The sequence below is a fragment of the Spermophilus citellus genome, assembly GCF_964194105.1.
Source record: "Spermophilus citellus genome assembly, chromosome: 16".
Taxonomy (NCBI): domain Eukaryota; kingdom Metazoa; phylum Chordata; class Mammalia; order Rodentia; family Sciuridae; genus Spermophilus; species Spermophilus citellus.
The window spans coordinates 17,415,787-17,559,965 of record NC_138196.1 but is presented as its reverse complement, the minus strand read 5'-3'; positions in this window follow the sequence as shown (position 1 = coordinate 17,559,965).

Genomic DNA, 144,179 nt, shown 5'->3' with positions numbered 1-144,179 from the left:
CAAAACATAGAGATAGAACGTGACACTACTTTATTGTGTCAAGTTTCAAGAAGCTAGCAGAAACCGTGTTGGATTTAGAGTTCCAAATACATCTATCAATATAGGAGAAAATAGAGTGAAAGCTAAAAATACAAACTGTTACTGGAAACGAACGCTTCAACATAAAAGAACGAAATTTGGGGAACCAAGTAGCCTTAGTGTTCTGATCATTACCTGAAAGTATCATCCAGTTTGGGTGAGAAAATATTTGCTGAGATTTCTGGAGATTGGTAATTTTGGGAAGCCTGGCAACCCGTTTCCATGAAAGTCTTTCTGGCCAGTCACTGCTTAGGGCTACATCAAGAGGAAACAAAACATAGAGATAGAACGTGAAACTACTATATTTTGTCATGTTTCAAGAAGCTAGCACAAACCGTGTTGGATTTAGAGTTCCAAATACATCTATCAATATAGGAGAAAACAGAGTGAAAGCTAAAAATTCAAACTGTTACTGGAAACGAACGCTTCAACATAGAAGCACGAAATTTGGGGAACCAAGTAGCCTTAGAGTACTGATCATTACCTGAAAGTATCATCCAGTTTGGGTGAAAAAATATTTGCTGAGATTTCTGGAGAATCGTAATTTTGGGAAGACAGGCAACCCCTTTCCATGAAAGTGTTTCTGGCCAGTCACTGCTTAGGGCTACATCAAGAGGAAACAAAACATAGAGATAGAACGTGAAACTACTTTATTGTGTCAAGTTTCAAGAAGCTAGCACAAACCGTGTTGGATTTAGAGTTCCAAATACATCTATCAATATAGGAGAAAACAGAGTGAAACCTAAAAATTCAAACTGTTACTGGAAACGAACGCTTCAACATAGAAGAACGAAATTTGGGGAACCAAGTCACCTTAGTGTACTGATCATTACCTGAAAGTATCATCTATTTTGGTTGAAAAAATATTTGCTGAGATTCCTGGAGATTCGTAATTTTGGGAAGGCTGGCAACCCCTTTCCATGAAAGTGTTTCTCGCCAGTCACTGCTTAGGGCTACATCAAGAGGAAACAAAACATAGAGATAGAACGTGAAACTACTTTATTGTGTCAAGTTTCAAGAAGCTAGCACAAACCGTGTTGGATTTAGAGTTCCAAATACATCTATCAATATAGGAGAAAACAGAGTGAAACCTAAAAATTCAAACTGTTACTGGAAACGAACGCTTCAACATAGAAGAACGAAATTTGGGGAAGCAAGTCGCCTTAGTGTACTGATCATTACCTGATAGTATCATCTAGTTTGGGTGAAAAAATATTTGCTGAGATTTCTGGAGATTCGTAATTTTGGGAATCCTGGCAACCCCTTTCCATGAAAGTGTTTCTGGCCAGTCACTGCTTAGGGCTACATCAAGAGGAAACAAAACATAGAGATAGAACGTGAAACTACTTTATTGTGTCAAGTTTCAAGAAGCTAGCACAAACCGTGTTGGATTTAGAGTTCCGAATACATCTATCAATATAGGAGAAAACAGAGTGAAAGCTAAAAATTCAAACTGTTATTGGAAACGAACGCTTCAACATAAAAGAACGAAATTTGGGGAACCAAGTAGCCTTAGTGTTCTGATCATTACCTAAAGTATCATCCAGTTTGGGTGAGAAAATATTTGCTTAGATTTCTGGAGATTCGTAATTTTGGGAAGCCTGGCAACCCCTTTCCATGAAAGTCTTTCTGGCCAGTCACTGCTTAGGGCTACATCAAGAAGAAACAAAACATAGAGACAGAACGTGAAACTACTATATTTTGTCATGTTTCAAGAAGCTAGCACAAACCGTGTTGGATTTAGTGTTCCAAATACATCTATCAATATAGGAGAAAACAGAGTGAAACCTAAAAATTCAAACTGTTACTGGAAACGAACGCTTCAACATAGAAGAACGAAATTTGGGGAAGCAAGTCGCCTTAGTGTACTGATCATTACCTGATAGTATCATCCAGTTTGGGTGAAAAAATATTTGCTGAGATTTCTGGAGTTTCGTAATTTTGGGAAGCCTGGCAACCCCTTTCCATGAAAGTGTTTCTCGACAGTCACTGCTTAGGGCTACATCAAGGGGAAACAAAACATAGAGATAGAACGTGAAACTACTTTATTGTGTCAAGTTTCAAGAAGCTAGCACAAACTGTGTTGGATTTAGAGTTCCAAATACATCTATCAATATAGGAGAAAACAGAGTGAAACCTAAAAATTCAAACTGTTACTGGAAACGAACGCTTCAACATAGAAGAACGAAATTTGGGGAACCAAGTCACCTTAGTGTACTGATCATTACCTGAAAGTATCATCTATTTTGGTTGAAAAAATATTTGCTGAGATTCCTGGAGATTCGTAATTTTGGGAAGGCTGGCAACCCCTTTCCATGAAAGTGTTTCTCGCCAGTCACTGCTTAGGGCTACATCAAGAGGAAACAAATCATAGAGATAGAACGGGAAACTACTTTATTGTGTCAAGTTTCAAGAAGCTAGCACAAACCGTGTTGGATTTAGAGTTCCAAATACATCTATCAATATAGGAGAAAACAGAGTGAAAGCTAAAAATTCAAACTGTTACTGGAAACAAACGCTTCAACATAGAAGAACGAAATTTGGGGAAGCAAGTCGCCTTAGTGTACTGATCATTACCTGAAAGTATCATCCAGTTTGGGTGAAAAAAAATTTGCTGAGATTTCTGGAGATTCGTAATTTTTGGAAGCTTGGCCACCCCTTTCCATGAAAGTGTTTCTCGCCAGTCACTGCTTAGGGCTACATCAAGAGGAAACAAAACATAGAGATAGAACGTGACACTACTTTATTGTGTCAAGTTTCAAGAAGCTAGCAGAAACCGTGTTGGATTTAGAGTTCCAAATACATCTATCAATATAGGAGAAAATAGAGTGAAAGCTAAAAATACAAACTGTTACTGGAAACGAACGCTTCAACATAAAAGAACGAAATTTGGGGAACCAAGTAGCCTTAGTGTTCTGATCATTACCTGAAAGTATCATCCAGTTTGGGTGAGAAAATATTTGCTGAGATTTCTGGAGATTCGTAATTTTGGGAAGCCTGGCAACCCGTTTCCATGAAAGTCTTTCTGGCCAGTCACTGCTTAGGGCTACATCAAGAGGAAACAAAACATAGAGATAGAACGTGAAACTACTATATTTTGTCATGTTTCAAGAAGCTAGCACAAACCGTGTTGGATTTAGAGTTCCAAATACATCTATCAATATAGGAGAAAACAGAGTGAAAGCTAAAAATTCAAACTGTTACTGGAAACGAACGCTTCAACATAGAAGCACGAAATTTGGGGAACCAAGTAGCCTTAGAGTACTGATCATTACCTGAAAGTATCATCCAGTTTGGGTGAAAAAATATTTGCTGAGATTTCTGGAGAATCGTAATTTTGGGAAGACAGGCAACCCCTTTCCATGAAAGTGTTTCTGGCCAGTCACTGCTTAGGGCTACATCAAGAGGAAACAAAACATAGAGATAGAACGTGAAACTACTTTATTGTGTCAAGTTTCAAGAAGCTAGCACAAACCGTGTTGGATTTAGAGTTCCAAATACATCTATCAATATAGGAGAAAACAGAGTGAAAGCTAAAAATTCAAACTGTTATTGGAAACGAACGCTTCAACATAAAAGAACGAAATTTGGGGAACCAAGTAGCCTTAGTGTTCTGATCATTACCTAAAGTATCATCCAGTTTGGGTGAGAAAATATTTGCTTAGATTTCTGGAGATTCGTAATTTTGGGAAGCCTGGCAACCCCTTTCCATGAAAGTCTTTCTGGCCAGTCACTGCTTAGGGCTACATCAAGAAGAAACAAAACATAGAGACAGAACGTGAAACTACTATATTTTGTCATGTTTCAAGAAGCTAGCACAAACCGTGTTGGATTTAGTGTTCCAAATACATCTATCAATATAGGAGAAAACAGAGTGAAACCTAAAAATTCAAACTGTTACTGGAAACGAACGCTTCAACATAGAAGAACGAAATTTGGGGAAGCAAGTCGCCTTAGTGTACTGATCATTACCTGATAGTATCATCCAGTTTGGGTGAAAAAATATTTGCTGAGATTTCTGGAGTTTCGTAATTTTGGGAAGCCTGGCAACCCCTTTCCATGAAAGTGTTTCTCGACAGTCACTGCTTAGGGCTACATCAAGGGGAAACAAAACATAGAGATAGAACGTGAAACTACTTTATTGTGTCAAGTTTCAAGAAGCTAGCACAAACTGTGTTGGATTTAGAGTTCCAAATACATCTATCAATATAGGAGAAAACAGAGTGAAACCTAAAAATTCAAACTGTTACTGGAAACGAACGCTTCAACATAGAAGAACGAAATTTGGGGAACCAAGTCACCTTAGTGTACTGATCATTACCTGAAAGTATCATCTATTTTGGTTGAAAAAATATTTGCTGAGATTCCTGGAGATTCGTAATTTTGGGAAGGCTGGCAACCCCTTTCCATGAAAGTGTTTCTCGCCAGTCACTGCTTAGGGCTACATCAAGAGGAAACAAATCATAGAGATAGAACGGGAAACTACTTTATTGTGTCAAGTTTCAAGAAGCTAGCACAAACCGTGTTGGATTTAGAGTTCCAAATACATCTATCAATATAGGAGAAAACAGAGTGAAAGCTAAAAATTCAAACTGTTACTGGAAACAAACGCTTCAACATAGAAGAACGAAATTTGGGGAAGCAAGTCGCCTTAGTGTACTGATCATTACCTGAAAGTATCATCCAGTTTGGGTGAAAAAAAATTTGCTGAGATTTCTGGAGATTCGTAATTTTTGGAAGCTTGGCCACCCCTTTCCATGAAAGTGTTTCTCGCCAGTCACTGCTTAGGGCTACATCAAGAGGAAACAAAACATAGAGATAGAACGTGACACTACTTTATTGTGTCAAGTTTCAAGAAGCTAGCAGAAACCGTGTTGGATTTAGAGTTCCAAATACATCTATCAATATAGGAGAAAATAGAGTGAAAGCTAAAAATACAAACTGTTACTGGAAACGAACGCTTCAACATAAAAGAACGAAATTTGGGGAACCAAGTAGCCTTAGTGTTCTGATCATTACCTGAAAGTATCATCCAGTTTGGGTGAGAAAATATTTGCTGAGATTTCTGGAGATTCGTAATTTTGGGAAGCCTGGCAACCCGTTTCCATGAAAGTCTTTCTGGCCAGTCACTGCTTAGGGCTACATCAAGAGGAAACAAAACATAGAGATAGAACGTGAAACTACTATATTTTGTCATGTTTCAAGAAGCTAGCACAAACCGTGTTGGATTTAGAGTTCCAAATACATCTATCAATATAGGAGAAAACAGAGTGAAAGCTAAAAATTCAAACTGTTACTGGAAACGAACGCTTCAACATAGAAGCACGAAATTTGGGGAACCAAGTAGCCTTAGAGTACTGATCATTACCTGAAAGTATCATCCAGTTTGGGTGAAAAAATATTTGCTGAGATTTCTGGAGAATCGTAATTTTGGGAAGACAGGCAACCCCTTTCCATGAAAGTGTTTCTGGCCAGTCACTGCTTAGGGCTACATCAAGAGGAAACAAAACATAGAGATAGAACGTGAAACTACTTTATTGTGTCAAGTTTCAAGAAGCTAGCACAAACCGTGTTGGATTTAGAGTTCCAAATACATCTATCAATATAGGAGAAAACAGAGTGAAACCTAAAAATTCAAACTGTTACTGGAAACGAACGCTTCAACATAGAAGAACGAAATTTGGGGAACCAAGTCACCTTAGTGTACTGATCATTACCTGAAAGTATCATCTATTTTGGTTGAAAAAATATTTGCTGAGATTCCTGGAGATTCGTAATTTTGGGAAGGCTGGCAACCCCTTTCCATGAAAGTGTTTCTCGCCAGTCACTGCTTAGGGCTACATCAAGAGGAAACAAAACATAGAGATAGAACGTGAAACTACTTTATTGTGTCAAGTTTCAAGAAGCTAGCACAAACCGTGTTGGATTTAGAGTTCCAAATACATCTATCAATATAGGAGAAAACAGAGTGAAACCTAAAAATTCAAACTGTTACTGGAAACGAACGCTTCAACATAGAAGAACGAAATTTGGGGAAGCAAGTCGCCTTAGTGTACTGATCATTACCTGATAGTATCATCTAGTTTGGGTGAAAAAATATTTGCTGAGATTTCTGGAGATTCGTAATTTTGGGAAGCCTGGCAACCCCTTTCCATGAAAGTGTTTCTGGCCAGTCACTGCTTAGGGCTACATCAAGAGGAAACAAAACATAGAGATAGAACGTGAAACTACTTTATTGTGTCAAGTTTCAAGAAGCTAGCACAAACCGTGTTGGATTTAGAGTTCCGAATACATCTATCAATATAGGAGAAAACAGAGTGAAAGCTAAAAATTCAAACTGTTATTGGAAACGAACGCTTCAACATAAAAGAACGAAATTTGGGGAACCAAGTAGCCTTAGTGTTCTGATCATTACCTAAAGTATCATCCAGTTTGGGTGAGAAAATATTTGCTTAGATTTCTGGAGATTCGTAATTTTGGGAAGCCTGGCAACCCCTTTCCATGAAAGTCTTTCTGGCCAGTCACTGCTTAGGGCTACATCAAGAAGAAACAAAACATAGAGACAGAACGTGAAACTACTATATTTTGTCATGTTTCAAGAAGCTAGCACAAACCGTGTTGGATTTAGTGTTCCAAATACATCTATCAATATAGGAGAAAACAGAGTGAAACCTAAAAATTCAAACTGTTACTGGAAACCAACGCTTCAACATAAAAGAACAAAATTTGGGGAACCAAGTCACGTTAGTGTAGTGATCATTACCTGAAAGTATCATCCAGTTTCGGTGAAAAAATATTTGCTGAGATTTCTGGAGAATCGTAATTTTGGGAAGACTGGCAACCCCTTTCCATGAAAGTGTTTCTCGACAGTCACTGCTTAGGGCTACATCAAGAGGAAACAAAACATAGTGATAGAACGTGAAACTACTTTATTGTGTCAAGTTTCAAGAAGCTAGCAGAAACCGTGTTGGATTTAGAGTTCCAAATACATCTATCAATATAGGAGAAAACAGAGTGAAACCTAAAAATTCAAACTGTTACTGGAAACGAACGCTTCAACATAGAAGAACAAAATTTGGGGAACCAAGTCACCTTAGTGTACTGATCATTACCTGAAAGTATCATCTATTTTGGTTGAAAAAATATTTGCTGAGATTCCTGGAGATTCGTAATTTTGGGAAGGCTGGCAACCCCTTTCCATGAAAGTGTTTCTCGCCAGTCACTGCTTAGGGCTACATCAAGAGGAAACAAATCATAGAGATAGAACGGGAAACTACTTTATTGTGTCAAGTTTCAAGAAGCTAGCACAAACCGTGTTGGATTTAGAGTTCCAAATACATCTATCAATATAGGAGAAAACAGAGTGAAAGCTAAAAATTAAAACTGTTACTGGAAACGAACGCTTCAACATAGAAGAACGAAATTTGGGGAACCAAGTCACCTTAGTGTACTGATCATTACCTGAAAGTATCATCCAGTTTGGGTGAAAAAATATTTGCTGAGATTTCTGGAGATTCGTAATTTCTGGAAGCCTGGCAACCCCTTTCAATGAAAGTGTTTCTGGCCAGTCACTGCTTAGGGCTACATCAAGAGGAAACAAAACATAGAGATAGAACGTGAAACTACTTTATTGTGTCAAGTTTCAAGAAGCTAGCACAAACCGTGTTGGATTTAGAGTTCCAAATACATCTATCAATATAGGAGAAAACAGAGTGAAAGCTAAAAATTCAAACTGTTACTGGAAACGAACGCTTCAACATAAAAGAACGAAATTTGGGGAACCAAGTAGCCTTAGTGTTCTGATCATTACCTGAAAGTATCATCCAGTTTGGGTGAGAAAATATTTGCTGAGATTTCTGGAGATTCGTAATTTTGGGAAGCCTGGCAACCCGTTTCCATGAAAGTCTTTCTGGCCAGTCACTGCTTAGGGCTACATCAAGAGGAAACAAAACATAGAGATAGAACGTGAAACTACTATATTTTGTCATGTTTCAAGAAGCTAGCACAAACCGTGTTGGATTTAGAGTTCCAAATACATCTATCAATATAGGAGAAAACAGAGTGAAAGCTAAAAATTCAAACTGTTACTGGAAACGAACGCTTCAACATAGAAGCACGAAATTTGGGGAACCAAGTAGCCTTAGAGTACTGATCATTACCTGAAAGTATCATCCAGTTTGGGTGAAAAAATATTTGCTGAGATTTCTGGAGAATCGTAATTTTGGGAAGACAGGCAACCCCTTTCCATGAAAGTGTTTCTGGCCAGTCACTGCTTAGGGCTACATCAAGAGGAAACAAAACATAGAGATAGAACGTGAAACTACTTTATTGTGTCAAGTTTCAAGAAGCTAGCACAAACCGTGTTGGATTTAGAGTTCCAAATACATCTATCAATATAGGAGAAAACAGAGTGAAAGCTAAAAATTCAAACTGTTATTGGAAACGAACGCTTCAACATAAAAGAACGAAATTTGGGGAACCAAGTAGCCTTAGTGTTCTGATCATTACCTAAAGTATCATCCAGTTTGGGTGAGAAAATATTTGCTTAGATTTCTGGAGATTCGTAATTTTGGGAAGCCTGGCAACCCCTTTCCATGAAAGTCTTTCTGGCCAGTCACTGCTTAGGGCTACATCAAGAAGAAACAAAACATAGAGACAGAACGTGAAACTACTATATTTTGTCATGTTTCAAGAAGCTAGCACAAACCGTGTTGGATTTAGTGTTCCAAATACATCTATCAATATAGGAGAAAACAGAGTGAAACCTAAAAATTCAAACTGTTACTGGAAACGAACGCTTCAACATAGAAGAACGAAATTTGGGGAAGCAAGTCGCCTTAGTGTACTGATCATTACCTGATAGTATCATCCAGTTTGGGTGAAAAAATATTTGCTGAGATTTCTGGAGTTTCGTAATTTTGGGAAGCCTGGCAACCCCTTTCCATGAAAGTGTTTCTCGACAGTCACTGCTTAGGGCTACATCAAGGGGAAACAAAACATAGAGATAGAACGTGAAACTACTTTATTGTGTCAAGTTTCAAGAAGCTAGCACAAACTGTGTTGGATTTAGAGTTCCAAATACATCTATCAATATAGGAGAAAACAGAGTGAAACCTAAAAATTCAAACTGTTACTGGAAACGAACGCTTCAACATAGAAGAACGAAATTTGGGGAACCAAGTCACCTTAGTGTACTGATCATTACCTGAAAGTATCATCTATTTTGGTTGAAAAAATATTTGCTGAGATTCCTGGAGATTCGTAATTTTGGGAAGGCTGGCAACCCCTTTCCATGAAAGTGTTTCTCGCCAGTCACTGCTTAGGGCTACATCAAGAGGAAACAAATCATAGAGATAGAACGGGAAACTACTTTATTGTGTCAAGTTTCAAGAAGCTAGCACAAACCGTGTTGGATTTAGAGTTCCAAATACATCTATCAATATAGGAGAAAACAGAGTGAAAGCTAAAAATTCAAACTGTTACTGGAAACAAACGCTTCAACATAGAAGAACGAAATTTGGGGAAGCAAGTCGCCTTAGTGTACTGATCATTACCTGAAAGTATCATCCAGTTTGGGTGAAAAAAAATTTGCTGAGATTTCTGGAGATTCGTAATTTTTGGAAGCTTGGCCACCCCTTTCCATGAAAGTGTTTCTCGCCAGTCACTGCTTAGGGCTACATCAAGAGGAAACAAAACATAGAGATAGAACGTGACACTACTTTATTGTGTCAAGTTTCAAGAAGCTAGCAGAAACCGTGTTGGATTTAGAGTTCCAAATACATCTATCAATATAGGAGAAAATAGAGTGAAAGCTAAAAATACAAACTGTTACTGGAAACGAACGCTTCAACATAAAAGAACGAAATTTGGGGAACCAAGTAGCCTTAGTGTTCTGATCATTACCTGAAAGTATCATCCAGTTTGGGTGAGAAAATATTTGCTGAGATTTCTGGAGATTCGTAATTTTGGGAAGCCTGGCAACCCGTTTCCATGAAAGTCTTTCTGGCCAGTCACTGCTTAGGGCTACATCAAGAGGAAACAAAACATAGAGATAGAACGTGAAACTACTATATTTTGTCATGTTTCAAGAAGCTAGCACAAACCGTGTTGGATTTAGAGTTCCAAATACATCTATCAATATAGGAGAAAACAGAGTGAAAGCTAAAAATTCAAACTGTTACTGGAAACGAACGCTTCAACATAGAAGCACGAAATTTGGGGAACCAAGTAGCCTTAGAGTACTGATCATTACCTGAAAGTATCATCCAGTTTGGGTGAAAAAATATTTGCTGAGATTTCTGGAGAATCGTAATTTTGGGAAGACAGGCAACCCCTTTCCATGAAAGTGTTTCTGGCCAGTCACTGCTTAGGGCTACATCAAGAGGAAACAAAACATAGAGATAGAACGTGAAACTACTTTATTGTGTCAAGTTTCAAGAAGCTAGCACAAACCGTGTTGGATTTAGAGTTCCAAATACATCTATCAATATAGGAGAAAACAGAGTGAAACCTAAAAATTCAAACTGTTACTGGAAACGAACGCTTCAACATAGAAGAACGAAATTTGGGGAACCAAGTCACCTTAGTGTACTGATCATTACCTGAAAGTATCATCTATTTTGGTTGAAAAAATATTTGCTGAGATTCCTGGAGATTCGTAATTTTGGGAAGGCTGGCAACCCCTTTCCATGAAAGTGTTTCTCGCCAGTCACTGCTTAGGGCTACATCAAGAGGAAACAAAACATAGAGATAGAACGTGAAACTACTTTATTGTGTCAAGTTTCAAGAAGCTAGCACAAACCGTGTTGGATTTAGAGTTCCAAATACATCTATCAATATAGGAGAAAACAGAGTGAAACCTAAAAATTCAAACTGTTACTGGAAACGAACGCTTCAACATAGAAGAACGAAATTTGGGGAAGCAAGTCGCCTTAGTGTACTGATCATTACCTGATAGTATCATCTAGTTTGGGTGAAAAAATATTTGCTGAGATTTCTGGAGATTCGTAATTTTGGGAAGCCTGGCAACCCCTTTCCATGAAAGTGTTTCTGGCCAGTCACTGCTTAGGGCTACATCAAGAGGAAACAAAACATAGAGATAGAACGTGAAACTACTTTATTGTGTCAAGTTTCAAGAAGCTAGCACAAACCGTGTTGGATTTAGAGTTCCGAATACATCTATCAATATAGGAGAAAACAGAGTGAAAGCTAAAAATTCAAACTGTTATTGGAAACGAACGCTTCAACATAAAAGAACGAAATTTGGGGAACCAAGTAGCCTTAGTGTTCTGATCATTACCTAAAGTATCATCCAGTTTGGGTGAGAAAATATTTGCTTAGATTTCTGGAGATTCGTAATTTTGGGAAGCCTGGCAACCCCTTTCCATGAAAGTCTTTCTGGCCAGTCACTGCTTAGGGCTACATCAAGAAGAAACAAAACATAGAGACAGAACGTGAAACTACTATATTTTGTCATGTTTCAAGAAGCTAGCACAAACCGTGTTGGATTTAGTGTTCCAAATACATCTATCAATATAGGAGAAAACAGAGTGAAACCTAAAAATTCAAACTGTTACTGGAAACCAACGCTTCAACATAAAAGAACAAAATTTGGGGAACCAAGTCACGTTAGTGTAGTGATCATTACCTGAAAGTATCATCCAGTTTCGGTGAAAAAATATTTGCTGAGATTTCTGGAGAATCGTAATTTTGGGAAGACTGGCAACCCCTTTCCATGAAAGTGTTTCTCGACAGTCACTGCTTAGGGCTACATCAAGAGGAAACAAAACATAGTGATAGAACGTGAAACTACTTTATTGTGTCAAGTTTCAAGAAGCTAGCAGAAACCGTGTTGGATTTAGAGTTCCAAATACATCTATCAATATAGGAGAAAACAGAGTGAAACCTAAAAATTCAAACTGTTACTGGAAACGAACGCTTCAACATAGAAGAACAAAATTTGGGGAACCAAGTCACCTTAGTGTACTGATCATTACCTGAAAGTATCATCTATTTTGGTTGAAAAAATATTTGCTGAGATTCCTGGAGATTCGTAATTTTGGGAAGGCTGGCAACCCCTTTCCATGAAAGTGTTTCTCGCCAGTCACTGCTTAGGGCTACATCAAGAGGAAACAAATCATAGAGATAGAACGGGAAACTACTTTATTGTGTCAAGTTTCAAGAAGCTAGCACAAACCGTGTTGGATTTAGAGTTCCAAATACATCTATCAATATAGGAGAAAACAGAGTGAAAGCTAAAAATTAAAACTGTTACTGGAAACGAACGCTTCAACATAGAAGAACGAAATTTGGGGAACCAAGTCACCTTAGTGTACTGATCATTACCTGAAAGTATCATCCAGTTTGGGTGAAAAAATATTTGCTGAGATTTCTGGAGATTCGTAATTTCTGGAAGCCTGGCAACCCCTTTCAATGAAAGTGTTTCTGGCCAGTCACTGCTTAGGGCTACATCAAGAGGAAACAAAACATAGAGATAGAACGTGAAACTACTTTATTGTGTCAAGTTTCAAGAAGCTAGCACAAACCGTGTTGGATTTAGAGTTCCAAATACATCTATCAATATAGGAGAAAACAGAGTGAAAGCTAAAAATTCAAACTGTTACTGGAAACGAACGCTTCAACATAAAAGAACGAAATTTGGGGAACCAAGTAGCCTTAGTGTTCTGATCATTACCTGAAAGTATCATCCAGTTTGGGTGAGAAAATATTTGCTTAGATTTCTAGAGATTCGTAATTTTGGGAAGCCTGGCAACCCCTTTCCATGAAAGTCTTTCTGGCCAGTCACTGCTTAGGGCTACATCAAGAGGAAACAAAACATAGAGATAGAACGTGAAACTACTATATTTTGTCATGTTTCAAGAAGCTAGCACAAACCGTGTTGGATTTAGAGTTCCAAATACATCTATCAATATAGGAGAAAACAGAGTGAAACCTAAAAATTCAAACTGTTACTGGAAACGAACGCTTCAACATAGAAGAACGAAATTTGGGGAACCAAGTCGCCTTAGTGTACTGATCATTACCTGAAAGTATCATCCAGTTTGGGTGAAAAAATACTTGCTAAGATTTCTGGAGAATCGTAATTTTGGGAAGACTGGCAACCCCTTTCCATGAAAGTGTTTATCGACAGTCACTGCTTAGGGCTACATCAAGAGGAAACAAAACATAGAGATAGAACGTGAAAGTACTTTATTGTGTCAAGTTTCAAGAAGCTAGCACAAACCCTGTTGGATTTAGAGTTCCAAATACATCTATCAATATAGGAGAAACCAGAGTGAAACCTAAAAATTCAAACTGTTACTGGAAACGAACGCTTCAACATAGAAGAACGAAATTTGGGGAACCAAGTCACCTTAGTGTACTGATCATTACCTGAAAGTATCATCCAGTTTGGGTGAAAAAATATTTGCTGAGATTTCTGGAGATTCGTAATTTTTGGAAGCCTGGCAACCCCTTTCAATGAAAGTGTTTCTGGCCAGTCACTGCTTAGGGCTACATCAAGAGGAAACAAAACATAGAGATAGAACGTGAAACTACTTTATTGTGTCAAGTTTCAAGAAGCTAGCACAAACCGTGTTGGATTTAGAGTTCCAAATACATCTATCAATATAGGAGAAAACAGAGTGAAAGCTAAAAATTCAAACTGTTACTGGAAACGAACGCTTCAACATGAAAGAAAAAAATTTGGGGAACCAAGTAGCCTTAGTGTTCTGATCATTACCTGAAAGTATCATCCAGTTTGGGTGAGAAAATATTTGCTGAGATTTCTGGAGATTCGTAATTTTGGGAAGCCTGGCAACCCCTTTCCATGAAAGTCTTTCTGGCAAGACACTGCTTAGGGCTACATCAAGAGGAAACAAAACATAGAGATAGAACGTGAAACTACTTTATTTTGTCATGTTTCAAGAAGCTAGCACAAACCGTGTTGGATTTAGAGTTCCAAATACATCTATCAATATAGGAGAAAACAGAGTGAAAGGTAAAAATTCAAATTGTTACTGGAAACGAACGCTTCAACATAGAAGAACGAAATTTGGGGAACCAAGTAGCCTTAGTATACTGATCATTACCTGAAAGTATCATCCAGTTTGGGTGAAAAAATATTTGCTGAGATTTCTGGAGATTCGTAATTTTTGGAAGCCTGGCAATCCCTTTCCATGAAAGTGTTTCTCGCCAGTCACTGCTTAGGGCTACATCAAGAGGAAACAAAACATAGAGATAGAACGTGAAACTACTTTATTGTGTCAAGTTTCAAGAAGCTAGCACAAACCGTGTTGGATTTAGAGTTGCAAATATATCTATCAATACAGGAGAAAACAGAGTGAAACCTAAAAATTCAAACTGTTACTGGAAACGAACGCTTCAACATAGAAGAACGAAATTTGGGGAACCAAGTCGCCTTAGTGTACTGATCATTACCTGAAAGTATCATCCAGTTTGGGTGAAAAAATATTTGCTGAGATTTCTGGAGATTCCTAATTTTGGGAAGCTTGGCAACCCCTTTCCATGAAAGTGTTTGTTGCCAGTCACTGCTTAGGGCTTCATCAAGAGGAAACAAAACATAGAGATAGAACGTGAAACTACTTTATTGTGTCAAGTTTCAAGAAGCTAGCACAAACCGTGTTGGATTTAGAGTTCCAAATACATCTATCAATACAGGAGAAAACAGAGTGAAACCTAAAAATTCAAACTGTTACTGGAAACGAACGCTTCAACATAGAAGAACGAAATTTGGGGAACCAAGTCGCCTTAGTGTACTGATCATTACCTGAAAGTATCATCCAGTTTGGGTGAAAAAATATTTGCTGAGATTTCTGGAGATTCGTAATTTTGGGAAGCTTGGCAAACCCTTTCCATGAAAGTGTTTGTTGCCAGTCACTGCTTAGGGCTACATCAAGAGGAAACAAAACATAGAGATAGAACGTGAAACTACTTTATTGTGTCAAGTTTCAAGAAGCTAGCACAAACCGTGTTGGATTTAGAGTTCCAAATACATCTATCAATATAGGAGAAAACAGAGTGAAACCTAAAAATTCAAACTGTTACTGGAAACGAACGCTTCAACATAGAAGAACGAAATTTGGGGAACCAAGTCGCCTTAGTGTACTGATCATTACCTGAAAGTATCATCCAGTTTGGGTGAAAAAATATTTGCTGAGATTTCTGGAGATTCGTAATTTTGGGAAGCTTGGCAACCCCTTTCCATGAAAGTGTTTCTCGCCAGTCACTGCTTAGGGCTTCATCAAGAGGAAACAAAACATAGATATAGAACATGAAACTACTTTATTGTGTCAAGTTTCAAGAAGCTAGCACAAACCGTGTTGGATTTAGAGTTCCAAATACATGTATCAATATAGGAGAAAACAGAGTGAAACCTAAAAATTCAAACTGTTACTGGAAACGAAGGCTTCAACATAGAAGAACGAAATTTGGGGAACCAAGTCGCCTTAGTGTACTGATCATTACCTGAAAGTATCATCCAGTTTGGGTGAAAAAATATTTGCTGAGATTTCTGGAGATTCGTAATTTTGGGAAGCTTGGCAACCCCTTTCCATGAAAGTGTTTCTCGCCAGTCACTGCTTAGGGCTTCATCAAGAGGAAACAAAACATAGATATAGAACGTGAAACAACTTTACTGTGTCAAGTTTAAAGAAGCTAGCACAAACCGTGTTGGATTTAGAGTTCCAAATACATCTATCAATATAGGAGAAAACAGAGTGAAACCTAAAAATTCAAACTGTTACTGGAAACGAACGCTTCAACATAGAAGAACGAAATTTGGGGAACCAAGTCACCTTAGTGTACTGATCATTACCTGAAAGTATCATCCAGTTTGGGTGAAAAAATATTTGCTGAGATTTCTGGAGATTCGTAATTTTGGGAAGCTTGGCAACCCCTTTCCATGAAAGTGTTTGTTGCCAGTCACTGCTTAGGGCTACATCAAGAGGAAACAAAACATAGAGATAGAACGTGAAACTACTTTATTGTGTCAAGTTTCAAGAAGCTAGCACAAACCGTGTTGGATTTAGAGTTCCCAATACATCTATCAATATAGGAGAAAACAGAGTGAAACCTAAAAATTCAAACTGTTACTGGAAACGAACGCTTCAACATAGAAGAACGAAATTTGGGGAACCAAGTCGCCTTAGTGTACTGATCATTACCTGAAAGTATCATCCAGTTTGGGTGAAAAAATATTTGCTGAGATTTCTGGAGATTCGTAATTTTGGGAAGGTTGGCAACCCCTTTCCATGAAAGTGTTTCTCGCCAGTCACTGCTTAGGGCTACATCAAGAGGAAACAAAACATAGAGATAGAACGTGAAACTACTTTATTGTGTCAAGTTTCAAGAAGCTAGCACAAACCGTGTTGGATTTAGAGTTCCAAATACATCTATCAATACAGGAGAAAACAGAGTGAAACCTAAAAATTCAAACTGTTACTGGAAACGAACGCTTCAACATAGAAGAACGAAATTTGGGGAACCAAGTCGCCTTAGTGTACTGATCATTACCTGAATGTATCATCCAGTTTGGGTGAAAAAATATTTGCTGAGATTTCTGGAGATTCGTAATTTTGGGAAGCTTGGCAACCCCTTTCCATGAAAGTGTTTGTTGCCAGTCACTGCTTAGGGCTACATCAAGAGGAAACAAAACATAGAGATAGAACGTGAAACTACTTTATTGTGTCAAGTTTCAAGAAGCTAGCACAAACCGTGTTGGATTTAGAGTTCCAAATACATCTATCAATATAGGAGAAAACAGAGTGAAACCTAAAAATTCAAACTGTTACTGGAAACGAACGCTTCAACATAGAAGAACGAAATTTGGGGAACCAAGTCACCTTAGTGTACTGATCATTACCTGAAAGTATCATCCAGTTTGGGTGAAAAAATATTTGATGAGATTTCTGAAGATTCGTAATTTTGGGAAGCTTGGCAACCCCTTTCCATGAAAGTGTTTCTCGGCAGTCACTGCTTAGGGCTTCATCAAGAGGAAACAATACATAGATATAGAACGTGAAACGACTTTATTGTGTCAAGTTTCAAGAAGCTAGCACAAACCGTGTTGGATTTAGAGTTAAAATACATCTATCAATATAGGAGAAAACAGAGTGAAGCCTAAAAATTGAAACTGTTACTGGAAACGAACGCTTCAACATAGAAGAACGAAATTTGGGGAACCAAGTCGCCTTAGAGTACTGATCATTACCTGAAAGTATCATCCAGTTTGGGTGAAAAAATATTTGCTGAGATTTCTGGAGATTCGTAATTTAAGGAAGCTTGGCAACCCCTTTCCATGAAAGTGTTTCTCGCCAGTCACTGCTTAGGGCTTCATCAAGAGGAAACAAAACATAGAGATAGAACGTGAAACTACTTTATTGTGTCAAGTTTCAAGAAGCTAGCACAAACCGTGTTGGATTTAGAGTTCCAAATACATCTATCAATACAGGAGAAAACAGAGTGAAACCTAAAAATTCAAACTGTTACTGGAAACGAACGCTTCAACATAGAAGAACGAAATTTGGGGAACCAAGTCGCCTTAGTGTACTGATCATTACCAGAAAGTAGTGTACTGATCATTACCTGAAGTTTGGGTGAAAAAATATTTGCTGAGATTTCTGGAGATTCGTAATTTTGGGAAGCTTGGCAACCCCTTTCCATGAAAGTGTTTGTTGCCAGTCACTGCTTAGGGCTACATCAAGAGGAAACAAAACATAGAGATAGAACGTGAAACTACTTTATTGTGTCAAGTTTCAAGAAGCTAGCACAAACCGTGTTGGATTTAGAGTTCCAAATACATCTATCAATATAGGAGAAAACAGAGTGAAGCCTAAAAATTCAAACTGTTACTGGAAACGAACACTTCAACATAGAAGAACGAAATTTGGGGAACCAAGTCACCTTAGTGTACTGATCATTACCTGAAAGTATCATTAAGTTTGGGTGAAAAAATATTTGATGAGATTTCTGAAGTTTCGTAATTTTGGGAAGCTTGGCAACCCCTTTCCATGAAAGTGTTTCTCGGCTGTCACTGCTTAGGGCTTCATCAAGAGGAAACAATACATAGATATAGAACGTGAAACGACTTTATTGTGTCAAGTTTCAAGAAGCTAGCGCAAACCGTGTTGGATTTAGAGTTCCAAATACATCTATCAATATAGGAGAAAACAGAGTGAAGCCTAAAAATTCAAACTGTTACTGGAAACGAACACTTCAACATAGAAGAACGAAATTTGGGGAACCAAGTCGCCTTAGAGTACTGATCATTACCTGAAAGTATCATCCAGTTTGGGTGAAAAAATATTTGCTGAGATTTCTGGAGATTCGTAATTTTGGGAAGCTTGGCAACCCCTTTCCATGAAAGTGTCTCTCGCCAGTCACTGCTTAGGGCTTCATCAAGAGGAAACAAAACATAGAGATAGAATGTGAAACTACTTTATTGTGTCAAGTTTCAAGAAGCTAGCACAAACCGTGTTGGATTTAGAGTTCCAAATACATCTATCAATACAGGAGAAAACAGAGTGAAACCTAAAAATTCAAACTGTTACTGGAAACGAACGCTTCAACATAGAAGAACGAAATTTGGGGAACCAAGTCGCCTTAGTGTACTGATCATTACCTGAAAGTATCATCCAGTTTGGGTGAAAAAATATTTGCTGAGATTTCTGGAGATTCGTAATTTTGGGAAGCTTGGCAACCCCTTTCCATGAAAGTGTTTGTTGCCAGTCACTGCTTAGGGCTACATCAAGAGGAAACAAAACATAGAGATAGAACGTGAAACTACTTTATTGTGTCAAGTTTCAGGAATCTAGCACAAACCGTGTTGGATTTAGAGTTCCAAATACATCTATCAATACAGGAGAAAACAGAGTGAAACCTAAAAATTCAAACTGTTGCTGGAAACGAACGCTTCAACATAGAAGAACGAAATTTGGGGAACCAAGTCGCCTTAGTGTACTGATCATTACCTGAAATTATCATCCAGTTTGGGTGAAAAAATATTTGCTGATATTTCTGGACATTCGTAATTTTTGGAAGCTTGGCAACCCCTTTCCATGTAAGTGTTTCTCGCCAGTCACTGCTTAGGGCTACATCAAGAGGAAAAAAAACATAGAGATAGAACGTGAAAGTACTTTATTGTGTAAAGTTTCAAGAAGCTAGCACAAACCGTGTTGGATTTAGAGTTCCAAATACATCTATCAATATAGGAGAAAACAGAGTGAAGCCTAAAAATTCAAACTGTTACTGGAAACGAACGCTTCAACATAGAAGAACCAATTTTGGGGAACCAAGTCGCCTTAGTGTACTGATCATTACCTGAAAGTATCATCCAGTTTGGGTGAAAAAATATTTGCTGAGATTTCTGGAGATTCGTAATTTTGGGAAGCTTGGCAACCCTTTCCATGAAAGTGTTTGTTGCCAGTCACTGCTTAGGGCTACATCCAGAGGAAACAAAACATAGATATAGAAGGTGAAACTACTTTATTGTGTCAAGTTTCAAGAAGCTAGCACAAACCGTGTTGGATTTAGAGTTCCCAATACATCTATCAATATAGGAGAAAACAGAGTGAAACCCAAAAATTCAAACTGTTACTGGAAACGAACGCTTCAACATAGAAGAACGAAATTTGGGGAACCAAGTCGCCTTAGTGTACTGATCATTACCTGAAAGTATCATCCAGTTTGGGTGAAAAAATATTTGCTGAGATTTCTGGAGATTCGTAATTTTGGGAAGCTTGGCAACCCCTTTCCATGAAAGTGTTTGTTGCCAGTCACTGCTTAGGGCTACATCCAGAGGAAACAAAACATAGAGATAGAACGTGAAACTACTTTATTGTGTCAAGTTTCAAGAAGCTAGCACAAACCGTGTTGGATTTAGAGTTCCCAATACATCTATCAATATAGGAGAAAACAGAGTGAAACCTAAAAATTCAAACTGTTACTGGAAACGAACGCTTCAACATAGAAGAACAAAATTTGGGGAACCAAGTCGCCTTAGTGTACTGATCATTACCTGAAAGTATCATCCAGTTTGGGTGAAAAAATATTTGCTGAGATTTCTGGAGATTCGTAATTTTGGGAAGGTTGGCAACCCCTTTCCATGAAAGTGTTTCTCGCCAGTCACTGCTTAGGGCTACATCAAGAGGAAAGAAAACATAGAGATAGAAGGTGAAACTACTTTATTGTGTCAAGTTTCAAGAAGCTAGCACAAACCGTGTTGGATTTAGAGTTCCAAATACATCTATCAATACAGGAGAAAACAGAGTGAAACCTAAAAATTCAAACTGTTACTGGAAACGAACGCTTCAACATAGAAGAACGAAATTTGGGGAACCAAGTCGCCTTAGTGTACTGATCATTACCTGAAAGTATCATCCAGTTTGGGTGAAAAAATATTTGCTGAGATTTCTGGAGATTCGTAATTTTGGGAAGCTTGGCAACCCCTTTCCATGAAAGTGTTTCTCGACAGTCACTGCTTAGGGCTTCATCAAGAGGAAACAAAACATAGATATAGAACGTGAAACTACTTTATTGTGTCAAGTTTCAAGAAGCTAGCACAAACCGTGTTGGATTTAGAGTTCCAAATACATCTATCAATATAGGTGAAAACAGAGTGAAACCTAAAAATTCAAACTGTTACTGGAAACGAACGCTTCAACATAGAAGAACGAAATTTGGGGAACCAAGTCGCCTTAGTGTACTGATCATTGCCTGAAAGTATCATCCAGTTTGGGTGAAAAAATATTTGCTGAGATTTCTGGAGATTCGTAATTTTGGGAAGCTTGGCAACCCCTTTCCATGAAAGTGTTTGTTGCCAGTCACTGCTTAGGGCTACATCAAGAGGAAACAAAACATAGAGATAGAACGTGAAACTACTTTATTGTGTCAAGTTTCAAGAAGCTAGCACAAACCGTGTTGGATTTAGAGTTCCCAATACATCTATCAATATAGGAGAAAACAGAGTGAAACCTAAAAATTCAAACTGTTACTGGAAACGAACGCTTCAACATAGAAGAACGAAATTTGGGGAACCAAGTCGCCTTAGTGTACTGATCATTACCTGAAAGTATCATCCAGTTTGGGTGAAAAAATATTTGCTGAGATTTCTGGAGATTCGTAATTTTGGGAAGGTTGGCAACCCCTTTCCATGAAAGTGTTTCTCGCCAGTCACTGCTTAGGGCTACATCAAGAGGAAACAAAACATAGAGATAGAACGTGAAACTACTTTATTGTGTCAAGTTTCAAGAAGCTAGCACAAACCGTGTTGGATTTAGAGTTCCAAATACATCTATCAATACAGGAGAAAACAGAGTGAAACCTAAAAATTCAAACTGTTACTGGAAACGAACGCTTCAACATAGAAGAACGAAATTTGGGGAACCAAGTCGCCTTAGTGTACTGATCATTACCTGAAAGTATCATCCAGTTTGGGTGAAAAAATATTTGCTGAGATTTCTGGAGATTCGTAATTTTGGGAAGCTTGGCAACCCCTTTCCATGAAAGTGTTTCTCGACAGTCACTGCTTAGGGCTTCATCAAGAGGAAACAAAACATAGATATAGAACGTGAAACTACTTTATTGTGTCAAGTTTCAAGAAGCTAGCACAAACCGTGTTGGATTTAGAGTTCCAAATACATCTATCAATATAGGAGAAAACAGAGTGAAACCTAAAAATTCAAACTGTTACTGGAAACGAACGCTTCAACATAGAAGAACGAAATTTGGGGAACCAAGTCACCTTAGTGTACTGATCATTACCTGAAAGTATCATCCAGTTTGGGTGAAAAAATATTTGATGAGATTTCTGAAGATTCGTAATTTTGGGAAGCTTGGCAACCCCTTTCCATGAAAGTGTTTCTCGGCAGTCACTGCTTAGGGCTTCATCAAGAGGAAACAATACATAGATATAGAACGTGAAACGACTTTATTGTGTCAAGTTTCAAGAAGCTAGCACAAACCGTGTTGGATTTAGAGTTAAAATACATCTATCAATATAGGAGAAAACAGAGTGAAGCCTAAAAATTGAAACTGTTACTGGAAACGAAAGCTTCAACATAGAAGAACGAAATTTGGGGAACCAAGTCGCCTTAGAGTACTGATCATTACCTGAAAGTATCATCCAGTTTGGGTGAAAAAATATTTGCTGAGATTTCTGGAGATTCGTAATTTAAGGAAGCTTGGCAACCCCTTTCCATGAAAGTGTTTCTCGACTGTCACTGCTTAGGGCTTCATCAAGAAGAAACAAAACATAGAGATAGAACGTGAAACTACTTTATTGTGTCAAGTTTCAAGAAGCTAGCACAAACCGTGTTGGATTTAGAGTTCCAAATACATCTATCAATACAGGAGAAAACAGAGTGAAACCTAAAAATTCAAACTGTTACTGGAAACGAACGCTTCAACATAGAAGAACGAAATTTGGGGAACCAAGTCGCCTTAGTGTACTGATCATTACCAGAAAGTAGTGTACTGATCATTACCTGAAGTTTGGGTGAAAAAATATTTGCTGAGATTTCTGGAGATTCGTAATTTTGGGAAGCTTGGCAACCCCTTTCCATGAAAGTGTTTGTTGCCAGTCACTGCTTAGGGCTACATCAAGAGGAAACAAAACATAGAGATAGAACGTGAAACTACTTTATTGTGTCAAGTTTCAAGAAGCTAGCACAAACCGTGTTGGATTTAGAGTTCCAAATACATCTATCAATATAGGAGAAAACAGAGTGAAGCCTAAAAATTCAAACTGTTACTGGAAACGAACACTTCAACATAGAAGAACGAAATTTGGGGAACCAAGTCACCTTAGTGTACTGATCATTACCTGAAAGTATCATTAAGTTTGGGTGAAAAAATATTTGATGAGATTTCTGAAGTTTCGTAATTTTGGGAAGCTTGGCAACCCCTTTCCATGAAAGTGTTTCTCGGCTGTCACTGCTTAGGGCTTCATCAAGAGGAAACAATACATAGATATAGAACGTGAAACGACTTTATTGTGTCAAGTTTCAAGAAGCTAGCGCAAACCGTGTTGGATTTAGAGTTCCAAATACATCTATCAATATAGGAGAAAACAGAGTGAAGCCTAAAACTTCAAACTGTTACTGGAAACGAACACTTCAACATAGAAGAACGAAATTTGGGGAACCAAGTCGCCTTAGAGTACTGATCATTACCTGAAAGTATCATCCAGTTTGGGTGAAAAAATATTTGCTGAGACTTCTGAAGATTCGTAATTTTGGGAAGCTTGGCAACCCCTTTCCATGAAAGTGTTTGTTGACAGTCACTACTTAGGGCTACATCAAGAGGAAACAAAACATAGAGATAGAACGTGAAACTACTTTATTGTGTCAAGTTTCAAGAAGCTAGCACAAACCGTGTTGGATTTAGAGTTCCAAATACATCTATCAATACAGGAGAAAACAGAGTGAAACCTAAAAACTCAAACTGTTACTGGAAACGAACGCTTCAACATAGAAGAACGAAATTTGGGGAACCAAGTCGCCTTAGTGTACTGATCATTAACTGAAAGTATCATCCAGTTTGGGTGAAAAAATATTTGCTGACATTTCTGGAGATTCGTAATTTTGGGAAGCTTGGCAACCCCTTTCCATGAAAGTGTTTCTCGCCAGTCACTGCTTAGGGCTTCATCAAGAGGAAACAAAACATAGATATAGAACATGAAACTACTTTATTGTGTCAAGTTTCAAGAAGCTAGCACAAACCGTGTTGGATTTAGAGTTCCAAATACATGTATCAATATAGGAGAAAACAGAGTGAAACCTAAAAATTCAAACTGTTACTGGAAACGAACGCTTCAACATAGAAGAACGAAATTTGGGGAACCAAGTCGCCTTAGTGTACTGATCATTACCTGAAAGTATCATCCAGTTTGGGTGAAAAAATATTTGCTGAGATTTCTGGAGATTCGTAATTTTGGGAAGCTTGGCAACCCCTTTCCATGAAAGTGTTTCTCGCCAGTCACTGCTTAGGGCTACAACAAGAGGAAAAAAAACATAGAGATAGAACGTGAAAGTACTTTATTGTGTAAAGTTTCAAGAAGCTAGCACAAACCGTGTTGGATTTAGAGTTCCAAATACATCTATCAATATAGGAGAAAACAGAGTGAAACCTAAAAATTCAAACTGTTGCTGGAAACGAACGCTTCAACATAGAAGAACGAAATTTGGGGAACCAAGTCGCCTTAGTGTACTGATCATTACCTGAAAGTATCATCCAGTTTGGGTGAAAAAATATTTGCTGAGATTTCTGGAGATTCGTAATTTTGGGAAGCTTGGCAACCCCTTTCCATGAAAGTGTTTGTTGCCAGTCACTGCTTAGGGCTACATCAAGAGGAAACAAAACATAGAGATAGAACGTGAAACTACTTTATTGTGTCAAGTTTCAAGAAGCTAGCACAAACCGTGTTGGATTTAGAGTTCCAAACACATCTATCAATACAGGAGAAAACAGAGTGAAACCTAAAAATTCAAACTGTTACTGGAAACGAACGCTTCAACATAGAAGAACGAAATTTGGGGAACCAAGTCGCCTTAGTGTACTGATCATTACCTGAAAGTATCATCCAGTTTGGGTGAAAAAATATTTGCTGAGATTTCTGGAGATTCGTAATTTTGAAAAGCTTGGCAACCCCTTTCCATGAAAGTGTTTGTTGCCAGTCACTGCTTAGGGCTACATCAAGAGGAAACAAAACATAGAGATAGAAGTGAAACTACTTTATTGTGTCAAGTTTCAAGAAGCTAGCACAAACCGTGTTGGATTTAGAGTTCCCAATACATCTATCAATATAGGAGAAAACAGAGTGAAACCTAAAAATTCAAACTGTTACTGGAAACGAACACTTCAACATAGAAGAACGAAATTTGGGGAACCAAGTCGCCTTAGTGTACTGATCATTACCTGAAAGAATCATCCAGTTTGGGTGAAAAAATATTTGATGAGATTTCTGGAGATTCGTAATTTTGGGAAGCGTGGCAACCCCTTTCCATGAAAGTGTTTCTCGGCAGTCACTGCTTAGGGCTTCATCAAGAGGAAACAATACATAGATATAGAACGTGAAACTACTTTATTGTGTCAAGTTTCAAGAAGCTAGCACAAACCGTGTTGGATTTAGAGTTCCAAATACATCTATCAATATAGGAGAAAACAGAGTGAAACCTAAAAATTCAAACTGTTACTGGAAACGAACGCTTCAACATAGAAGAACGAAATTTGGGGAACCAAGTTGCCTAAGAGTACTGATCATTACCTGAAAGTATCATCCAGTTTGGGTGAAAAAATATTTGCTGAGATTTCTGGAGATTCGTAATTTTGGGAAGCTTGGCAACCCCCTTCCATGAAAGTGTTTCTCCCCAGTCACTGCTTAGGGCTACATCAAGAGGAAACAAAACATAGAGATAGAACGTGAAACTACTTTATTGTGTCAAGTTTCAAGAAGCTAGCACAAACCGTGTTGGATTTAGAGTTCCAAATACATCTATCAATATAGGAGAAAACAGAGTGAAACCTAAAAATTCAAACTGTTACTGGAAACGAACGCTTCAACATAGAAGAACGAAATTTGGGGAACCATGTCGCCTTAGTGTACTGATCATTACCTGAAAGCATCATCCAGTTTGGGTGAAAAAATATTTGCTGAGATTTCTGGAGATTCGTAATTTTGGGAAGCTTGGCAACCCCTTTCCATGAAAGTGTTTGTTGGTAGTCACTGCTTAGGGCTACATCAAGAGGAAACAAAACATAGAGATAGAACGTGAAACTACTGTATTGTGTCAAGTTTCAAGAAGCTAGCACAAACCGTGTTGGATTTAGAGTTCCAAATACATGTATCAATATAGGAGAAAACATAGTGAAACCTAAAAATTCAAACTGTTACTGGAAACGAACGCTTCAACATAGAAGAACAAAATTTGGGGAACCAAGTCGCCTTTGTGTACTGATCATTACCTGAAAGTATCATCCAGTTTGGGTGAAAAAATATTTGCTGAGATTTCTGGAGATTCGTAATTTTGGGAAGCTTGGCAACCCCTTTCCATGAAAGTGTTTCTCGCCAGTCACTGCTTAGGGCTACATCAAGAGGAAACAAAACATAGAGATAGAACGTGAAACTACTTTATTGTGTCAAGTTTCAAGAAGCTAGCACAAACCGTGTTGGATTTAGAGTTCCAAATACATCTATCAATATAGGAGAAAACAGAGTGAAACCTAAAAATTCAAACTGTTACTGGAAACGAACGCTTCAACATAGAAGAACGAAATTTGGGGAACCAAGTCGCCTTAGTGTACTGATCATTACCTGAAAGTATCATCCAGTTTGGGTGAAAAAATATTTGCTGAGATTTCTGGAGATTCGTAATTTTGGGAAGCTTGGCAACCCCTTTCCATGAAAGTGTTTCTCGCCAGTCACTGCTTAGGGCTACATCAAGAGGAAACAAAACATAGAGATAGAACGTGAAACTACTTTATTGTGTCAAGTTTCAAGAAGCTAGCACAAACCGTGTTGGATTTAGAGTTCCAAATACATCTATCAATATAGGAGAAAACAGAGTGAAACCTAAAAATTCAAACTGTTACTGGAAACGAACGCTTCAACATAGAAGAATGAAATTTGGGGAACCAAGTCGCCTTAGTGTACTGATCATTACCTGAAAGTATCATCCAGTTTGGGTGAAAAAATATTTGCTGACATTTCTGGAGATTCGTAATTTTGGGAAGCTTGGCAACCCCTTTCCATGAAAGTGTTTCTCGCCAGTCACTGCTTAGGGCTTCATCAAGAGGAAACAAAACATAGATATAGAACATGAAACTACTTTATTGTGTCAAGTTTCAAGAAGCTAGCACAAACCGTGTTGGATTTAGAGTTCCAAATACATGTATCAATATAGGAGAAAACAGAGTGAAACCTAAAAATTCAAACTGTTACTGGAAACGAACGCTTCAACATAGAAGAACGAAATTTGGGGAACCAAGTCGCCTTAGTGTACTGATCATTACCTGAAAGTATCATCCAGTTTGGGTGAAAAAATATTTGCTGAGATTTCTGGAGATTCGTAATTTTGGGAAGCTTGGCAACCCCTTTCCATGAAAGTGTTTGTTGCCAGTCACTGATTAGGGCTACATCAAGAGGAAACAAAACATAGACATAGAAGGTGAAACTACTTTATTGTGTCAAGTTTCAAGAAGCTAGCACAAACCGTGTTGGATTTAGAGTTCCCAATACATCTATCAATATAGGAGAAAACAGAGTGAAACCTAAAAATTCAAACTGTTACTGGAAACGAACGCTTCAACATAGAAGAACGAAATTTGGGGAACCAAGTCGCCTTAGTGTACTGATCATTACCTGAAAGTATCATCCAGTTTGGGTGAAAAAATATTTGCTGAGATTTCTGGAGATTCGTAATTTTGGGAAGCTTGGCAACCCCTTTCCATGAAAGTGTTTGTTGCCAGTCACTGATTAGGGCTGCAGCAAGAGGAAACAAAACATAGAGATAGAAGGTGAAATTACTTTATTGTGTCAAGTTTCAAGAAGCTAGCACAAACCGTGTTGGATTTAGAGTTCCCAATACATCTATCAATATAGGAGAAAACAGAGTGAAACCTAAAAATGCAAACTGTTACTGGAAACGAACGCTTCAACATAGAAGAACGAAATTTGGGGAACCAAGTCGCCTTAGTGTACTGATCATTACCTGAAAGTATCATCCAGGTTGGGTGAAAAAATATTTGATGAGATTTCTGGAGATTCGTAATTTTGGGAAGCGTGGCAACCCCTTTCCATGAAAGTGTTTCTCGGCAGTCACTGCTTAGGGCTTCATCAAGAGGAAACAATACATAGATATAGAACGTGAAACTACTTTATTGTGTCAAGTTTCAAGAAGCTAGCACAAACCGTGTTAGATTTAGAGTTCCAAATACATCTATCAATATAGGAGAAAACAGAGTGAAACCTAAAAATTCAAACTGTTACTGGAAACGAACGCTTCAACATAGAAGAACGAAATTTGGGGAACCAAGTCGCCTTAGAGTACTGATCATTACCTGAAAGTATCATCCAGTTTGGGTGAAAAAATATTTGCTGAGATTTCTGGAGATTCGTAATTTTGGGAAGCTTGGTAACCCCTTTCCATGAAAGTGTTTCTCGGCAGTCACTGCTTAGGGCTTCATCAAGAGGAAACAAAACATAGATATAGAACGTGAAACTACTTTTTGTGTCAAGTTTCAAGAAGCTAAGCACAAACTGTGTTGGATTTAGAGTTCCAAATACATCTATCAATATAGGAGAAAACAGAGTGAAACCTAAAAATTCAAACTGTTACTGGAAACGAACTCTTCAACATAGAAGAACGAAATTTGGGGAACCAAGTCGCCTTAGTGTACTGATCATTACCTGAAAGTATCATCCAGTTTGGGTAAAAAAATATTTGCTGAGATTTCTGGAGATTCGTAATTTTGGGAAGCTTGGCAACCCCTTTCCATGAAAGTGTTTGTTGCTAGTCACTGCTTAGGGCTACATAAAGAGGAAACAAAACATAGAGATAGAACGTGAAACTACTTTATTGTGTCAAGTTTCAAGAAGCTAGCACAAACCGTGTTGGATTTAGAGTTCCAAATACATCTATCAATATAGGAGAAAACAGAGTGAAACCTAAAAATTCAAACTGTTACTGGAAACGAACGCTTCAACATAGAAGAACGAAATTTGGGGAACCAAGTTGCCTAAGAGTACTGATCATTACCTGAAAGTATCATCCAGTTTGGGTGAAAAAATATTTGCTGAGATTTCTGGAGATTCGTAATTTTGGGAAGCTTGGCAACCCCCTTCCATGAAAGTGTTTCTCCCCAGTCACTGCTTAGGGCTACATCAAGAGGAAACAAAACATAGAGATAGAACGTGAAACTACTTTATTGTGTCAAGTTTCAAGAAGCTAGCACAAACCGTGTTGGATTTAGAGTTCCAAATACATCTATCAATATAGGAGAAAACAGAGTGAAACCTAAAAATTCAAACTGTTACTGGAAACGAACGCTTCAACATAGAAGAACGAAATTTGGGGAACCATGTCGCCTTAGTGTACTGATCATTACCTGAAAGCATCATCCAGTTTGGGTGAAAAAATATTTGCTGAGATTTCTGGAGATTCGTAATTTTGGGAAGCTTGGCAACCCCTTTCCATGAAAGTGTTTGTTGGTAGTCACTGCTTAGGGCTACATCAAGAGGAAACAAAACATAGAGATAGAACGTGAAACTACTGTATTGTGTCAAGTTTCAAGAAGCTAGCACAAACCGTGTTGGATTTAGAGTTCCAAATACATGTATCAATATAGGAGAAAACATAGTGAAACCTAAAAATTCAAACTGTTACTGGAAACGAACGCTTCAACATAGAAGAACAAAATTTGGGGAACCAAGTCGCCTTTGTGTACTGATCATTACCTGAAAGTATCATCCAGTTTGGGTGAAAAAATATTTGCTGAGATTTCTGGAGATTCGTAATTTTGGGAAGCTTGGCAACCCCTTTCCATGAAAGTGTTTCTCGCCAGTCACTGCTTAGGGCTACATCAAGAGGAAACAAAACATAGAGATAGAACGTGAAACTACTTTATTGTGTCAAGTTTCAAGAAGCTAGCACAAACCGTGTTGGATTTAGAGTTCCAAATACATCTATCAATATAGGAGAAAACAGAGTGAAACCTAAAAATTCAAACTGTTACTGGAAACGAACGCTTCAACATAGAAGAACGAAATTTGGGGAACCAAGTCGCCTTAGTGTACTGATCATTACCTGAAAGTATCATCCAGTTTGGGTGAAAAAATATTTGCTGAGATTTCTGGAGATTCGTAATTTTGGGAAGCTTGGCAACCCCTTTCCATGAAAGTGTTTCTCGCCAGTCACTGCTTAGGGCTACATCAAGAGGAAACAAAACATAGAGATAGAACGTGAAACTACTTTATTGTGTCAAGTTTCAAGAAGCTAGCACAAACCGTGTTGGATTTAGAGTTCCAAATACATCTATCAATATAGGAGAAAACAGAGTGAAACCTAAAAATTCAAACTGTTACTGGAAACGAACGCTTCAACATAGAAGAATGAAATTTGGGGAACCAAGTCGCCTTAGTGTACTGATCATTACCTGAAAGTATCATCCAGTTTGGGTGAAAAAATATTTGCTGACATTTCTGGAGATTCGTAATTTTGGGAAGCTTGGCAACCCCTTTCCATGAAAGTGTTTCTCGCCAGTCACTGCTTAGGGCTTCATCAAGAGGAAACAAAACATAGATATAGAACATGAAACTACTTTATTGTGTCAAGTTTCAAGAAGCTAGCACAAACCGTGTTGGATTTAGAGTTCCAAATACATGTATCAATATAGGAGAAAACAGAGTGAAACCTAAAAATTCAAACTGTTACTGGAAACGAACGCTTCAACATAGAAGAACGAAATTTGGGGAACCAAGTCGCCTTAGTGTACTGATCATTACCTGAAAGTATCATCCAGTTTGGGTGAAAAAATATTTGCTGAGATTTCTGGAGATTCGTAATTTTGGGAAGCTTGGCAACCCCTTTCCATGAAAGTGTTTGTTGCCAGTCACTGATTAGGGCTACATCAAGAGGAAACAAAACATAGACATAGAAGGTGAAACTACTTTATTGTGTCAAGTTTCAAGAAGCTAGCACAAACCGTGTTGGATTTAGAGTTCCCAATACATCTATCAATATAGGAGAAAACAGAGTGAAACCTAAAAATTCAAACTGTTACTGGAAACGAACGCTTCAACATAGAAGAACGAAATTTGGGGAACCAAGTCGCCTTAGTGTACTGATCATTACCTGAAAGTATCATCCAGTTTGGGTGAAAAAATATTTGCTGAGATTTCTGGAGATTCGTAATTTTGGGAAGCTTGGCAACCCCTTTCCATGAAAGTGTTTGTTGCCAGTCACTGATTAGGGCTGCAGCAAGAGGAAACAAAACATAGAGATAGAAGGTGAAATTACTTTATTGTGTCAAGTTTCAAGAAGCTAGCACAAACCGTGTTGGATTTAGAGTTCCCAATACATCTATCAATATAGGAGAAAACAGAGTGAAACCTAAAAATGCAAACTGTTACTGGAAACGAACGCTTCAACATAGAAGAACGAAATTTGGGGAACCAAGTCGCCTTAGTGTACTGATCATTACCTGAAAGTATCATCCAGGTTGGGTGAAAAAATATTTGATGAGATTTCTGGAGATTCGTAATTTTGGGAAGCGTGGCAACCCCTTTCCATGAAAGTGTTTCTCGGCAGTCACTGCTTAGGGCTTCATCAAGAGGAAACAATACATAGATATAGAACGTGAAACTACTTTATTGTGTCAAGTTTCAAGAAGCTAGCACAAACCGTGTTAGATTTAGAGTTCCAAATACATCTATCAATATAGGAGAAAACAGAGTGAAACCTAAAAATTCAAACTGTTACTGGAAACGAACGCTTCAACATAGAAGAACGAAATTTGGGGAACCAAGTCGCCTTAGAGTACTGATCATTACCTGAAAGTATCATCCAGTTTGGGTGAAAAAATATTTGCTGAGATTTCTGGAGATTCGTAATTTTGGGAAGCTTGGTAACCCCTTTCCATGAAAGTGTTTCTCGGCAGTCACTGCTTAGGGCTTCATCAAGAGGAAACAAAACATAGATATAGAACGTGAAACTACTTTTTGTGTCAAGTTTCAAGAAGCTAAGCACAAACTGTGTTGGATTTAGAGTTCCAAATACATCTATCAATATAGGAGAAAACAGAGTGAAACCTAAAAATTCAAACTGTTACTGGAAACGAACTCTTCAACATAGAAGAACGAAATTTGGGGAACCAAGTCGCCTTAGTGTACTGATCATTACCTGAAAGTATCATCCAGTTTGGGTAAAAAAATATTTGCTGAGATTTCTGGAGATTCGTAATTTTGGGAAGCTTGGCAACCCCTTTCCATGAAAGTGTTTGTTGCTAGTCACTGCTTAGGGCTACATAAAGAGGAAACAAAACATAGAGATAGAACGTGAAACTACTTTATTGTGTCAAGTTTCAGGAATCTAGCACAAACCGTGTTGGATTTAGAGTTCCAAATACATCTATCAATACAGGAGAAAACAGAGTGAAACCTAAAAATTCAAACTGTTGCTGGAAACGAACGCTTCAACATAGAAGAACGAAATTTGGGGAACCAAGTCGCCTTAGTGTACTGATCATTACCTGAAAGTATCATCCAGTTTGGGTGAAAAAATATTTGCTGATATTTCTGGACATTCGTAATTTTTGGAAGCTTGGCAACCCCTTTCCATGTAAGTGTTTCTCGCCAGTCACTGCTTAGGGCTACATCAAGAGGAAAAAAAACATAGAGATAGAACGTGAAAGTACTTTATTGTGTAAAGTTTCAAGAAGCTAGCACAAACCGTGTTGGATTTAGAGTTCCAAATACATCTATCAATATAGGAGAAAACAGAGTGAAACCTAAAAATTCAAACTGTTGCTGGAAACGAACGCTTCAACATAGAAGAAGGAAATTTGGGGAACCAAGTCGCCTTAGTGTACTGATCATTACCTGAAAGTATCATCCAGTTTGGGTGAAAAAATATTTGCTGAGATTTCTGGAGATTCGTAATTTTGGGAAGCTTGGCAACCCCTTTCCATGAAAGTGTTTGTTGCCAGTCACTGCTTAGGGCTACATCAAGAGGAAACAAAACATAGAGATAGAACGTGAAACTACTTTATTGTGTCAAGTTTCAAGAAGCTAGCACAAACCGTGTTGGATTTAGAGTTCCAAACACATCTATCAATACAGGAGAAAACAGAGTGAAACCTAAAAATTCAAACTGTTACTGGAAACGAACGCTTCAACATAGAAGAACGAAATTTGGGGAACCAAGTCGCCTTAGTGTACTGATCATTACCTGAAAGTATCATCCAGTTTGGGTGAAAAAATATTTGCTGAGATTTCTGGAGATTCGTAATTTTGGGAAGCTTGGCAACCCCTTTCCATGAAAGTGTTTGTTGCCAATCACTGCTTAGGGCTACATCAAGAGGAAACAAAACATAGAGATAGAAGTGAAACTACTTTATTGTGTCAAGTATCAAGAAGCTAGCACAAACCGTGTTGGATTTAGAGTTCCAAATACATCTATCAATACAGGAGAAAACAGAGTGAAACCTAAAAATTCAAACTGTTACTGGAAACGAACACTTCAACATAGAAGAACGAAATTTGGGGAACCAAGTCGCCTTAGTGTACTGATCATTACCTGAAAGAATCATCCAGTTTGGGTGAAAAAATATTTGATGAGATTTCTGGAGATTCGTAATTTTGGGAAGCGTGGCAACCCCTTTCCATGAAAGTGTTTCTCGGCAGTCACTGCTTAGGGCTTCATCAAGAGGAAACAATACATAGATATAGAACGTGAAACTACTTTATTGTGTCAAGTTTCAAGAAGCTAGCACAAACCGTGTTGGATTTAGAGTTCCAAATACATCTATCAATATAGGAGAAAACAGAGTGAAACCTAAAAATTCAAACTGTTACTGGAAACGAACGCTTCAACATAGAAGAACGAAATTTGGGGAACCAAGTCGCCTTAGAGTACTGATCATTACCTGAAAGTATCATCCAGTTTGGGTGAAAAAATATTTGCTGAGATTTCTGGAGATTCGTAATTTTGGGAAGCTTGGCAACCCCCTTCCATGAAAGTGTTTCTCCCCAGTCACTGCTTAGGGCTACATCAAGAGGAAACAAAACATAGAGATAGAACGTGAAACTACTTTATTGTGTCAAGTTTCAAGAAGCTAGCACAAACCGTGTTGGATTTAGAGTTCCAAATACATCTATCAATATAGGAGAAAACAGAGTGAAACCTAAAAATTCAAACTGTTACTGGAAACGAACGCTTCAACATAGAAGAACGAAATTTGGGGAACCAAGTCGCCTTAGTGTACTGATCATTACCTGAAAGCATCATCCAGTTTGGGTGAAAAAATATTTGCTGAGATTTCTGGAGATTCGTAATTTTGGGAAGCTTGGCAACCCCTTTCCATGAAAGTGTTTGTTGGTAGTCACTGCTTAGGGCTACATCAAGAGGAAACAAAACATAGAGATAGAACGTGAAACTACTGTATTGTGTCAAGTTTCAAGAAGCTAGCACAAACTGTGTTGGATTTAGAGTTCCAAATACATGTATCAATATAGGAGAAAACAGAGTGAAACCTAAAAATTCAAACTGTTACTGGAAACGAACGCTTCAACATAGAAGAACAAAATTTGGGGAACCAAGTCGCCTTTGTGTACTGATCATTACCTGAAAGTATCATCCAGTTTGGGTGAAAAAATATTTGCTGAGATTTCTGGAGATTCGTAATTTTGGGAAGCTTGGCAACCCCTTTCCATGAAAGTGTTTCTCGCCAGTCACTGCTTAGGGCTACATCAAGAGGAAACAAAACATAGAGATAGAACGTGAAACTACTTTATTGTGTCAAGTTTCAAGAAGCTAGCACAAACCGTGTTGGATTTAGAGTTCCAAATACATCTATCAATATAGGAGAAAACAGAGTGAAACCTAAAAATTCAAACTGTTACTGGAAACGAACGCTTCAACATAGAAGAACGAAATTTGGGGAACCAAGTCGCCTTAGTGTACTGATCATTACCTGAAAGTATCATCCAGTTTGGGTGAAAAAATATTTGCTGAGATTTCTGGAGATTCGTAATTTTGGGAAGCTTGGCAACCCCTTTCCATGAAAGTGTTTCTCGCCAGTCACTGCTTAGGGCTACATCAAGAGGAAACAAAACATAGAGATAGAACGTGAAACTACTTTATTGTGTCAAGTTTCAAGAAGCTAGCACAAACCGTGTTGGATTTAGAGTTCCAAATACATCTATCAATATAGGAGAAAACAGAGTGAAACCTAAAAATTCAAACTGTTACTGGAAACGAACGCTTCAACATAGAAGAATGAAATTTGGGGAACCAAGTCGCCTTAGTGTACTGATCATTACCTGAAAGTATCATCCAGTTTGGGTGAAAAAATATTTGCTGAGATTTCTGGAGATTCGTAATTTTGGGAAGCTTGGCAACCCCTTTCCATGAAAGTGTTTGTTGCCAGTCACTGCTTAGGCCTACATCAAGAGGAAACAAAACATAGTGATAGAACGTGAAACTACTTTATTGTGTCAAGTTTCAAGAAGCTAGCACAAACCATGTTGGATTTAGAGTTCCAAATACATGTATCAATATAGGAGAAAACAGAGTGAAACCTAAAAATTCAAACTGTTACTGGAAACGAACGCTTCAACATAGAAGAACGAAATTTGGGGAACCAAGTCGCCTTAGTGTACTGATCATTACCTGAAAGTATCATCCAGGTTGGGTGAAAAAATATTTGCTGAGATTTCTGGAGATTCGTAATTTTGGGAAGCTTGGCAACCCCTTTCCATGAAAGTGTTTCTCGCCAGTCACTGCTTAGGGCTACATCAAGAGGAAACACAACATAGAGATTGAACGTGAAACTACTTTACTGTGTCAAGTTTCAAGAAGCTAGCACAAACCGTGTTGGATTTAGAGTTCCAAATACATCTATCAATATAGGAGAAAACAGAGTGAAACCTAAAAATTCAAACTGTTACTGGAAACGAACGCTTCAACATAGAAGAACGAAATTTGGGGAACCAATTCGCCTTAGTGTACTGATCATTACCTGAAAGTATCATCCAGTTTGGGTGAAAAAATATTTGCTGAGATTTCTGGAGATTCGTAATTTTGGGAAGCTTGGCAACCCCTTTCCATGAAAGTGTTTGTTGCTAGTCACTGCTTAGGCCTACATCAAGAGGAAACAAAACATAGAGATAGAACGTGAAACTACTTTATTGTGTCAAGTTTCAGGAAGCTAGCACAAACCGTGTTGGATTTAGAGTTCCAAATACATCTATCAATACAGGAGAAAACAGAGTGAAACCTAAAAATTCAAACTGTTGCTGGAAACGAACGCTTCAACATAGAAGAACGAAATTTGGGGAACCCAGTCGCCTTAGTGTACTGATCATTACCTGAAAGTATCATCCAGTTTGGGTGAAAAAATATTTGCTGAGATTTCTGGAGATTCGTAATTTTTGGAAGCTTGGCAACCCCTTTCCATGAAAGTGTTTCTCGCCAGTCACTGCTTAGGGCTTCATCAAGAGGAAACAAAACATAGATATAGAACGTGAAACTACTTTATTGTGTCAAGTTTCAAGAAGCTAGCACAAACCGTGTTGGATTTAGAGTTCCAAATACATCTATCAATACAGGAGATTACAGAGTGAAACCTAAAAATTCAAACTGTTGCTGGAAACGAACGCTTCAACATAGAAGAACGAAATTTGGGGAACCAAGTCGCCTTAGTGTACTGATCATTACCTGAAAATATCATCCAGTTTGGGTGAAAAAATATTTGCTGATATTTCTGGAGATTCGTGATTTTGGGAAGCTTGGCAACCCCTTTCCATGAAAGTGTTTCTCGCCAGTCACTGCTTAGGGCTACATCAAGAGGAAAAAAAACATAGAGATATAACGTGAAAGTACTTTATTGTGTAAAGTTTCAAGAAGCTAGCACACACCGTGTTGGATTTAGAGTTCCAAATACATCTATCAATATAGGAGAAAACAGAGTGAAACCTAAAAATTCAAACTGTTGCTGGAGATGAACGCATCAACATAGAAGAATGAAATTTGGGGAACCAAGTCGCCTCAGTGTACTGATCATTACCTGAAAGTATCATCCAGTTTGGGTGAAAAAATATTTGCTGAGATTTCTGGAGATTCGTAATTTTGGGAAGCTTGGCAACCCCTTTCCATGAAAGTGTTTCTCGCCAGTCACTGCTTAGGGCTACATCAAGAGGAAACAAAACATAGAGATAGAACGTGAAACTACTTTATTGTGTCAAGTTTCAAGAAGCTAGCACAAACCGTGTTGGATTTAGAGTTCCAAATACATCTATCAATACAGGAGAAAACAGAGTGAAACCTAAAAACTCAAACTGTTACTGGAAACGAACGCTTCAACATAGAAGAACGAAATTTGGGGAACCAAGTCGCCTTAGTGTACTGATCATTAACTGAAAGTATCATCCAGTTTGGGTGAAAAAATATTTGCTGACATTTCTGGAGATTCGTAATTTTGGGAAGCTTGGCAACCCCTTTCCATGAAAGTGTTTCTCGCCAGTCACTGCTTAGGGCTTCATCAAGAGGAAACAAAACATAGATATAGAACATGAAACTACTTTATTGTGTCAAGTTTCAAGAAGCTAGCACAAACCGTGTTGGATTTAGAGTTCCAAATACATGTATCAATATAGGAGAAAACAGAGTGAAACCTAAAAATTCAAACTGTTACTGGAAACGAACGCTTCAACATAGAAGAACGAAATTTGGGGAACCAAGTCGCCTTAGTGTACTGATCATTACCTGAAAGTATCATCCAGTTTGGGTGAAAAAATATTTGCTGAGATTTCTGGAGATTCGTAATTTTGGGAAGCTTGGCAACCCCTTTCCATGTAAGTGTTTGTTGCCAGTCACTGCTTAGGGCTACATCAAGAGGAAACAAAACATAGAGATAGAACGTGAAACTACTTTATTGTGTCAAGTTTCAAGAAGCTAGCACAAACCGTGTTGGATTTAGAGTTCCAAATACATCTATCAATACAGGAGAAAACAGAGTGAAACCTAAAAATTCAAACTGTTACTGGAAACGAACGCTTCAACATAGAAGAACGAAATTTGGGGAACCAAGTCGCCTTAGTGTACTGATCATTACCTGAAAGTATCATCCAGTTTGGGTGAAAAAATATTTGCTGAGATTTCTGGAGATTCGTAATTTTGGGAAGCTTGGCAACCCCTTTCCATGAAAGTGTTTGTTGCCAGTCACTGATTAGGGCTACATCAAGAGGAAACAAAACATAGACATAGAAGGTGAAACTACTTTATTGTGTCAAGTTTCAAGAAGCTAGCACAAACCGTGTTGGATTTAGAGTTCCCAATACATCTATCAATATAGGAGAAAACAGAGTGAAACCTAAAAATTCAAACTGTTACTGGAAACGAACGCTTCAACATAGAAGAACGAAATTTGGGGAACCAAGTCGCCTTAGTGTACTGATCATTACCTGAAAGTATCATCCAGTTTGGGTGAAAAAATATTTGCTGAGATTTCTGGAGATTCGTAATTTTGGGAAGCTTGGCAACCCCTTTCCATGAAAGTGTTTGTTGCCAGTCACTGATTAGGGCTACAGCAAGAGGAAACAAAACATAGAGATAGAAGGTGAAATTACTTTATTGTGTCAAGTTTCAAGAAGCTAGCACAAACCGTGTTGGATTTAGAGTTCCCAATACATCTATCAATATAGGAGAAAACAGAGTGAAACCTAAAAATGCAAACTGTTACTGGAAACGAACGCTTCAACATAGAAGAACGAAATTTGGGGAACCAAGTCGCCTTAGTGTACTGATCATTATCTGAAAGTATCATCCAGTTTGGGTGAAAAAATATTTGCTGAGATTTCTGGAAATTCGTAATTTTGGGAAGCTTGGCAACCCCTTTCAATGAAAGTGTTTCTCGCCAGTCACTGCTTAGGGCTACATCAAGAGGAAACAAAACATAGAGATAGAACGTGAAACTACTTTATTGTGTCAAGTTTCAAGAAGCTAGCACAAACCGTGTTGGATTTAGAGTTCCAAATACATCTATCAATACAGGAGAAAACAGATTGAAACCTAAAAATTCAAACTGTTACTGGAAACGAACGCTTCAACATAGAAGAACGAAATTTGGGGAACCAAGTCGCCTTAGTGTACTGATCATTACCTGAAAGTATCATCCAGTTTGGGTGAAAAAATATTTGCTGAGATTTCTGGAGATTCGTCATTTTGGGAAGCTTGGTAACCACTTTCCATGTAAGTGTTTCTCGCCAGTCACTGCTTAGGGCTTCATCAAGAGGAAACAAAACATAGAGATAGAACGTGAAACTACTTTATTGTGTCAAGTTTCAAGAAGCTACCACAAACCGTGTTGGATTTAGAGTTCCAAATACATCTATCAATATAGGAGAAAACAGAGTGAAACCTAAAAATTCAAACTGTTACTGGAAACGAACGCTTCAACATAGAAGAACGAAATTTGGGGAACCAAGTCGCCTTAGTGTACTGATCATTACCTGAAATTATCATCCAGTTTGGGTGAAAAAATATTTGCTGAGATTTCTGGAGATTCGTAATTTTGTTAAGCTTGGCAACCCCTTTCCATGAAAGTGTTTCTCGCCAGTCACTGCTTAGGGCTTCATCAAGAGGAAACAAAACATAGAGATAGAACGTGAAACTACTTTATTGTGTCAAGTTTCAAGAAGCTAGCACAAACCGTGTTGGATTTAGAGTTCCAAGTACATCTATCAATACAGGAGAAAACAGAGTGAAACCTAAAAATTCAAACTGTTACTGGAAACGAACGCTTCAACATAGAAGAACGAAATTTGGGGAACCAAGTCGCCTTAGTGTACTGATCATTACCTGAAAATATCATCCAGTTTGGGTGAAAAAATATTTGCTGATATTTCTGGAGATTCGTGATTTTGGGAAGCTTGGCAACCCCTTTCCATGAAAGTGTTTCTCGCCAGTCACTGCTTAGGGCTACATCAAGAGGAAAAAAAACATAGAGATATAACGTGAAAGTACTTTATTGTGTAAAGTTTCAAGAAGCTAGCACACACCGTGTTGGATTTAGAGTTCCAAATACATCTATCAATATAGGAGAAAACAGAGTGAAACCTAAAAATTCAAACTGTTGCTGGAGATGAACGCTTCAACATAGAAGAATGAAATTTGGGGAACCAAGTCGCCTCAGTGTACTGATCATTACCTGAAAGTATCATCCAGTTTGGGTGAAAAAATATTTGCTGAGATTTCTGGAGATTCGTAATTTTGGGAAGCTTGGCAACCCCTTTCCATGAAAGTGTTTCTCGCCAGTCACTGCTTAGGGCTACATCAAGAGGAAACAAAACATAGAGATAGAACGTGAAACTACTTTATTGTGTCAAGTTTCAAGAAGCTAGCACAAACCGTGTTGGATTTAGAGTTCCAAATACATCTATCAATACAGGAGAAAACAGAGTGAAACCTAAAAACTCAAACTGTTACTGGAAACGAACGCTTCAACATAGAAGAACGAAATTTGGGGAACCAAGTCGCCTTAGTGTACTGATCATTAACTGAAAGTATCATCCAGTTTGGGTGAAAAAATATTTGCTGACATTTCTGGAGATTCGTAATTTTGGGAAGCTTGGCAACCCCTTTCCATGAAAGTGTTTCTCGCCAGTCACTGCTTAGGGCTTCATCAAGAGGAAACAAAACATAGATATAGAACATGAAACTACTTTATTGTGTCAAGTTTCAAGAAGCTAGCACAAACCGTGTTGGATTTAGAGTTCCAAATACATGTATCAATATAGGAGAAAACAGAGTGAAACCTAAAAATTCAAACTGTTACTGGAAACGAACGCTTCAACATAGAAGAACGAAATTTGGGGAACCAAGTCGCCTTAGTGTACTGATCATTACCTGAAAGTATCATCCAGTTTGGGTGAAAAAATATTTGCTGAGATTTCTGGAGATTCGTAATTTTGGGAAGCTTGGCAACCCCTTTCCATGTAAGTGTTTGTTGCCAGTCACTGCTTAGGGCTACATCAAGAGGAAACAAAACATAGAGATAGAACGTGAAACTACTTTATTGTGTCAAGTTTCAAGAAGCTAGCACAAACCGTGTTGGATTTAGAGTTCCAAATACATCTATCAATACAGGAGAAAACAGAGTGAAACCTAAAAATTCAAACTGTTACTGGAAACGAACGCTTCAACATAGAAGAACGAAATTTGGGGAACCAAGTCGCCTTAGTGTACTGATCATTACCTGAAAGTATCATCCAGTTTGGGTGAAAAAATATTTGCTGAGATTTCTGGAGATTCGTAATTTTGGGAAGCTTGGCAACCCCTTTCCATGAAAGTGTTTGTTGCCAGTCACTGATTAGGGCTACATCAAGACGAAACAAAACATAGACATAGAAGGAGAAACTACTTTATTGTGTCAAGTTTCAAGAAGCTAGCACAAACCGTGTTGGATTTAGAGTTCCCAATACATCTATCAATATAGGAGAAAACAGAGTGAAACCTAAAAATTCAAACTGTTACTGGAAACGAACGCTTCAACATAGAAGAACGAAATTTGGGGAACCAAGTCGCCTTAGTGTACTGATCATTACCTGAAAGTATCATCCAGTTTGGGTGAAAAAATATTTGCTGAGATTTCTGGAGATTCGTAATTTTGGGAAGCTTGGCAACCCCTTTCCATGAAAGTGTTTGTTGCCAGTCACTGATTAGGGCTACAGCAAGAGGAAACAAAACATAGAGATAGAAGGTGAAATTACTTTATTGTGTCAAGTTTCAAGAAGCTAGCACAAACCGTGTTGGATTTAGAGTTCCCAATACATCTATCAATATAGGAGAAAACAGAGTGAAACCTAAAAATGCAAACTGTTACTGGAAACGAACGCTTCAACATAGAAGAACGAAATTTGGGGAACCAAGTCGCCTTAGTGTACTGATCATTACCTGAAAGTATCATCCAGTTTGGGTGAAAAAATATTTGCTGAGATTTCTGGAGATTCGTCATTTTGGGAAGCTTGGTAACCACTTTCCATGTAAGTGTTTCTCGCCAGTCACTGCTTAGGGCTTCATCAAGAGGAAACAAAACATAGAGATAGAACGTGAAACTACTTTATTGTGTCAAGTTTCAAGAAGCTACCACAAACCGTGTTGGATTTAGAGTTCCAAATACATCTATCAATATAGGAGAAAACAGAGTGAAACCTAAAAATTCAAACTGTTACTGGAAACGAACGCTTCAACATAGAAGAACGAAATTTGGGGAACCAAGTCGCCTTAGTGTACTGATCATTACCTGAAATTATCATCCAGTTTGGGTGAAAAAATATTTGCTGAGATTTCTGGAGATTCGTAATTTTGTTAAGCTTGGCAACCCCTTTCCATGAAAGTGTTTCTCGCCAGTCACTGCTTAGGGCTTCATCAAGAGGAAACAAAACATAGAGATAGAACGTGAAACTACTTTATTGTGTCAAGTTTCAAGAAGCTAGCACAAACCGTGTTGGATTTAGAGTTCCAAGTACATCTATCAATACAGGAGAAAACAGAGTGAAACCTAAAAATTCAAACTGTTACTGGAAACGAACGCTTCAACATAGAAGAAAGAAATTTGGGGAACCAAGTTGCCTTAGTGTACTGATCATTACGTGAAAGTATCATCCAGTTTGGGTGAAAAAATATTTGATGAGATTTCTGGAGATTCGTAATTTTGGGAAGCTTGGCAACCCCTTTCCATGAAAGTGTTTGTTGCCAGTCACTGCTTAGGGCTACATCAAGAGGAAACACAACATAGAGATAGAACGTGAAACTACTTTATTGTGTCAAGTTTCAAGAAGCTAGCACAAACCGTGTTGGATTTAGAGTTCCAAATACATCTATCAATACAGGAGAAAACAGAGTGAAACCTAAAATTCAAACTGTTACTGGAAACGAACGCTTCAACATAGAAAAACGAAATTTGGGGAACCAAGTCGCCTTAGTGTACTGATCATTATCTGAAAGTATCATCCAGTTTGGGTGAAAAAATATTTGCTGAGATTTCTGGAGATTCGTAATTTTGGGAAGCTTGGCAACCCCTTACAATGAAAGTGTTTCTCGCCAGTCACTGCTTAGGGCTACATCAAGAGGAAACAAAACATAGAGATAGAACGTGAAACTACTTTATTGTGACAAGTTTCAAGAAGCTAGCACAAACCGTGTTGGATTTAGAGTTCCAAATACATCTATCAATACAGGAGAAAACAGAGTGAAACCTAAAAATTCAAACTGTTACTGGAAACGAACGCTTCAACATAGAAGAACGAAATTTGGGGAACCAAGTCGCCTTAGTGTACTGATCATTACCTGAAAGTATCATCCAGTTTGGGTGAAAAAATATTTGCTGAGATTTCTGGAGATTCGTAATTTTGGGAAGCTTGATAACCACTTTCCATTTAAGTGTTTCTCGCCAGTCACTGCTTAGGGCTTCATCAAGAGGAAACAAAACACAGAGATAGAACGTGAAACTACTTTATTGTGTCAAGTTTCAAGAAGCTAGCAAAAACCGTGTTGGATTTAGAGTTCCAAATACATCTATCAATATAGGAGAAAACAGAGTGAAACCTAAAAATTCAAACTGTTACTGGAAAAGAACGCTTCAACATAGAAGAACGAAATTTGGGGAACCAAGTCGCCTTAGTGTACTGATCATTACCTGAAATTATCATCCAGTTTGGGTGAAAAAATATTTGCTGAGATTTCTGGAGATTCGTAATTTTGGGAAGCTTGGCAACCCCTTTCCATTAAAGTGTTTCTCGCCAGTCACTGCTTAGGGCTTCATCAAGAGGAAACAAATCGTAGAGATAGAATGTGAAACTACTTTACTGTGTCAAGTTTAAAGAAGCTAGCACAAACCGTGTTGGATTTAGAGTTCCAAATACATCTATCAATATAGGAGAAAACAGAGTGAAACCTAAAAATTCAAACTGTTACTGGAAACGAACGCTTCAACATAGAAGAACGAAATTTGGGGAACCAAGTCGCCTTAGTGTACTGATCATTACCTGAAAGTATCATCCAGTTTGGGTGAAAAAATATTTGCTGAGATTTCTGGAGATTCGTAAGTTTGGGAAGCTTGGCAACCCCTTTCCATGAAAGTGTTTCTCGCCAGTCACTGCTTAGGGCTATGTCAAGAGGAAACAAAACATAGAGATAGAACGTGAAACTACTTTATTGTGTCAAGTTTCAAGAAGCTAGCACAAACCGTGTTGGATTTAGAGTTCCAAATACATCTATCAATACAGGAGAAAATAGAGTGAAACCTTAAAATTCAAACTGTTACTGGAAACGAACGCTTCAACATAGAAGAACGAAATTTGGGGAACCAAGTCGCCTTGTGTACTGATCATTACCTGAAAGTATCATCCAGTTTGGGTGAAAAAATATTTGCTGAGATTTCTGGAGATTCGTAATATTGGGAAGCTTGGCAACCCCTTTCCATGAAAGTGTTTGTTGCCAGTCACTGCTTAGGGCTACATCAAGAGGAAACAAAACATAGAGATAGAAGGTGAAACTACTTTATTGTGTCAAGTTTCAAGAAGCTAGCACAAACCGTGTTGGATTTAGAGTTCCCAATACATCTATCAATATAGGAGAAAACAGAGTGAAACCTAAAAATTCAAACTGTTACTGGAAACGAACGCTTCAACATAGAAGAACGAAATTTGGGGAACCAAGTCGCCTTAGTGTACTGATCATTACCTGAAATTATCATCCAGTTTGGGTGAAAAAATATTTGCTGAGATTTCTGAAGATTCGTAATTTTGGGAAGCTTGGCAACCCCTTTCCATGAAAGTGTTTCTCGCCAGTCACTGCTTAGGGCTACATCAAGAGGAAACAAAATGTAGAGATAGAACGTGAAACTACTTTATTGTGTCAAGTTTCAAGAAGCTAGCACAAACCGTGTTGGATTTAGAGTTCCAAATACATCTATCAATACAGGAGAAAACAGAGTGAAACCTAAAAATTCAAACTGTTACTGGAAACGAACGCTTCAACATAGAAGAACGAAATTTGGGGAACCAAGTCGCCTTAGTGTACTGATCGTTACCTGAAAGTATCATCCAGTTTGGGTGAAAAAATATTTGCTGAGATTTCTGGAGATTCGTAATTTTGGGAAGCTTGGCAACCCCTTTCCATGAAAGTGTTTGTTGCTAGTCACTGCTTAGGGCTACATTAAGAGGAAACAAAACATAGAGATAGAACGTGAAACTACTTTATTGTGTCAAGTTTCAAGAAGCTAGCACAAACCGTGTTGGATTTAGAGTTCCAAATACATCTATCAATATAGGAGAAAACAGAGTGAAACCTAAAAATTCAAACTGTTACTGGAAACGAACGCTTCAACATAGAAGAACGAAATTTGGGGAACCAAGTCGCCTTAGTGTACTGATCATTACCTGAAAGTATCATCCAGTTTGGGTGAAAAAATATTTGATGAGATTTCTGAAGATTCGTAATTTTGGGAAGCTTGGCAACCCCTTTCCATGAAAGTGTTTCTCGGCAGTCACTGCTTAGGGCTTCATCAAGAGGAAACAATACATAGATATAGAACGTGAAACGACTTTATTGTGTCAAGTTTCAAGAAGCTAGCACAAACCGTGTTGGATTTAGAGTTCCAAATACATCTATCAATATAGGAGAAAACAGAGTGAAGCCTAAAAATTCAAACTGTTACTGGAAACGAACGCTTCAACATAGAAGAACGAAATTTGGGGAACCAAGTCGCCTTAGAGTACTGATCATTACCTGAAAGTATCATCCAGTTTGGGTGAAAAAATATTTGCTGAGATTTCTGGAGATTCGTAATTTTGGGAAGCTTGGCAACCCCTTTCCATGAAAGTGTTTCTCGCCAGTCACTGCTTAGGGCTTCATCAAGAGGAAACAAAACATAGAGATAGAACGTGAAACTACTTTATTGTGTCAAGTTTCAAGAAGCTAGCACAAACCGTGTTGGATTTAGAGTTCCAAATACATCTATCAATACAGGAGAAAACAGAGTGAAACCTAAAAATTCAAACTGTTACTGGAAACGAACGCTTCAACATAGAAGAACGAAATTTGGGGAACCAAGTCGCCTTAGTGTACTGATCATTACCTGAAAGTATCATCCAGTTTGGGTGAAAAAATATTTGCTGAGATTTCTGGAGATTCGTAATTTTGGGAAGCTTGGCAACCCCTTTCCATGAAAGTGTTTGTTGCCAGTCACTGCTTAGGGCTACATCAAGAGGAAACAAAACATAGAGATAGAACGTGAAACTACTTTATTGTGTCAAGTTTCAAGAAGCTAGCACAAACCGTGTTGGATTTAGAGTTCCCAATACATCTATCAATATAGGAGAAAACAGAGTGAAACCTAAAAATTCAAACTGTTACTGGAAACGAACGCTTCAACATAGAAGAACGAAATTTGGGGAACCAAGTCGCCTTAGTGTACTGATCATTACCTGAAAGTATCATCCAGTTTGGGTGAAAAAATATTTGCTGAGATTTCTGGAGATTCGTAATTTAGGGAAGCTTGGCAACCCCTTTCCATGAAAGTGTTTCTCGCCAGTCACTGCTTAGGGCTACATCAAGAGGAAACAAAACATAGAGATAGAACGTGAAACTACTTTATTGTGTCAAGTTTCAAGAAGCTAGCACAAACCGTGTTGGATTTAGAGTTCCAAATATATCTATCAATACAGGAGAAAACAGAGTGAAACCTAAAAATTCAAACTGTTACTGGAAACGAACGCTTCAACATAGAAGAACGAAATTTGGGGAACCAAGTCGCCTTAGTGTACTGATCATTACCTGAAAGTATCATCCAGTTTGGGTGAAAAAATATTTGCTGAGATTTCTGGAGATTCCTAATTTTGGGAAGCTTGGCAACCCCTTTCCATGAAAGTGTTTGTTGCCAGTCACTGCTTAGGGCTACATCAAGAGGAAACAAAACATAGAGATAGAACGTGAAACTACTTTATTGTGTCAAGTTTCAAGAAGCTAGCACAAACCGTGTTGGATTTAGAGTTCCAAATACATCTATCAATATAGGAGAAAAGAGAGTGAAACCTAAAAATTCAAACTGTTACTGGAAACGAACGCTTCAACATAGAAGAACGAAATTTGGGGAACCAAGTCGCCTTAGAGTACTGATCATTACCTGAAAGTATCATCCAGTTTGGGTGAAAAAATATTTGCTGAGATTTCTGGAGATTCGTAATTTTGGGAAGCTTGGCAACCCCTTTCCATGAAAGTGTTTCTCGCCAGTCACTGCTTAGGGCTTCATCAAGAGGAAACAAAACATAGAGATAGAACGTGAAACTACTTTATTGTGTCAAGTTTCAAGAAGCTAGCACAAACCGTGTTGGATTTAGAGTTCCAAATACATCTATCAATACAGGAGAAAACAGAGTGAAACCTAAAAATTCAAACTGTTACTGGAAACGAACGCTTCAACATAGAAGAACGAAATTTGGGGAACCAAGTCGCCTTAGTGTACTGATCATTACCTGAAAGTATCATCCAGTTTGGGTGAAAAAATATTTGCTGAGATTTCTGGAGATTCGTAATTTTGGGAAGCTTGGCAACCCCTTTCCATGAAAGTGTTTGTTGCCAGTCACTGCTTAGGGCTACATCAAGAGGAAACAAAACATAGAGATAGAACGTGAAACTACTTTATTGTGTCAAGTTTCAAGAAGCTAGCACAAACCGTGTTGGATTTAGAGTTCCCAATACATCTATCAATATAGGAGAAAACAGAGTGAAACCTAAAAATTCAAACTGTTACTGGAAACGAACGCTTCAACATAGAAGAACGAAATTTGGGGAACCAAGTCGCCTTAGTGTACTGATCATTACCTGAAAGTATCATCCAGTTTGGGTGAAAAAATATTTGCTGAGATTTCTGGAGATTCGTAATTTAGGGAAGCTTGGCAACCCCTTTCCATGAAAGTGTTTCTCGCCAGTCACTGCTTAGGGCTACATCAAGAGGAAACAAAACATAGAGATAGAACGTGAAACTACTTTATTGTGTCAAGTTTCAAGAAGCTAGCACAAACCGTGTTGGATTTAGAGTTCCAAATATATCTATCAATACAGGAGAAAACAGAGTGAAACCTAAAAATTCAAACTGTTACTGGAAACGAACGCTTCAACATAGAAGAACGAAATTTGGGGAACCAAGTCGCCTTAGTGTACTGATCATTACCTGAAAGTATCATCCAGTTTGGGTGAAAAAATATTTGCTGAGATTTCTGGAGATTCCTAATTTTGGGAAGCTTGGCAACCCCTTTCCATGAAAGTGTTTGTTGCCAGTCACTGCTTAGGGCTACATCAAGAGGAAACAAAACATAGAGATAGAACGTGAAACTACTTTATTGTGTCAAGTTTCAAGAAGCTAGCACAAACCGTGTTGGATTTAGAGTTCCAAATACATCTATCAATATAGGAGAAAACAGAGTGAAACCTAAAAATTCAAACTGTTACTGGAAACGAACGCTTCAACATAGAAGAACGAAATTTGGGGAACCAAGTCACCTTAGTGTACTGATCATTACCTGAAAGTATCATCCAGTTTGGGTGAAAAAATATTTGATGAGATTTCTGAAGATTCGTAATTTTGGGAAGCTTGGCAACCCCTTTCCATGAAAGTGTTTCTCGGCAGTCACTGCTTAGGGCTTCATCAAGAGGAAACAATACATAGATATAGAACGTGAAACGACTTTATTGTGTCAAGTTTCAAGAAGCTAGCACAAACCGTGTTGGATTTAGAGTTCCAAATACATCTATCAATATAGGAGAAACAGAGTGAAACCTAAAAATTCAAACTGTTACTGGAAACGAACGCTTCAACATAGAAGAACGAAATTTGGGGAACCAAGTCGCCTTAGTGTACTGATCGTTACCTGAAAGTATCATCCAGTTTGGGTGAAAAAATATTTGCTGAGATTTCTGGAGATTCGTAATTTTGGGAAGCTTGGCAACCCCTTTCCATGAAAGTGTTTGTTGCTAGTCACTGCTTAGGGCTACATTAAGAGGAAACAAAACATAGAGATAGAACGTGAAACTACTTTATTGTGTCAAGTTTCAAGAAGCTAGCACAAACCGTGTTGGATTTAGAGTTCCAAATACATCTATCAATATAGGAGAAAACAGAGTGAAACCTAAAAATTCAAACTGTTACTGGAAACGAACGCTTCAACATAGAAGAACGAAATTTGGGGAACCAAGTCGCCTTAGTGTACTGATCATTACCTGAAAGAATCATCCAGTTTGGGTGAAAAAATATTTGCTGAGATTTCTGGAGATTCGTAATTTTGGGAAGCTTGGCAACCCCTTTCCATGAAAGTGTTTGTTGCCAGTCACTGCTTAGGGCTACATCAAGAGGAAACAAAACATAGAGATAGAACGTGAAACTACTTTATTGTGTCAAGTTTCAAGAAGCTAGCACAAACCGTGTTGGATTTAGAGTTCCCAATACATCTATCAATATAGGAGAAAACAGAGTGAAACCTAAAAATTCAAACTGTTACTGGAAACGAACGCTTCAACATAGAAGAACGAAATTTGGGGAACCAAGTCGCCTTAGTGTACTGATCATTACCTGAAAGTATCATCCAGTTTGGGTGAAAAAATATTTGCTGAGATTTCTGGAGATTCGTAATTTAGGGAAGCTTGGCAACCCCTTTCCATGAAAGTGTTTCTCGCCAGTCACTGCTTAGGGCTACATCAAGAGGAAACAAAACATAGAGATAGAACGTGAAACTACTTTATTGTGTCAAGTTTCAAGAAGCTAGCACAAACCGTGTTGGATTTAGAGTTCCAAATATATCTATCAATACAGGAGAAAACAGAGTGAAACCTAAAAATTCAAACTGTTACTGGAAACGAACGCTTCAACATAGAAGAACGAAATTTGGGGAACCAAGTCGCCTTAGTGTACTGATCATTACCTGAAAGTATCATCCAGTTTGGGTGAAAAAATATTTGCTGAGATTTCTGGAGATTCCTAATTTTGGGAAGCTTGGCAACCCCTTTCCATGAAAGTGTTTGTTGCCAGTCACTGCTTAGGGCTACATCAAGAGGAAACAAAACATATAGATAGAACGTGAAACTACTTTATTGTGTCAAGTTTCAAGAAGCTAGCACAAACCGTGTTGGATTTAGAGTTCCCAATACATCTATCAATATAGGAGAAAACAGAGTGAAACCTAAAAATTCAAACTGTTACTGGAAACGAACGCTTCAACATAGAAGAACGAAATTTGGGGAACCAAGTCGCCTTAGAGTACTGATCATTACCTGAAAGTATCATCCAGTTTGGGTGAAAAAATATTTGCTGAGATTTCTGGAGATTCGTAATTTTGGGAAGCTTGGCAACCCCTTTCCATGAAAGTGTTTCTCGCCTGTCACTGCTTAGGGCTTCATCAAGAGGAAACAAAACATAGAGATAGAACGTGAAACTACTTTATTGTGTCAAGTTTCAAGAAGCTAGCACAAACCGTGTTGGATTTAGAGTTCCAAATACATCTATCAATACAGGAGAAAACAGAGTGAAACCTAAAAATTCAAACTGTTACTGGAAACGAACGCTTCAACATAGAAGAACGAAATTTGGGGAACCAAGTCGCCTTAGTGTACTGATCATTACCTGAAAGTATCATCCAGTTTGGGTGAAAAAATATTTGCTGAGATTTCTGGAGATTCGTAATTTTGGGAAGCTTGGCAACCCCTTTCCATGAAAGTGTTTGTTGCCAGTCACTGCTTAGGGCTACATCAAGAGGAAACAAAACATAGAGATAGAACGTGAAACTACTTTATTGTGTCAAGTTTCAAGAAGCTAGCACAAACCGTGTTGGATTTAGAGTTCCCAATACATCTATCAATATAGGAGAAAACAGAGTGAAACCTAAAAATTCAAACTGTTACTGGAAACGAACGCTTCAACATAGAAGAACGAAATTTGGGGAACCAAGTCGCCTTAGTGTACTGATCATTACCTGAAAGTATCATCCAGTTTGGGTGAAAAAATATTTGCTGAGATTTCTGGAGATTCATAATTTAGGGAAGCTTGGCAACCCCTTTCCATGAAAGTGTTTCTCGCCAGTCACTGCTTAGGGCTACATCAAGAGGAAACAAAACATAGAGATAGAACGTGAAACTACTTTATTGTGTCAAGTTTCAAGAAGCTAGCACAAACCGTGTTGGATTTAGAGTTCCAAATATATCTATCAATACAGGAGAAAACAGAGTGAAACCTAAAAATTCAAACTGTTACTGGAAACGAACGCTTCAACATAGAAGAACGAAATTTGGGGAACCAAGTCGCCTTAGTGTACTGATCATTACCTGAAAGTATCATCCAGTTTGGGTGAAAAAATATTTGCTGAGATTTCTGGAGATTCCTAATTTTGGGAAGCTTGGCAACCCCTTTCCATGAAAGTGTTTGTTGCCAGTCACTGCTTAGGGCTACATCAAGAGGAAACAAAACATAGAGATAGAACGTGAAACTACTTTATTGTGTCAAGTTTCAAGAAGCTAGCACAAACCGTGTTGGATTTAGAGTTCCAAATACATCTATCAATATAGGAGAAAACAGAGTGAAACCTAAAAATTCAAACTGTTACTGGAAACGAACGCTTCAACATAGAAGAACGAAATTTGGGGAACCAAGTCACCTTAGTGTACTGATCATTACCTGAAAGTATCATCCAGTTTGGGTGAAAAAATATTTGATGAGATTTCTGAAGATTCGTAATTTTGGGAAGCTTGGCAACCCCTTTCCATGAAAGTGTTTCTCGGCAGTCACTGCTTAGGGCTTCATCAAGAGGAAACAATACATAGATATAGAACGTGAAACGACTTTATTGTGTCAAGTTTCAAGAAGCTAGCACAAACCGTGTTGGATTTAGAGTTCCAAATACATCTATCAATATAGGAGAAAACAGAGTGAAGCCTAAAAATTCAAACTGTTACTGGAAACGAACGCTTCAACATAGAAGAACGAAATTTGGGGAACCAAGTCGCCTTAGAGTACTGATCATTACCTGAAAGTATCATCCAGTTTGGGTGAAAAAATATTTGCTGAGATTTCTGGAGATTCGTAATTTTGGGAAGCTTGCCAACCCCTTTCCATGAAAGTGTTTCTCGCCAGTCACTGCTTAGGGCTTCATCAAGAGGAAACAATACATAGATATAGAACGTGAAACGACTTTATTGTGTCAAGTTTCAAGAAGCTAGCACAAACCGTGTTTGATTTAGAGTTCCAAATACATCTATCAATATAGGAGAAAACAGAGTGAAGCCTAAAAATTCAAACTGTTACTGGAAACGAACGCTTCAACATAGAAGAACGAAATTTGGGGAACCAAGTCGCCTTAGAGTACTGATCATTACCTGAAAGTATCATCCAGTTTGGGTGAAAAAATATTTGCTGAGATTTCTGGAGATTCGTAATTTTGGGAAGCTTGGCAACCCCTTTCCATGAAAGTGTTTCTCGCCAGTCACTGCTTAGGGCTTCATCAAGAGGAAACAAAACATAGAGATAGAACGTGAAACTACTTTATTGTGTCAAGTTTCAAGAAGCTAGCACAAACCGTGTTGGATTTAGAGTTCCAAATACATCTATCAATACAGGAGAAAACAGAGTGAAACCTAAAAATTCAAACTGTTACTGGAAACGAACGCTTCAACATAGAAGAACGAAATTTGGGGAACCAAGTCGCCTTAGTGTACTGATCATTACCTGAAAGTATCATCCAGTTTGGGTGAAAAAATATTTGCTGAGATTTCTGGAGATTCGTAATTTTGGGAAGCTTGGCAACCCCTTTCCATGAAAGTGTTTGTTGCCAGTCACTGCTTAGGGCTACATCAAGAGGAAACAAAACATAGAGATAGAACGTGAAACTACTTTATTGTGTCAAGTTTCAAGAAGCTAGCACAAACCGTGTTGGATTTAGAGTTCCCAATACATCTATCAATATAGGAGAAAACAGAGTGAAACCTAAAAATTCAAACTGTTACTGGAAACGAACGCTTCAACATAGAAGAACGAAATTTGGGGAACCAAGTCGCCTTAGTGTACTGATCATTACCTGAAAGTATCATCCAGTTTGGGTGAAAAAATATTTGCTGAGATTTCTGGAGATTCGTAATTTAGGGAAGCTTGGCAACCCCTTTCCATGAAAGTGTTTCTCGCCAGTCACTGCTTAGGGCTACATCAAGAGGAAACAAAACATAGAGATAGAACGTGAAACTACTTTATTGTGTCAAGTTTCAAGAAGCTAGCACAAACCGTGTTGGATTTAGAGTTCCAAATATATCTATCAATACAGGAGAAAACAGAGTGAAACCTAAAAATTCAAACTGTTACTGGAAACGAACGCTTCAACATAGAAGAACGAAATTTGGGGAACCAAGTCGCCTTAGTGTACTGATCATTACCTGAAAGTATCATCCAGTTTGGGTGAAAAAATATTTGCTGAGATTTCTGGAGATTCCTAATTTTGGGAAGCTTGGCAACCCCTTTCCATGAAAGTGTTTGTTGCCAGTCACTGCTTAGGGCTACATCAAGAGGAAACAAAACATAGAGATAGAACGTGAAACTACTTTATTGTGTCAAGTTTCAAGAAGCTAGCACAAACCGTGTTGGATTTAGAGTTCCAAATACATCTATCAATATAGGAGAAAACAGAGTGAAACCTAAAAATTCAAACTGTTACTGGAAACGAACGCTTCAACATAGAAGAACGAAATTTGGGGAACCAAGTCACCTTAGTGTACTGATCATTACCTGAAAGTATCATCCAGTTTGGGTGAAAAAATATTTGATGAGATTTCTGAAGATTCGTAATTTTGGGAAGCTTGGCAACCCCTTTCCATGAAAGTGTTTCTCGGCAGTCACTGCTTAGGGCTTCATCAAGAGGAAACAATACATAGATATAGAACGTGAAACGACTTTATTGTGTCAAGTTTCAAGAAGCTAGCACAAACCGTGTTGGATTTAGAGTTCCAAATACATCTATCAATATAGGAGAAAACAGAGTGAAGCCTAAAAATTCAAACTGTTACTGGAAACGAACGCTTCAACATAGAAGAACGAAATTTGGGGAACCAAGTCGCCTTAGAGTACTGATCATTACCTGAAAGTATCATCCAGTTTGGGTGAAAAAATATTTGCTGAGATTTCTGGAGATTCGTAATTTTGGGAAGCTTGGCAACCCCTTTCCATGAAAGTGTTTCTCGCCAGTCACTGCTTAGGGCTTCATCAAGAGGAAACAAAACATAGAGATAGAACGTGAAACTACTTTATTGTGTCAAGTTTCAAGAAGCTAGCACAAACCGTGTTGGATTTAGAGTTCCAAATACATCTATCAATACAGGAGAAAACAGAGTGAAACCTAAAAATTCAAACTGTTACTGGAAACGAACGCTTCAACATAGAAGAACGAAATTTGGGGAACCAAGTCGCCTTAGTGTACTGATCATTACCTGAAAGTATCATCCAGTTTGGGTGAAAAAATATTTGCTGAGATTTCTGGAGATTCGTAATTTTGGGAAGCTTGGCAAACCCTTTCCATGAAAGTGTTTGTTGCCAGTCACTGCTTAGGGCTACATCAAGAGGAAACAAAACATAGAGATAGAACGTGAAACTACTTTATTGTGTCAAGTTTCAAGAAGCTAGCACAAACCGTGTTGGATTTAGAGTTCCAAATACATCTATCAGTATAGGAGAAAACAGAGTGAAACCTAAAAATTCAAACTGTTACTGGAAACGAACGCTTCAACATAGAAGAACGAAATTTGGGGAAGCAAGTCGCCTTAGTGTACTGATCATTACCTGATAGTATCATCTAGTTTGGGTGAAAAAATATTTGCTGAGATATCTGGAGATTCGTAATTTTGGGAAGCCTGGCAACCCCTTTCCATGAAAATGTTTCTCGACAGTCACTGCTTAGGGCTACATCAAGAAGAAACAAAACATAGAGATAGAACGTGAAACTACTTTATTGTGTCAAGTTTCAAGAAGCTAGCACAAACCGTGTTGGATTTAGAGTTCCAAATACATCTATCAATATAGGAGAAAACAGAGTGAAACCTAAAAATTCAAACTGTTACTGGAAACGAACGCTTCAACATAGAAGAACGAAATTTGGGGAACCAAGTCACCTTAGTGTACTGATCATTACCTGAAAGTATCATCTATTTTGGTTGAAAAAATATTTGCTGAGATTCCTGGAGATTCGTAATTTTGGGAAGGCTGGCAACCCCTTTCCATGAAAGTGTTTCTCGCCAGTCACTGCTTAGGGCTACATCAAGAGGAAACAAAACATAGAGATAGAACGTGAAACTACTTTATTGTGTCAAGTTTCAAGAAGCTAGCACAAACCGTGTTGGATTTAGAGTTCCAAATACATCTATCAATATAGGAGAAAACAGAGTGAAACCTAAAAATTCAAACTGTTACTGGAAACGAACGCTTCAACATAGAAGAACGAAATTTGGGGAACCAAGTCGCCTTAGTGTACTGATCATTACCTGAAAGTATCATCCAGTTTGGGTGAAAAAATATTTGATGAGATTTCTGAAGATTCGTAATTTTGGGAAGCTTGGCAACCCCTTTCCATGAAAGTGTTTCTCGGCAGTCACTGCTTAGGGCTTCATCAAGAGGAAACAATACATAGATATAGAACGTGAAACGACTTTATTGTGTCAAGTTTCAAGAAGCTAGCACAAACCGTGTTGGATTTAGAGTTCCAAATAAATCTATCAATATATGAGAAAACAGAGTGAAGCCTAAAAATTCAAACTGTTACTGGAAACGAACGCTTCAACATAGAAGAACGAAATTTGGGGAACCAAGTCGCCTTAGAGTACTGATCATTACCTGAAAGTATCATCCAGTTTGGGTGAAAAAATATTTGCTGAGATTTCTGGAGATTCGTAATTTTGGGAAGCTTGGCAACCCCTTTCCATGAAAGTGTTTCTCGCCAGTCACTGCTTAGGGCTTCATCAAGAGGAAACAAAACATAGAGATAGAACGTGAAACTACTTTATTGTGTCAAGTTTCAAGAAGCTAGCACAAACCGTGTTGGATTTAGAGTTCCAAATACATCTATCAATACAGGAGAAAACAGAGTGAAACCTAAAAATTCAAACTGTTACTGGAAACGAACGCTTCAACATAGAAGAACGAAATTTGGGGAACCAAGTCGCCTTAGTGTACTGATCATTACCTGAAAGTATCATCCAGTTTGGGTGAAAAAATATTTGCTGAGATTTCTGGAGATTCCTAATTTTGGGAAGCTTGGCAACCCCTTTCCATGAAAGTGTTTGTTGCCAGTCACTGCTTAGGGCTACATCAAGAGGAAACAAAACATAGAGATAGAACGTGAAACTACTTTATTGTGTCAAGTTTCAAGAAGCTAGCACAAACCGTGTTGGATTTAGAGTTCCAAATACATCTATCAATATAGGAGAAAACAGAGTGAAACCTAAAAATTCAAACTGTTACTGGAAACGAACGCTTCAACATAGAAGAACGAAATTTGGGGAACCAAGTCACCTTAGTGTACTGATCATTACCTGAAAGTATCATCCAGTTTGGGTGAAAAAATATTTGATGAGATTTCTGAAGATTCGTAATTTTGGGAAGCTTGGCAACCCCTTTCCATGAAAGTGTTTCTCGGCAGTCACTGCTTAGGGCTTCATCAAGAGGAAACAATACATAGATATAGAACGTGAAACGACTTTATTGTGTCAAGTTTCAAGAAGCTAGCACAAACCGTGTTGGATTTAGAGTTCCAAATACATCTATCAATATAGGAGAAAACAGAGTGAAGCCTAAAAATTCAAACTGTTACTGGAAACGAACGCTTCAACATAGAAGAACGAAATTTGGGGAACCAAGTCGCCTTAGAGTACTGATCATTACCTGAAAGTATCATCCAGTTTGGGTGAAAAAATATTTGCTGAGATTTCTGGAGATTCGTAATTTTGGGAAGCTTGGCAACCCCTTTCCATGAAAGTGTTTCTCGCCAGTCACTGCTTAGGGCTTCATCAAGAGGAAACAAAACATAGAGATAGAACGTGAAACTACTTTATTGTGTCAAGTTTCAAGAAGCTAGCACAAACCGTGTTGGATTTAGAGTTCCAAATACATCTATCAATATAGGAGAAAACAGAGTGAAACCTAAAAATTCAAACTGTTACTGGAAACGAACGCTTCAACATAGAAGAACGAAATTTGGGGAACCAAGTCGCCTTAGTGTACTGATCATTACCTGAAAGTATCATCCAGTTTGGGTGAAAAAATATTTGCTGAGATTTCTGGAGATTCGTAATTTTGGGAAGCTTGGCAAACCCTTTCCATGAAAGTGTTTGTTGCCACTCACTGCTTAGGGCTACATCAAGAGGAAACAAAACATAGAGATAGAACGTGAAACTACTTTATTGTGTCAAGTTTCAAGAAGCTAGCACAAACCGTGTTGGATTTAGAGTTCCAAATACATCTATCAGTATAGGAGAAAACAGAGTGAAACCTAAAAATTCAAACTGTTACTGGAAACGAACGCTTCAACATAGAAGAACGAAATTTGGGGAAGCAAGTCGCCTTAGTGTACTGATCATTACCTGATAGTATCATCTAGTTTGGGTGAAAAAATATTTGCTGAGATATCTGGAGATTCGTAATTTTGGGAAGCCTGGCAACCCCTTTCCATGAAAATGTTTCTCGACAGTCACTGCTTAGGGCTACATCAAGAAGAAACAAAACATAGAGATAGAACGTGAAACTACTTTATTGTGTCAAGTTTCAAGAAGCTAGCACAAACCGTGTTGGATTTAGAGTTCCAAATATATCTATCAATACAGGAGAAAACAGAGTGAAACCTAAAAATTCAAACTGTTACTGGAAACGAACGCTTCAACATAGAAGAACGAAATTTGGGGAACCAAGTCGCCTTAGTGTACTGATCATTACCTGAAAGTATCATCCAGTTTGGGTGAAAAAATATTTGCTGAGATTTCTGGAGATTCCTAATTTTGGGAAGCTTGGCAACCCCTTTCCATGAAAGTGTTTGTTGCCAGTCACTGCTTAGGGCTACATCAAGAGGAAACAAAACATAGAGATAGAACGTGAAACTACTTTATTGTGTCAAGTTTCAAGAAGCTAGCACAAACCGTGTTGGATTTAGAGTTCCAAATACATCTATCAATATAGGAGAAAACAGAGTGAAACCTAAAAATTCAAACTGTTACTGGAAACGAACGCTTCAACATAGAAGAACGAAATTTGGGGAACCAAGTCACCTTAGTGTACTGATCATTACCTGAAAGTATCATCCAGTTTGGGTGAAAAAATATTTGCTGAGATTTCTGAAGATTCGTAATTTTGGGAAGCTTGGCAACCCCTTTCCATGAAAGTGTTTCTCGGCAGTCACTGCTTAGGGCTTCATCAAGAGGAAACAATACATAGATATAGAACGTGAAACGACTTTATTGTGTCAAGTTTCAAGAAGCTAGCACAAACCGTGTTGGATTTAGAGTTCCAAATACATCTATCAATATAGGAGAAAACAGAGTGAAGCCTAAAAATTCAAACTGTTACTGGAAACGAACGCTTCAACATAGAAGAACGAAATTTGGGGAACCATGTCGCCTTAGAGTACTGATCATTACCTGAAAGTATCATCCAGTTTGGGTGAAAAAAATATTTGCTGAGATTTCTGGAGATTCGTAATTTTGGGAAGCTTGGCAACCCCTTTCCATGAAAGTGTTTCTCGCCAGTCACTGCTTAGGGCTTCATCAAGAGGAAACAATACATAGATATAGAACGTGAAACGACTTTATTGTGTCAAGTTTCAAGAAGCTAGCACAAACCGTGTTGGATTTAGAGTTCCAAATAAATCTATCAATATAGGAGAAAACAGAGTGAAGCCTAAAAATTCAAACTGTTACTGGAAACGAACGCTTCAACATAGAAGAACGAAATTTGGGGAACCAAGTCGCCTTAGAGTACTGATCATTACCTGAAAGTATCATCCAGTTTGGGTGAAAAAATATTTGCTGAGATTTCTGGAGATTCGTAATTTTGGGAAGCTTGGCAACCCCTTTCCATGAAAGTGTTTCTCGCCAGTCACTGCTTAGGGCTTCATCAAGAGGAAACAAAACATAGAGATAGAACGTGAAACTACTTTATTGTGTCAAGTTTCAAGAAGCTAGCACAAACCGTGTTGGATTTAGAGTTCCAAATACATCTATCAATACAGGAGAAAACAGAGTGAAACCTAAAAATTCAAACTGTTACTGGAAACGAACGCTTCAACATAGAAGAACGAAATTTGGGGAACCAAGTCGCCTTAGTGTACTGATCATTACCTGAAAGTATCATCCAGTTTGGGTGAAAAAATATTTGCTGAGATTTCTGGAGATTCGTAATTTTGGGAAGCTTGGCAACCCCTTTCCATGAAAGTGTTTGTTGCCAGTCACTGCTTAGGGCTACATCAAGAGGAAACAAAACATAGAGATAGAACGTGAAACTACTTTATTGTGTCAAGTTTCAAGAAGCTAGCACAAACCGTGTTGGATTTAGAGTTCCAAATACATCTATCAATACAGGAGAAAACAGAGTGAAACCTAAAAATTCAAACTGTTACTGGAAACGAACGCTTCAACATAGAAGAACGAAATTTGGGGAACCAAGTCGCCTTAGTGTACTGATCATTACCTGAAAGTATCATCCAGTTTGGGTGAAAAAATATTTGCTGAGATTTCTGGAGATTCGTAATTTTGGGAAGCTTGGCAAACCCTTTCCATGAAAGTGTTTGTTGCCAGTCACTGCTTAGGGCTACATCAAGAGGAAACAAAACATAGAGATAGAACGTGAAACTACTTTATTGTGTCAAGTTTCAAGAAGCTAGCACAAACCGTGTTGGATTTAGAGTTCCAAATACATCTATCAGTATAGGAGAAAACAGAGTGAAACCTAAAAATTCAAACTGTTACTGGAAACGAACGCTTCAACATAGAAGAACGAAATTTGGGGAAGCAAGTCGCCTTAGTGTACTGATCATTACCTGATAGTATCATCTAGTTTGGGTGAAAAAATATTTGCTGAGATATCTGGAGATTCGTAATTTTGGGAAGCCTGGCAACCCCTTTCCATGAAAATGTTTCTCGACAGTCACTGCTTAGGGCTACATCAAGAAGAAACAAAACATAGAGATAGAACGTGAAACTACTTTATTGTGTCAAGTTTCAAGAAGCTAGCACAAACCGTGTTGGATTTAGAGTTCCAAATACATCTATCAATATAGGAGAAAACAGAGTGAAACCTAAAAATTCAAACTGTTACTGGAAACGAACGCTTCAACATAGAAGAACGAAATTTGGGGAACCAAGTCACCTTAGTGTACTGATCATTACCTGAAAGTATCATCTATTTTGGTTGAAAAAATATTTGCTGAGATTCCTGGAGATTCGTAATTTTGGGAAGGCTGGCAACCCCTTTCCATGAAAGTGTTTCTCGCCAGTCACTGCTTAGGGCTACATCAAGAGGAAACAAAACATAGAGATAGAACGTGAAACTACTTTATTGTGTCAAGTTTCAAGAAGCTAGCACAAACCGTGTTGGATTTAGAGTTCCAAATACATCTATCAATATAGGAGAAAACAGAGTGAAACCTAAAAATTCAAACTGTTACTGGAAACGAACGCTTCAACATAGAAGAACGAAATTTGGGGAACCAAGTCGCCTTAGTGTACTGATCATTACCTGAAAGTATCATCCAGTTTGGGTGAAAAAATATTTGATGAGATTTCTGAAGATTCGTAATTTTGGGAAGCTTGGCAACCCCTTTCCATGAAAGTGTTTCTCGGCAGTCACTGCTTAGGGCTTCATCAAGAGGAAACAATACATAGATATAGAACGTGAAACGACTTTATTGTGTCAAGTTTCAAGAAGCTAGCACAAACCGTGTTGGATTTAGAGTTCCAAATAAATCTATCAATATATGAGAAAACAGAGTGAAGCCTAAAAATTCAAACTGTTACTGGAAACGAACGCTTCAACATAGAAGAACGAAATTTGGGGAACCAAGTCGCCTTAGAGTACTGATCATTACCTGAAAGTATCATCCAGTTTGGGTGAAAAAATATTTGCTGAGATTTCTGGAGATTCGTAATTTTGGGAAGCTTGGCAACCCCTTTCCATGAAAGTGTTTCTCGCCAGTCACTGCTTAGGGCTTCATCAAGAGGAAACAAAACATAGAGATAGAACGTGAAACTACTTTATTGTGTCAAGTTTCAAGAAGCTAGCACAAACCGTGTTGGATTTAGAGTTCCAAATACATCTATCAATACAGGAGAAAACAGAGTGAAACCTAAAAATTCAAACTGTTACTGGAAACGAACGCTTCAACATAGAAGAACGAAATTTGGGGAACCAAGTCGCCTTAGTGTACTGATCATTACCTGAAAGTATCATCCAGTTTGGGTGAAAAAATATTTGCTGAGATTTCTGGAGATTCCTAATTTTGGGAAGCTTGGCAACCCCTTTCCATGAAAGTGTTTGTTGCCAGTCACTGCTTAGGGCTACATCAAGAGGAAAGAAAACATAGAGATAGAACGTGAAACTACTTTATTGTGTCAAGTTTCAAGAAGCTAGCACAAACCGTGTTGGATTTAGAGTTCCAAATACATCTATCAATATAGGAGAAAACAGAGTGAAACCTAAAAATTCAAACTGTTACTGGAAACGAACGCTTCAACATAGAAGAACGAAATTTGGGGAACCAAGTCACCTTAGTGTACTGATCATTACCTGAAAGTATCATCCAGTTTGGGTGAAAAAATATTTGATGAGATTTCTGAAGATTCGTAATTTTGGGAAGCTTGGCAACCCCTTTCTATGAAAGTGTTTCTCGGCAGTCACTGCTTAGGGCTTCATCAAGAGGAAACAATACATAGATATAGAACGTGAAACGACTTTATTGTGTCAAGTTTCAAGAAGCTAGCACAAACCGTGTTGGATTTAGAGTTCCAAATACATCTATCAATATAGGAGAAAACAGAGTGAAGCCTAAAAATTCAAACTGTTACTGGAAACGAACGCTTCAACATAGAAGAACGAAATTTGGGGAACCAAGTCGCCTTAGAGTACTGATCATTACCTGAAAGTATCATCCAGTTTGGGTGAAAAAATATTTGCTGAGATTTCTGGAGATTCGTAATTTTGGGAAGCTTGGCAACCCCTTTCCATGAAAGTGTTTCTCGCCAGTCACTGCTTAGGGCTTCATCAAGAGGAAACAAAACATAGAGATAGAACGTGAAACTACTTTATTGTGTCAAGTTTCAAGAAGCTAGCACAAACCGTGTTGGATTTAGAGTTCCAAATACATCTATCAATATAGGAGAAAACAGAGTGAAACCTAAAAATTCAAACTGTTACTGGAAACGAACGCTTCAACATAGAAGAACGAAATTTGGGGAACCAAGTCGCCTTAGTGTACTGATCATTACCTGAAAGTATCATCCAGTTTGGGTGAAAAAATATTTGCTGAGATTTCTGGAGATTCGTAATTTTGGGAAGCTTGGCAAACCCTTTCCATGAAAGTGTTTGTTGCCAGTCACTGCTTAGGGCTACATCAAGAGGAAACAAAACATAGAGATAGAACGTGAAACTACTTTATTGTGTCAAGTTTCAAGAAGCTAGCACAAACCGTGTTGGATTTAGAGTTCCAAATACATCTATCAGTATAGGAGAAAACAGAGTGAAACCTAAAAATTCAAACTGTTACTGGAAACGAACGCTTCAACATAGAAGAACGAAATTTGGGGAAGCAAGTCGCCTTAGTGTACTGATCATTACCTGATAGTATCATCTAGTTTGGGTGAAAAAATATTTGCTGAGATATCTGGAGATTCGTAATTTTGGGAAGCCTGGCAACCCCTTTCCATGAAAATGTTTCTCGACAGTCACTGCTTAGGGCTACATCAAGAAGAAACAAAACATAGAGATAGAACGTGAAACTACTTTATTGTGTCAAGTTTCAAGAAGCTAGCACAAACCGTGTTGGATTTAGAGTTCCAAATATATCTATCAATACAGGAGAAAACAGAGTGAAACCTAAAAATTCAAACTGTTACTGGAAACGAACGCTTCAACATAGAAGAACGAAATTTGGGGAACCAAGTCGCCTTAGTGTACTGATCATTACCTGAAAGTATCATCCAGTTTGGGTGAAAAAATATTTGCTGAGATTTCTGGAGATTCCTAATTTTGGGAAGCTTGGCAACCCCTTTCCATGAAAGTGTTTGTTGCCAGTCACTGCTTAGGGCTACATCAAGAGGAAACAAAACATAGAGATAGAACGTGAAACTACTTTATTGTGTCAAGTTTCAAGAAGCTAGCACAAACCGTGTTGGATTTAGAGTTCCAAATACATCTATCAATATAGGAGAAAACAGAGTGAAACCTAAAAATTCAAACTGTTACTGGAAACGAACGCTTCAACATAGAAGAACGAAATTTGGGGAACCAAGTCACCTTAGTGTACTGATCATTACCTGAAAGTATCATCCAGTTTGGGTGAAAAAATATTTGCTGAGATTTCTGAAGATTCGTAATTTTGGGAAGCTTGGCAACCCCTTTCCATGAAAGTGTTTCTCGGCAGTCACTGCTTAGGGCTTCATCAAGAGGAAACAATACATAGATATAGAACGTGAAACGACTTTATTGTGTCAAGTTTCAAGAAGCTAGCACAAACCGTGTTGGATTTAGAGTTCCAAATACATCTATCAATATAGGAGAAAACAGAGTGAAGCCTAAAAATTCAAACTGTTACTGGAAACGAACGCTTCAACATAGAAGAACGAAATTTGGGGAACCATGTCGCCTTAGAGTACTGATCATTACCTGAAAGTATCATCCAGTTTGGGTGAAAAAAATATTTGCTGAGATTTCTGGAGATTCGTAATTTTGGGAAGCTTGGCAACCCCTTTCCATGAAAGTGTTTCTCGCCAGTCACTGCTTAGGGCTTCATCAAGAGGAAACAATACATAGATATAGAACGTGAAACGACTTTATTGTGTCAAGTTTCAAGAAGCTAGCACAAACCGTGTTGGATTTAGAGTTCCAAATAAATCTATCAATATAGGAGAAAACAGAGTGAAGCCTAAAAATTCAAACTGTTACTGGAAACGAACGCTTCAACATAGAAGAACGAAATTTGGGGAACCAAGTCGCCTTAGAGTACTGATCATTACCTGAAAGTATCATCCAGTTTGGGTGAAAAAATATTTGCTGAGATTTCTGGAGATTCGTAATTTTGGGAAGCTTGGCAACCCCTTTCCATGAAAGTGTTTCTCGCCAGTCACTGCTTAGGGCTTCATCAAGAGGAAACAAAACATAGAGATAGAACGTGAAACTACTTTATTGTGTCAAGTTTCAAGAAGCTAGCACAAACCGTGTTGGATTTAGAGTTCCAAATACATCTATCAATACAGGAGAAAACAGAGTGAAACCTAAAAATTCAAACTGTTACTGGAAACGAACGCTTCAACATAGAAGAACGAAATTTGGGGAACCAAGTCGCCTTAGTGTACTGATCATTACCTGAAAGTATCATCCAGTTTGGGTGAAAAAATATTTGCTGAGATTTCTGGAGATTCGTAATTTTGGGAAGCTTGGCAACCCCTTTCCATGAAAGTGTTTGTTGCCAGTCACTGCTTAGGGCTACATCAAGAGGAAACAAAACATAGAGATAGAACGTGAAACTACTTTATTGTGTCAAGTTTCAAGAAGCTAGCACAAACCGTGTTGGATTTAGAGTTCCCAATACATCTATCAATATAGGAGAAAACAGAGTGAAACCTAAAAATTCAAACTGTTACTGGAAACGAACGCTTCAACATAGAAGAACGAAATTTGGGGAACCAAGTCGCCTTAGTGTACTGATCATTACCTGAAAGTATCATCCAGTTTGGGTGAAAAAATATTTGCTGAGATTTCTGGAGATTCGTAATTTAGGGAAGCTTGGCAACCCCTTTCCATGAAAGTGTTTGTTGCCAGTCACTGCTTAGGGCTACATCAAGAGGAAACAAAACATAGAGATAGAACGTGAAACTACTTTATTGTGTCAAGTTTCAAGAAGCTAGCACAAACCGTGTTGGATTTAGAGTTCCAAATATATCTATCAATACAGGAGAAAACAGAGTGAAACCTAAAAATTCAAACTGTTACTGGAAACGAACGCTTCAACATAGAAGAACGAAATTTGGGGAACCAAGTCGCCTTAGTGTACTGATCATTACCTGAAAGTATCATCCAGTTTGGGTGAAAAAATATTTGCTGAGATTTCTGGAGATTCGTAATTTAGGGAAGCTTGGCAACCCCTTTCCATGAAAGTGTTTCTCGCCAGTCACTGCTTAGGGCTACATCAAGAGGAAACAAAACATAGAGATAGAACGTGAAACTACTTTATTGTGTCAAGTTTCAAGAAGCTAGCACAAACCGTGTTGGATTTAGAGTTCCAAATATATCTATCAATACAGGAGAAAACAGAGTGAAACCTAAAAATTCAAACTGTTACTGGAAACGAACGCTTCAACATAGAAGAACGAAATTTGGGGAACCAAGTCGCCTTAGTGTACTGATCATTACCTGAAAGTATCATCCAGTTTGGGTGAAAAAATATTTGCTGAGATTTCTGGAGATTCCTAATTTTGGGAAGCTTGGCAACCCCTTTCCATGAAAGTGTTTGTTGCCAGTCACTGCTTAGGGCTACATCAAGAGGAAACAAAACATAGAGATAGAACGTGAAACTACTTTATTGTGTCAAGTTTCAAGAAGCTAGCACAAACCGTGTTGGATTTAGAGTTCCAAATACATCTATCAATATAGGAGAAAACAGAGTGAAACCTAAAAATTCAAACTGTTACTGGAAACGAACGCTTCAACATAGAAGAACGAAATTTGGGGAACCAAGTCACCTTAGTGTACTGATCATTACCTGAAAGTATCATCCAGTTTGGGTGAAAAAATATTTGATGAGATTTCTGAAGATTCGTAATTTTGGGAAGCTTGGCAACCCCTTTCCATGAAAGTGTTTCTCGGCAGTCACTGCTTAGGGCTTCATCAAGAGGAAACAATACATAGATATAGAACGTGAAACGACTTTATTGTGTCAAGTTTCAAGAAGCTAGCACAAACCGTGTTGGATTTAGAGTTCCAAATACATCTATCAATATAGGAGAAAACAGAGTGAAGCCTAAAAATTCAAACTGTTACTGGAAACGAACGCTTCAACATAGAAGAACGAAATTTGGGGAACCAAGTCGCCTTAGAGTACTGATCATTACCTGAAAGTATCATCCAGTTTGGGTGAAAAAATATTTGCTGAGATTTCTGGAGATTCGTAATTTTGGGAAGCTTGGCAAACCCTTTCCATGAAAGTGTTTGTTGCCAGTCACTGCTTAGGGCTACATCAAGAGGAAACAAAACATAGAGATAGAACGTGAAACTACTTTATTGTGTCAAGTTTCAAGAAGCTAGCACAAACCGTGTTGGATTTAGAGTTCCAAATACATCTATCAGTATAGGAGAAAACAGAGTGAAACCTAAAAATTCAAACTGTTACTGGAAACGAACGCTTCAACATAGAAGAACGAAATTTGGGGAAGCAAGTCGCCTTAGTGTACTGATCATTACCTGATAGTATCATCTAGTTTGGGTGAAAAAATATTTGCTGAGATATCTGGAGATTCGTAATTTTGGGAAGCCTGGCAACCCCTTTCCATGAAAATGTTTCTCGACAGTCACTGCTTAGGGCTACATCAAGAAGAAACAAAACATAGAGATAGAACGTGAAACTACTTTATTGTGTCAAGTTTCAAGAAGCTAGCACAAACCGTGTTGGATTTAGAGTTCCAAATACATCTATCAATATAGGAGAAAACAGAGTGAAACCTAAAAATTCAAACTGTTACTGGAAACGAACGCTTCAACATAGAAGAACGAAATTTGGGGAACCAAGTCACCTTAGTGTACTGATCATTACCTGAAAGTATCATCTATTTTGGTTGAAAAAATATTTGCTGAGATTCCTGGAGATTCGTAATTTTGGGAAGGCTGGCAACCCCTTTCCATGAAAGTGTTTCTCGCCAGTCACTGCTTAGGGCTACATCAAGAGGAAACAAAACATAGAGATAGAACGTGAAACTACTTTATTGTGTCAAGTTTCAAGAAGCTAGCACAAACCGTGTTGGATTTAGAGTTCCAAATACATCTATCAATATAGGAAAAAACAGAGTGAAACCTAAAAATTCAAACTGTTACTGGAAACAAACGCTTCAACATAGAAGAACGAAATTTGGGGAAGCAAGTCGCCTTAGTGTACTGATCATTACCTGAAAGTATCATCCAGTTTGGGTGAAAAAAAATTTGCTGAGATTTCTGGAGATTCGTAATTTTTGGAAGCTTGGCCACCCCTTTCAATGAAAGTGTTTCTCGCCAGTCACTGCTTAGGGCTACATCAAGAGGAAACAAAACATAGAGATAGAACGTGAAACTACTTTATTGTGTCAAGTTTCAAGAAGCTAGCACAAACCGTGTTGGATTTAGAGTTCCAAATACATCTATCAATATAGGAGAAAACAGAGTGAAACCTAAAAATTCAAACTGTTACTGGAAACGAACGCTTCAACATAGAAGAACGAAATTTGGGGAAGCAAGTCGCCTTAGTGTACTGATCATTACCTGATAGTATCATCCAGTTTGGGTGAAAAAATATTTGCTGAGATTTCTGGAGATTCGTAATTTTGGGAAGCCTGGCAACCCCTTTCCATGAAGTGTTTCTCGACAGTCACTGCTTAGGGCCACATCAAGAGGAAACAAAACATAGAGATAGAACGTGAAACTACTTTATTGTGTCAAACTTCAAGAAGCTAGCACAAACCGGGTTGGATTTAGAGTTCCAAATACATCTATCAATATAGGATAAAACAGAGTGAAACCTAAAAATTCAAACTGTTACTGGAAACGAACGCTTCAACATAGAAGAACGAAATTTGGGGAACCAAGTCACCTTAGTGTACTGATCATTACCTGAAAGTATCATCCAGTTTGGGTGAAAAAATATTTGCTGAGATTTCTGGAGATTCGTAATTTTTGGAAGCCTGGCAACCCCTTTCCATGAAAGTGTTTCTGGCCAGTCACTGCTTAGGGCTACATCAAGAGGAAACAAAACATAGAGATAGAACGTGAAACTACTTTATTGTGTCAAGTTTCAAGAAGCTAGCACAAACCGTGTTGGATTTAGAGTTCCAAATACATCTATCAATATAGGAGAAAACAGAGTGAAAGCTAAAAATTCAAACTGTTACTGGAAACGAACGCTTCAACATAAAAGAACGAAATTTGGGGAACCAAGTAGCCTTAGTGTTCTGATCATTACCTGAAAGTATCATCCAGTTTGGGTGAGAAAATATTTGCTGAGATTTCTGGAGATTCGTAATTTTGGGAAGCCTGGCAACCCCTTTCCATGAAAGTCTTTCTGGCCAGTCACTGCTTAGGGCTACATCAAGAGGAAACAAAACATAGAGATAGAACGTGAAACTACTATATTTTGTCATGTTTCAAGAAGCTAGCACAAACCGTGTTGGATTTAGAGTTCCAAATACATCTATCAATATAGGAGAAAACAGAGTGAAAGCTAAAAATTCAAACTGTTACTGGAAACGAACGCTTCAACATAGAAGAACGAAATTTGGGGAACCAAGTAGCCTTAGTGTACTGATCATTACCTGAAAGTATCATCCAGTTTGGGTGAAAAAATATTTGCTGAGATTTCTGGAGAATCGTAATTTTGGGAAGACAGGCAACCATTTCCATGAAAGTGTTTCTGGCCAGTCACTGCTTAGGGCTACATCAAGAGGAAACAAAACATAGAGATAGAACGTGAAACTACTTTATTGTGTCAAGTTTCAAGAAGCTAGCACAAACCGTGTTGGATTTAGAGTTCCAAATACATCTATCAATATAGGAGAAAACAGAGTGAAACCTAAAAATTCAAACTGTTACTGGAAACGAACGCTTCAACATAGAAGAACGAAATTTGGGGAACCAAGTCACCTTAGTGTACTGATCATTACCTGAAAGTATCATCTATTTTGGTTGAAAAAATATTTGCTGAGATTCCTGGAGATTCGTAATTTTGGGAAGGCTGGCAACCCCTTTCCATGAAAGTGTATCTCGCCAGTCACTGCTTAGGGCTACATCAAGAGGAAACAAAACATAGAGATAGAACGTGAAACTACTTTATTGTGTCAAGTTTCAAGAAGCTAGCACAAACCGTGTTGGATTTAGAGTTCCAAATACATCTATCAATACAGGAGAAAACAGAGTGAAACCTAAAAATTCAAACTGTTACTGGAAACGAACGCTTCAACATAGAAGAACGAAATTTGGGGAACCAAGTCGCCTTAGTGTACTGATCATTACCTGAAAGTATCATCCAGTTTGGGTGAAAAAATATTTGCTGAGATTTCTGGAGATTCCTAATTTTGGGAAGCTTGGCAACCCCTTTCCATGAAAGTGTTTGTTGCCAGTCACTGCTTAGGGCTACATCAAGAGGAAACAAAACATAGAGATAGAACGTGAAACTACTTTATTGTGTCAAGTTTCAAGAAGCTAGCACAAACCGTGTTGGATTTAGAGTTCCAAATACATCTATCAATATAGGAGAAAACAGAGTGAAACCTAAAAATTCAAACTGTTACTGGAAACGAACGCTTCAACATAGAAGAACGAAATTTGGGGAACCAAGTCACCTTAGTGTACTGATCATTACCTGAAAGTGTCATCCAGTTTGGGTGAAAAAATATTTGATGAGATTTCTGAAGATTCGTAATTTTGGGAAGCTTGGCAACCCCTTTCCATGAAAGTGTTTCTCGGCAGTCACTGCTTAGGGCTTCATCAAGAGGAAACAATACATAGATATAGAACGTGAAACGACTTTATTGTGTCAAGTTTCAAGAAGCTAGCACAAACCGTGTTGGATTTAGAGTTCCAAATACATCTATCAATATAGGAGAAAACAGAGTGAAGCCTAAAAATTCAAACTGTTACTGGAAACGAACGCTTCAACATAGAAGAACGAAATTTGGGGAACCAAGTCGCCTTAGAGTACTCATCATTACCTGAAAGTATCATCCAGTTTGGGTGAAAAAATATTTGCTGAGATTTCTGGAGATTCGTAATTTTGGGAAGCTTGGCAACCCCTTTCCATGAAAGTGTTTCTCGCCAGTCACTGCTTAGGGCTTCATCAAGAGGAAACAAAACATAGAGATAGAACGTGAAACTACTTTATTGTGTCAAGTTTCAAGAAGCTAGCACAAACCGTGTTGGATTTAGAGTTCCAAATACATCTATCAATATAGGAGAAAACAGAGTGAAACCTAAAAATTCAAACTGTTACTGGAAACGAACGCTTCAACATAGAAGAACAAAATTTGGGGAACCAAGTCGCCTTAGTGTACTGATCATTACCTGAAAGTATCATCCAGTTTGGGTGAAAAAATATTTGCTGAGATTTCTGGAGATTCGTAATTTTGGGAAGCTTGGCAAACCCTTTCCATGAAAGTGTTTGTTGCCAGTCACTGCTTAGGGCTACATCAAGAGGAAACAAAACATAGAGATAGAACGTGAAACTACTTTATTGTGTCAAGTTTCAAGAAGCTAGCACAAACCGTGTTGGATTTAGAGTTCCAAATACATCTATCAGTATAGGAGAAAACAGAGTGAAACCTAAAAATTCAAACTGTTACTGGAAACGAACGCTTCAACATAGAAGAACGAAATTTGGGGAAGCAAGTCGCCTTAGTGTACTGATCATTACCTGATAGTATCATCTAGTTTGGGTGAAAAAATATTTGCTGAGATATCTGGAGATTCGTAATTTTGGGAAGCCTGGCAACCCCTTTCCATGAAAATGTTTCTCGACAGTCACTGCTTAGGGCTACATCAAGAAGAAACAAAACATAGAGATAGAACGTGAAACTACTTTATTGTGTCAAGTTTCAAGAAGCTAGCACAAACCGTGTTGGATTTAGAGTTCCAAATATATCTATCAATACAGGAGAAAACAGAGTGAAACCTAAAAATTCAAACTGTTACTGGAAACGAACGCTTCAACATAGAAGAACGAAATTTGGGGAACCAAGTCGCCTTAGTGTACTGATCATTACCTGAAAGTATCATCCAGTTTGGGTGAAAAAATATTTGCTGAGATTTCTGGAGATTCCTAATTTTGGGAAGCTTGGCAACCCCTTTCCATGAAAGTGTTTGTTGCCAGTCACTGCTTAGGGCTACATCAAGAGGAAACAAAACATAGAGATAGAACGTGAAACTACTTTATTGTGTCAAGTTTCAAGAAGCTAGCACAAACCGTGTTGGATTTAGAGTTCCAAATACATCTATCAATATAGGAGAAAACAGAGTGAAACCTAAAAATTCAAACTGTTACTGGAAACGAACGCTTCAACATAGAAGAACGAAATTTGGGGAACCAAGTCACCTTAGTGTACTGATCATTACCTGAAAGTATCATCCAGTTTGGGTGAAAAAATATTTGATGAGATTTCTGAAGATTCGTAATTTTGGGAAGCTTGGCAACCCCTTTCCATGAAAGTGTTTCTCGGCAGTCACTGCTTAGGGCTTCATCAAGAGGAAACAATACATAGATATAGAACGTGAAACGACTTTATTGTGTCAAGTTTCAAGAAGCTAGCACAAACCGTGTTGGATTTAGAGTTCCAAATACATCTATCAATATAGGAGAAAACAGAGTGAAGCCTAAAAATTCAAACTGTTACTGGAAACGAACGCTTCAACATAGAAGAACGAAATTTGGGGAACCATGTCGCCTTAGAGTACTGATCATTACCTGAAAGTATCATCCAGTTTGGGTGAAAAAAATATTTGCTGAGATTTCTGGAGATTCGTAATTTTGGGAAGCTTGGCAACCCCTTTCCATGAAAGTGTTTCTCGCCAGTCACTGCTTAGGGCTTCATCAAGAGGAAACAATACATAGATATAGAACGTGAAACGACTTTATTGTGTCAAGTTTCAAGAAGCTAGCACAAACCGTGTTGGATTTAGAGTTCCAAATAAATCTATCAATATAGGAGAAAACAGAGTGAAGCCTAAAAATTCAAACTGTTACTGGAAACGAACGCTTCAACATAGAAGAACGAAATTTGGGGAACCAAGTCGCCTTAGAGTACTGATCATTACCTGAAAGTATCATCCAGTTTGGGTGAAAAAATATTTGCTGAGATTTCTGGAGATTCGTAATTTTGGGAAGCTTGGCAACCCCTTTCCATGAAAGTGTTTCTCGCCAGTCACTGCTTAGGGCTTCATCAAGAGGAAACAAAACATAGAGATAGAACGTGAAACTACTTTATTGTGTCAAGTTTCAAGAAGCTAGCACAAACCGTGTTGGATTTAGAGTTCCAAATACATCTATCAATACAGGAGAAAACAGAGTGAAACCTAAAAATTCAAACTGTTACTGGAAACGAACGCTTCAACATAGAAGAACGAAATTTGGGGAACCAAGTCGCCTTAGTGTACTGATCATTACCTGAAAGTATCATCCAGTTTGGGTGAAAAAATATTTGCTGAGATTTCTGGAGATTCGTAATTTTGGGAAGCTTGGCAACCCCTTTCCATGAAAGTGTTTGTTGCCAGTCACTGCTTAGGGCTACATCAAGAGGAAACAAAACATAGAGATAGAACGTGAAACTACTTTATTGTGTCAAGTTTCAAGAAGCTAGCACAAACCGTGTTGGATTTAGAGTTCCCAATACATCTATCAATATAGGAGAAAACAGAGTGAAACCTAAAAATTCAAACTGTTACTGGAAACGAACGCTTCAACATAGAAGAACGAAATTTGGGGAACCAAGTCGCCTTAGTGTACTGATCATTACCTGAAAGTATCATCCAGTTTGGGTGAAAAAATATTTGCTGAGATTTCTGGAGATTCGTAATTTAGGGAAGCTTGGCAACCCCTTTCCATGAAAGTGTTTCTCGCCAGTCACTGCTTAGGGCTACATCAAGAGGAAACAAAACATAGAGATAGAACGTGAAACTACTTTATTGTGTCAAGTTTCAAGAAGCTAGCACAAACCGTGTTGGATTTAGAGTTCCAAATATATCTATCAATACAGGAGAAAACAGAGTGAAACCTAAAAATTCAAACTGTTACTGGAAACGAACGCTTCAACATAGAAGAACGAAATTTGGGGAACCAAGTCGCCTTAGTGTACTGATCATTACCTGAAAGTATCATCCAGTTTGGGTGAAAAAATATTTGCTGAGATTTCTGGAGATTCCTAATTTTGGGAAGCTTGGCAACCCCTTTCCATGAAAGTGTTTGTTGCCAGTCACTGCTTAGGGCTACATCAAGAGGAAACAAAACATAGAGATAGAACGTGAAACTACTTTATTGTGTCAAGTTTCAAGAAGCTAGCACAAACCGTGTTGGATTTAGAGTTCCAAATACATCTATCAATATAGGAGAAAACAGAGTGAAACCTAAAAATTCAAACTGTTACTGGAAACGAACGCTTCAACATAGAAGAACGAAATTTGGGGAACCAAGTCACCTTAGTGTACTGATCATTACCTGAAAGTATCATCCAGTTTGGGTGAAAAAATATTTGATGAGATTTCTGAAGATTCGTAATTTTGGGAAGCTTGGCAACCCCTTTCCATGAAAGTGTTTCTCGGCAGTCACTGCTTAGGGCTTCATCAAGAGGAAACAATACATAGATATAGAACGTGAAACGACTTTATTGTGTCAAGTTTCAAGAAGCTAGCACAAACCGTGTTGGATTTAGAGTTCCAAATACATCTATCAATATAGGAGAAAACAGAGTGAAGCCTAAAAATTCAAACTGTTACTGGAAACGAACGCTTCAACATAGAAGAACGAAATTTGGGGAACCAAGTCGCCTTAGAGTACTGATCATTACCTGAAAGTATCATCCAGTTTGGGTGAAAAAATATTTGCTGAGATTTCTGGAGATTCGTAATTTTGGGAAGCTTGGCAACCCCTTTCCATGAAAGTGTTTCTCGCCAGTCACTGCTTAGGGCTTCATCAAGAGGAAACAAAACATAGAGATAGAACGTGAAACTACTTTATTGTGTCAAGTTTCAAGAAGCTAGCACAAACCGTGTTGGATTTAGAGTTCCAAATACATCTATCAATACAGGAGAAAACAGAGTGAAACCTAAAAATTCAAACTGTTACTGGAAACGAACGCTTCAACATAGAAGAACGAAATTTGGGGAACCAAGTCGCCTTAGTGTACTGATCATTACCTGAAAGTATCATCCAGTTTGGGTGAAAAAATATTTGCTGAGATTTCTGGAGATTCGTAATTTTGGGAAGCTTGGCAAACCCTTTCCATGAAAGTGTTTGTTGCCAGTCACTGCTTAGGGCTACATCAAGAGGAAACAAAACATAGAGATAGAACGTGAAACTACTTTATTGTGTCAAGTTTCAAGAAGCTAGCACAAACCGTGTTGGATTTAGAGTTCCAAATACATCTATCAGTATAGGAGAAAACAGAGTGAAACCTAAAAATTCAAACTGTTACTGGAAACGAACGCTTCAACATAGAAGAACGAAATTTGGGGAAGCAAGTCGCCTTAGTGTACTGATCATTACCTGATAGTATCATCTAGTTTGGGTGAAAAAATATTTGCTGAGATATCTGGAGATTCGTAATTTTGGGAAGCCTGGCAACCCCTTTCCATGAAAATGTTTCTCGACAGTCACTGCTTAGGGCTACATCAAGAAGAAACAAAACATAGAGATAGAACGTGAAACTACTTTATTGTGTCAAGTTTCAAGAAGCTAGCACAAACCGTGTTGGATTTAGAGTTCCAAATACATCTATCAATATAGGAGAAAACAGAGTGAAACCTAAAAATTCAAACTGTTACTGGAAACGAACGCTTCAACATAGAAGAACGAAATTTGGGGAACCAAGTCACCTTAGTGTACTGATCATTACCTGAAAGTATCATCTATTTTGGTTGAAAAAATATTTGCTGAGATTCCTGGAGATTCGTAATTTTGGGAAGGCTGGCAACCCCTTTCCATGAAAGTGTTTCTCGCCAGTCACTGCTTAGGGCTACATCAAGAGGAAACAAAACATAGAGATAGAACGTGAAACTACTTTATTGTGTCAAGTTTCAAGAAGCTAGCACAAACCGTGTTGGATTTAGAGTTCCAAATACATCTATCAATATAGGAAAAAACAGAGTGAAACCTAAAAATTCAAACTGTTACTGGAAACAAACGCTTCAACATAGAAGAACGAAATTTGGGGAAGCAAGTCGCCTTAGTGTACTGATCATTACCTGAAAGTATCATCCAGTTTGGGTGAAAAAAAATTTGCTGAGATTTCTGGAGATTCGTAATTTTTGGAAGCTTGGCCACCCCTTTCAATGAAAGTGTTTCTCGCCAGTCACTGCTTAGGGCTACATCAAGAGGAAACAAAACATAGAGATAGAACGTGAAACTACTTTATTGTGTCAAGTTTCAAGAAGCTAGCAGAAACCGTGTTGGATTTAGAGTTCCAAATACATCTATCAATATAGGAGAAAACAGAGTGAAACCTAAAAATTCAAACTGTTACTGGAAACGAACGCTTCAACATAGAAGAACGAAATTTGGGGAAGCAAGTCGCCTTAGTGTACTGATCATTACCTGATAGTATCATCCAGTTTGGGTGAAAAAATATTTGCTGAGATTTCTGGAGATTCCTAATTTTGGGAAGCCTGGCAACCCCTTTCCATGAAGTGTTTCTCGACAGTCACTGCTTAGGGCCACATCAAGAGGAAACAAAACATAGAGATAGAACGTGAAACTACTTTATTGTGTCAAACTTCAAGAAGCTAGCACAAACCGGGTTGGATTTAGAGTTCCAAATACATCTATCAATATAGGATAAAACAGAGTGAAACCTAAAAATTCAAACTGTTACTGGAAACGAACGCTTCAACATAGAAGAACGAAATTTGGGGAACCAAGTCACCTTAGTGTACTGATCATTACCTGAAAGTATCATCCAGTTTGGGTGAAAAAATATTTGCTGAGATTTCTGGAGATTCGTAATTTTTGGAAGCCTGGCAACCCCTTTCCATGAAAGTGTTTCTGGCCAGTCACTGCTTAGGGCTACATCAAGAGGAAACAAAACATAGAGATAGAACGTGAAACTACTTTATTGTGTCAAGTTTCAAGAAGCTAGCACAAACCGTGTTGGATTTAGAGTTCCAAATACATCTATCAATATAGGAGAAAACAGAGTGAAAGCTAAAAATTCAAACTGTTACTGGAAACGAACGCTTCAACATAAAAGAACGAAATTTGGGGAACCAAGTAGCCTTAGTGTTCTGATCATTACCTGAAAGTATCATCCAGTTTGGGTGAGAAAATATTTGCTGAGATTTCTGGAGATTCGTAATTTTGGGAAGCCTGGCAACCCCTTTCCATGAAAGTCTTTCTGGCCAGTCACTGCTTAGGGCTACATCAAGAGGAAACAAAACATAGAGATAGAACGTGAAACTACTATATTTTGTCATGTTTCAAGAAGCTAGCACAAACCGTGTTGGATTTAGAGTTCCAAATACATCTATCAATATAGGAGAAAACAGAGTGAAAGCTAAAAATTCAAACTGTTACTGGAAACGAACGCTTCAACATAGAAGCACGAAATTTGGGGAACCAAGTAGCCTTAGTGTACTGATCATTACCTGAAAGTATCATCCAGTTTGGGTGAAAAAATATTTGCTGAGATTTCTGGAGAATCGTAATTTTGGGAAGACAGGCAACCATTTCCATGAAAGTGTTTCTGGCCAGTCACTGCTTAGGGCTACATCAAGAGGAAACAAAACATAGAGATAGAACGTGAAACTACTTTATTGTGTCAAGTTTCAAGAAGCTAGCACAAACCGTGTTGGATTTAGAGTTCCAAATACATCTATCAATATAGGAGAAAACAGAGTGAAACCTAAAAATTCAAACTGTTACTGGAAATGAACGCTTCAACATAGAAGAACGAAATTTGGGGAACCAAGTCACCTTAGTGTACTGATCATTACCTGAAAGTATCATCTATTTTGGTTGAAAAAATATTTGCTGAGATTCCTGGAGATTCGTAATTTTGGGAAGGCTGGCAACCCCTTTCCATGAAAGTGTATCTCGCCAGTCACTGCTTAGGGCTACATCAAGAGGAAACAAAACATAGAGATAGAACGTGAAACTACTTTATTGTGTCAAGTTTCAAGAAGCTAGCACAAACCGTGTTGGATTTAGAGTTCCAAATACATCTATCAATATAGGAGAAAACAGAGTGAAACCTAAAAATTCAAACTGTTACTGGAAACGAACGCTTCAACATAGAAGAATGAAATTTGGGGAACCAAGTCACCTTAGTGTACTGATCATTACCTGAAAGTATCATCCAGTTTGGGTGAAAAAATATTTGCTGAGATTTCTGGAGATTCGTAATTTTTGGAAGCCTGGCAACCCCTTTCCATGAAAGTGTTTCTGGCCACTCACTGCTTAGGGCTACATCAAGAGGAAACAAAACATAGAGATAGAACGTGAAACTACTTTATTGTGTCAAGTTTCAAGAAGCTAGCACAAACCGTGTTGGATTTAGAGTTCCAAATACATCTATCAATATAGGAGAAAACAGAGTGAAAGCTAAAAATTCAAACTGTTATTGGAAACGAACGCTTCAACATAAAAGAACGAAATTTGGGGAACCAAGTAGCCTTAGTGTTCTGATCATTACCTGAAAGTATCATCCAGTTTGGGTGAGAAAATATTTGCTTAGATTTCTGGAGATTCGTAATTTTGGGAAGCCTGGCAACCCCTTTCCATGAAAGTCTTTCTGGCCAGTCACTGCTTAGGGCTACATCAAGAGGAAACAAAACATAGAGATAGAACGTGAAACTACTATATTTTGTCATGTTTCAAGAAGCTAGCACAAACCGTGTTGGATTTAGAGTTCCAAATACATCTATCAATATAGGAGAAAACAGAGTGAAACCTAAAAATTCAAACTGTTACTGGAAACCAACGCTTCAACATAGAAGAACAAAATTTGGGGACCAAGTCACGTTAGTGTAATGATCATTACCTGAAAGTATCATCCAGTTTCGGTGAAAAAATATTTGCTGAGATTTCTGGAGAATCGTAATTTTGGGAAGACTGGCAACCCCTTTCCATGAAAGTGTTTCTCGACAGTCACTGCTTAGGGCTACATCAAGAGGAAACAAAACATAGAGATAGAACGTGAAACTACTTTATTGTGTCAAGTTTCAAGAAGCTAGCAGAAACCGTGTTGGATTTAGAGTTCCAAATACATCTATCAATATAGGAGAAAACAGAGTGAAACCTAAAAATTCAAACTGTTACTGGAAACGAACGCTTCAACATAGAAGAACGAAATTTGGGGAAGCAAGTCGCCTTATTGTACTGATCATTACCTGATAGTATCATCCAGTTTGGGTGAAAAAATATTTGCTGAGATTTCTGGAGTTTCGTAATTTTGGGAAGCCTGGCAACCCCTTTCCATGAAAGTGTTTCTCGACAGTCACTGCTTAGGGCTACATCAAGGGGAAACAAAACATAGAGATAGAACGTGAAACTACTTTATTGTGTCAAGTTTCAAGAAGCTAGCACAAACTGTGTTGGATTTAGAGTTCCAAATACATCTATCAATATAGGAGAAAACAGAGTGAAACCTAAAAATTCAAACTGTTACTGGAAACGAACGCTTCAACATAGAAGAACGAAATTTGGGGAACCAAGTCACCTTAGTGTACTGATCATTACCTGAAAGTATCATCTATTTTGGTTGAAAAAATATTTGCTGAGATTCCTGGAGATTCGTAATTTTGGGAAGGCTGGCAACCCCTTTCCATGAAAGTGTTTCTCGCCAGTCACTGCTTAGGGCTACATCAAGAGGAAACAAATCATAGAGATAGAACGGGAAACTACTTTATTGTGTCAAGTTTCAAGAAGCTAGCACAAACCGTGTTGGATTTAGAGTTCCAAATACATCTATCAATATAGGAGAAAACAGAGTGAAAGCTAAAAATTCAAACTGTTACTGGAAACAAACGCTTCAACATAGAAGAACGAAATTTGGGGAAGCAAGTCGCCTTAGTGTACTGATCATTACCTGAAAGTATCATCCAGTTTGGGTGAAAAAAAATTTGCTGAGATTTCTGGAGATTCGTAATTTTTGGAAGCTTGGCCACCCCTTTCCATGAAAGTGTTTCTCGCCAGTCACTGCTTAGGGCTACATCAAGAGGAAACAAAACATAGAGATAGAACGTGAAACTACTTTATTGTGTCAAGTTTCAAGAAGCTAGCAGAAACCGTGTTGGATTTAGAGTTCCAAATACATCTATCAATATAGGAGAAAATAGAGTGAAAGCTAAAAATACAAACTGTTACTGGAAACGAACGCTTCAACATAAAAGAACGAAATTTGGGGAACCAAGTAGCCTTAGTGTTCTGATCATTACCTGAAAGTATCATCCAGTTTGGGTGAGAAAATATTTGCTGAGATTTCTGGAGATTCGTAATTTTGGGAAGCCTGGCAACCCGTTTCCATGAAAGTCTTTCTGGCCAGTCACTGCTTAGGGCTACATCAAGAGGAAACAAAACATAGAGATAGAACGTGAAACTACTATATTTTGTCATGTTTCAAGAAGCTAGCACAAACCGTGTTGGATTTAGAGTTCCAAATACATCTATCAATATAGGAGAAAACAGAGTGAAAGCTAAAAATTCAAACTGTTACTGGAAACGAACGCTTCAACATAGAAGCACGAAATTTGGGGAACCAAGTAGCCTTAGAGTACTGATCATTACCTGAAAGTATCATCCAGTTTGGGTGAAAAAATATTTGCTGAGATTTCTGGAGAATCGTAATTTTGGGAAGACAGGCAACCCCTTTCCATGAAAGTGTTTCTGGCCAGTCACTGCTTAGGGCTACATCAAGAGGAAACAAAACATAGAGATAGAACGTGAAACTACTTTATTGTGTCAAGTTTCAAGAAGCTAGCACAAACCGTGTTGGATTTAGAGTTCCAAATACATCTATCAATATAGGAGAAAACAGAGTGAAACCTAAAAATTCAAACTGTTACTGGAAACGAACGCTTCAACATAGAAGAACGAAATTTGGGGAACCAAGTCACCTTAGTGTACTGATCATTACCTGAAAGTATCATCTATTTTGGTTGAAAAAATATTTGCTGAGATTCCTGGAGATTCGTAATTTTGGGAAGGCTGGCAACCCCTTTCCATGAAAGTGTTTCTCGCCAGTCACTGCTTAGGGCTACATCAAGAGGAAACAAAACATAGAGATAGAACGTGAAACTACTTTATTGTGTCAAGTTTCAAGAAGCTAGCACAAACCGTGTTGGATTTAGAGTTCCAAATACATCTATCAATATAGGAGAAAACAGAGTGAAACCTAAAAATTCAAACTGTTACTGGAAACGAACGCTTCAACATAGAAGAACGAAATTTGGGGAAGCAAGTCGCCTTAGTGTACTGATCATTACCTGATAGTATCATCTAGTTTGGGTGAAAAAATATTTGCTGAGATTTCTGGAGATTCGTAATTTTGGGAAGCCTGGCAACCCCTTTCCATGAAAGTGTTTCTGGCCAGTCACTGCTTAGGGCTACATCAAGAGGAAACAAAACATAGAGATAGAACGTGAAACTACTTTATTGTGTCAAGTTTCAAGAAGCTAGCACAAACCGTGTTGGATTTAGAGTTCCGAATACATCTATCAATATAGGAGAAAACAGAGTGAAAGCTAAAAATTCAAACTGTTATTGGAAACGAACGCTTCAACATAAAAGAACGAAATTTGGGGAACCAAGTAGCCTTAGTGTTCTGATCATTACCTAAAGTATCATCCAGTTTGGGTGAGAAAATATTTGCTTAGATTTCTGGAGATTCGTAATTTTGGAAAGCCTGGCAACCCCTTTCCATGAAAGTCTTTCTGGCCAGTCACTGCTTAGGGCTACATCAAGAAGAAACAAAACATAGAGACAGAACGTGAAACTACTATATTTTGTCATGTTTCAAGAAGCTAGCACAAACCGTGTTGGATTTAGTGTTCCAAATACATCTATCAATATAGGAGAAAACAGAGTGAAACCTAAAAATTCAAACTGTTACTGGAAACCAACGCTTCAACATAAAAGATCAAAATTTGGGGAACCAAGTCACGTTAGTGTAATGATCATTACCTGAAAGTATCATCCAGTTTCGGTGAAAAAATATTTGCTGAGATTTCTGGAGAATCGTAATTTTGGGAAGACTGGCAACCCCTTTCCATGAAAGTGTTTCTCGACAGTCACTGCTTAGGGCTACATCAAGAGGAAACAAAACATAGTGATAGAACGTGAAACTACTTTATTGTGTCAAGTTTCAAGAAGCTAGCAGAAACCGTGTTGGATTTAGAGTTCCAAATACATCTATCAATATAGGAGAAAACAGAGTGAAACCTAAAAATTCAAACTGTTACTGGAAACGAACGCTTCAACATAGAAGAACAAAATTTGGGGAACCAAGTCACCTTAGTGTACTGATCATTACCTGAAAGTATCATCTATTTTGGTTGAAAAAATATTTGCTGAGATTCCTGGAGATTCGTAATTTTGGGAAGGCTGGCAACCCCTTTCCATGAAAGTGTTTCTCGCCAGTCACTGCTTAGGGCTACATCAAGAGGAAACAAATCATAGAGATAGAACGGGAAACTACTTTATTGTGTCAAGTTTCAAGAAGCTAGCACAAACCGTGTTGGATTTAGAGTTCCAAATACATCTATCAATATAGGAGAAAACAGAGTGAAAGCTAAAAATTCAAACTGTTACTGGAAACGAACGCTTCAACATAGAAGAACGAAATTTGGGGAACCAAGTCACCTTAGTGTACTGATCATTACCTGAAAGTATCATCCAGTTTGGGTGAAAAAATATTTGCTGAGATTTCTGGAGATTCGTAATTTTTGGAAGCCTGGCAACCCCTTTCAATGAAAGTGTTTCTGGCCAGTCACTGCTTAGGGCTACATCAAGAGGAAACAAAACATAGAGATAGAACGTGAAACTACTTTATTGTGTCAAGTTTCAAGAAGCTAGCACAAACCGTGTTGGATTTAGAGTTCCAAATACATCTATCAATATAGGAGAAAACAGAGTGAAAGCTAAAAATTCAAACTGTTACTGGAAACGAACGCTTCAACATAAAAGAACGAAATTTGGGGAACCAAGTAGCCTTAGTGTTCTGATCATTACCTGAAAGTATCATCCAGTTTGGGTGAGAAAATATTTGCTTAGATTTCTAGAGATTCGTAATTTTGGGAAGCCTGGCAACCCCTTTCCATGAAAGTCTTTCTGGCCAGTCACTGCTTAGGGCTACATCAAGAGGAAACAAAACATAGAGATAGAACGTGAAACTACTATATTTTGTCATGTTTCAAGAAGCTAGCACAAACCGTGTTGGATTTAGAGTTCCAAATACATCTATCAATATAGGAGAAAACAGAGTGAAACCTAAAAATTCAAACTGTTACTGGAAACGAACGCTTCAACATAGAAGAACGAAATTTGGGGAACCAAGTCGCCTTAGTGTACTGATCATTACCTGAAAGTATCATCCAGTTTGGGTGAAAAAATACTTGCTAAGATTTCTGGAGAATCGTAATTTTGGGAAGACTGGCAACCCCTTTCCATGAAAGTGTTTATCGACAGTCACTGCTTAGGGCTACATCAAGAGGAAACAAAACATAGAGATAGAACGTGAAAGTACTTTATTGTGTCAAGTTTCAAGAAGCTAGCACAAACCCTGTTGGATTTAGAGTTCCAAATACATCTATCAATATAGGAGAAACCAGAGTGAAACCTAAAAATTCAAACTGTTACTGGAAACGAACGCTTCAACATAGAAGAACGAAATTTGGGGAACCAAGTCACCTTAGTGTACTGATCATTACCTGAAAGTATCATCCAGTTTGGGTGAAAAAATATTTGCTGAGATTTCTGGAGATTCGTAATTTTTGGAAGCCTGGCAACCCCTTTCAATGAAAGTGTTTCTGGCCAGTCACTGCTTAGGGCTACATCAAGAGGAAACAAAACATAGAGATAGAACGTGAAACTACTTTATTGTGTCAAGTTTCAAGAAGCTAGCACAAACCGTGTTGGATTTAGAGTTCCAAATACATCTATCAATATAGGAGAAAACAGAGTGAAAGCTAAAAATTCAAACTGTTACTGGAAACGAACGCTTCAACATGAAAGAAAAAAATTTGGGGAACCAAGTAGCCTTAGTGTTCTGATCATTACCTGAAAGTATCATCCAGTTTGGGTGAGAAAATATTTGCTGAGATTTCTGGAGATTCGTAATTTTGGGAAGCCTGGCAACCCCTTTCCATGAAAGTCTTTCTGGCAAGACACTGCTTAGGGCTACATCAAGAGGAAACAAAACATAGAGATAGAACGTGAAACTACTTTATTTTGTCATGTTTCAAGAAGCTAGCACAAACCGTGTTGGATTTAGAGTTCCAAATACATGTATCAATATAGGAGAAAACAGAGTGAAACCTAAAAATTCAAACTGTTACTGGAAACGAACGCTTCAACATAGAAGAACGAAATTTGGGGAACCAAGTCGCCTTAGTGTACTGATCATTACCTGAAAGTATCATCCAGTTTGGGTGAAAAAATATTTGCTGAGATTTCTGGAGATTCCTAATTTTGGGAAGCTTGGCAACCCCTTTCCATGAAAGTGTTTGTTGCCAGTCACTGCTTAGGGCTTCATCAAGAGGAAACAAAACATAGAGATAGAACGTGAAACTACTTTATTGTGTCAAGTTTCAAGAAGCTAGCACAAACCGTGTTGGATTTAGAGTTCCAAATACATCTATCAATACAGGAGAAAACAGAGTGAAACCTAAAAATTCAAACTGTTACTGGAAACGAACGCTTCAACATAGAAGAACGAAATTTGGGGAACCAAGTCGCCTTAGTGTACTGATCATTACCTGAAAGTATCATCCAGTTTGGGTGAAAAAATATTTGCTGAGATTTCTGGAGATTCGTAATTTTGGGAAGCTTGGCAAACCCTTTCCATGAAAGTGTTTGTTGCCAGTCACTGCTTAGGGCTACATCAAGAGGAAACAAAACATAGAGATAGAACGTGAAACTACTTTATTGTGTCAAGTTTCAAGAAGCTAGCACAAACCGTGTTGGATTTAGAGTTCCAAATACATCTATCAATATAGGAGAAAACAGAGTGAAACCTAAAAATTCAAACTGTTACTGGAAACGAACGCTTCAACATAGAAGAACGAAATTTGGGGAACCAAGTCGCCTTAGTGTACTGATCATTACCTGAAAGTATCATCCAGTTTGGGTGAAAAAATATTTGCTGAGATTTCTGGAGATTCGTAATTTTGGGAAGGTTGGCAACCCCTTTCCATGAAAGTGTTTCTCGCCAGTCACTGCTTAGGGCTTCATCAAGAGGAAACAAAACATAGATATAGAACATGAAACTACTTTATTGTGTCAAGTTTCAAGAAGCTAGCACAAACCGTGTTGGATTTAGAGTTCCAAATACATGTATCAATATAGGAGAAAACAGAGTGAAACCTAAAAATTCAAACTGTTACTGGAAACGAAGGCTTCAACATAGAAGAACGAAATTTGGGGAACCAAGTCGCCTTAGTGTACTGATCATTACCTGAAAGTAGCATCCAGTTTGGGTGAAAAAATATTTGCTGAGATTTCTGGAGATTCGTAATTTTGGGAAGCTTGGCAACCCCTTTCCATGAAAGTGTTTCTCGCCAGTCACTGCTTAGGGCTTCATCAAGAGGAAACAAAACATAGATATAGAACGTGAAACAACTTTACTGTGTCACGTTTAAAGAAGCTAGCACAAACCGTGTTGGATTTAGAGTTCCAAATACATCTATCAATATAGGAGAAAACAGAGTGAAACCTAAAAATTCAAACTGTTACTGGAAACGAACGCTTCAACATAGAAGAACGAAATTTGGGGAACCAAGTCACCTTAGTGTACTGATCATTACCTGAAAGTATCATCCAGTTTGGGTGAAAAAATATTTGCTGAGATTTCTGGAGATTCGTAATTTTGGGAAGCTTGGCAACCCCTTTCCATGAAAGTGTTTGTTGCCAGTCACTGCTTAGGGCTACATCAAGAGGAAACAAAACATAGAGATAGAACGTGAAACTACTTGATTGTGTCAAGTTTCAAGAAGCTAGCACAAACCGTGTTGGATTTAGAGTTCCCAATACATCTATCAATATAGGAGAAAACAGAGTGAAACCTAAAAATTCAAACTGTTACTGGAAACGAACGCTTCAACATAGAAGAACGAAATTTGGGGAACCAAGTCGCCTTAGTGTACTGATCATTACCTGAAAGTATCATCCAGTTTGGGTGAAAAAATATTTGCTGAGATTTCTGGAGATTCGTAATTTTGGGAAGGTTGGCAACCCCTTTCCATGAAAGTGTTTCTCGCCAGTCACTGCTTAGGGCTACATCAAGAGGAAACAAAACATAGAGATAGAACGTGAAACTACTTTATTGTGTCAAGTTTCAAGAAGCTAGCACAAACCGTGTTGGATTTAGAGTTCCAAATACATCTATCAATACAGGAGAAAACAGAGTGAAACCTAAAAATTCAAACTGTTACTGGAAACGAACGCTTCAACATAGAAGAACGAAATTTGGGGAACCAAGTCGCCTTAGTGTACTGATCATTACCTGAAAGTATCATCCAGTTTGGGTGAAAAAATATTTGCTGAGATTTCTGGAGATTCGTAATTTTGGGAAGCTTGGCAACCCCTTTCCATGAAAGTGTTTGTTGCCAGTCACTGCTTAGGGCTACATCAAGAGGAAACAAAACATAGAGATAGAACGTGAAACTACTTTATTGTGTCAAGTTTCAAGAAGCTAGCACAAACCGTGTTGGATTTAGAGTTCCAAATACATCTATCAATATAGGAGAAAACAGAGTGAAACCTAAAAATTCAAACTGTTACTGGAAACGAACGCTTCAACATAGAAGAACGAAATTTGGGGAACCAAGTCACCTTAGTGTACTGATCATTACCTGAAAGTATCATCCAGTTTGGGTGAAAAAATATTTGATGAGATTTCTGAAGATTCGTAATTTTGGGAAGCTTGGCAACCCCTTTCCATGAAAGTATTTCTCGGCAGTCACTGCTTAGGGCTTCATCAAGAGGAAACAATACATAGATATAGAACGTGAAACGACTTTATTGTGTCAAGTTTCAAGAAGCTAGCACAAACCGTGTTGGATTTAGAGTTAAAATACATCTATCAATATAGGAGAAAACAGAGTGAAGCCTAAAAATTGAAACTGTTACTGGAAACGAACGCTTCAACATAGAAGAACGAAATTTGGGGAACCAAGTCGCCTTAGAGTACTGATCATTACCTGAAAGTATCATCCAGTTTGGGTGAAAAAATATTTGCTGAGATTTCTGGAGATTCGTAATTTAAGGAAGCTTGGCAACCCCTTTCCATGAAAGTGTTTCTCGCCAGTCACTGCTTAGGGCTTCATCAAGAGGAAACAAAACATAGAGATAGAACGTGAAACTACTTTATTGTGTCAAGTTTCAAGAAGCTAGCACAAACCGTGTTGGATTTAGAGTTCCAAATACATCTATCAATACAGGAGAAAACAGAGTGAAACCTAAAAATTCAAACTGTTACTGGAAACGAACGCTTCAACATAGAAGAACGAAATTTGGGGAACCAAGTCGCCTTAGTGTACTGATCATTACCAGAAAGTAGTGTACTGATCATTACCTGAAGTTTGGGTGAAAAAATATTTGCTGAGATTTCTGGAGATTCGTAATTTTGGGAAGCTTGGCAACCCCTTTCCATGAAAGTGTTTGTTGCCAGTCACTGCTTAGGGCTACATCAAGAGGAAACAAAACATAGAGATAGAACGTGAAACTACTTTATTGTGTCAAGTTTCAAGAAGCTAGCACAAACCGTGTTGGATTTAGAGTTCCAAATACATCTATCAATATAGGAGAAAACAGAGTGAAGCCTAAAAATTCAAACTGTTACTGGAAACGAACACTTCAACATAGAAGAACGAAATTTGGGGAACCAAGTCACCTTAGTGTACTGATCATTACCTGAAAGTATCATTAAGTTTGGGTGAAAAAATATTTGATGAGATTTCTGAAGTTTCGTAATTTTGGGAAGCTTGGCAACCCCTTTCCATGAAAGTGTTTCTCGGCTGTCACTGCTTAGGGCTTCATCAAGAGGAAACAATACATAGATATAGAACGTGAAACGACTTTATTGTGTCAAGTTTCAAGAAGCTAGCGCAAACCGTGTTGGATTTAGAGTTCCAAATACATCTATCAATATAGGAGAAAACAGAGTGAAGCCTAAAAATTCAAACTGTTACTGGAAACGAACACTTCAACATAGAAGAACGAAATTTGGGGAACCAAGTCGCCTTAGAGTACTGATCATTACCTGAAAGTATCATCCAGTTTGGGTGAAAAAATATTTGCTGAGATTTCTGGAGATTCGTAATTTTGGGAAGCTTGGCAACCCCTTTCCATGAAAGTGTCTCTCGCCAGTCACTGCTTAGGGCTTCATCAAGAGGAAACAAAACATAGAGATAGAATGTGAAACTACTTTATTGTGTCAAGTTTCAAGAAGCTAGCACAAACCGTGTTGGATTTAGAGTTCCAAATACATCTATCAATACAGGAGAAAACAGAGTGAAACCTAAAAATTCAAACTGTTACTGGAAACGAACGCTTCAACATAGAAGAACGAAATTTGGGGAACCAAGTCGCCTTAGTGTACTGATCATTACCTGAAAGTATCATCCAGTTTGGGTGAAAAAATATTTGCTGAGATTTCTGGAGATTCGTAATTTTGGGAAGCTTGGCAACCCCTTTCCATGAAAGTGTTTGTTGCCAGTCACTGCTTAGGGCTACATCAAGAGGAAACAAAACATAGAGATAGAACATGAAACTACTTTATTGTGTCAAGTTTCAAGAAGCTAGCACAAACCGTGTTGGATTTAGAGTTCCAAATACATCTATCAATATAGGAGAAAACAGAGTGAAACCTAAAAATTCAAACTGTTACTGGAAACGAACGCTTCAACATAGAAGAACGAAATTTGGGGAACCAATTCGCCTTAGTGTACTGATCATTACCTGAAAGTATCATCCAGTTTGGGTGAAAAAATATTTGATGAGATTTCTGAATATTCGTAATTTTGGGAAGCTTGGCAACCCCTTTCCATGAAAGTGTTTCTCGGCAGTCACTGCTTAGGGCTTCATCAAGAGGAAACAATACATAGATATAGAACGTGAAACGACTTTATTGTGTCAAGTTTCAAGAAGCTAGCACAAACCGTGTTGGATTTAGAGTTCCAAATACATCTATCAATATAGGAGAAAACAGAGTGAAGCCTAAAAATTCAAACTGTTACTGGAAACGAACGCTTCAACATAGAAGAACGAAATTTGGGGAACCAAGTCGCCTTAGAGTACTGATCATTACCTGAAAGTATCATCCAGTTTGGGTGAAAAAAATATTTGCTGAGATTTCTGGAGATTCGTAATTTTGGGAAGCCGGCAACCCCTTTCCATGAAAGTGTCTCTCGCCAGTCACTGCTTAGGGCTTCATCAAGAGGAAACAAAACATAGAGATAGAACGTGAAACTACTTTATTGTGTCAAGTTTCAAGAAGCTAGCAAAAACCGTGTTGGATTTAGAGTTCCAAATACATCTATCAATATAGGAGAAAACAGAGTGAAACCTAAAAATTCAAACTGTTACTGGAAACGAACGCTTCAACATAGAAGAACGAAATTTGGGGAACCAAGTCGCCTTAGTGTACTGATCATTACCTGAAATTATCATCCAGTTTGGGTGAAAAATTGTTTGCTGAGTTTTCTGGAGATTCGTAATTTTGGGAAGCTTGGCAACCCCTTTCCATGAAAGTGTTTCTCGCCAGTCACTGCTTAGGGCTTCATCAAGAGGAAACAAAACATAGAGATAGAACGTGAAACTACTTTACTGTGTCAAGTTTAAAGAAGCTAGCACAAACCGTGTTGGATTTAGAGTTCCAAATACATCTATCAATATAGGAGAAAACAGAGTGAAACCTAAAAATTCAAACTGTTACTGGAAACGAAAGCTTCAACATAGAAGAACGAAATTTGGGGAACCAAGTCGCCTTAGTGTACTGATCATTACCTGAAAGTATCATCCAGTTTGGGTGAAAAAATATTTGCTGAGATTTCTGGAGATTCGTAATTTTGGGAAGCTTGGCAACCCCTTTCCATGAAAGTGTTTCTCGCCAGTCACTGCTTAGGGCTTCATCAAGAGGAAACAAAACATAGATATAGAACATGAAACTACTTTATTGTGTCAAGTTTCAAGAAGCTAGCACAAACCGTGTTGGATTTAGAGTTCCAAATACATCTATCAATATAGGAGAAAACAGAGTGAAACCTAAAAATTCAAACTGTTACTGGAAACGAACACTTCAACATAGAAGAACGAAATTTGGGGAACCAAGTCGCCTTAGTGTACTGATCATTACCTGAAAGTATCATCCAGTTTGGGTGAAAAAATATTTGCTGAGATTTCTGGAGATTCGTAATTTTGGGAAGCTTGGCAACCCCTTTCCATGAAAGTGTATCTCGCCAGTCACTGCTTAGGGCTTCATCAAGAGGAAACAAAACATAGATATAGAACGTGAAACTACTTTATTGTGTCAAGTTTCAAGAAGGTAGCACAAACCGTGTTGGATTTAGAGTTCCAAATACATCTATCAATATAGGAGAAACAGAGTGAAACCTAAAAATTCAAACTGTTACTGGAAACGAACGCTTCAACATAGAAGAACCAATTTTGGGGAACCAAGTCGCCTTAGTGTACTGATCATTACCTGAAAGTATCATCCAGTTTGGGTGAAAAAATATTTGCTGAGATTTCTGGAGATTCGTAATTTTGGGAAGCTTGGCAACCCTTTCCATGAAAGTGTTTGTTGCCAGTCACTGCTTAGGGCTACATCCAGAGGAAACAAAACATAGAGATAGAACGTGAAACTACTTTATTGTGTCAAGTTTCAAGAAGCTAGCACAAACCGTGTTGGATTTAGAGTTCCCAATACATCTATCAATATAGGAGAAAACAGAGTGAAACCTAAAAATTCAAACTGTTACTGGAAACGAACGCTTCAACATAGAAGAACGAAATTTGGGGAACCAAGTCGCCTTAGTGTACTGATCATTACCTGAAAGTATCATCCAGTTTGGGTGAAAAAATATTTGCTGAGATTTCTGGAGATTCGTAATTTTGGGAAGCTTGGCAACCCCTTTCCATGAAAGTGTTTGTTGCCAGTCACTGCTTAGGGCTACATCAAGAGGAAACAAAACATAGAGATAGAACGTGAAACTACTTGATTGTGTCAAGTTTCAAGAAGCTAGCACAAACCGTGTTGGATTTAGAGTTCCCAATACATCTATCAATATAGGAGAAAACAGAGTGAAACCTAAAAATTCAAACTGTTACTGGAAACGAACGCTTCAACATAGAAGAACGAAATTTGGGGAACCAAGTCGCCTTAGTGTACTGATCATTACCTGAAAGTATCATCCAGTTTGGGTGAAAAAATATTTGCTGAGATTTCTGGAGATTCGTAATTTTGGGAAGGTTGGCAACCCCTTTCCATGAAAGTGTTTCTCGCCAGTCACTGCTTAGGGCTACATCAAGAGGAAACAAAACATAGAGATAGAACGTGAAACTACTTTATTGTGTCAAGTTTCAAGAAGCTAGCACAAACCGTGTTGGATTTAGAGTTCCAAATACATCTATCAATACAGGAGAAAACAGAGTGAAACCTAAAAATTCAAACTGTTACTGGAAACGAACGCTTCAACATAGAAGAACGAAATTTGGGGAACCAAGTCGCCTTAGTGTACTGATCATTACCTGAAAGTATCATCCAGTTTGGGTGAAAAAATATTTGCTGAGATTTCTGGAGATTCGTAATTTTGGGAAGCTTGGCAACCCCTTTCCATGAAAGTGTTTGTTGCCAGTCACTGCTTAGGGCTACATCAAGAGGAAACAAAACATAGAGATAGAACGTGAAACTACTTTATTGTGTCAAGTTTCAAGAAGCTAGCACAAACCGTGTTGGATTTAGAGTTCCAAATACATCTATCAATATAGGAGAAAACAGAGTGAAACCTAAAAATTCAAACTGTTACTGGAAACGAACGCTTCAACATAGAAGAACGAAATTTGGGGAACCAAGTCACCTTAGTGTACTGATCATTACCTGAAAGTATCATCCAGTTTGGGTGAAAAAATATTTGATGAGATTTCTGAAGATTCGTAATTTTGGGAAGCTTGGCAACCCCTTTCCATGAAAGTATTTCTCGGCAGTCACTGCTTAGGGCTTCATCAAGAGGAAACAATACATAGATATAGAACGTGAAACGACTTTATTGTGTCAAGTTTCAAGAAGCTAGCACAAACCGTGTTGGATTTAGAGTTAAAATACATCTATCAATATAGGAGAAAACAGAGTGAAGCCTAAAAATTGAAACTGTTACTGGAAACGAACGCTTCAACATAGAAGAACGAAATTTGGGGAACCAAGTCGCCTTAGAGTACTGATCATTACCTGAAAGTATCATCCAGTTTGGGTGAAAAAATATTTGCTGAGATTTCTGGAGATTCGTAATTTAAGGAAGCTTGGCAACCCCTTTCCATGAAAGTGTTTCTCGCCAGTCACTGCTTAGGGCTTCATCAAGAGGAAACAAAACATAGAGATAGAACGTGAAACTACTTTATTGTGTCAAGTTTCAAGAAGCTAGCACAAACCGTGTTGGATTTAGAGTTCCAAATACATCTATCAATACAGGAGAAAACAGAGTGAAACCTAAAAATTCAAACTGTTACTGGAAACGAACGCTTCAACATAGAAGAACGAAATTTGGGGAACCAAGTCGCCTTAGTGTACTGATCATTACCAGAAAGTAGTGTACTGATCATTACCTGAAGTTTGGGTGAAAAAATATTTGCTGAGATTTCTGGAGATTCGTAATTTTGGGAAGCTTGGCAACCCCTTTCCATGAAAGTGTTTGTTGCCAGTCACTGCTTAGGGCTACATCAAGAGGAAACAAAACATAGAGATAGAACGTGAAACTACTTTATTGTGTCAAGTTTCAAGAAGCTAGCACAAACCGTGTTGGATTTAGAGTTCCAAATACATCTATCAATATAGGAGAAAACAGAGTGAAGCCTAAAAATTCAAACTGTTACTGGAAACGAACACTTCAACATAGAAGAACGAAATTTGGGGAACCAAGTCACCTTAGTGTACTGATCATTACCTGAAAGTATCATTAAGTTTGGGTGAAAAAATATTTGATGAGATTTCTGAAGTTTCGTAATTTTGGGAAGCTTGGCAACCCCTTTCCATGAAAGTGTTTCTCGGCTGTCACTGCTTAGGGCTTCATCAAGAGGAAACAATACATAGATATAGAACGTGAAACGACTTTATTGTGTCAAGTTTCAAGAAGCTAGCGCAAACCGTGTTGGATTTAGAGTTCCAAATACATCTATCAATATAGGAGAAAACAGAGTGAAGCCTAAAAATTCAAACTGTTACTGGAAACGAACACTTCAACATAGAAGAACGAAATTTGGGGAACCAAGTCGCCTTAGAGTACTGATCATTACCTGAAAGTATCATCCAGTTTGGGTGAAAAAATATTTGCTGAGATTTCTGGAGATTCGTAATTTTGGGAAGCTTGGCAACCCCTTTCCATGAAAGTGTCTCTCGCCAGTCACTGCTTAGGGCTTCATCAAGAGGAAACAAAACATAGAGATAGAATGTGAAACTACTTTATTGTGTCAAGTTTCAAGAAGCTAGCACAAACCGTGTTGGATTTAGAGTTCCAAATACATCTATCAATACAGGAGAAAACAGAGTGAAACCTAAAAATTCAAACTGTTACTGGAAACGAACGCTTCAACATAGAAGAACGAAATTTGGGGAACCAAGTCGCCTTAGTGTACTGATCATTACCTGAAAGTATCATCCAGTTTGGGTGAAAAAATATTTGCTGAGATTTCTGGAGATTCGTAATTTTGGGAAGCTTGGCAACCCCTTTCCATGAAAGTGTTTGTTGCCAGTCACTGCTTAGGGCTACATCAAGAGGAAACAAAACATAGAGATAGAACATGAAACTACTTTATTTTGTCAAGTTTCAAGAAGCTAGCACAAACCGTGTTGGATTTAGAGTTCCAAATACATCTATCAATATAGGAGAAAACAGAGTGAAACCTAAAAATTCAAACTGTTACTGGAAACGAACGCTTCAACATAGAAGAACGAAATTTGGGGAACCAATTCGCCTTAGTGTACTGATCATTACCTGAAAGTATCATCCAGTTTGGGTGAAAAAATATTTGATGAGATTTCTGAATATTCGTAATTTTGGGAAGCTTGGCAACCCCTTTCCATGAAAGTGTTTCTCGGCAGTCACTGCTTAGGGCTTCATCAAGAGGAAACAATACATAGATATAGAACGTGAAACGACTTTATTGTGTCAAGTTTCAAGAAGCTAGCACAAACCGTGTTGGATTTAGAGTTCCAAATACATCTATCAATATAGGAGAAAACAGAGTGAAGCCTAAAAATTCAAACTGTTACTGGAAACGAACGCTTCAACATAGAAGAACGAAATTTGGGGAACCAAGTCGCCTTAGAGTACTGATCATTACCTGAAAGTATCATCCAGTTTGGGTGAAAAAAATATTTGCTGAGATTTCTGGAGATTCGTAATTTTGGGAAGCCGGCAACCCCTTTCCATGAAAGTGTCTCTCGCCAGTCACTGCTTAGGGCTTCATCAAGAGGAAACAAAACATAGAGATAGAACGTGAAACTACTTTATTGTGTCAAGTTTCAAGAAGCTAGCAAAAACCGTGTTGGATTTAGAGTTCCAAATACATCTATCAATATAGGAGAAAACAGAGTGAAACCTAAAAATTCAAACTGTTACTGGAAACGAACGCTTCAACATAGAAGAACGAAATTTGGGGAACCAAGTCGCCTTAGTGTACTGATCATTACCTGAAATTATCATCCAGTTTGGGTGAAAAATTGTTTGCTGAGTTTTCTGGAGATTCGTAATTTTGGGAAGCTTGGCAACCCCTTTCCATGAAAGTGTTTCTCGCCAGTCACTGCTTAGGGCTTCATCAAGAGGAAACAAAACATAGAGATAGAACGTGAAACTACTTTACTGTGTCAAGTTTAAAGAAGCTAGCACAAACCGTGTTGGATTTAGAGTTCCAAATACATCTATCAATATAGGAGAAAACAGAGTGAAACCTAAAAATTCAAACTGTTACTGGAAACGAAAGCTTCAACATAGAAGAACGAAATTTGGGGAACCAAGTCGCCTTAGTGTACTGATCATTACCTGAAAGTATCATCCAGTTTGGGTGAAAAAATATTTGCTGAGATTTCTGGAGATTCGTAATTTTGGGAAGCTTGGCAACCCCTTTCCATGAAAGTGTTTCTCGCCAGTCACTGCTTAGGGCTTCATCAAGAGGAAACAAAACATAGATATAGAACATGAAACTACTTTATTGTGTCAAGTTTCAAGAAGCTAGCACAAACCGTGTTGGATTTAGAGTTCCAAATACATCTATCAATATAGGAGAAAACAGAGTGAAACCTAAAAATTCAAACTGTTACTGGAAACGAACACTTCAACATAGAAGAACGAAATTTGGGGAACCAAGTCGCCTTAGTGTACTGATCATTACCTGAAAGTATCATCCAGTTTGGGTGAAAAAATATTTGCTGAGATTTCTGGAGATTCGTAATTTTGGGAAGCTTGGCAACCCCTTTCCATGAAAGTGTATCTCGCCAGTCACTGCTTAGGGCTTCATCAAGAGGAAACAAAACATAGATATAGAACGTGAAACTACTTTATTGTGTCAAGTTTCAAGAAGGTAGCACAAACCGTGTTGGATTTAGAGTTCCAAATACATCTATCAATATAGGAGAAACAGAGTGAAACCTAAAAATTCAAACTGTTACTGGAAACGAACGCTTCAACATAGAAGAACCAATTTTGGGGAACCAAGTCGCCTTAGTGTACTGATCATTACCTGAAAGTATCATCCAGTTTGGGTGAAAAAATATTTGCTGAGATTTCTGGAGATTCGTCATTTTGGGAAGCTTGGCAACCCTTTCCATGAAAGTGTTTGTTGCCAGTCACTGCTTAGGGCTACATCCAGAGGAAACAAAACATAGAGATAGAACGTGAAACTACTTTATTGTGTCAAGTTTCAAGAAGCTAGCACAAACCGTGTTGGATTTAGAGTTCCCAATACATCTATCAATATAGGAGAAAACAGAGTGAAACCTAAAAATTCAAACTGTTACTGGAAACGAACGCTTCAACATAGAAGAACGAAATTTGGGGAACCAAGTCGCCTTAGTGTACTGATCATTACCTGAAAGTATCATCCAGTTTGGGTGAAAAAATATTTGCTGAGATTTCTGGAGATTCGTAATTTTGGGAAGCTTGGCAACCCCTTTCCATGAAAGTGTTTGTTGCCAGTCACTGCTTAGGGCTACATCCAGAGGAAACAAAACATAGAGATAGAACGTGAAACTACTTTATTGTGTCAAGTTTCAAGAAGCTAGCACAAACCGTGTTGGATTTAGAGTTCCCAATACATCTATCAATATAGGAGAAAACAGAGTGAAACCTAAAAATTCAAACTGTTACTGGAAACGAACGCTTCAACATAGAAGAACGAAATTTGGGGAACCAAGTCGCCTTAGTGTACTGATCATTACCTGAAAGTATCATCCAGTTTGGGTGAAAAAATATTTGCTGAGATTTCTGGAGATTCGTAATTTTGGGAAGCTTGGCAACCCCTTTCCATGAAAGTGTTTCTCGCCAGTCACTGCTTAGGGCTACATCAAGAGGAAACAAAACATAGAGATAGAACGTGAAACTACTTTATTGTGTCAAGTTTCAAGAAGCTAGCACAAACCGTGTTGGATTTAGAGTTCCAAATACATCTATCAATATAGGAGAAAACAGAGTGAAACCTAAAAATTCAAACTGTTACTGGAAACGAACGCTTCAACATAGAAGAATGAAATTTGGGGAACCAAGTCGCCTTAGTGTACTGATCATTACCTGAAAGTATCATCCAGTTTGGGTGAAAAAATATTTGCTGACATTTCTGGAGATTCGTAATTTTGGGAAGCTTGGCAACCCCTTTCCATGAAAGTGTTTCTCGCCAGTCACTGCTTAGGGCTTCATCAAGAGGAAACAAAACATAGATATAGAACATGAAACTACTTTATTGTGTCAAGTTTCAAGAAGCTAGCACAAACCGTGTTGGATTTAGAGTTCCAAATACATGTATCAATATAGGAGAAAACAGAGTGAAACCTAAAAATTCAAACTGTTACTGGAAACGAACGCTTCAACATAGAAGAACGAAATTTGGGGAACCAAGTCGCCTTAGTGTACTGATCATTACCTGAAAGTATCATCCAGTTTGGGTGAAAAAATATTTGCTGAGATTTCTGGAGATTCGTAATTTTGGGAAGCTTGGCAACCCCTTTCCATGAAAGTGTTTGTTGCCAGTCACTGATTAGGGCTACATCAAGAGGAAACAAAACATAGACATAGAAGGTGAAACTACTTTATTGTGTCAAGTTTCAAGAAGCTAGCACAAACCGTGTTGGATTTAGAGTTCCAAATACATCTATCAATATAGGAGAAAACAGAGTGAAACCTAAAAATTCAAACTGTTACTGGAAACGAACGCTTCAACATAGAAGAACGAAATTTGGGGAACCAAGTCGCCTTAGTGTACTGATAATTACCTGAAAGTATCATCCAGTTTGGGTGAAAAAATATTTGCTGAGATTTCTGGAGATTCGTAATTTTGGGAAGCTTGGCAACCCCTTTCCATGAAAGTGTTTGTTGCCAGTCACTGATTAGGGCTACAGCAAGAGGAAACAAAACATAGAGATAGAAGGTGAAATTACTTTATTGTGTCAAGTTTCAAGAAGCTAGCACAAACCGTGTTGGATTTAGAGTTCCCAATACATCTATCAATATAGGAGAAAACAGAGTGAAACCTAAAAATGCAAACTGTTACTGGAAACGAACGCTTCAACATAGAAGAACGAAATTTGGGGAACCAAGTCGCCTTAGTGTACTGATCATTACCTGAAAGTATCATCCAGGTTGGGTGAAAAAATATTTGATGAGATTTCTGGAGATTCGTAATTTTGGGAAGCGTGGCAACCCCTTTCCATGAAAGTGTTTCTCGGCAGTCACTGCTTAGGGCTTCATCAAGAGGAAACAATACATAGATATAGAACGTGAAACTACTTTATTGTGTCAAGTTTCAAGAAGCTAGCACAAACCGTGTTAGATTTAGAGTTCCAAATACATCTATCAATATAGGAGAAAACAGAGTGAAACCTAAAAATTCAAACTGTTACTGGAAACGAACGCTTCAACATAGAAGAAGGAAATTTGGGGAACCAAGTCGCCTTAGTGTACTGATCATTACCTGAAAGTATCATCCAGTTTGGGTGAAAAAATATTTGCTGAGATTTCTGGAGATTCGTAATTTTGGGAAGCTTGGCAACCCCTTTCCATGAAAGTGTTTGTTGCCAGTCACTGCTTAGGGCTACATCAAGAGGAAACAAAACATAGAGATAGAACGTGAAACTACTTTATTGTGTCAAGTTTCAAGAAGCTAGCACAAACCGTGTTGGATTTAGAGTTCCAAACACATCTATCAATACAGGAGAAAACAGAGTGAAACCTAAAAATTCAAACTGTTACTGGAAACGAACGCTTCAACATAGAAGAACGAAATTTGGGGAACCAAGTCGCCTTAGTGTACTGATCATTACCTGAAAGTATCATCCAGTTTGGGTGAAAAAATATTTGCTGAGATTTCTGGAGATTCGTAATTTTGGGAAGCTTGGCAACCCCTTTCCATGAAAGTGTTTGTTGCCAGTCACTGCTTAGGGCTACATCAAGAGGAAACAAAACATAGAGATAGAAGTGAAACTACTTTATTGTGTCAAGTATCAAGAAGCTAGCACAAACCGTGTTGGATTTAGAGTTCCCAATACATCTATCAATATAGGAGAAAACAGAGTGAAACCTAAAAATTCAAACTGTTACTGGAAACGAACACTTCAACATAGAAGAACGAAATTTGGGGAACCAAGTCGCCTTAGTGTACTGATCATTACCTGAAAGAATCATCCAGTTTGGGTGAAAAAATATTTGATGAGATTTCTGGAGATTCGTAATTTTGGGAAGCGTGGCAACCCCTTTCCATGAAAGTGTTTCTCGGCAGTCACTGCTTAGGGCTTCATCAAGAGGAAACAATACATAGATATAGAACGTGAAACTACTTTATTGTGTCAAGTTTCAAGAAGCTAGCACAAACCGTGTTGGATTTAGAGTTCCAAATACATCTATCAATATAGGAGAAAACAGAGTGAAACCTAAAAATTCAAACTGTTACTGGAAACGAACGCTTCAACATAGAAGAACGAAATTTGGGGAACCAAGTCGCCTTAGAGTACTGATCATTACCTGAAAGTATCATCCAGTTTGGGTGAAAAAATATTTGCTGAGATTTCTGGAGATTCGTAATTTTGGGAAGCTTGGCAACCCCCTTCCATGAAAGTGTTTCTCCCCAGTCACTGCTTAGGGCTACATCAAGAGGAAACAAAACATAGAGATAGAACGTGAAACTACTTTATTGTGTCAAGTTTCAAGAAGCTAGCACAAACCGTGTTGGATTTAGAGTTCCAAATACATCTATCAATATAGGAGAAAACAGAGTGAAACCTAAAAATTCAAACTGTTACTGGAAACGAACGCTTCAACATAGAAGAACGAAATTTGGGGAACCAAGTCGCCTTAGTGTACTGATCATTACCTGAAAGCATCATCCAGTTTGGGTGAAAAAATATTTGCTGAGATTTCTGGAGATTCGTAATTTTGGGAAGCTTGGCAACCCCTTTCCATGAAAGTGTTTGTTGGTAGTCACTGCTTAGGGCTACATCAAGAGGAAACAAAACATAGAGATAGAACGTGAAACTACTGTATTGTGTCAAGTTTCAAGAAGCTAGCACAAACCGTGTTGGATTTAGAGTTCCAAATACATGTATCAATATAGGAGAAAACAGAGTGAAACCTAAAAATTCAAACTGTTACTGGAAACGAACGCTTCAACATAGAAGAACAAAATTTGGGGAACCAAGTCGCCTTTGTGTACTGATCATTACCTGAAAGTATCATCCAGTTTGGGTGAAAAAATATTTGCTGAGATTTCTGGAGATTCGTAATTTTGGGAAGCTTGGCAACCCCTTTCCATGAAAGTGTTTCTCGCCAGTCACTGCTTAGGGCTACATCAAGAGGAAACAAAACATAGAGATAGAACGTGAAACTACTTTATTGTGTCAAGTTTCAAGAAGCTAGCACAAACCATGTTGGATTTAGAGTTCCAAATACATCTATCAATATAGGAGAAAACAGAGTGAAACCTAAAAATTCAAACTGTTACTGGAAACGAACGCTTCAACATAGAAGAACGAAATTTGGGGAACCAAGTCGCCTTAGTGTACTGATCATTACCTGAAAGTATCATCCAGTTTGGGTGAAAAAATATTTGCTGAGATTTCTGGAGATTCGTAATTTTGGGAAGCTTGGCAACCCCTTTCCATGAAAGTGTTTCTCGCCAGTCACTGCTTAGGGCTACATCAAGAGGAAACAAAACATAGAGATAGAACGTGAAACTACTTTATTGTGTCAAGTTTCAAGAAGCTAGCACAAACCGTGTTGGATTTAGAGTTCCAAATACATCTATCAATATAGGAGAAAACAGAGTGAAACCTAAAAATTCAAACTGTTACTGGAAACGAACGCTTCAACATAGAAGAATGAAATTTGGGGAACCAAGTCGCCTTAGTGTACTGATCATTACCTGAAAGTATCATCCAGTTTGGGTGAAAAAATATTTGCTGAGATTTCTGGAGATTCGTAATTTTGGGAAGCTTGGCAACCCCTTTCCATGAAAGTGTTTGTTGCCAGTCACTGCTTAGGCCTACAAAAAGAGGAAACAAAACATAGTGATAGAACGTGAAACTACTTTATTGTGTCAAGTTTCAAGAAGCTAGCACAAACCATGTTGGATTTAGAGTTCCAAATACATGTATCAATATAGGAGAAAACAGAGTGAAACCTAAAAATTCAAACTGTTACTGGAAACGAACGCTTCAACATAGAAGAACGAAATTTGGGGAACCAAGTCGCCTTAGTGTACTGATCATTACCTGAAAGTATCATCCAGGTTGGGTGAAAAAATATTTGCTGAGATTTCTGGAGATTCGTAATTTTGGGAAGCTTGGCAACCCCTTTCCATGAAAGTGTTTGTTGCCAGTCACTGCTTAGGGGTACACCAAGAGGAAACACAACATAGAGATTGAACGTGAAACTACTTTACTGTGTCAAGTTTCAAGAAGCTAGCACAAACCGTGTTGGATTTAGAGTTCCAAATACATCTATCAATATAGGAGAAAACAGAGTGAAACCTAAAAATTCAAACTGTTACTGGAAACGAACGCTTCAACATAGAAGAACGAAATTTGGGGAACCAATTCGCCTTAGTGTACTGATCATTACCTGAAAGTATCATCCAGTTTGGGTGAAAAAATATTTGCTGAGATTTCTGGAGATTCGTAATTTTGGGAAGCTTGGCAACCCCTTTCCATGAAAGTGTTTGTTGCTAGTCACTGCTTAGGGCTACATCAAGAGGAAACAAAACATAGAGATAGAACGTGAAACTACTTTATTGTGTCAAGTTTCAGGAAGCTAGCACAAACCGTGTTGGATTTAGAGTTCCAAATACATCTATCAATACAGGAGAAAACAGAGTGAAACCTAAAAATTCAAACTGTTGCTGGAAACGAACGCTTCAACATAGAAGAACGAAATTTGGGGAACCCAGTCGCCTTAGTGTACTGATCATTACCTGAAAGTATCATCCAGTTTGGGTGAAAAAATATTTGCTGAGATTTCTGGAGATTCGTAATTTTTGGAAGCTTGGCAACCCCTTTCCATGAAAGTGTTTCTCGCCAGTCACTGCTTAGGGCTTCATCAAGAGGAAACAAAACATAGATATAGAACGTGAAACTACTTTATTGTGTCAAGTTTCAAGAAGCTAGCACAAACCGTGTTGGATTTAGAGTTCCAAATACATCTATCAATACAGGAGAAAACAGAGTGAAACCTAAAAATTCAAACTGTTGCTGGAAACGAACGCTTCAACATAGAAGAACGAAATTTGGGGAACCAAGTCGCCTTAGTGTACTGATCATTACCTGAAAATATCATCCAGTTTGGGTGAAAAAATATTTGCTGATATTTCTGGAGATTCGTGATTTTGGGAAGCTTGGCAACCCCTTTCCATGAAAGTGTTTCTCGCCAGTCACTGCTTAGGGCTACATCAAGAGGAAAAAAAACATAGAGATATAACGTGAAAGTACTTTATTGTGTAAAGTTTCAAGAAGCTAGCACACACCGTGTTGGATTTAGAGTTCCAAATACATCTATCAATATAGGAGAAAACAGAGTGAAACCTAAAAATTCAAACTGTTGCTGGAGATGAACGCTTCAACATAGAAGAATGAAATTTGGGGAACCAAGTCGCCTCAGTGTACTGATCATTACCTGAAAGTATCATCCAGTTTGGGTGAAAAAATATTTGCTGAGATTTCTGGAGATTCGTAATTTTGGGAAGCTTGGCAACCCCTTTCCATGAAAGTGTTTCTCGCCAGTCACTGCTTAGGGCTACATCAAGAGGAAACAAAACATAGAGATAGAACGTGAAACTACTTTATTGTGTCAAGTTTCAAGAAGCTAGCACAAACCGTGTTGGATTTAGAGTTCCAAATACATCTATCAATACAGGAGAAAACAGAGTGAAACCTAAAAACTCAAACTGTTACTGGAAACGAACGCTTCAACATAGAAGAACGAAATTTGGGGAACCAAGTCGCCTTAGTGTACTGATCATTAACTGAAAGTATCATCCAGTTTGGGTGAAAAAATATTTGCTGACATTTCTGGAGATTCGTAATTTTGGGAAGCTTGGCAACCCCTTTCCATGAAAGTGTTTCTCGCCAGTCACTGCTTAGGGCTTCATCAAGAGGAAACAAAACATAGATATAGAACATGAAACTACTTTATTGTGTCAAGTTTCAAGAAGCTAGCACAAACCGTGTTGGATTTAGAGTTCCAAATACATGTATCAATATAGGAGAAAACAGAGTGAAACCTAAAAATTCAAACTGTTACTGGAAACGAACGCTTCAACATAGAAGAACGAAATTTGGGGAACCAAGTCGCCTTAGTGTACTGATCATTACCTGAAAGTATCATCCAGTTTGGGTGAAAAAATATTTGCTGAGATTTCTGGAGATTCGTAATTTTGGGAAGCTTGGCAACCCCTTTCCATGTAAGTGTTTGTTGCCAGTCACTGCTTAGGGCTACATCAAGAGGAAACAAAACATAGAGATAGAACGTGAAACTACTTTATTGTGTCAAGTTTCAAGAAGCTAGCACAAACCGTGTTGGATTTAGAGTTCCAAATACATCTATCAATACAGGAGAAAACAGAGTGAAACCTAAAAATTCAAACTGTTACTGGAAACGAACGCTTCAACATAAAAGAACGAAATTTGGGGAACCAAGTCGCCTTAGTGTACTGATCATTACCTGAAAGTATCATCCAGTTTGGGTGAAAAAATATTTGCTGAGATTTCTGGAGATTCGTAATTTTGGGAAGCTTGGCAACCCCTTTCCATGAAAGTGTTTGTTGCCAGTCACTGATTAGGGCTACATCAAGAGGAAACAAAACATAGACATAGAAGGTGAAACTACTTTATTGTGTCAAGTTTCAAGAAGCTAGCACAAACCGTGTTGGATTTAGAGTTCCCAATACATCTATCAATATAGGAGAAAACAGAGTGAAACCTAAAAATTCAAACTGTTACTGGAAACGAACGCTTCAACATAGAAGAACGAAATTTGGGGAACCAAGTCGCCTTAGTGTACTGATCATTACCTGAAAGTATCATCCAGTTTGGGTGAAAAAATATTTGCTGAGATTTCTGGAGATTCGTAATTTTGGGAAGCTTGGCAACCCCTTTCCATGAAAGTGTTTGTTGCCAGTCACTGATTAGGGCTACAGCAAGAGGAAACAAAACATAGAGATAGAAGGTGAAATTACTTTATTGTGTCAAGTTTCAAGAAGCTAGCACAAACCGTGTTGGATTTAGAGTTCCCAATACATCTATCAATATAGGAGAAAACAGAGTGAAACCTAAAAATGCAAACTGTTACTGGAAACGAACGCTTCAACATAGAAGAACGAAATTTGGGGAACCAAGTCGCCTTAGTGTACTGATCATTACCTGAAAGTATCATCCAGGTTGGGTGAAAAAATATTTGATGAGATTTCTGGAGATTCGTAATTTTGGGAAGCGTGGCAACCCCTTTCCATGAAAGTGTTTCTCGGCAGTCACTGCTTAGGGCTTCATCAAGAGGAAACAATACATAGATATAGAACGTGAAACTACTTTATTGTGTCAAGTTTCAAGAAGCTAGCACAAACCGTGTTAGATTTAGAGTTCCAAATACATCTATCAATATAGGAGAAAACAGAGTGAAACCTAAAAATTCAAACTGTTACTGGAAACGAACGCTTCAACATAGAAGAACGAAATTTGGGGAACCAAGTCGCCTTAGAGTACTGATCATTACCTGAAAGTATCATCCAGTTTGGGTGAAAAAATATTTGCTGAGATTTCTGGAGATTCATAATTTTGGGAAGCTTGGTAACCCCTTTCCATGAAAGTGTTTCTCGCCAGTCACTGCTTAGGGCTTCATCAAGAGGAAACAAAACATAGATATAGAACGTGAAACTACTTTTTGTGTCAAGTTTCAAGAAGCTAAGCACAAACTGTGTTGGATTTAGAGTTCCAAATACATCTTTCAATATAGGAGAAAACAGAGTGAAACCTAAAAATTCAAACTGTTACTGGAAACGAACTCTTCAACATAGAAGAACGAAATTTGGGGAACCAAGTCGCCTTAGTGTACTGATCATTACCTGAAAGTATCATCCAGTTTGGGTAAAAAAATATTTGCTTAGATTTCTGGAGATTCGTAATTTTGGGAAGCTTGGCAACCCCTTTCCATGAAAGTGTTTGTTGCTAGTCACTGCTTAGGGCTACATAAAGAGGAAACAAAACATAGAGATAGAACGTGAAACTACTTTATTGTGTCAAGTTTCAGGAATCTAGCACAAACCGTGTTGGATTTAGAGTTCCAAATACATCTATCAATACAGGAGAAAACAGAGTGAAACCTAAAAATTCAAACTGTTGCTGGAAACGAACGCTTCAACATAGAAGAACGAAATTTGGGGAACCAAGTCGCCTTAGTGTACTGATCATTACCTGAAAGTATCATCCAGTTTGGGTGAAAAAATATTTGCTGATATTTCTGGACATTCGTAATTTTTGGAAGCTTGGCAACCCCTTTCCATGTAAGTGTTTCTCGCCAGTCACTGCTTAGGGCTACAACAAGAGGAAAAAAAACATAGAGATAGAACGTGAAAGTACTTTATTGTGTAAAGTTTCAAGAAGCTAGCACAAACCGTGTTGGATTTAGAGTTCCAAATACATCTATCAATATAGGAGAAAACAGAGTGAAACCTAAAAATTCAAACTGTTGCTGGAAACGAACGCTTCAACATAGAAGAACGAAATTTGGGGAACCAAGTCGCCTTAGTGTACTGATCATTACCTGAAAGTATCATCCAGTTTGGGTGAAAAAATATTTGCTGAGATTTCTGGAGATTCGTAATTTTGGGAAGCTTGGCAACCCCTTTCCATGAAAGTGTTTCTCGCCAGTCACTGCTTAGGGCTTCATCAAGAGGAAACAAAACATAGAGATAGAACGTGAAACTACTTTATTGTGTCAAGTTTCAAGAAGCTAGCACAAACCGTGTTGGATTTAGAGTTCCAAACACATCTATCAATACAGGAGAAAACAGAGTGAAACCTAAAAATTCAAACTGTTACTGGAAACGAACGCTTCAACATAGAAGAACGAAATTTGGGGAACCAAGTCGCCTTAGTGTACTGATCATTACCTGAAAGTATCATCCAGTTTGGGTGAAAAAATATTTGCTGAGATTTCTGGAGATTCGTAATTTTGAAAAGCTTGGCAACCCCTTTCCATGAAAGTGTTTGTTGCCAGTCACTGCTTAGGGCTACATCAAGAGGAAACAAAACATAGAGATAGAAGTGAAACTACTTTATTGTGTCAAGTTTCAAGAAGCTAGCACAAACCGTGTTGGATTTAGAGTTCCCAATACATCTATCAATATAGGAGAAAACAGAGTGAAACCTAAAAATTCAAACTGTTACTGGAAACGAACACTTCAACATAGAAGAACGAAATTTGGGGAACCAAGTCGCCTTAGTGTACTGATCATTACCTGAAAGAATCATCCAGTTTGGGTGAAAAAATATTTGATGAGATTTCTGGAGATTCGTAATTTTGGGAAGCGTGGCAACCCCTTTCCATGAAAGTGTTTCTCGGCAGTCACTGCTTAGGGCTTCATCAAGAGGAAACAATACATAGATATAGAACGTGAAACTACTTTATTGTGTCAAGTTTCAAGAAGCTAGCACAAACCGTGTTGGATTTAGAGTTCCAAATACATCTATCAATATAGGAGAAAACAGAGTGAAACCTAAAAATTCAAACTGTTACTGGAAACGAACGCTTCAACATAGAAGAACGAAATTTGGGGAACCAAGTCGCCTTAGAGTACTGATCATTACCTGAAAGTATCATCCAGTTTGGGTGAAAAAATATTTGCTGAGATTTCTGGAGATTCGTAATTTTGGGAAGCTTGGCAACCCCCTTCCATGAAAGTGTTTCTCCCCAGTCACTGCTTAGGGCTACATCAAGAGGAAACAAAACATAGAGATAGAACGTGAAACTACTTTATTGTGTCAAGTTTCAAGAAGCTAGCACAAACCGTGTTGGATTTAGAGTTCCAAATACATCTATCAATATAGGAGAAAACAGAGTGAAACCTAAAAATTCAAACTGTTACTGGAAACGAACGCTTCAACATAGAAGAACGAAATTTGGGGAACCAAGTCGCCTTAGTGTACTGATCATTACCTGAAAGCATCATCCAGTTTGGGTGAAAAAATATTTGCTGAGATTTCTGGAGATTCGTAATTTTGGGAAGCTTGGCAACCCCTTTCCATGAAAGTGTTTGTTGGTAGTCACTGCTTAGGGCTACATCAAGAGGAAACAAAACATAGAGATAGAACGTGAAACTACTGTATTGTGTCAAGTTTCAAGAAGCTAGCACAAACCGTGTTGGATTTAGAGTTCCAAATACATGTATCAATATAGGAGAAAACATAGTGAAACCTAAAAATTCAAACTGTTACTGGAAACGAACGCTTCAACATAGAAGAACAAAATTTGGGGAACCAAGTCGCCTTTGTGTACTGATCATTACCTGAAAGTATCATCCAGTTTGGGTGAAAAAATATTTGCTGAGATTTCTGGAGATTCGTAATTTTGGGAAGCTTGGCAACCCCTTTCCATGAAAGTGTTTCTCGCCAGTCACTGCTTAGGGCTACATCAAGAGGAAACAAAACATAGAGATAGAACGTGAAACTACTTTATTGTGTCAAGTTTCAAGAAGCTAGCACAAACCGTGTTGGATTTAGAGTTCCAAATACATCTATCAATATAGGAGAAAACAGAGTGAAACCTAAAAATTCAAACTGTTACTGGAAACGAACGCTTCAACATAGAAGAACGAAATTTGGGGAACCACGTCGCCTTAGTGTACTGATCATTACCTGAAAGTATCATCCAGTTTGGGTGAAAAAATATTTGCTGATATTTCTGGAGATTCGTGATTTTGGGAAGCTTGGCAACCCCTTTCCATGAAAGTGTTTCTCGCCAGTCACTGCTTAGGGCTACATCAAGAGGAAAAAAAACATAGAGATATAACGTGAAAGTACTTTATTGTGTAAAGTTTCAAGAAGCTAGCACACACTGTGTTGGATTTAGAGTTCCAAATACATCTATCAATATAGGAGAAAACAGAGTGAAACCTAAAAATTCAAACTGTTGCTGGAGATGAACGCTTCAACATAGAAGAATGAAATTTGGGGAACCAAGTCGCCTCAGTGTACTGATCATTACCTGAAAGTATCATCCAGTTTGGGTGAAAAAATATTTGCTGAGATTTCTGGAGATTCGTAATTTTGGGAAGCTTGGCAACCCCTTTCCATGAAAGTGTTTCTCGCCAGTCACTGCTTAGGGCTACATCAAGAGGAAACAAAACATAGAGATAGAACGTGAAACTACTTTATTGTGTCAAGTTTCAAGAAGCTAGCACAAACCGTGTTGGATTTAGAGTTCCAAATACATCTATCAATACAGGAGAAAACAGAGTGAAACCTAAAAACTCAAACTGTTACTGGAAACGAACGCTTCAACATAGAAGAACGAAATTTGGGGAACCAAGTCGCCTTATTGTACTGATCATTAACTGAAAGTATCATCCAGTTTGGGTGAAAAAATATTTGCTGACATTTCTGGAGATTCGTAATTTTGGGAAGCTTGGCAACCCCTTTCCATGAAAGTGTTTCTCGCCAGTCACTGCTTAGGGCTTCATCAAGAGGAAACAAAACATAGATATAGAACATGAAACTACTTTATTGTGTCAAGTTTCAAGAAGCTAGCACAAACCGTGTTGGATTTAGAGTTCCAAATACATGTATCAATATAGGAGAAAACAGAGTGAAACCTAAAAATTCAAACTGTTACTGGAAACGAACGCTTCAACATAGAAGAACGAAATTTGGGGAACCAAGTCGCCTTAGTGTACTGATCATTACCTGAAAGTATCATCCAGTTTGGGTGAAAAAATATTTGCTGAGATTTCTGGAGATTCGTAATTTTGGGAAGCTTGGCAACCCCTTTCCATGTAAGTGTTTGTTGCCAGTCACTGCTTAGGGCTACATCAAGAGGAAACAAAACAGAGAGATAGAACGTGAAACTACTTTATTGTGTCAAGTTTCAAGAAGCTAGCACAAACCGTGTTGGATTTAGAGTTCCAAATACATCTATCAATACAGGAGAAAACAGAGTGAAACCTAAAAATTCAAACTGTTACTGGAAACGAACGCTTCAACATAGAAGAACGAAATTTGGGGAACCAAGTCGCCTTAGTGTACTGATCATTACCTGAAAGTATCATCCAGTTTGGGTGAAAAAATATTTGCTGAGATTTCTGGAGATTCGTAATTTTGGGAAGCTTGGCAACCCCTTTCCATGAAAGTGTTTGTTGCCAGTCACTGATTAGGGCTACATCAAGAGGAAACAAAACATAGACATAGAAGGTGAAACTACTTTATTGTGTCAAGTTTCAAGAAGCTAGCACAAACCGTGTTGGATTTAGAGTTCCCAATACATCTATCAATATAGGAGAAAACAGAGTGAAACCTAAAAATTCAAACTGTTACTGGAAACGAACGCTTCAACATAGAAGAACGAAATTTGGGGAACCAAGTCGCCTTAGTGTACTGATCATTACCTGAAAGTATCATCCAGTTTGGGTGAAAAAATATTTGCTGAGATTTCTGGAGATTCGTAATTTTGGGAAGCTTGGCAACCCCTTTCCATGAAAGTGTTTGTTGCCAGTCACTGATTAGGGCTACAGCAAGAGGAAACAAAACATAGAGATAGAAGGTGAAATTACTTTATTGTGTCAAGTTTCAAGAAGCTAGCACAAACCGTGTTGGATTTAGAGTTCCCAATACATCTATCAATATAGGAGAAAACAGAGTGAAACCTAAAAATGCAAACTGTTACTGGAAACGAACGCTTCAACATAGAAGAACGAAATTTGGGGAACCAAGTCGCCTTAGTGTACTGATCATTACCTGAAAGTATCATCCAGGTTGGGTGAAAAAATATTTGATGAGATTTCTGGAGATTCGTAATTTTGGGAAGCGTGGCAACCCCTTTCCATGAAAGTGTTTCTCGGCAGTCACTGCTTAGGGCTTCATCAAGAGGAAACAATACATAGATATAGAACGTGAAACTACTTTATTGTGTCAAGTTTCAAGAAGCTAGCACAAACCGTGTTAGATTTAGAGTTCCAAATACATCTATCAATATAGGAGAAAACAGAGTGAAACCTAAAAATTCAAACTGTTACTGGAAACGAACGCTTCAACATAGAAGAACGAAATTTGGGGAACCAAGTCGCCTTAGAGTACTGATCATTACCTGAAAGTATCATCCAGTTTGGGTGAAAAAATATTTGCTGAGATTTCTGGAGATTCGTAATTTTGGGAAGCTTGGTAACCCCTTTCCATGAAAGTGTTTCTCGCCAGTCACTGCTTAGGGCTTCATCAAGAGGAAACAAAACATAGATATAGAACGTGAAACTACTTTTTGTGTCAAGTTTCAAGAAGCTAAGCACAAACTGTGTTGGATTTAGAGTTCCAAATACATCTTTCAATATAGGAGAAAACAGAGTGAAACCTAAAAATTCAAACTGTTACTGGAAACGAACTCTTCAACATAGAAGAACGAAATTTGGGGAACCAAGTCGCCTTAGTGTACTGATCATTACCTGAAAGTATCATCCAGTTTGGGTAAAAAAATATTTGCTGAGATTTCTGGAGATTCGTAATTTTGGGAAGCTTGGCAACCCCTTTCCATGAAAGTGTTTGTTGCTAGTCACTGCTTAGGGCTACATAAAGAGGAAACAAAACATAGAGATAGAACGTGAAACTACTTTATTGTGTCCAGTTTCAGGAATCTAGCACAAACCGTGTTGGATTTAGAGTTCCAAATACATCTATCAATACAGGAGAAAACAGAGTGAAACCTAAAAATTCAAACTGTTGCTGGAAACGAACGCTTCAACATAGAAGAACGAAATTTGGGGAACCAAGTCGCCTTAGTGTACTGATCATTACCTGAAAGTATCATCCAGTTTGGGTGAAAAAATATTTGCTGATATTTCTGGACATTCGTAATTTTTGGAAGCTTGGCAACCCCTTTCCATGTAAGTGTTTCTCGCCAGTCACTGCTTAGGGCTACAACAAGAGGAAAAAAAACATAGAGATAGAACGTGAAAGTACTTTATTGTGTAAAGTTTCAAGAAGCTAGCACAAACCGTGTTGGATTTAGAGTTCCAAATACATCTATCAATATAGGAGAAAACAGAGTGAAACCTAAAAATTCAAACTGTTGCTGGAAACGAACGCTTCAACATAGAAGAACGAAATTTGGGGAACCAAGTCGCCTTAGTGTACTGATCATTACCTGAAAGTATCATCCAGTTTGGGTGAAAAAATATTTGCTGAGATTTCTGGAGATTCGTAATTTTGGGAAGCTTGGCAACCCCTTTCCATGAAAGTGTTTCTCGCCAGTCACTGCTTAGGGCTTCATCAAGAGGAAACAAAACATAGAGATAGAACGTGAAACTACTTTATTGTGTCAAGTTTCAAGAAGCTAGCACAAACCGTGTTGGATTTAGAGTTCCAAACACATCTATCAATACAGGAGAAAACAGAGTGAAACCTAAAAATTCAAACTGTTACTGGAAACGAACGCTTCAACATAGAAGAACGAAATTTGGGGAACCAAGTCGCCTTAGTGTACTGATCATTACCTGAAAGTATCATCCAGTTTGGGTGAAAAAATATTTGCTGAGATTTCTGGAGATTCGTAATTTTGAAAAGCTTGGCAACCCCTTTCCATGAAAGTGTTTGTTGCCAGTCACTGCTTAGGGCTACATCAAGAGGAAACAAAACATAGAGATAGAAGTGAAACTACTTTATTGTGTCAAGTTTCAAGAAGCTAGCACAAACCGTGTTGGATTTAGAGTTCCCAATACATCTATCAATATAGGAGAAAACAGAGTGAAACCTAAAAATTCAAACTGTTACTGGAAACGAACACTTCAACATAGAAGAACGAAATTTGGGGAACCAAGTCGCCTTAGTGTACTGATCATTACCTGAAAGAATCATCCAGTTTGGGTGAAAAAATATTTGATGAGATTTCTGGAGATTCGTAATTTTGGGAAGCGTGGCAACCCCTTTCCATGAAAGTGTTTCTCGGCAGTCACTGCTTAGGGCTTCATCAAGAGGAAACAATACATAGATATAGAACGTGAAACTACTTTATTGTGTCAAGTTTCAAGAAGCTAGCACAAACCGTGTTGGATTTAGAGTTCCAAATACATCTATCAATATAGGAGAAAACAGAGTGAAACCTAAAAATTCAAACTGTTACTGGAAACGAACGCTTCAACATAGAAGAACGAAATTTGGGGAACCAAGTCGCCTTAGAGTACTGATCATTACCTGAAAGTATCATCCAGTTTGGGTGAAAAAATATTTGCTGAGATTTCTGGAGATTCGTAATTTTGGGAAGCTTGGCAACCCCCTTCCATGAAAGTGTTTCTCCCCAGTCACTGCTTAGGGCTACATCAAGAGGAAACAAAACATAGAGATAGAACGTGAAACTACTTTATTGTGTCAAGTTTCAAGAAGCTAGCACAAACCGTGTTGGATTTAGAGTTCCAAATACATCTATCAATATAGGAGAAAACAGAGTGAAACCTAAAAATTCAAACTGTTACTGGAAACGAACGCTTCAACATAGAAGAACGAAATTTGGGGAACCAAGTCGCCTTAGTGTACTGATCATTACCTGAAAGCATCATCCAGTTTGGGTGAAAAAATATTTGCTGAGATTTCTGGAGATTCGTAATTTTGGGAAGCTTGGCAACCCCTTTCCATGAAAGTGTTTGTTGGTAGTCACTGCTTAGGGCTACATCAAGAGGAAACAAAACATAGAGATAGAACGTGAAACTACTGTATTGTGTCAAGTTTCAAGAAGCTAGCACAAACCGTGTTGGATTTAGAGTTCCAAATACATGTATCAATATAGGAGAAAACATAGTGAAACCTAAAAATTCAAACTGTTACTGGAAACGAACGCTTCAACATAGAAGAACAAAATTTGGGGAACCAAGTCGCCTTTGTGTACTGATCATTACCTGAAAGTATCATCCAGTTTGGGTGAAAAAATATTTGCTGAGATTTCTGGAGATTCGTAATTTTGGGAAGCTTGGCAACCCCTTTCCATGAAAGTGTTTCTCGCCAGTCACTGCTTAGGGCTACATCAAGAGGAAACAAAACATAGAGATAGAACGTGAAACTACTTTATTGTGTCAAGTTTCAAGAAGCTAGCACAAACCGTGTTGGATTTAGAGTTCCAAATACATCTATCAATATAGGAGAAAACAGAGTGAAACCTAAAAATTCAAACTGTTACTGGAAACGAACGCTTCAACATAGAAGAACGAAATTTGGGGAACCACGTCGCCTTAGTGTACTGATCATTACCTGAAAGTATCATCCAGTTTGGGTGAAAAAATATTTGCTGAGATTTCTGGAGATTCGTAATTTTGGGAAGCTTGGCAACCCCTTTCCATGAAAGTGTTTCTCGCCAGTCACTGCTTAGGGCTACATAAAGAGGAAACAAAACATAGAGATAGAACGTGAAACTACTTTATTGTGTCAAGTTTCAGGAATCTAGCACAAACCGTGTTGGATTTAGAGTTCCAAATACATCTATCAATACAGGAGAAAACAGAGTGAAACCTAAAAATTCAAACTGTTGCTGGAAACGAACGCTTCAACATAGAAGAACGAAATTTGGGGAACCAAGTCGCCTTAGTGTACTGATCATTACCTGAAAGTATCATCCAGTTTGGGTGAAAAAATATTTGCTGATATTTCTGGACATTCGTAATTTTTGGAAGCTTGGCAACCCCTTTCCATGTAAGTGTTTCTCGCCAGTCACTGCTTAGGGCTACAACAAGAGGAAAAAAAACATAGAGATAGAACGTGAAAGTACTTTATTGTGTAAAGTTTCAAGAAGCTAGCACAAACCGTGTTGGATTTAGAGTTCCAAATACATCTATCAATATAGGAGAAAACAGAGTGAAACCTAAAAATTCAAACTGTTGCTGGAAACGAACGCTTCAACATAGAAGAACGAAATTTGGGGAACCAAGTCGCCTTAGTGTACTGATCATTACCTGAAAGTATCATCCAGTTTGGGTGAAAAAATATTTGCTGAGATTTCTGGAGATTCGTAATTTTGGGAAGCTTGGCAACCCCTTTCCATGAAAGTGTTTCTCGCCAGTCACTGCTTAGGGCTTCATCAAGAGGAAACAAAACATAGAGATAGAACGTGAAACTACTTTATTGTGTCAAGTTTCAAGAAGCTAGCACAAACCGTGTTGGATTTAGAGTTCCAAACACATCTATCAATACAGGAGAAAACAGAGTGAAACCTAAAAATTCAAACTGTTACTGGAAACGAACGCTTCAACATAGAAGAACGAAATTTGGGGAACCAAGTCGCCTTAGTGTACTGATCATTACCTGAAAGTATCATCCAGTTTGGGTGAAAAAATATTTGCTGAGATTTCTGGAGATTCGTAATTTTGAAAAGCTTGGCAACCCCTTTCCATGAAAGTGTGTGTTGCCAGTCACTGCTTAGGGCTACATCAAGAGGAAACAAAACATAGAGATAGAAGTGAAACTACTTTATTGTGTCAAGTTTCAAGAAGCTAGCACAAACCGTGTTGGATTTAGAGTTCCCAATACATCTATCAATATAGGAGAAAACAGAGTGAAACCTAAAAATTCAAACTGTTACTGGAAACGAACACTTCAACATAGAAGAACGAAATTTGGGGAACCAAGTCGCCTTAGTGTACTGATCATTACCTGAAAGAATCATCCAGTTTGGGTGAAAAAATATTTGATGAGATTTCTGGAGATTCGTAATTTTGGGAAGCGTGGCAACCCCTTTCCATGAAAGTGTTTCTCGGCAGTCACTGCTTAGGGCTTCATCAAGAGGAAACAATACATAGATATAGAACGTGAAACTACTTTATTGTGTCAAGTTTCAAGAAGCTAGCACAAACCGTGTTGGATTTAGAGTTCCAAATACATCTATCAATATAGGAGAAAACAGAGTGAAACCTAAAAATTCAAACTGTTACTGGAAACGAACGCTTCAACATAGAAGAACGAAATTTGGGGAACCAAGTCGCCTTAGTGTACTGATCATTACCTGAAAGCATCATCCAGTTTGGGTGAAAAAATATTTGCTGAGATTTCTGGAGATTCGTAATTTTGGGAAGCTTGGCAACCCCTTTCCATGAAAGTGTTTGTTGGTAGTCACTGCTTAGGGCTACATCAAGAGGAAACAAAACATAGAGATAGAACGTGAAACTACTGTATTGTGTCAAGTTTCAAGAAGCTAGCACAAACCGTGTTGGATTTAGAGTTCCAAATACATGTATCAATATAGGAGAAAACATAGTGAAACCTAAAAATTCAAACTGTTACTGGAAACGAACGCTTCAACATAGAAGAACAAAATTTGGGGAACCAAGTCGCCTTTGTGTACTGATCATTACCTGAAAGTATCATCCAGTTTGGGTGAAAAAATATTTGCTGAGATTTCTGGAGATTCGTAATTTTGGGAAGCTTGGCAACCCCTTTCCATGAAAGTGTTTCTCGCCAGTCACTGCTTAGGGCTACATCAAGAGGAAACAAAACATAGAGATAGAACGTGAAACTACTTTATTGTGTCAAGTTTCAAGAAGCTAGCACAAACCGTGTTGGATTTAGAGTTCCAAATACATCTATCAATATAGGAGAAAACAGAGTGAAACCTAAAAATTCAAACTGTTACTGGAAACGAACGCTTCAACATAGAAGAACGAAATTTGGGGAACCACGTCGCCTTAGTGTACTGATCATTACCTGAAAGTATCATCCAGTTTGGGTGAAAAAATATTTGCTGAGATTTCTGGAGATTCGTAATTTTGGGAAGCTTGGCAACCCCTTTCCATGAAAGTGTTTCTCGCCAGTCACTGCTTAGGGCTACATCAAGAGGAAACAAAACATAGAGATAGAACGTGAAACTACTTTATTGTGTCAAGTTTCAAGAAGCTAGCACAAACCGTGTTGGATTTAGAGTTCCAAATACATCTATCAATATAGGAGAAAACATAGTGAAACCTAAAAATTCAAACTGTTACTGGAAACGAACGCTTCAACATAGAAGAACGAAATTTGGGGAACCAAGTCGCCTTAGTGTACTGATCATTACCTGAAAGTATCATCCAGTTTGGGTGAAAAAATATTTGCTGAGATTTCTGGAGATTCGTAATTTTGGGAAGCTTGGCAACCCCTTTCCATGTAAGTGTTTGTTGCCAGTCACTGCTTAGGGCTACATCAAGAGGAAACAAAACATAGAGATAGAACGTGAAACTACTTTATTGTGTCAAGTTTCAAGAAGCTAGCACAAACCGTGTTGGATTTAGAGTTCCAAATACATCTATCAATACAGGAGAAAACAGAGTGAAACCTAAAAATTCAAACTGTTACTGGAAACGAACGCTTCAACATAGAAGAACGAAATTTGGGGAACCAAGTCGCCTTAGTGTACTGATCATTACCTGAAAGTATCATCCAGTTTGGGTGAAAAAATATTTGCTGAGATTTCTGGAGATTCGTAATTTTGGGAAGCTTGGCAACCCCTTTCCATGAAAGTGTTTGTTGCCAGTCACTGATTAGGGCTACATCAAGAGGAAACAAAACATAGACATAGAAGGTGAAACTACTTTATTGTGTCAAGTTTCAAGAAGCTAGCACAAACCGTGTTGGATTTAGAGTTCCCAATACATCTATCAATATAGGAGAAAACAGAGTGAAACCTAAAAATTCAAACTGTTACTGGAAACGAACGCTTCAACATAGAAGAACGAAATTTGGGGAACCAAGTCGCCTTAGTGTACTGATCATTACCTGAAAGTATCATCCAGTTTGGGTGAAAAAATATTTGCTGAGATTTCTGGAGATTCGTAATTTTGGGAAGCTTGGCAACCCCTTTCCATGAAAGTGTTTGTTGCCAGTCACTGATTAGGGCTACAGCAAGAGGAAACAAAACATAGAGATAGAAGGTGAAATTACTTTATTGTGTCAAGTTTCAAGAAGCTAGCACAAACCGTGTTGGATTTAGAGTTCCCAATACATCTATCAATATAGGAGAAAACAGAGTGAAACCTAAAAATGCAAACTGTTACTGGAAACGAACGCTTCAACATAGAAGAACGAAATTTGGGGAACCAAGTCGCCTTAGTGTACTGATCATTACCTGAAAGTATCATCCAGGTTGGGTGAAAAAATATTTGATGAGATTTCTGGAGATTCGTAATTTTGGGAAGCGTGGCAACCCCTTTCCATGAAAGTGTTTCTCGGCAGTCACTGCTTAGGGCTTCATCAAGAGGAAACAATACATAGATATAGAACGTGAAACTACTTTATTGTGTCAAGTTTCAAGAAGCTAGCACAAACCGTGTTAGATTTAGAGTTCCAAATACATCTATCAATATAGGAGAAAACAGAGTGAAACCTAAAAATTCAAACTGTTACTGGAAACGAACGCTTCAACATAGAAGAACGAAATTTGGGGAACCAAGTCGCCTTAGAGTACTGATCATTACCTGAAAGTATCATCCAGTTTGGGTGAAAAAATATTTGCTGAGATTTCTGGAGATTCGTAATTTTGGGAAGCTTGGTAACCCCTTTCCATGAAAGTGTTTCTCGCCAGTCACTGCTTAGGGCTTCATCAAGAGGAAACAAAACATAGATATAGAACGTGAAACTACTTTTTGTGTCAAGTTTCAAGAAGCTAAGCACAAACTGTGTTGGATTTAGAGTTCCAAATACATCTATCAATATAGGAGAAAACAGAGTGAAACCTAAAAATTCAAACTGTTACTGGAAACGAACTCTTCAACATAGAAGAACGAAATTTGGGGAACCAAGTCGCCTTAGTGTACTGATCATTACCTGAAAGTATCATCCAGTTTGGGTAAAAAAATATTTGCTGAGATTTCTGGAAATTCGTAATTTTGGGAAGCTTGGCAACCCCTTTCCATGAAAGTGTTTGTTGCTAGTCACTGCTTAGGGCTACATAAAGAGGAAACAAAACATAGAGATAGAACGTGAAACTACTTTATTGTGTCAAGTTTCAGGAATCTAGCACAAACCGTGTTGGATTTAGAGTTCCAAATACATCTATCAATACAGGAGAAAACAGAGTGAAACCTAAAAATTCAAACTGTTGCTGGAAACGAACGCTTCAACATAGAAGAACGAAATTTGGGGAACCAAGTCGCCTTAGTGTACTGATCATTACCTGAAAGTATCATCCAGTTTGGGTGAAAAAATATTTGCTGATATTTCTGGACATTCGTAATTTTTGGAAGCTTGGCAACCCCTTTCCATGTAAGTGTTTCTCGCCAGTCACTGCTTAGGGCTACATCAAGAGGAAAAAAAACATAGAGATAGAACGTGAAAGTACTTTATTGTGTAAAGTTTCAAGAAGCTAGCACAAACCGTGTTGGATTTAGAGTTCCAAATACATCTATCAATATAGGAGAAAACAGAGTGAAACCTAAAAATTCAAACTGTTGCTGGAAACGAACGCTTCAACATAGAAGAAGGAAATTTGGGGAACCAAGTCGCCTTAGTGTACTGATCATTACCTGAAAGTATCATCCAGTTTGGGTGAAAAAATATTTGCTGAGATTTCTGGAGATTCGTAATTTTGGGAAGCTTGGCAACCCCTTTCCATGAAAGTGTTTGTTGCCAGTCACTGCTTAGGGCTACATCAAGAGGAAACAAAACATAGAGATAGAACGTGAAACTACTTTATTGTGTCAAGTTTCAAGAAGCTAGCACAAACCTTGTTGGATTTAGAGTTCCAAACACATCTATCAATACAGGAGAAAACAGAGTGAAACCTAAAAATTCAAACTGTTACTGGAAACGAACGCTTCAACATAGAAGAACGAAATTTGGGGAACCAAGTCGCCTTAGTGTACTGATCATTACCTGAAAGTATCATCCAGTTTGGGTGAAAAAATATTTGCTGAGATTTCTGGAGATTCGTAATTTTGGGAAGCTTGGCAACCCCTTTCCATGAAAGTGTTTGTTGCCAGTCACTGCTTAGGGCTACATCAAGAGGAAACAAAACATAGAGATAGAAGTGAAACTACTTTATTGTGTCAAGTATCAAGAAGCTAGCACAAACCGTGTTGGATTTAGAGTTCCCAATACATCTATCAATATAGGAGAAAACAGAGTGAAACCTAAAAATTCAAACTGTTACTGGAAACGAACACTTCAACATAGAAGAACGAAATTTGGGGAACCAAGTCGCCTTAGTGTACTGATCATTACCTGAAAGCATCATCCAGTTTGGGTGAAAAAATATTTGCTGAGATTTCTGGAGATTCGTAATTTTGGGAAGCTTGGCAACCCCTTTCCATGAAAGTGTTTGTTGGTAGTCACTGCTTAGGGCTACATCAAGAGGAAACAAAACATAGAGATAGAACGTGAAACTACTGTATTGTGTCAAGTTTCAAGAAGCTAGCACAAACCGTGTTGGATTTAGAGTTCCAAATACATGTATCAATATAGGAGAAAACAGAGTGAAACCTAAAAATTCAAACTGTTGCTGGAAACGAACGCTTCAACATAGAAGAACAAAATTTGGGGAACCAAGTCGCCTTTGTGTACTGATCATTACCTGAAAGTATCATCCAGTTTGGGTGAAAAAATATTTGCTGAGATTTCTGGAGATTCGTAATTTTGGGAAGCTTGGCAACCCCTTTCCATAAAAGTGTTTCTCGCCAGTCACTGCTTAGGGCTACATCAAGAGGAAACAAAACATAGAGATAGAACGTGAAACTACTTTATTGTGTCAAGTTTCAAGAAGCTAGCACAAACCGTGTTGGATTTAGAGTTCCAAATATATCTATCAATATAGGAGAAAACAGAGTGAAACCTAAAAATTCAAACTGTTACTGGAAACGAACGCTTCAACATAGAAGAACGAAATTTGGGGAACCAAGTCGCCTTAGTGTACTGATCATTACCTGAAAGTATCATCCAGTTTGGGTGAAAAAATATTTGCTGAGATTTCTGGAGATTCGTAATTTTGGGAAGCTTGGCAACCCCTTTCCATGAAAGTGTTTCTCGCCAGTCACTGCTTAGGGCTACATCAAGAGGAAACAAAACATAGAGATAGAACGTGAAACTACTTTATTGTGTCAAGTTTCAAGAAGCTAGCACAAACCGTGTTGGATTTAGAGTTCCAAATACATCTATCAATATAGGAGAAAACAGAGTGAAACCTAAAAATTCAAACTGTTACTGGAAACGAACGCTTCAACATAGAAGAATGAAATTTGGGGAACCAAGTCGCCTTAGTGTACTGATCATTACCTGAAAGTATCATCCAGTTTGGGTGAAAAAATATTTGCTGAGATTTCTGGAGATTCGTAATTTTGGGAAGCTTGGCAACCCCTTTCCATGAAAGTGTTTGTTGCCAGTCACTGCTTAGGCCTACATCAAGAGGAAACAAAACATAGAGATAGAACGTGAAACTACTTTATTGTGTCAAGTTTCAAGAAGCTAGCACAAACCATGTTGGATTTAGAGTTCCAAATACATGTATCAATATAGGAGAAAACAGAGTGAAACCTAAAAATTCAAACTGTTACTGGAAACGAACGCTTCAACATAGAAGAACGAAATTTGGGGAACCAAGTCGCCTTAGTGTACTGATCATTACCTGAAAGTATCATCCAGGTTGGGTGAAAAAATATTTGCTGAGATTTCTGGAGATTCGTAATTTTGGGAAGCTTGGCAACCCCTTTCCATGAAAGTGTTTGTTGCCAGTCACTGCTTAGGGCTACATCAAGAGGAAACACAACATAGAGATAGAACGTGAAACTACTTTACTGTGTCAAGTTTCAAGAAGCTAGCACAAACCGTGTTGGATTTAGAGTTCCAAATACATCTATCAATATAGGAGAAAACAGAGTGAAACCTAAAAATTCAAACTGTTACTGGAAACGAACGCTTCAACATAGAAGAACGAAATTTGGGGAACCAATTCGCCTTAGTGTACTGATCATTACCTGAAAGTATCATCCAGTTTGGGTGAAAAAATATTTGCTGAGATTTCTGGAGATTCGTAATTTTGGGAAGCTTGGCAACCCCTTTCCATGAAAGTGTTTGTTGCTAGTCACTGCTTAGGGCTACATCAAGAGGAAACAAAACATAGAGATAGAACGTGAAACTACTTTATTGTGTCAAGTTTCAGGAAGCTAGCACAAACCGTGTTGGATTTAGAGTTCCAAATACATCTATCAATACAGGAGAAAACAGAGTGAAACCTAAAAATTCAAACTGTTGCTGGAAACGAACGCTTCAACATAGAAGAACGAAATTTGGGGAACCCAGTCGCGTTAGTGTACTGATCATTACCTGAAAGTATCATCCAGTTTGGGTGAAAAAATATTTGCTGAGATTTCTGGAGATTCGTAATTTTTGGAAGCTTGGCAACCCCTTTCCATGAAAGTGTTTCTCGCCAGTCACTGCTTAGGGCTTCATCAAGAGGAAACAAAACATAGATATAGAACGTGAAACTACTTTATTGTGTCAAGTTTCAAGAAGCTAGCAGAAACCGTGTTGGATTTAGAGTTCCAAATACATCTATCAATACAGGAGAAAACAGAGTGAAACCTAAAAATTCAAACTGTTGCTGGAAACGAACGCTTCAACATAGAAGAACGAAATTTGGGGAACCAAGTCGCCTTAGTGTACTGATCATTACCTGAAAATATCATCCAGTTTGGGTGAAAAAATATTTGCTGATATTTCTGGAGATTCGTGATTTTGGGAAGCTTGGCAACCCCTTTCCATGAAAGTGTTTCTCGCCAGTCACTGCTTAGGGCTACATCAAGAGGAAAAAAAACATAGAGATATAACGTGAAAGTACTTTATTGTGTAAAGTTTCAAGAAGCTAGCACACACCGTGTTGGATTTAGAGTTCCAAATACATCTATCAATATAGGAGAAAACAGAGTGAAACCTAAAAATTCAAACTGTTGCTGGAGATGAACGCTTCAACATAGAAGAATGAAATTTGGGGAACCAAGTCGCCTCAGTGTACTGATCATTACCTGAAAGTATCATCCAGTTTGGGTGAAAAAATATTTGCTGAGATTTCTGGAGATTCGTAATTTTGGGAAGCTTGGCAACCCCTTTCCATGAAAGTGTTTGTTGCCAGTCACTGCTTAGGGCTACATCAAGAGGAAACAAAACATAGAGATAGAACGTGAAACTACTTTATTGTGTCAAGTTTCAAGAAGCTAGCACAAACCGTGTTGGATTTAGAGTTCCAAATACATCTATCAATATAGGAGAAAACAGAGTGAAACTTAAAATTCAAACTGTTCCTGGAAACGAACGCTTCAACATAGAAGAACGAAATTTGGGGAACCAAGTCGCCTTAGTGTACTGATCATTACCTGAAAGTATCATCCAGTTTGGGTGAAAAAATATTTGCTGAGATTTCTGGAGATTCGTAATTTTGGGAAGCTTGGCAACCCCTTTCCATGAAAGTGTTTGTTGCCAGTCACTGCTTAGGGCTACATCAAGAGGAAACAAAACATAGAGATAGAACGTGAAACTACTTTATTGTGTCAAGTTTCAAGAAGCTAGCACAAACCGTGTTGGATTTAGAGTTCCAAATACATGTATCAATATAGGAGAAAACAGAGTGAAACCTAAAAATTCAAACTGTTACTGGAAACGAACGCTTCAACATAGAAGAACGAAATTTGGGGAACCAAGTCGCCTTAGTGTACTGATCATTACCTGAAAGTATCATCCAGTTTGGGTGAAAAATATTTGCTGAGATTTCTGTAGATTCGTAATTTTGGGAAGCTTGGCAACCCCTTTCCATGAAAGTGTTTGTTGCCAGTCACTGCTTAGGGCTACATCAAGAGGAAACAAAACATAGAGATAGAACGTGAAACTACTTTATTGTGTCAAGTTTCAAGAAGCTAGCACAAACCGTGTTGGATTTAGAGTTCCAAATACATGTATCAATATAGGAGAAAACAGAGTGAAACCTAAAAATTCAAACTGTTACTGGAAACGAACGCTTCAACATAGAAGAACGAAATTTGGGGAACCAAGTCGCCTTAGTGTACTGATCATTACCTGAAAGTATCATCCAGTTTGGGTGAAAAATATTTGCTGAGATTTCTGGAGATTCGTAATTTTGGGAAGCTTGGCAACCCCTTTCCATGAAAGTGTTTGTTGCCAGTCACTGCTTAGGGCTACATCAAGAGGAAACAAAACATAGAGATAGAACGTGAAACTACTTTATTGTGTCAAGTTTCAAGAAGCTAGCACAAACCGTGTTGGATTTAGAGTTCCAAATACATCTATCAATACAGGAGAAAACAGAGTGAAACTTAAAATTCAAACTGTTCCTGGAAACGAACGCTTCAACATAGAAGAACGAAATTTGGGGAACCAAGTCGCCTTAGTGTACTGATCATTACCTGAAAGTATCATCCAGTTTGGGTGAAAAAATATTTGCTGAGATTTCTGGAGATTCGTAATTTTGGGAAGCTTGGCAACCCCTTTCCATGAAAGTGTTTGTTCCTAGTCATTGCTTAGGGCTACATCAAGTGGAAACAAAACATAGAGATAGAACGTGAAACTACTTTATTGTGTCAAGTTTCAGGAAGCTAGCACAAACCGTGTTGGATTTAGAGTTCCAAATACATCTATCAATACAGGAGAAAACAGAGTGAAACCTAAAAATTCAAACTGTTACTGGAAACGAACGCTTCAACATAGAAGAACGAAATTTGGGGAACCAAGTCGCCTTAGTGTACTGATCATTACCTGAAAGTATCATCCAGTTTGGGTGAAAAAATATTTGCTGAGATTTCTGGATATTCGTAATTTTTGGAAGCTTGGCAACCCCTTTCCATGAAAGTGTTTCTCGCCAGTCACTGCTTAGGGCTTCATCAAGAGGAAACAAAACATAGATATAGAACGTGAAACTACTTTATTGTGTCAAGTTTCAAGAAGCTAGCACAAACCGTGTTGGATTTAGAGTTCCAAATACATCTATCAATACAGGAGAAAACAGAGAGAAACCTAAAAATTCAAACTGTTGCTGGAAACGAACGCTTCAACATAGAAGAACGAAATTTGGGGAACCAAGTCGCCTTAGTGTACTGATCATTACCTGAAAGTATCATCCTGTTTGGGTGAAAAAATATTTGCTGCTATTTCTGGAGATTCGTAATTTTTGGAAGCTTGGCAACCCCTTTCCATGTAAGTGTTTCTCGCCAGTCACTGCTTAGGGCTACATCAAGAGGAAACAAAACATAGAGATAGAACGTGAAAGTACTTTATTGTGTAAAGTTTCAAGAAGCTAGCACAAACCGTGTTGGATTTAGAGTTCCAAATACATCTATCAATATAGGAGAAAACAGAGTGAAACCTAAAAATTCAAACTCTTGCTGGAGACGAACGCTTAAACATAGAAGAATGAAATTTCGGGAACCAAGTCGCCTCAGTGTACTGATCATTACCTGAAAGTATCATCCTGTTTGGGTGAAAAAATATTTGCTGAGATTTCTGGAGATTCGTAATTTTGGGAAGCTTGGCAACCCCTTTCCATGAAAGTGTTCCTCGCCAGTCACTGCTTAGGGCTTCATCAAGAGGAAACAAAACATAGATATAGAACGTGAAACTACTTTACTGTGTCAAGTTTCAAGAAGCTAGCACAAACCGTGTTGGATTTAGAGTTCCAAATACATCTATCAATATAGGAGAAAACAGAGTGAAACCTAAAAATTCAAACTGTTACTGGAAACGAACGCTTCAACATAGAAGAACGAAATTTGGGGAACCAAGTCGCCTTAGTGTACTGATTATTACCTGAAAATATCATCCAGTTTGCGTGAAAAAATATTTGCTGAGATTTCTGGAGATTCGTAATTTTGGGAAGCTTGGCAACCCCTTTCCATGAAAGTGTTTGTTGCTAGTCACTGCTTAGGGCTACATCAAGAGGAAAAAAAACATAGAGACAGAACGTGAAACTACTTTATTGTGTCAAGTTTCAAGAAGCTAGCACAAACCGTGTTGGATTTAGAGTTCCAAATACTTCTATCAATACAGGAGAAAACAGAGTGAAACCTAAAAATTCAAACTGTTACTGGAAACGAACGCTTCAATATAGAAGAACGAAATTTGGGGAACCAAGTCGCCTTAGTGTACTGATCATTACCTGAAAGTATCATCCTGTTTGGGTGAAAAAATATTTGCTGAGATTTCTGGAGACTCGTAATTTTGGGAAGCTTGCAACCCCTTTCCATGAAAGTGTTTGTTGCTAGTCACTGCTTAGGGCTACATCAAGAGGAAACAAAACATAGAGATAGAACGTGAAACTACTTTATTGTGTCAAGTTTCAGGAAGCTAGCACAAACCGTGTTGGATTTTGAGTTCCAAATACATCTATCAATACAGGAGAAAACAGAGTGAAACCTAAAAATTCAAACTGTTACTGGAAACGAACGCTTCAACATAGAAGAACGAAATTTGGGGAACCCAGTCGCCTTAGTGTACTGATCATTACCTGAAAGTATCATCCAGTTTGGGTGAAAAAATATTTGCTGAGATTTCTGGAGATTCGTAATTTTTGGAAGCTTGGCAACCCCTTTCCATGAAAGTGTTTCTCGCCAGTCACTGCTTAGGGCTTCATCAAGAGGAAACAAAACATAGATATAGAACGTGAAACTACTTTATTGTGTAAAGTTTCAAGAAGCTAGTACAAACCGTGTTGGATTTAGAGTTCCAAATACATCTATCAATACAGGAGAAAACAGAGTGAAACCTAAAAATTCAAACTGTTGCTGGAAACGAACGCTTCAACATAGAAGAACGAAATTTGGGGAACCAAGTCGCCTTAGTGTACTGATCATTACCTGAAAGTATCATCCAGTTTGGGTGAAAAAATATTTGCTGATATTTCTGGAGATTCGTGATTTTTGGAAGCTTGGCAACCCCTTTCCATGTAAGTGTTTCTCGCCAGTCACTGCTTAGGGCTACATCAAGAGGAAAAAAAACATAGAGATAGAACGTGAAAGTACTTTATTGTGTAAAGTTTCAAGAAGCTAGCACAAACCGTGTTGGATTTAGAGTTCCAAATACATCTATCAATATTGGAGAAAACAGAGTGAAACCTAAAAATTCAAACTGTTGCTGGAGATGAACGCTTCAACATAGAAGAATGAAATTTGGGGAACCAAGTCGCCTCAGTGTACTGATCATTACCTGAAAGTATCATCCAGTTTGGGTGAAAAAATATTTGCTGAGATTTCTGGAGATTCGTAATTTTGGGAAGCTTGGCAACCCCTTTCCATGAAAGTGTTTCTCGCCAGTCACTGCTTAGGGCTTCATCAAGAGGAAACAAAATATAGATATAGAACGTGAAACTACTTTATTGTGTCAAGTTTCAAGAAGCTAGCACAAACCGTGTTGGATTTAGAGTTCCAAATACATCTATCAATATAGAAGAAAACAGAGTGAAACCTAAAAATTCAAACTGTTACTGGAGATGAACGCTTCAACATAGAAGAACGAAATTTGGGGAACCAAGTCACCTTAGTGTACTGATCTTTACCTGAAAGTATCATCCAGTTTGGGTGAAAAAATATTTGCTGAGATTTCTGGAGATTCGTAATTTTGGGAAGCTTGGCAACCCCTTTCCATGAAAGTGTTTCTCGCCAGTCACTGCTTAGGGCTACATCAAGAGGAAACAAAACATAGAGATAGAACGTGAAACTACTTTATTGTGTCAAGTTTCAAGAAGCTAGCACAAACCGTGTTGGATTTAGAGTTCCAAATACATCTATCAATATAGGAGAAAACAGAGTGAAACCTAAAAATTCAAACTGTTACTGGAAACAAACGCTTCAACATAGAAGAACGAAATTTGGGGAACCAAGTCGCCTTAGTGTACTGATCATTAACTGAAAGTATCATCCAGTTTGGGTGAAAAAATATTTGCTGAGATTTCTGGAGATTCGTAATTTTGGGAAGCTTGGCAACCCCTTTCCATGAAAGTGTTTGTTGCCAGTCACTGCTTAGGGCTACATCAAGAGGAAACAAAACATAGAGATAGAATGTGAAACTACTTTATTGTGTCAAGTTTCAAGAAGCTAGCACAAACCGTGTTGGATTTAGAGTTCCAAATACATCTATCAATATAGGAGAAAACAGAGTGAAACCTAAAAATTCAAACTGTTACTGGAAACGAACGCTTCAACATAGAAGAACGAAATTTGGGGAACCAAGTCGCCTTAGTGTACTGATCATTACCTGAAAGTATCATCCAGTTTGGGTGAAAAAATATTTGCTGAGATTTCTGGAGATTCGTAATTTTGGGAAGCTTGGCAACCCCTTTCCATGAAAGTGTTTGTTGCCAGTCACTGCTTAGGGCTACATCAAGAGGAAACAAAACATAGAGATAGAACGTGAAACTACTTTATTGTGTCAAGTTTCAAGAAGCTAGCACAAACCGTGTTGGATTTAGAGTTCCAAATACATCTATCAATACAGGAGAAAACAGAGTGAAACTTAAAATTCAAACTGTTCCTGGAAACGAACGCTTCAACATAGAAGAACGAAATTTGGGGAACCAAGTCGCCTTAGTGTACTGATCATTACCTGAAAGTATCATCCTGTTTGGGTGAAAAAATATTTGCTGCTATTTCTGGAGATTCGTAATTTTTGGAAGCTTGGCAACCCCTTTCCATGTAAGTGTTTCTCGCCAGTCACTGCTTAGGGCTACATAAAGAGGAAACAAAACATAGAGATAGAACGTGAAAGTACTTTATTGTGTAAAGTTTCAAGAAGCTAGCACAAACCGTGTTGGATTTAGAGTTCCAAATACATCTATCAATATAGGAGAAAACAGAGTGAAACCTAAAAATTCAAACTCTTGCTGGAGACGAACGCTTAAACATAGAAGAATGAAATTTGGGGAACCAAGTCGCCTCAGTGTACTGATCATTACCTGAAAGTATCATCCAGTTTGGGTGAAAAAATATTTGCTGAGATTTCTGGAGATTCGTAATTTTGGGAAGCTTGGCAACCCCTTTCCATGAAAGTGTTTCTCGCCAGTCACTGCTTAGGGCTACATCAAGAGGAAACAAAATATAGATATAGAAAGTGAAACTACTTTATTGTGTCAAGTTTCAAGAAGCTAGCACAAACCGTGTTGGATTTAGAGTTCCAAATATATCTATCAATATAGAAGAAAACAGAGTGAAACCTAAAAATTCAAACTGTTACTGGAGATGAACGCTTCAACATAGAAGAACGAAATTTGGGGAACCAAGTCACCTTAGTGTACTGATCTTTACCTGAAAGTATCATCCAGTTTGGGTGAAAAAATATTTGCTGATATTTCTGGAGATTCGTAATTTTGGGAAGCTTGGCAACCCCTTTCCATGAAAGTGTTTCTCGCCAGTCACTGCTTAGGGCTACATCAAGAGGAAACAAAACATAGAGATAGAACGTGAAACTACTTTATTGTGTCAAGTTTCAAGAAGCTAGCACAAACCGTGTTGGATTTAGAGTTCCAAATACATCTATCAATATAGGAGAAAACAGAGTGAAACCTAAAAATTCAAACTGTTACTGGAAACGAACGCTTCAACATAGAAGAACGAAATTTGGGGAACCAAGTCGCCTTAGTGTACTGATCATTACCTGAAAGTATCATCCAGTTTGGGTGAAAAAATATTTGCTGAGATTTCTGGAGATTCGTAATTTTGGGAAGCTTGGCAACCCCTTTCCATGAAAGTGTTTGTTGCAGTCACTGCTTAGGGCTACATCAAGAGGAAACAAAACATAGAGATAGAACGTGAAACTACTTTATTGTGTCAAGTTTCAAGAAGCTAGCACAAACCGTGTTGGATTTAGAGTTCCAAATACATCTATCAATACAGGAGAAAACAGAGTGAAACTTAAAATTCAAACTGTTCCTGGAAACGAACGCTTCAACATAGAAGAACGAAATTTGGGGAACCAAGTCGCCTTAGTGTACTGATCATTACCTGAAAGTATCATCCTGTTTGGGTGAAAAAATATTTGCTGCTATTTCTGGAGATTCGTAATTTTTGGAAGCTTGGCAACCCCTTTCCATGTAAGTGTTTCTCGCCAGTCACTGCTTAGGGCTACATCAAGAGGAAACACAACATAGAGATAGAACGTGAAAGTACTTTATTGTGTAAAGTTTCAAGAAGCTAGCACAAACCGTGTTGGATTTAGAGTTCCAAATACATCTATCAATATAGGAGAAAACAGAGTGAAACCTAAAAATTCAAACTCTTGCTGGAGACGAACGCTTAAACATAGAAGAATGAAATTTCGGGAACCAAGTCGCCTCAGTGTACTGATCATTACCTGAAAGTATCATCCTGTTTGGGTGAAAAAATATTTGCTGAGATTTCTGGAGATTCGTAATTTTGGGAAGCTTGGCAACCGCTTTCCATGAAAGTGTTCCTCGCCAGTCACTGCTTAGGGCTTCATCAAGAGGAAACAAAACATAGATATAGAACGTGAAACTACTTTACTGTGTCAAGTTTCAAGAAGCTAGTACAAACCGTGTTGGATTTAGAGTTCCAAATACATCTATCAATATAGGAGAAAACAGAGTGAAACCTAAAAATTCAAACTGTTACTGGAAACGAACGCTTCAACATAGAAGAACGAAATTTGGGGAACCAAGTCGCCTTAGTGTACTGATTATTACCTGAAAATATCATCCAGTTTGGGTGAAAAATTATTTGCTGAGATTTCTGGAGATTCGTAATTTTGGGAAGCTTGGCAACCCCTTTCCATGAAAGTGTTTGTTGCCAGTCACTGCTTAGGGCTACATCAAGAGGAAACAAAACATACAGATAGAACGTGAAACTACTTTATTGTGTCAAGTTTCAAGAAGCTAGCACAAACCGTGTTGGATTTAGAGTTCCAAATACTTCTATCAATACAGGAGAAAACAGAGTGAAACCTAAAAATTCAAACTGTTACTGGAAACGAACGCTTCAATATAGAAGAACGAAATTTGGGGAACCAAGTCGCCTTAGTGTACTGATCATTACCTGAAAGTATCATCCAGTTTGGGTGAAAAAATATTTGCTGAGATTTCTGGAGACTCGTAATTTTGGGAAGCTTGCATCCCTTTCCATGAAAGTGTTTGTTGCTAGTCACTGCTTAGGGCTACATCAAGAGGAAACAAAACATAGAGATAGAACGTGAAACTACTTTATTGTGTCAAGTTTCAGGAAGCTAGCACAAACCGTGTTGGATTTAGAGTTCCAAATACATCTATCAATACAGGAGAAAACAGAGTGAAACCTAAAAATTCAAACTGTTGCTGGAAACGAACGCTTCAACATAGAAGAACGAAATTTGGGGAACCAAGTCGCCTTAGTGTACTGATCATTACCTGAAAGTATCATCCAGTTTGGGTGAAAAAATATTTGCTGAGATTTCTGGAGATTCGTAATTTTGGGAAGCTTGGCAACCCCTTTCCATGAAAGTGTTTGTTGCTAGTCACTGCTTAGGGCTACATCAAGAGGAAACAAAACATAGAGATAGAACGTGAAACTACTTTATTGTGTCAAGTTTCAGGAAGCTAGCACAAACCGTGTTGGATTTAGAGTTCCAAATACATCTATCAATACAGGAGAAAACAGAGTGAAACCTAAAAATTCAAACTGTTGCTGGAAACGAACACTTCAACATAGAAGAACGAAATTTGGGGAACCCAGTCGCCTTAGTGTAGTGATCATTACCTGAAAGTATCATCCAGTTTGGGTGAAAAAATATTTGCTGAGATTTCTGGAGATTCGTAATTTTTGGAAGCTTGGCAACCCCTTTCCATGAAAGTGTTTCTCGCCAGTCACTGCTTAGGGCTACATCAAGTGGAAAAAAAACATAGAGATAGAACGTGAAAGTACTTTATTGTGTAAAGTTTCAAGAAGCTAGCACAAACCGTGTTGGATTTAGAGTTCCAAATACATCTATCAATATAGGAGAAAACAGAGTGAAACCTAAAAATTCAAACTGTTACTGGAAACGAACGCTTCAACATAGAAGAACAAAATTTGGGGAACCAAGTCGCCTTAGTGTACTGATCATTACCTGAAAGTATCATCCAGTTTGGGTGAAAAAATATTTGCTGAGATTTCTGGAGATTCGTAATTTTGGGAAGCTTGGCAACCCCTTTCCATGAAAGTGTTTCTCGCCAGTCACTGCTTAGGGCTACATCAAGAGGAAACAAAACATAGAGATAGAAGGTGAAACTACTTTATTGTGTCAAGTTTAAAGAAGCTAGCACAAACCGTGTTGGATTTAGAGTTCCCAATACATCTATCAATATAGGAGAAAACAGAGTGAAACCTAAAAATTCAAACTGTTACTGGAAACGAACGCTTCAACATAGAAGAATGAAATTTGGGGAACCAAGTCGCCTTAGTGTACTGATCATTACCTGAAAGTATCATCCAGTTTGGGTGAAAAAATATTTGCTGAGATTTCTGGACATTCGTAATTTTGGGAAGCTTGGCAACCCCTTTCCATGAAAGTGTTTGTTGCCAGTCACTGCTTAGGCCTACATCAAAAGGAAACAAAACATAGAGATAGAACGTGAAACTACTTTATTGTGTCAAGTTTCAAGAAGCTAGCACAAACCGTGTTGGATTTAGAGTTCCAAATACATGTATCAATATAGGAGAAAACAGAGTGAAACCTAAAAATTCAAACTGTTACTAGAAACGAACGCTTCAACATAGAAGAACAAAATTTGGGGAACCAAGTCGCCTTAGTGTACAGATCATTACCTGAAAGTATCATCCAGTTTGGGTGAAAAAATATTTGCTGAGATTTCTGGAGATTCGTCATTTTGGGAAGCTTGGCAACCCCTTTCCATGAAAGTGTTTGTTGCCAGTCACTGCTTAGGGCTACATCAAGAGGAAACAAAACATAGAGATAGAACGTGAAACTACTTTATTGTGTCAAGTTTCAAGAAGCTAGCACAAACCGTGTTGGATTTAGAGTTCCAAATACATCTATCAATACAGGAGAAAACAGAGTGAAACTTAAAATTCAAACTGTTCCTGGAAACGAACGCTTCAACATAGAAGAACGAAATTTGGGGAACCAAGTCGCCTTAGTGTACTGATCATTACCTGAAAGTATCATCCAGTTTGGGTGAAAAAATATTTGCTGAGATTTCTGGAGATTCGTAATTTTGGGAAGCTTGGCAACCCCTTTCCATGAAAGTGTTTGTTGCCAGTCACTGCTTAGGGCTACATCAAGAGGAAACAAAACATAGAGATAGAACGTGAAACTACTGTATTGTGTCAAGTTTCAAGAAGCTAGCACAAACCGTGTTGGATTTAGAGTTCCAAATACATGTATCAATATAGGAGAAAACAGAGTGAAACCTAAAAATTCAAACTGTTACGGGAAACGAACGCTTCAACATAGAAGAACGAAATTTGGGGAACCAAGTCGCCTTTGTGTACTGATCATTACCTGAAAGTATCATCCAGTTTGGGTGAAAAAATATTTGCTGAGATTTCTGGAGATTCGTAATTTTGGGAAGCTTGGCAACCCCTTTCCATGAAAGTGTTTGTTGCCAGTCACTGCTTAGGGCTACATCAAGAGGAAATAAAACATAGAGATAGAACGTGAAACTACTTTATTGTGTCAAGTTTCAAGAAGCTAGCACAAACCGTGTTGGATTTAGAGTTCCAAATACATCTATCAATACAGGAGAAAACAGAGTGAAACTTAAAATTCAAACTGTTACTGGAAACGAACGCTTCAACATAGAAGAACGAAATTTGGGGAACCAAGTCGCCTTAGTGTACTGATCATTACCTGAAAGTATCATCCAGTTTGGGTGAAAAAATATTTGCTGAGATTTCTGGAGATTCCTAATTTTGGGAAGCTTGGCAACCCCTTTCCATTAAAGTGTTTGTTGCTAGTCATTGCTTAGGGCTACATCAAGTGGAAACAAAACATAGAGATAGAACGTGAAACTTCTTTATTGTGTCAAGTTTCAGGAAGCTAGCACAAACCGTGTTGGATTTAGAGTTCCAAATACATCTATCAATACAGGAGAAAACAGAGTGAAACCTAAAAATTCAAACTGTTACTGGAAACGAACGCTTCAACATAGAAGAACGAAATTTGGGGAACCAAGTCGCCTTAGTGTACTGATCATTACCTGAAAGTATCATCCAGTTTGGGTGAAAAAATATTTGCTGAGATTTCTGGACATTCGTAATTTTTGGAAGCTTGGCAACCCGTTTCCATGAAAGTGTTTCTCGCCAGTCACTGCTTAGGGCTTCATCAAGAGGAAACAAAACATAGATATAGAACGTGAAACTACTTTATTGTGTCAAGTTTCAAGAAGCTAGCACAAACCGTGTTGGATTTAGAGTTCCAAATACATCTATCAATACAGGAGAAAACAGAGAGAAACCTAAAAATTCAAACTGTTGCTGGAAACGAACGCTTCAACATAGAAGAACGAAATTTGGGGAACCAAGTCGCCTTAGTGTACTGATCATTACCTGAAAGTATCATCCTGTTTGGGTGAAAAAATATTTGCTGCTATTTCTGGAGATTCGTAATTTTTGGAAGCTTGGCAACCCCTTTCCATGTAAGTGTTTCTCGCCAGTCACTGCTTAGGGCTACATCAAGAGGAAACAAAACATAGAGATAGAACGTGAAAGTACTTTATTGTGTAAAGTTTCAAGAAGCTAGCACAAACCGTGTTGGATTTAGAGTTCCAAATACATCTATGAATATAGGAGAAAACAGAGTGAAACCTAAAAATTCAAACTCTTACTGGAGACGAACGCTTAAACATAGAAGAATGAAATTTCGGGAACCAAGTCGCCTCAGTGTACTGATCATTACCTGAAAGTATCATCCTGTTTGGGTGAAAAAATATTTGCTGAGATTTCTGGAGATTCGTAATTTTGGGAAGCTTGGCAACCCCTTTCCATGAAAGTGTTCCTCGCCAGTCACTGCTTAGGGCTTCATCAAGAGGAAACAAAACATAGATATAGAACGTGAAACTACTTTACTGTGTCAAGTTTCAAGAAGCTAGCACAAACCGTGTTGGATTTAGAGTTCCAAATACATCTATCAATATAGGAGAAAACAGAGTGAAACCTAAAAATTCAAACTGTTACTGGAAACGAACGCTTCAACATAGAAGAACGAAATTTGGGGAACCAAGTCGCCTTAGTGTACTGATTATTACCTGAAAATATCATCCAGTTTGGGTGAAAAAATATTTGCTGAGATTTCTGGAGATTCGTAATTTTGGGAAGCTTGGCAACCCCTTTCCATGAAAGTGTTTGTTGCCAGTCACTGCTTAGGGCTACATCAAGAGGAAACAAAACATAGAGATAGAACGTGAAACTACTTTATTGTGTCAAGTTTCAAGAAGCTAGCACAAACCGTGTTGGATTTAGAGTTCCAAATACATCTATCAATATAGGAGAAAACAGAGTGAAACCTAAAAATTCAAACTGTTACTGGAAACGAACGCTTCAACATAGAAGAACGAAATTTGGGGAACCAAGTCGCCTTAGTGTACTGATTATTACCTGAAAATATCATCCAGTTTGGGTGAAAAAATATTTGCTGAGATTTCTGGAGATTCGTAATTTTGGGAAGCTTGGCAACCCCTTTCCATGAAAGTGTTTGTTGCCAGTCACTGCTTAGGGCTACATCAAGAGGAAACAAAACATAGAGATAGAACGTGAAACTACTTTATTGTGTCAAGTTTCAAGAAGCTAGCACAAACCGTGTTGGATTTAGAGTTCCAAATACATGTATCAATATAGGAGAAAACAGAGTGAAACCTAAAAATTCAAACTGTTACTGGAAACGAACGCTTCAACATAGAAGAACGAAATTTGGGGAACCAAGTCGCCTTAGTGTACTGATCATTACCTGAAAGTATCATCCAGTTTGGGTGAAAAAATATTTGCTGAGATTTCTGGAGATTCGTAATTTTGGGAAGCTTGGCAACCCCTTTCCATGAAAGTGTTTGTTGCCAGTCACTGCTTAGGGCTACATCAAGAGGAAACAAAACATAGAGATAGAACGTGAAACTACTTTATTGTGTCAAGTTTCAAGAAGCTAGCACAAACCGTGTTGGATTTAGAGTTCCAAATACATCTATCAATACAGGAGAAAACAGAGTGAAACTTAAAATTCAAACTGTTCCTGGAAACGAACGCTTCAACATAGAAGAACGAAATTTGGGGAACCAAGTCGCCTTAGTGTACTGATCATTACCTGAAAGTATCATCCAGTTTGGGTGAAAAAATATTTGCTGAGATTTCTGGAGATTCGTAATTTTGGGAAGCTTGGCAACCCCTTTCCATGAAAGTGTTTGTTGCTAGTCATTGCTTAGGGCTACATCAAGTGGAAACAAAACATAGAGATAGAACGTGAAACTACTTTATTGTGTCAAGTTTCAGGAAGCTAGCACAAACCGTGTTGGATTTAGAGTTCCAAATACATCTATCAATACAGGAGAAAACAGAGTGAAACCTAAAAATTCAAACTGTTACTGGAAACGAACGCTTCAACATAGAAGAACGAAATTTGGGGAACCAAGTCGCCTTAGTGTACTGATCATTACCTGAAAGTATCATCCAGTTTGGGTGAAAAAATATTTGCTGAGATTTCTGGACATTCGTAATTTTTGGAAGCTTGGCAACCCCTTTCCATGAAAGTGTTTCTCGCCAGTCACTGCTTAGGGCTTCATCAAGAGGAAACAAAACATAGATATAGAACGTGAAACTACTTTATTGTGTCAAGTTTCAAGAAGCTAGCACAAACCGTGTTGGATTTAGAGTTCCAAATACATCTATCAATATAGGAGAAAACAGAGTGAAACCTAAAAATTCAAACTGTTACTGGAAACGAACGCTTCAACATAGAAGAACGAAATTTGGGGAACCAAGTCGCCTTAGTGTACTGATCATTACCTGAAAGTATCATCCAGTTTGGGTGAAAAAATATTTGCTGAGATTTCTGGAGATTCGTAATTTTGGGAAGCTTGGCAACCCCTTTCCATGAAAGTGTTTGTTGCCAGTCACTGCTTAGGGCTACATCAAGAGGAAACAAAACATAGAGATAGAACGTGAAACTACTTTATTGTGTCAAGTTTCAAGAAGCTAGCACAAACCGTGTTGGATTTAGAGTTCCAAATACATCTATCAATACAGGAGAAAACAGAGTGAAACTTAAAATTCAAACTGTTCCTGGAAACGAACGCTTCAACATAGAAGAACGAAATTTGGGGAACCAAGTCGCCTTAGTGTACTGATCATTACCTGAAAGTATCATCCTGTTTGGGTGAAAAAATATTTGCTGCTATTTCTGGAGATTCGTAATTTTTGGAAGCTTGGCAACCCCTTTCCATGTAAGTGTTTCTCGCCAGTCACTGCTTAGGGCTACATAAAGAGGAAACAAAACATAGAGATAGAACGTGAAAGTACTTTATTGTGTAAAGTTTCAAGAAGCTAGCACAAACCGTGTTGGATTTAGAGTTCCAAATACATCTATCAATATAGGAGAAAACAGAGTGAAACCTAAAAATTCAAACTCTTGCTGGAGACGAACGCTTAAACATAGAAGAATGAAATTTGGGGAACCAAGTCGCCTCCGTGTACTGATCATTACCTGAAAGTATCATCCAGTTTGGGTGAAAAAATATTTGCTGAGATTTCTGGAGATTCGTAATTTTGGGAAGCTTGGCAACCCCTTTCCATGAAAGTGTTTCTCGCCAGTCACTGCTTAGGGCTACATCAAGAGGAAACAAAATATAGATATAGAAAGTGAAACTACTTTATTGTGTCAAGTTTCAAGAAGCTAGCACAAACCGTGTTGGATTTAGAGTTCCAAATATATCTATCAATATAGAAGAAAACAGAGTGAAACCTAAAAATTCAAACTGTTACTGGAGATGAACGCTTCAACATAGAAGAACGAAATTTGGGGAACCAAGTCACCTTAGTGTACTGATCTTTACCTGAAAGTATCATCCAGTTTGGGTGAAAAAATATTTGCTGATATTTCTGGAGATTCGTAATTTTGGGAAGCTTGGCAACCCCTTTCCATGAAAGTGTTTCTCGCCAGTCACTGCTTAGGGCTACATCAAGAGGAAACAAAACATAGAGATAGAACGTGAAACTACTTTATTGTGTCAAGTTTCAAGAAGCTAGCACAAACCGTGTTGGATTTAGAGTTCCAAATACATCTATCAATATAGGAGAAAACAGAGTGAAACCTAAAAATTCAAACTGTTACTGGAAACGAACGCTTCAACATAGAAGAACGAAATTTGGGGAACCAAGTCGCCTTAGTGTACTGATCATTACCTGAAAGTATCATCCAGTTTGGGTGAAAAAATATTTGCTGAGATTTCTGGAGATTCGTAATTTTGGGAAGCTTGGCAACCCCTTTCCATGAAAGTGTTTGTTGCAGTCACTGCTTAGGGCTACATCAAGAGGAAACAAAACATAGAGATAGAACGTGAAACTACTTTATTGTGTCAAGTTTCAAGAAGCTAGCACAAACCGTGTTGGATTTAGAGTTCCAAATACATCTATCAATACAGGAGAAAACAGAGTGAAACTTAAAATTCAAACTGTTCCTGGAAACGAACGCTTCAACATAGAAGAACGAAATTTGGGGAACCAAGTCGCCTTAGTGTACTGATCATTACCTGAAAGTATCATCCTGTTTGGGTGAAAAAATATTTGCTGCTATTTCTGGAGATTCGTAATTTTTGGAAGCTTGGCAACCCCTTTCCATGTAAGTGTTTCTCGCCAGTCACTGCTTAGGGCTACATCAAGAGGAAACACAACATAGAGATAGAACGTGAAAGTACTTTATTGTGTAAAGTTTCAAGAAGCTAGCACAAACCGTGTTGGATTTAGAGTTCCAAATACATCTATCAATATAGGAGAAAACAGAGTGAAACCTAAAAATTCAAACTCTTGCTGGAGACGAACGCTTAAACATAGAAGAATGAAATTTCGGGAACCAAGTCGCCTCAGTGTACTGATCATTACCTGAAAGTATCATCCTGTTTGGGTGAAAAAATATTTGCTGAGATTTCTGGAGATTCGTAATTTTGGGAAGCTTGGCAACCGCTTTCCATGAAAGTGTTCCTCGCCAGTCACTGCTTAGGGCTTCATCAAGAGGAAACAAAACATAGATATAGAACGTGAAACTACTTTACTGTGTCAAGTTTCAAGAAGCTAGTACAAACCGTGTTGGATTTAGAGTTCCAAATACATCTATCAATATAGGAGAAAACAGAGTGAAACCTAAAAATTCAAACTGTTACTGGAAACGAACGCTTCAACATAGAAGAACGAAATTTGGGGAACCAAGTCGCCTTAGTGTACTGATTATTACCTGAAAATATCATCCAGTTTGGGTGAAAAATTATTTGCTGAGATTTCTGGAGATTCGTAATTTTGGGAAGCTTGGCAACCCCTTTCCATGAAAGTGTTTGTTGCCAGTCACTGCTTAGGGCTACATCAAGAGGAAACAAAACATACAGATAGAACGTGAAACTACTTTATTGTGTCAAGTTTCAAGAAGCTAGCACAAACCGTGTTGGATTTAGAGTTCCAAATACTTCTATCAATACAGGAGAAAACAGAGTGAAACCTAAAAATTCAAACTGTTACTGGAAACGAACGCTTCAATATAGAAGAACGAAATTTGGGGAACCAAGTCGCCTTAGTGTACTGATCATTACCTGAAAGTATCATCCAGTTTGGGTGAAAAAATATTTGCTGAGATTTCTGGAGACTCGTAATTTTGGGAAGCTTGCAACCCCTTTCCATGAAAGTGTTTGTTGCTAGTCACTGCTTAGGGCTACATCAAGAGGAAACAAAACATAGAGATAGAACGTGAAACTACTTTATTGTGTCAAGTTTCAGGAAGCTAGCACAAACCGTGTTGGATTTAGAGTTCCAAATACATCTATCAATACAGGAGAAAACAGAGTGAAACCTAAAAATTCAAACTGTTGCTGGAAACGAACGCTTCAACATAGAAGAACGAAATTTGGGGAACCAAGTCGCCTTAGTGTACTGATCATTACCTGAAAGTATCATCCAGTTTGGGTGAAAAAATATTTGCTGAGATTTCTGGAGATTCGTAATTTTGGGAAGCTTGGCAACCCCTTTCCATGAAAGTGTTTGTTGCTAGTCACTGCTTAGGGCTACATCAAGAGGAAACAAAACATAGAGATAGAACGTGAAACTACTTTATTGTGTCAAGTTTCAGGAAGCTAGCACAAACCGTGTTGGATTTAGAGTTCCAAATACATCTATCAATACAGGAGAAAACAGAGTGAAACCTAAAAATTCAAACTGTTGCTGGAAACGAACGCTTCAACATAGAAGAACGAAATTTGGGGAACCCAGTCGCCTTAGTGTAGTGATCATTACCTGAAAGTATCATCCAGTTTGGGTGAAAAAATATTTGCTGAGATTTCTGGAGATTCGTAATTTTTGGAAGCTTGGCAACCCCTTTCCATGAAAGTGTTTCTCGCCAGTCACTGCTTAGGGCTACATCAAGTGGAAAAAAAACATAGAGATAGAACGTGAAAGTACTTTATTGTGTAAAGTTTCAAGAAGCTAGCACAAACCGTGTTGGATTTAGAGTTCCAAATACATCTATCAATATAGGAGAAAACAGAGTGAAACCTAAAAATTCAAACTGTTACTGGAAACGAACGCTTCAACATAGAAGAACAAAATTTGGGGAACCAAGTCGCCTTAGTGTACTGATCATTACCTGAAAGTATCATCCAGTTTGGGTGAAAAAATATTTGCTGAGATTTCTGGAGATTCGTAATTTTGGGAAGCTTGGCAACCCCTTTCCATGAAAGTGTTTCTCGCCAGTCACTGCTTAGGGCTACATCAAGAGGAAACAAAACATAGAGATAGAAGGTGAAACTACTTTATTGTGTCAAGTTTAAAGAAGCTAGCACAAACCGTGTTGGATTTAGAGTTCCCAATACATCTATCAATATAGGAGAAAACAGAGTGAAACCTAAAAATTCAAACTGTTACTGGAAACGAACGCTTCAACATAGAAGAATGAAATTTGGGGAACCAAGTCGCCTTAGTGTACTGATCATTACCTGAAAGTATCATCCAGTTTGGGTGAAAAAATATTTGCTGAGATTTCTGGACATTCGTAATTTTGGGAAGCTTGGCAACCCCTTTCCATGAAAGTGTTTGTTGCCAGTCACTGCTTAGGCCTACATCAAAAGGAAACAAAACATAGAGATAGAACGTGAAACTACTTTATTGTGTCAAGTTTCAAGAAGCTAGCACAAACCGTGTTGGATTTAGAGTTCCAAATACATGTATCAATATAGGAGAAAACAGAGTGAAACCTAAAAATTCAAACTGTTACTAGAAACGAACGCTTCAACATAGAAGAACAAAATTTGGGGAACCAAGTCGCCTTAGTGTACAGATCATTACCTGAAAGTATCATCCAGTTTGGGTGAAAAAATATTTGCTGAGATTTCTGGAGATTCGTAATTTTGGGAAGCTTGGCAACCCCTTTCCATGAAAGTGTTTGTTGCCAGTCACTGCTTAGGGCTACATCAAGAGGAAACAAAACATAGAGATAGAACGTGAAACTACTTTATTGTGTCAAGTTTCAAGAAGCTAGCACAAACCGTGTTGGATTTAGAGTTCCAAATACATCTATCAATACAGGAGAAAACAGAGTGAAACTTAAAATTCAAACTGTTCCTGGAAACGAACGCTTCAACATAGAAGAACGAAATTTGGGGAACCAAGTCGCCTTAGTGTACTGATCATTACCTGAAAGTATCATCCAGTTTGGGTGAAAAAATATTTGCTGAGATTTCTGGAGATTCGTAATTTTGGGAAGCTTGGCAACCCCTTTCCATGAAAGTGTTTGTTGCCAGTCACTGCTTAGGGCTACATCAAGAGGAAACAAAACATAGAGATAGAACGTGAAACTACTGTATTGTGTCAAGTTTCAAGAAGCTAGCACAAACCGTGTTGGATTTAGAGTTCCAAATACATGTATCAATATAGGAGAAAACAGAGTGAAACCTAAAAATTCAAACTGTTACGGGAAACGAACGCTTCAACATAGAAGAACGAAATTTGGGGAACCAAGTCGCCTTTGTGTACTGATCATTACCTGAAAGTATCATCCAGTTTGGGTGAAAAAATATTTGCTGAGATTTCTGGAGATTCGTAATTTTGGGAAGCTTGGCAACCCCTTTCCATGAAAGTGTTTGTTGCCAGTCACTGCTTAGGGCTACATCAAGAGGAAATAAAACATAGAGATAGAACGTGAAACTACTTTATTGTGTCAAGTTTCAAGAAGCTAGCACAAACCGTGTTGGATTTAGAGTTCCAAATACATCTATCAATACAGGAGAAAACAGAGTGAAACTTAAAATTCAAACTGTTACTGGAAACGAACGCTTCAACATAGAAGAACGAAATTTGGGGAACCAAGTCGCCTTAGTGTACTGATCATTACCTGAAAGTATCATCCAGTTTGGGTGAAAAAATATTTGCTGAGATTTCTGGAGATTCCTAATTTTGGGAAGCTTGGCAACCCCTTTCCATTAAAGTGTTTGTTGCTAGTCATTGCTTAGGGCTACATCAAGTGGAAACAAAACATAGAGATAGAACGTGAAACTTCTTTATTGTGTCAAGTTTCAGGAAGCTAGCACAAACCGTGTTGGATTTAGAGTTCCAAATACATCTATCAATACAGGAGAAAACAGAGTGAAACCTAAAAATTCAAACTGTTACTGGAAACGAACGCTTCAACATAGAAGAACGAAATTTGGGGAACCAAGTCGCCTTAGTGTACTGATCATTACCTGAAAGTATCATCCAGTTTGGGTGAAAAAATATTTGCTGAGATTTCTGGACATTCGTAATTTTTGGAAGCTTGGCAACCCGTTTCCATGAAAGTGTTTCTCGCCAGTCACTGCTTAGGGCTTCATCAAGAGGAAACAAAACATAGATATAGAACGTGAAACTACTTTATTGTGTCAAGTTTCAAGAAGCTAGCACAAACCGTGTTGGATTTAGAGTTCCAAATACATCTATCAATACAGGAGAAAACAGAGAGAAACCTAAAAATTCAAACTGTTGCTGGAAACGAACGCTTCAACATAGAAGAACGAAATTTGGGGAACCAAGTCGCCTTAGTGTACTGATCATTACCTGAAAGTATCATCCTGTTTGGGTGAAAAAATATTTGCTGCTATTTCTGGAGATTCGTAATTTTTGGAAGCTTGGCAACCCCTTTCCATGTAAGTGTTTCTCGCCAGTCACTGCTTAGGGCTACATCAAGAGGAAACAAAACATAGAGATAGAACGTGAAAGTACTTTATTGTGTAAAGTTTCAAGAAGCTAGCACAAACCGTGTTGGATTTAGAGTTCCAAATACATCTATGAATATAGGAGAAAACAGAGTGAAACCTAAAAATTCAAACTCTTACTGGAGACGAACGCTTAAACATAGAAGAATGAAATTTCGGGAACCAAGTCGCCTCAGTGTACTGATCATTACCTGAAAGTATCATCCTGTTTGGGTGAAAAAATATTTGCTGAGATTTCTGGAGATTCGTAATTTTGGGAAGCTTGGCAACCCCTTTCCATGAAAGTGTTCCTCGCCAGTCACTGCTTAGGGCTTCATCAAGAGGAAACAAAACATAGATATAGAACGTGAAACTACTTTACTGTGTCAAGTTTCAAGAAGCTAGCACAAACCGTGTTGGATTTAGAGTTCCAAATACATCTATCAATATAGGAGAAAACAGAGTGAAACCTAAAAATTCAAACTGTTACTGGAAACGAACGCTTCAACATAGAAGAACGAAATTTGGGGAACCAAGTCGCCTTAGTGTACTGATTATTACCTGAAAATATCATCCAGTTTGGGTGAAAAAATATTTGCTGAGATTTCTGGAGATTCGTAATTTTGGGAAGCTTGGCAACCCCTTTCCATGAAAGTGTTTGTTGCCAGTCACTGCTTAGGGCTACATCAAGAGGAAACAAAACATAGAGATAGAACGTGAAACTACTTTATTGTGTCAAGTTTCAAGAAGCTAGCACAAACCGTGTTGGATTTAGAGTTCCAAATACATCTATCAATATAGGAGAAAACAGAGTGAAACCTAAAAATTCAAACTGTTACTGGAAACGAACGCTTCAACATAGAAGAACGAAATTTGGGGAACCAAGTCGCCTTAGTGTACTGATTATTACCTGAAAATATCATCCAGTTTGGGTGAAAAAATATTTGCTGAGATTTCTGGAGATTCGTAATTTTGGGAAGCTTGGCAACCCCTTTCCATGAAAGTGTTTGTTGCCAGTCACTGCTTAGGGCTACATCAAGAGGAAACAAAACATAGAGATAGAACGTGAAACTACTTTATTGTGTCAAGTTTCAAGAAGCTAGCACAAACCGTGTTGGATTTAGAGTTCCAAATACATGTATCAATATAGGAGAAAACAGAGTGAAACCTAAAAATTCAAACTGTTACTGGAAACGAACGCTTCAACATAGAAGAACGAAATTTGGGGAACCAAGTCGCCTTAGTGTACTGATCATTACCTGAAAGTATCATCCAGTTTGGGTGAAAAAATATTTGCTGAGATTTCTGGAGATTCGTAATTTTGGGAAGCTTGGCAACCCCTTTCCATGAAAGTGTTTGTTGCCAGTCACTGCTTAGGGCTACATCAAGAGGAAACAAAACATAGAGATAGAACGTGAAACTACTTTATTGTGTCAAGTTTCAAGAAGCTAGCACAAACCGTGTTGGATTTAGAGTTCCAAATACATCTATCAATACAGGAGAAAACAGAGTGAAACTTAAAATTCAAACTGTTCCTGGAAACGAACGCTTCAACATAGAAGAACGAAATTTGGGGAACCAAGTCGCCTTAGTGTACTGATCATTACCTGAAAGTATCATCCAGTTTGGGTGAAAAAATATTTGCTGAGATTTCTGGAGATTCGTAATTTTGGGAAGCTTGGCAACCCCTTTCCATGAAAGTGTTTGTTGCTAGTCATTGCTTAGGGCTACATCAAGTGGAAACAAAACATAGAGATAGAACGTGAAACTACTTTATTGTGTCAAGTTTCAGGAAGCTAGCACAAACCGTGTTGGATTTAGAGTTCCAAATACATCTATCAATACAGGAGAAAACAGAGTGAAACCTAAAAATTCAAACTGTTACTGGAAACGAACGCTTCAACATAGAAGAACGAAATTTGGGGAACCAAGTCGCCTTAGTGTACTGATCATTACCTGAAAGTATCATCCAGTTTGGGTGAAAAAATATTTGCTGAGATTTCTGGACATTCGTAATTTTTGGAAGCTTGGCAACCCCTTTCCATGAAAGTGTTTCTCGCCAGTCACTGCTTAGGGCTTCATCAAGAGGAAACAAAACATAGATATAGAACGTGAAACTACTTTATTGTGTCAAGTTTCAAGAAGCTAGCACAAACCGTGTTGGATTTAGAGTTCCAAATACATCTATCAATACAGGAGAAAACAGAGAGAAACCTAAAAATTCAAACTGTTGCTGGAAACGAACGCTTCAACATAGAAGAACGAAATTTGGGGAACCAAGTCGCCTTAGTGTACTGATCATTACCTGAAAGTATCATCGTGTTTGGGTGAAAAAATATTTGCTGCTATTTCTGGAGATTCGTAATTTTTGGAAGCTTGGCAACCCCTTTCCATGTAAGTGTTTCTCGCCAGTCACTGCTTAGGGCTACATCAAGAGGAAACAAAACATAGAGATAGAACGTGAAAGTACTTTA